Genomic DNA, 144,179 nt, shown 5'->3' with positions numbered 1-144,179 from the left:
ATTGTTTATTTTAAAGGCTGTCTTTTCTCCCATGTTTGTTTTTGGCACCTTTGTGGAAAAGGATCAGGTTACTGTATCTGAGTGGGTTTGTCTATGTGTCTTCTATTTCTACCATTGTTCCACTTGCCTGTTTTTATGGCAATTATTTTTTAGGGCAATGTTTTGTGTGTGTGTGTGTGTGTGTGTGTGTGTGAGTGTGTGTCACATGGGGGTGCAGAGGGGACTGAGGAATGGCAATGGAGAACACCCTCAGTGCTATCCATAACACATGTAGTAGTACATGTTCTTTTTTTTAAATTTTTATTGTTGGTTGTTCAAAACATTACATAGTTCTTAATATATCATATTTCACACTTTGATTCAAGTGGGTAGTAGTACATGTTCTAAGTGCACTTTGTGAGATGGCTTGTTGCAGTTGTAACTGTTCTTACCCTAAGTGTAACAGCACACACTTGGACACTAAGACTCTGTGGTCACATATGGTATAGTTTAATGGCTGGGTCTTATTTGGAGATAAACCTAGATTTTATAGAGGAACAGGTGAGCCTCCTGTTCCTTTCCTTTCCTTTCCTCTTCCTTCCTTCCTTCCTTCCTTCCTTCCTTCCTATTTATGTTTTACTGCTTGCTTTATATTTTTAAGTAGGAGTAGACTCTGTAATGATAAAAGCTATAGTATAGTAAATATGTTACAAGCAACATCATCATTTACCATTGCTATCAAGTGTTATGTACTGTACATAACTTCATATGCTATTCTTTTATGACTAGCTGCACTATAGGTTGTTTATGCCAGCATCACCCCAAAGATATGAGTAGTACATTTGCTAGAACATGATGATAGCTGTCATGTCACTAGGCAACAGGGCTTTTCCAGCTACCTTATAATCTTATGGGATCATTATAAGCGCACTCAATTTTGACCCAGCTGTCTTTATGCAACCACATATCTGTGGTTTTTATACTCAGTTGCACACAGTTGATTGATCCTGTTGGTGAGTTGAACTAGGTTGTTGCTGATTTTATGCCACTAGATCTGTCCATTTCTAACAGAGGAATATTGAAGTCTCCCACCATGGTTACAGATTCATCTTTTTCTCCCTGCAGTTGTTTTAGTTTTTGCCTCATATAGTTTGATAATCTGTTTTCATAGCTATGCATGTTAAGGGTTTTTACATCTTCTCGATATTTCATTTTACTATGATACTCCTTTTATCCCTAATAACTTTACATTAAGCATGCCCTGTCTAAAATACATAGCTACTTCTGCTTTGACATCATTAGCGTAGACATGGCATATTTTTCTCTATGCATTTACTTTTAATCCTTAAGCATGATTTTTTAATGTTTTTATTATTTTTTCAAATACATGACAACAGTGGAATGCATTATAATTTTGATTACCCATATAGAGCACAGTTTTTTGTATCTCTGTATATAAAGTATGCTCATGCCAATTTATGCCTTTATACATGTACTTTGGGTTTTTTTGCATTACAATTCTTAATACACATATATACCACCATTTTTCATATCTCTGTTTATATATAAAGTATGTTGACACCAAATTCAAGTCTTCATACATGTACTTTGTATAATGATGGTATTGCTTGTTGAACCCAGGATCACTTTTACCACTGAACTATACCTCCAGTCATTTTTATTTTTTTATTTTGAGATAGATTCTGAGACTAGCCTTGAAATTATGATTTTCCTGCCTCAGCCTCCTAAGTCACTGTGACTATAGGCATGCACCCCACACCTGCCCATGTGCATCTTTATATTTAAAGTAAATTTCACGTGGGCAGTGTATTGTTTGGTCCTGTTGTACCTGTCCAATCTTGTACAAATTTAGTTTGTTATTAGAACTCAGCATATTAATCAGACTTTTAAAATTCCCTAATCCACTTCTAACATCCCTGCTGTCTTTGGTTCTGATAACTTCCTTGTCACTTCAAAGTGGTTTTGGCCAATTAGAAAAGCTAATTTTTTAAATTCAAAATGAAGTAGCAGGTAACAGAAACTATTCCATATGTGCATTTAGTAATGTGTGGGTAAAGTGTTAGGGGAGAGCAAGTTTGTTTAGTCCATTTGTGCTACTCTAATAAAATGACAAACTGGGGGATTTATAAACAATAGAAATGTATTGCTAACTGCTCTGGAGTCTTGAGAGTCCAAGACAAAGAGCCAGCAGACTCCATGTGTGGTGAGGTCTCATCTGTTCTCTCAGGGTGAAGGAACGAGAAGCCCCCGTAGAATGTCTTGCAATGGTATTGTTCCCATTCACTAGGTCAGCATCCTGATGGCCTAAACACCTCCTAAAATCCTCATCTCTTAATGCCATTGCACTGGGCATTAGGTTTCAACTTATGAGATTTTTATTTCATACGTTGAAACCTACTGGTTATATGTATATACATATTGAGCAGTCACTGAGGGTGGCCATCTGGAGGAGCAGTGCTAGTCGAAGCACTAGTCCAAGGAACCAGCAACAGTCAGTGTGTGTGTGTGTGTGTGTGTGTGTGTGTTATGTGAAAATATCCTAAATCATCCTCTGGATAATTTGAAGTGGATCACCTAATGATAGCTAGACCTAAGATCTAAATTACCTAATGCTGTATTTCTAACACAGAAGGGATTGTTATATATGTATATATGTGATGTGATTGAGCTACAGAAATTGAGCATATGTATAGTATTTGGTGTGACATTTCCTTACACATCTACATTGTGTAACAATCAGAATTGTTATTGTTTTATCTGTCAACTCAGACATTGTGCTGACAGTTTTTGATATGAGTTTGGCAGCAGGTGAAGACAGCATCAAGAAGGAAGGCTTATATTGTGTTACATATAAACCATATATTGTGGGATGAGAAGTTAGTAGTGAAATGTTTTGTCAAAATTAAAGAGCCTGAATGGCCTCCCTACCTGTATGTATGGGTTATATACACTTACAAAATCTCATCTGTTCTTTAAATAATCACTGCTGAGTTCAACTCAGAGTGGGAAAAAAATTGATAGTCTAGATGATTTTTGTTCATAACCTTTTTCCTTTTCAATTATGTATAATCTTATTCACATACCACATATCTCTCCTACAAAGTACGCTTCTGTGGTTAATAATGTATATTGATATTAATATTAATATATGTTTTAGTCAGCTTTTTCTCTGCTGTGACCGAAAAATCTGAGTAGAACAATGGTAGAAGAGGAAAAGTCTATTTGAGGGCTCACAGGGCTCACAGTTTCAGAAGTCTTAGTTCATAGAAAGTCAGCTAAACATCATGGCAGGAAAGTGTAGCAGAGGGAAGCAGTTCAAATCATGGAGATAAAGAAGCAGAGAGAGAGACTCTACTGTCCAGAAACAAAGATATACATCAAAGCCAAACCCCAATTCTCACCTCCTCCAGCCAAACCCTACCACTTCAATTACCACTCTGTTAATTTCTACCAGGGGATTAAATCACTGATTGGGTTAAGGCTCTTACAATCCAATCATTTCTTCTCAAAACCTTATTGCATTATCTCACATGTGAGCTTCTGGGGGACACTACATCTAAACCATAACAATATATATTCAAAGTCATTCTTGCACCATGATCCCACAAAACCCATACTGATGAGTACTTATTCTTTCTACTCACTAGGAGGCTGATAAGAGTGATTCTCTAATTCTGAGCTACACAGCTAACTTACTTACAGAGATAAAATATTGAGTGAATTGTATTCAAAGTTAGAAGTATAGTAGTTGTTTAAGCCAGGAATGAGTGATAAGTACAGAGAGAAATTGCTATTCTACCTTCTGCTCCGATCCTAGTCCCCAAATAAGTTTGTTTTCACAAGAAGGGAATGAAGTCTTGGTCAGACCCTACTGAACCAGTTCCTGCACTTTGTTGATCACTAGTTCAATCTCTTAAGTTTCTGGCTGAAAAAGCCTAACTGCTATTAAAGCAGAGTCTGGCTGTAATTTAGATCTTAGGTCCAGCTAGCATTAGATAATCTACTTCAATTTATCCAGAGGATCAAAGAGATGTTTCTAGAAAGGAATAAGTCTTGTGATCTTCCACTGAAGCCAAGGGAGGTAAGAGTCTTACAAAAAAACAGGAAGGCCTGACTGAGAGGTGCCAAGTTTATCTACCCTCTCACAGAATGTCTAAACAGGGTGCCAGGATGGGGTCAGCTTGGCGAAGAGAGGAGATAAAGGGTGAGGACTTCCCAGGGCATCTGTCAATGTCATCCTCCTGACTCCCACAGACACACACTCCTCCACGTCTTGATACCTACACCTCTTGTTTGGATTCATAGGAGCCTCTCCATGAGATCCCTTTTAAATTTGCATGAGTTTTTCTCTAGTTCTATGGGACATAAAGTCAACCGTTATTATGTATTGTACTCTTTTTATTTCCTAAATTGATCATGCGGTGCGTGAGGCTAGGTACCAGGATGGTTTGGAACTGGTTAAGATCATAAAGAACCTTTATAAATCCTCTGTTTGGTTGTGTCCTTGCTGTGGGAATGAGGTTCTCCTCCTCTTGAAGTTCAGTGCCTTTCCCACCTGCACCCCCATTTTCTTGTGAAACAGGAGAGAGTATTACAGGTGGTATGTTCTTGGTGTGTTGTGTCTGGTAAACCTGGGGCTGTTTCCGTTCTTGGAGTTCCTGAGTGGTATTGCACAGGGGCAGCACATACAGAAATAAAGAAGACTTCCAAGATCTTTCAACAAAGGAGGGTTCAGAACACTGTTCCCATGCTGGCTCTTGGGTTGTTATAGTAGTAATCTCTTATATGACTTCCTTGCTTCATTCCCACCCCTGATAAATGTCAGAGTGGTCTTGTAAACATAGTTAAATCATGCCATTCCTTCACCCAGAACTTCCTAGTACCTCTCTGTCTCATTCCCAGTGCAAGTCAAATTTCTCATGGTGGTCAGTGTTGGGCTATGCCTGAGCTCTCCTTCCTCTGACCTCCTATCCTGTCTTCTTGCCCTCACTCACTCTTCAGGCCCTCTGGCCTCTTTGCTGGTTCCTTAAACTAGTGCTTAGACTAGCACTGCTCCTCCAGATGGCCACCCTCAGTGACTGCTCAATAGCATCATTGGAGAGTGCTTTCCTGACCCCCTGTCCCACCTCAGTCTCCTCTGTAGCTAGATTTAGAGGTTTGCACCACTATGTCTAATTTGAATTCTTAATTTTTATTTATTTTTAATTGTAAGGAAAATAAAAAGGGACATAGAGACAAGATGCAGAGACAGGAAAGAAAGTTGGCAGAATGGCAGAGAGGCCGAGCTTTATTTATATAAGTAGGTTACTTTAGGTCATTGGCATCCTTAGTACTTATTGTTCATTGTATTACTAGGCAGGTTACAGACTTAGCAACATTATGCAGCTTATTCCTCAGTTATATATTAAGTTGCAATGTGCAATGTTAGGAGCTTTATGTAGCTCTCAAGAAAGTCTATTGTATAAAGTTCCTGTTATGTGGGCAGGTTTGGGCTCAATAAACCTTGTGGTTGTCTAACAAGAGAGTTCTTTTATTCCCAGGAGCAGTGTGCCTGAGATCAAGGTCGATGCTGATAAGACTCAAACACAGAGCCTCTTCATGAAGGACATTGCTACAGCAGCTAGGCATCCTGTGTCTCTGCACAGAAGTTTTCCCAGCAGCCAGGCATTCTGTGTCTTTGCACAGAAACTTTCTAGCCATCAAGCATGCCACAGTCACGAAGCTATCAGAGACCTCAATCCCAAACACAGAACCCCTACATTAAATATCTACCCCTACATTAAATATCTACCTATTTCCTGAACATATTAATCATTGGTTTTAATGTCAATGTTTGATAACTTCAGTCTAGATTACCTGTGAAACCTCTTCTATGTTCTGATTATTGGAACTTTAGCTCCCATATTCTGACATATATGGTAATTTTAAATTAATTAGAGTGATAATTTGGAGGATGGGAGCTTGTTTTGTTTTATTTTTTGTTTATTTATTTTGTTACCAGAGATTGAATCCAAGGTCCTTAACCAGTGAGGCACATCCACATCCCATTTTCTTATTTATTATTATTTTTTATTTTGAGGCAGGGTCTCACTGGGTTGCTTAGGGCCTATTTATGTTGCTGAGGCTGGCTTTAAACTTGTGAATCATCTGGCTCAGGCTTCTGAGTTACTGGGATTTTGTTGTGTGCCACCACCCCTGGTGATAATATCTTTTTTTGAAAGTGGATTTTAACTTTCTTCTAGCAAGGTCTGAGCAGAGAACCTTGATCAAGCAGAGAATGGTCTCTTTTTGGTTTTCCCATATTCCCAAGCCATAATGTTTCTGGGATTTCAAAATCTTAGGTTCCTAGGGATCCTCACCTTTGCTGGCCACAAGTCCAAATTTTGTCTCTCTAGAAGAAAGACTGCAGAGATAATTGCTCACATATATTAGGGGCTTCTGGGAGATGCCTCTAGCAGCTTCTTCCTGCCTGGATTCCATGTTTGTCCCATGCATGTGAAGTTTGGGTTTTTAAATACCTGGAAAGAAAAAGGCATAGGGTGCTGGGATTACCCAGTACCGTTCCCTGCTTACTGGGATTTTGGTTCCTCCAGTCCCTGTGGCTTTCTTGCTCTCATCAGAGACCTCTTCACACACTCTTTCTCATGTTCTGTCTGCTTCTATGGTCATTCTCTGGAGAATGATTTGTTGGGAGCAGCTTGTTCTCCATAGACAGAGAGAAAATACTTCATGAATGTCTTTGGCTTAAAAAATGAAAACTAGAATTATTGCATTTAGAATTTCAAATCTATTTAACAAGATCAGTTCAGCACCAGGTCTTACTCTCAGTGAGTCTTTTTAAAGGACCTTTGTAATATCTTTAATGAAATTTTTTAAAAATATTTTTTTTAGTTGTAGGTGGAAACAATATCTTTATTTTATTTATTTTTATGTGGTGCTAACAATTGAACCCAGTGCCTCACACTTATTAGGCATATCACTGAGCCACAGCCCCAACCCAAATGAAATATTTTTAACTTCACTTATTAATATCCAATTTTGCTTTAAACCAAAATTGTGCTGCTTAACTGTTGGTTTAATATAATTCATCATTATGATATGTTTGTCCATTAAATAAATAATTTCAGTGAAAAAAAATGTTGGTGTTTAAATTCTTAGTTGATTCAAGGTAAACAACAACCAGACTTGTACAACTTTGAATTATTAATTCTTAGAAATCTCTCCTGCCCCTGCCTAAGAAGCTAAGCTCCTTTTGGTAGTAACAATATTATAAACTCCAACATTAAAACATGTGGGAGCACATAGGATCATGTAGGCTCTCCTTGAACTAAAGTTGTATCATAGTATTGTATTCAAGACAGAGGAGACTAAACCCTCACCTGCCTTTTTCCTCTTTCATGGTTTTTGAATAATTTGTATACTCTATTTACTCATTAGGGCCCATAATTTGGGAATTTGACATCTAATTGAAGTGCAGGTATTCTAATTGTACTTTGGCTCCCATTATAGGTTCTATGATTGTTCTTATCACATTGATATGGGCTGCTCTTTGGAAAGGAAACTACTCATTGCAGGACAATTTAAAAGAAGCTCAGTTTAAATGTGTTAATTTGTTGTTATCTTGTGTCTAAAAACCTCATTTACCTGGACTATCAACTTACTATCACTTTTCCCTCTACAGAAAGACAGAACTGTCCAGATGTCTTCCAATAATCACCCGGTTTTTTCCCACAAGACCCAAAGAAACTCTGATGACCTACCTGGGACGACCTCCAGTGGCAAGAAAGGGCCTGTATTATGTTTTCAAAACCTCTCTTATGAAAGTCAAGAAAAAAGTGGCTTCCCATTTTGTTGGAAAACAACTGATAAAAGGACATTATCAGTTATCAAGTATGTGCATAATCTTTTTAAAGGACCACTTTATTGACCTACAATGAACTTCCAAGTTTTGGCTATTACCAAAAAATTGCTATGAATATTTGTGTTCAAGATTTTGTACAGATATACTGAGAAATGCTTGCATTTATCTTGGCTAAACTAGGACTGAAATGATTGGACACTTAAGTGTATGTTTAGCTTTGAAAGGAACTGCACTGACAAACCACTTGTAAAAGTGATTGTGTTATGTATATCAATCATTGTTTGAGAAACTGAACAATCAAGGTGCCATTTAGTTATTTGTGAGTAAGCTTTGTGTTTTGGTGAAAAGAGCCCCAATTTTTCAGTTTATTGCTTTTTGATTGTGGGTATAAAATTATAACCATGATTTTTTCAAACTGTGAAATTGAATGTGTCTCTATTTCACTACTCCAATATTTTTGAGACAGATGCATTTTAAGTAGCTGTACACCTTATGTCCTTTATGTTCTAGAAGCAAGGAGGTTGAAACGATAGTATATTGTGAAGGTACTTTACTTTTCAATAGACCTGTTTTAAATGAATGGTCTATTTATAACAATTTAAATTGTTATATTTTCTATAAAAATTTACTTATTACTTGCTCTTATAAAGACAGAACATACTTAAATATAAGATCCCTATAACAATTGAAATTATGTGGTGTTTAAAGTACCTTATATTTATGATTTTTATACTTTTTATCCAGCAACAAATTCAGAATTCAAAATGTGATGTTGAAGTGGGACCCAAAGTAGGAGGGAAATGAGTGTTTCTCTGTAACCTATCACTACCAGGTACCTTCTTAAGTTCATAGATGCTGGCCATTAGGGGTGTCAATGTTTTTCTGATATTTGTGATACTCTGCTTCCCCTCTTTGGTATCAGGATATGATTTTGTCTTTCCTCAGGTACCATGACCTATGAGTTATGTTTGTGTAATAAGGAAAATGATTATTTCTAGTCAAGTAAGCACCTTCTCCAGGCTGTTCAAGTCTGGGCAGTGGTTATAAAAGTAGATCTATATGTAATAAGTTTGTTCTGTTTTCTTGATATTTTTTACATGACTTTACACTTCTCTGTTAATACCAGCTAACTCCCTTCAGAGGACAATGAAGCAACAAGATAGCATAGAAAATGTTGAGGTATGGATGGGAAAGAAATGGTGAGAATCTGGGGGCTGACTAGCCTGAGGCCAGGGCTGCTGTGATTAGAACTCTGTCCACACAGCAACACCTGCTGACTTGCTTACTTCTTGTCTTTCTCTCGGCTGCAGCAAAATAACCAGGGGGTGTACATTGATACAGCAGGAGTGGGAGCCGTTTATTGTAGGACAGGAGTGGTATATATACATTACTGAATACACAGCTTATCTTAATTAACATAAACTAGATACAGCAGTCAACCAATAAGGAATCTCCACACTTAATGGCTCACTGGCGTTACTTCTCAAACCACTCCCTCTGGCAAAATGCCAGGCACCATCCAGACTTGCTTACAGACCCTAACAACACCTGCTGACTTGCCTAATTCTTGTCTTTCTCTTGTATCGATTGATAAATCCTGTATAGGAGAATAAGGAGAGGAATGGTGGATGACAGGCTTTGATCTTTTGCTACATCATTAGATAGACTTGACTTATTAAAATCTGAGAAGCCTTTGGTGAAACACAGTAATTGACAAATATTTGTCCTTACAGATTTTGTGATGAAAGAGGTAGAATGTACCATGCTTTGAATATTTGCAGGTTGAATACTTACAAAGCACACAATGTGCAAGGGTTCATTTACCTCAATTATTCTTTCCAGGTAATCGACTAGGGACTCAGTACACTAAGGTGGAGACTCACTTATTCAACAAATTTCGGGTGCCTACTGGTGCCTGGTGTTGTGTAAGATGCTAGTGACAGAGACGTGCCCTGTGTCGTTGGATACCTTGCAATCTAATGAGATTCAGAAAACTAGAGCAGTTTGCCTGCATTGTTTGCTCTGATTGATTAAAGTATTCAAAGACAAAATATAAACCCCTCTCCCTGAATTGGAGTGCCAGGTACAAGGAGATTGAGAAAGTGAAAACTCTGTGTGTGTGTGTGTGCATATGTGTGAGAGAAAGAGAGGGGGAGGGGGAGAAAGAGAAAGAGAGAGAGAGAGAGAGAGAGAGAGAGAGAGAGAGAGTGTGTGTGTGTGTGTGTGTGTGTATGTGGGGAGGTTGACCACGCCCAGGAATGGCATTTACCTCCTCTGACCATAAACAAAACAATACCAAAGGGTGGACCTCAATCTAGTAAATTATAATAGATCCAATAGCTATCATTCAGGTTTCTTTCATGCCATGAACTCAGTATTTGGGATTCAGTGTGCTGTGTGTAATGGGGGAGGGCAGGAGGGAGAAGTGGTAACAGTCAGACACACAGTCTTGTTGTGAAGGTTTTACAGTATGAGGAGAGAGGACCTCTGCAGGCACATGCTGTAAGCAGAAAATAAGGGGGGAAATGGCTTGTGAGGGGCTAGAGAAGGGTGGAGGGAGGGTGAGGAGACAGGGAATGATGAACCATAGTTGACAGTTTTAACTGTCATTGTAGCATGAAAGCAGCTCTAGATTCTACTTAAACCAATGAGCATGGCTCTGTCCAATCACAGTGTTTGTGAAAACAGAAAATAAGTGACAAGCTGTAGGGTGCTTGCTTGTACTCCAGGGGTCTGGGACTTAGTTTGATCTGCTTGATTTATTCTCAGCACTAGCCCCTGTCCTGGAAGAGTATCTGGTCCACACATAATAGACAGGTCATGATTGTTTTGCCTGAATGGATGTGGAATTAGCCACTGTTCCACATTGGAACTGTGGCATTTGGGGATTCTACTCCTACTTCTGTTTCCTATAACACTGGGGTTTAAGTGTCAGAGAAAGCCAAACAGCAGTACCTAAGAAATGTTTTGTCTGAACACATTCATATTCAATTTCTGGTTGAATCATTCAGGATCGATTGCTCCTTTCTTGCGTTCATCTCTTAAAAACCTGGGAAGTTTACCAGGCAATGAAGCCTTAGTGAATAATAAGGTTTTTTTATGCTCATTTTAGAAGTAATTGCTGGGTAGCTATTAATAAAGAAGATGCATTAAGAACTGTATAAAAAATGTACTTTGAGCGTTTACCCAAGACTTTTTAATTTGGAAGTTTGCTAATGATTGAACCCAAGACTTTGTGCATGCTAATCACCCACTCTAACACTGACCTACACCCCCAGATATGCCCAGTCATTAGCATGTTTTTACACTGGCAGAGGAAGGTTACCACAAGGGTAAGATTTTTCTGTGTCACAGCCTGCTCCTGATTTACCACACTCCCATTATGGTAGTCCAGTGATTGAATGAGATCCTCCCCAGTCAATGAGCAAAGTGAAAATCACGTTTTACTTCAGTCCCCAGCAGCCCTAGTATCATTGGGAGACAGAGCAGGTGCCTCAGACCATGAATACCAAACTCATAGTGGATGTGAATGCTGTGGGGCAGATGTGCTGAAACGATTCCACTGTAAAACACAACACATCTTGATGTAAGTAGCAATTCTGAAGAGAGACTGGCATAGATACCAGAGTTGTGAATGGGTGAAATCAGACTGCTGTTTCGTCATTTCTGTGCAATTGAATTGTCCCTGCCCTTAGTTCTCCTTCCTCTGTTTCTTTCCTCTTGATAATTTCACCTCTTACATTTAGGACAAAATTCAGCTTTATCTTGAGTGTAGCACAGTCAGTAATCACCTCCTTCTACTCTGAGTGTTCACTACCCTCACACACACACTTAATATGATTGAAACATACTTGTGTCTGTTCTGTGCATCCCTAAAGGACTTCCAGGCTAGAGGGATGTCCCCAAATTCTAAACTGAGCATTTTCCAGTCCATTTATCAGACACTGAACAAAGCAGTAAAATCTGTCCTGGGTTGGTTTCTTTTTTCCTTTCTTCTTTTTTTTTTTTTTTTCTTAATTGGTAACATGTTTTTCTCAAATGTAAAGAACAGGTGATAGCTTCTTATACTCTGGAGTGCTTTGTTCCAGTCTTTGATTTCTACTTAAGATGTGCTGATTTTTGTTCTGATTAGATTTTAAAAGTGAGGACACTACTGCTGATAGTCTACAAATCAGTGGTTCATTAATTGTGTGAAACTTGACTGGGAAGCAGGTGAGGGGATTTGAAGAGGCTGATCATCAAACATTATTCAGAAGCTGTTTTAAGAGAAGTAAGAGTCATGGAGATTATTCATAAGAAATAGCTAATTATTTCATGGACTATGGACATGAAATGTGTCATTTCCCAAGAAGGATTAGTGGTCTGAAGAATAAATGAAAGGAATTTTCAGGTAGCTAACACATTTTTCTTATAGGTCCTAGTGATTGATATCCCTAATATACTGGACTACTTTTAATCAATTAATTTTTTTTCTTTAAGATTTGGTGCTTGTTATCTGTCTGCAATTTCATCAACCTTTATTGAATATATTCGTTGCAGCCCCTAAACCTATAGAACTCTTTTTTAGGTTTATTTATTTATTAATTTTTACTTTACACGCAGAGTTATGAAAAATTGTGCTATATAACTCTTTAAAAAGTGAAATAATAAATCAGTATAATTTTGTGTTTACAGTGGGATCATGAAACCTGGCCTTAATGCCATCATGGGACCCCCAGGTGGAGGCAAATCTTTGTGAGTACAAAAGAAAGTGTAAATAAGCCTTTTTGGTGCAGTTTCAGTGTGCTTTTAAACATCACAGGCATTTGCTGTGCTTACCTTGTCTGGTTCTAGGTCCTATGGATGACCTGCATTTGGACTATCTTATGGTTTTAATCCTAGGACCAGGAATTCTTAGTAAATTTAGCTTTACTAACACAGCATGATAAAGTGATTAGCATATAACAGTTGGCCATATTATGGGCTAATGAGGAAGGAAGAGAAGGGAATAATATTAAAAGTGAAGAGAAGGAGCAGAAGGGTTCTGTGAGAACATGCATCAGAGATACAGGAGTGTATTGCCAGGGTTGGGTCCATTAAGGTGAGGGTCATTTGGGAGGTCTATACTGGATTATCTGGTGATATCTTGCCTTAATGTTTTTTGGCTTTCTTCTAGCACATGATGAATAGGAAGGTAAGAATTTGTGTATGTGCTTGCATGTACAGACTCACACACACACACGTGTTCAACTACAGAACTTGGCTAGTTCATGTTCTATTTTGAATGGAATTTGGATTCAGACTAGGTGAGGGATGTGGCCTTTGTTGGAAGGAAAAATCTCACAACATATGTGTCCTTTTATAGGCTATTAGGTCTGTTAGCTGCAAGGAAAAAACCAAGAGGATTATCTGGAAATGTTTGGGTACATGGAGTACCCAAATGTAATTCAGGATATGTGGTACAGGTAAGTATGAGTGGGTTCCCCTGTTTCTATATGGGCAAGAGCCTTGGTTTGTAGTATAACATGCTTCCAATTGAACATGCTCAAGGAACCAATTTTATTTACACCAAATTTACATAATCTCCCTTAAGATTGACAGAGAAGTTAAAAGGAGAGGAAGAAAGGGCCTGGAATATGAACCTGTAGGCAATGGTATCAATTCTAGCTTTGATATCATTTACACAAGGGTCTACTGTTGCCCTTTTGCCCTTCCTTCACCTCTCTTTTTCTCTCCAAAGATGTCCCATCAAATCCTCATACAAAGCATTCTGGAAGTGTTTAGAAGTCACCATAATCACCAGTGCTCCATCTGGGTTTGAAAATAGGGAAGGAAAATTATTCCCTGGGCCTTGAAGCTATTTGTGGAATCACTGAAATTTTAGAGTTGAAAGTTCATCATTACCTAGAAATTTTCCTTGGGTTTGTTATTTTTGTGAATTAATTTACATTCACTGGAGTGATGGTTTTAGAAAAGATTCAATGTGACTCACTGAAACCGCATTTCCCTTCAGGATGACGTTGTGATGAGCACCCTGTCAATGAGAGAAAACATGCAGTTCTCAGCTTCTCTTCGGCTTCCAACAACTATGTCAAAGGAGGAAAAAAATAATCGAATCAGCAAGGTTATTGAAAAGTTAGGTCTCCATGAAATGGCAGATTCCAAGGTAATGTGAAAATTCCTGACAGAGTCATAACCAGGAAAGAGGATTTCCCCGTGTGATCAATGTGACCTTAATCAGAAGTTAAGATGTGTGTGGTCAAAACTGGCTGCTTTCTGTGAAAATGAAAAAAGAGACCAGATTCCCACTTCAAAAAAGTGAAAAAACAATCTTAACTGTGGTGAATTATGGGAATGGAGTTGGTCTATGTGGAGAGAGCCCCAAATGGCTTTTCCATGGTCCTCCCATCCTCACTGTTCAAGAAACAGATCATTTGATGTCTTTTCACTGACTTTTCTTCTTTTTGTTTATCTCTTTCCTCACTTAGCTGCTCTTCTCCATCTCTTTCCCTGGGGACCATTGTTACATTGTTTTTTGAAATATACGTAGGGAATCAATAAATGAAAAGAATCCAAGAATTCTTTTTTATGGGTTCTTTTTTTGTATATAACATTAGGATTCATTTTGACATAATTAGAAAAGCAAGGAACATGTTTTGTTCTAATTCAGTCCCCAATGCTTTCACTTCCACTCCTCTCTGCCCCTGTACGCTTCCCTCTGCTCTACTGAAACTTCTGATATTTACTTAGAGTTTTTTTTTTTTTTAATTAGTGTCTTGTGGATATACATGATTGGGGGATTCATTGTTGTTTATTCATATATGCACATAGGAAAGTTAGGTGTGATTCATTCCACTGTCTTTTCCAATCATATCCCTCCTCCATACCCTTCACCCCCCTTTAGGCTATTCCACTGAACTTTTAATTTTTTTAAATCACCCATATTCTTATTTTGGATTAGCTTTCACAAAAACCTCAGCTTTTTGAGACAGGCTACTTTCACTTTGCATGATAGACTTCTGTTCCATCCATTTACTGGCAGATGCAATAATGTCATCCTTTATGGCTTAGTAATATTCCATTGTGTATACATACCACATTTCTGTATCCATTTATCTGTTGAAGTGCTGCACCTAGGTTGGTTTCATAGCTTGGCTATAGTGAATTGTACTGCTATAAACCTTGTGACTGCATCAGTTTAGTATGCTGATTTTAAATGTTTTAGACATATTCCAATAAGTGGGCTAACTGGGTCAAACGGTTCTTCCATTCCTAGTTTTTTGAGAAATTTCCATACTGCTTTCCAGAGTGGTTGCACTAATTTTTAATCCCACCAACCATGTATGAGTGTACATTTTCCCCACATCCTAATCAACATTTATTGTTATTTGTATTTTTTATTTATTGATTTTTTAAAAAACTAAATGACAGTGGAATGCATTAAAATTATTATTTGTTATTTGTATACTTGATAATTGCCACTCTAATTAGAGTGAGATGAAATCTCAATGTAGCTCTCTTACTCTCTTGCTCTCCCTCTCTTTTACTCTCCCTTCTCTCTCCCCCACTCTCCTCTCTCTCCCCCACTCTCCTCTCTCCTCCCCTCTCCTCTCTCTCTCCCCACTCTTCCCCCTCTCCTCTCTCTCTCCCCCCTCTCTCTCTTCCCCCTCCCCTCTCTCTCTCCTCCCCCTCCCCTCTCTCTCTCCTCCCCCTCTCCTCTCTCTCTCCCTCCCCCTCCTCCTCCTCTCTCATCCCCCTCTCCTCTCTCTTCCCTCTCTCCTCTCTCTTCCCTTCCTCCTCTCTCTCTCCCCCCTCTCTTCTCTCTCTCTCTCTCTGTCTCTCTCGACCCCCTTCTCTTCTGCAACTGGCTGCTATGATCCTGCTAATAAAATCTCCGACAGGTAAACAGTTGTTTTGGCTTGTTGAGTTTATGGAGCTTTACAGTTAGAGCACAAGACTTTCAGGTTGAAGTTATATTTTCCTTGTCCTTCCCTTTGTCTCTGTCTTTTTATATCTTACTCATTGATTTCAATGAAAATATCCCCCTAAATTCATGTGAGAGTGCATTTGTTTCTCAATTGCAGCCATAAATTAACTATAGATACAAGGGTTCAGCAAAAATTAATTAAAAATATTCAGTAAGAATAAATAACTACATTGAATTTACCCCATGAATTTATCTGTCTTCCTCCTGTAGTAAGAGGAATGGTTTATAGGGTTGAGATCAGGCAATGCATAGTACATATTTTTATTATTTACAAGTTGTGTGTTACATTCTTCTATTTATACCTGAAAGTTCAGTCCTCTTTCTCGACACCAATCCAAAAATGAAAAAAAAAATTTTTGAGAAAAAGGAAAAGTGTTTATTGTTTTGCTAGCAAAGGAGAAACACAGGGAACTCCTTCCCAAAAGCTGTGATTCTGTCCATTTGCAGGAACAGGAGGGTGATTCCGAGAAAATGAGATGAGAGAGGAGAGATTAGAAAGGAGAAATTTAGGGAAAAGATTAGGGAGGAGAAGTTTAGAGAAAAGAAGATCAGAGAAGAGAAGTTTAGGGAAAAGAAAATCAGGGAGAAGTTTAGGGAAAAGAAGATCAGGAAAAAGAAAAACATGTAGTCATAGTATCAAATGAAACCCTGTTACTTGTTATTATTATTATTTTGTGGTACTGGAATTGAACCCAGAGTGTTATACCGCTGAGCTACATCCCCAGAATTTTTTTTTTTAATTTTTCAGTTTTGAGGGAAAGTAAAAAAAAAAAAAAAAAGAAAGAAAGAAATCTCAATGTAGTTTTAATTTGCATTTCCCTGATGCTAGGGATATTTAACAAGTTTTCATGTATTTGTTGACAGTTTGTATTTCTCCTGTTGAGAAGTACTTGTTTAATTCCTTTGCCCATTTATTGATTGGTTCATTTATTTATTTGGTGTTACTTTTTTTGGAGTTCTTAGTATAGTCTAGATATTAATGCCCTGAGGAGCACATGGCAAAGATTTTCTCCCATTCTGCAGGTGTCTCTTTATGCTCTTAATTCTTTCTTTTGTTATGCAGAATTGTTTTAATTTGATGCCATCACACTTATTGATTTTTTATTTTATTTTTTGCACTTTAGGAGTTTTATTTAAAAAGTCTGCTCCTGTGTTGACATGTTGGAATGTTGGACCTGAATTTCCTTCTAGCAGGTGCAGGGTTTCTAGTCTAATTCCTAGGTTTCCAATTCAGTTTGAGTTCACATGTGTGCAGAGTGAGAGGTCAGAGTTAAATTTCATTCTATTCTATATGCATTTACAGTTTTCCCAGACCACTGCATAAAAAGGCTATCTTTTCTCCAGCATATATCTTTGACACCTTGGCTATTATGAGATAACTGTATTATGTGGGTTTATCTCTGTGTCTTCTGTGCTATTTGATTAGTCCTCATGCTTGTTTTGGTGCCAGGTACCATGCTGTTTTTGTTACTGTAGCTCTGTACTATAATTTGAGGTCCAGTATTGTGATGCCTCCTGATTTGCTTTCCTCACTTAGAATTGCTTTGGCTATTCTGGGTCTTTTATTTTTCCAACAGAATTATATAACTGCTTTCTATAGTTCTGTGAAATTTGTCATTGGAATTTTGATGAGAATTGCATTGAATCTTTATAGTGCTTTTGGTAGAATGGTCATTTTGACAATATTCGTTCAGCCTGTCTTATAATATGAGAGATATTTCTATTTCTATGGTCTTTCTCAATTATTTTCATAAGTGTTCTATAGTTTTCATTGTAGAGATCCTTCACCACTTTTGTTAGATTGATTCCCAAGATTTTGTTTGTTTTTTTGTTTGTTTGTTTGAGGCTATTGTGAATAGAATAGGCTTCCTAATTTCTTTTTCAGCAGATTATTTATTGGAATATAGGAATGTAATTGATTTATGGGTGTTCTTCTTCCATCCCGCTACATTGCTGAATTCACTTAGGAGCTCTCAAAGTCTTCTGCTGGATCTATTTGAGGCTCTTCTAAATATAGGATCATATCCTCAGCATACAGAGGTAATTTGAGCTCTTCTTTTTACATATGCATTCCTAGAGATTCCTTCTCTTGCCTGATTTATCTAGCTAGAATTTCAAGGACTATGTTGAATAGGCATTGTGAAAGCAGGCATACTTGCCTTGTTCCTGTTTTTAGAGAAAATGATTTCAGTTTCTTTTCTTTCAGCCTAATGTTGGCCATGGGTTTCTCATATATAGCTTTTAATGTTGAGGTAAATTTCTTTTCTCTGCAGTTTTTCTAGTGTTTCAAACATGAATGGGTGCAATACTTTGTCAAATGGTTTTTCTGCATCTATTGTGACAATCATGTGATTCTTATACTTAAGTCTATGTATGTGGTGAATGACATTTATTGATTTCTGTATTTTGAACCAACTGGCATCCCTTGAATGAAACTCATTTGATCTTGGAGCACTATCATTTAATGTGTTTCTATCAATATCTTCAAGATTTTCTGGCTTATTGGGGTATAAATTTTCAAAATAGTTTCTGATGGTTCTCTAGATTTCAGTAGTATCTGTGGTGATATTTCCTTTTTCATCCCAGATTTTGAAAATTTTTTGTTTCATCTTTCTTTTCATTAGTTTGGCTAAGGGTTTAATCAACCTTGTTTATCCTTTCAAAAATCCAACTCTTTCTTTTGTTGACCTCTTGAATTTTTTGTTATTCTCAATTTCATTGATTTTTGCTCTGATTTTAATTATTTTCTATCTTCTACTGATTTGGGTGTTGGTTGGTTTGTTCTTCTTTTTCTATGGCCTTGAGATAAAATGTTAGATTGTTTATTTGTTATCTTTCTATTCTTTTAATGTATGATCTAAATGCTATGAACTTTCCTCTTAGAACTGACTTCATACTGTCCCAGAGATTTTTGATATGTTGTATGACTATTGTCATTTACTTCTAATTTTTTTTATTTCTCCCATGATTTCTTCTGCTATGCTTTCATCATTCAAGTGTTTATTATTCAATCTGCTGGTGTTAGAATGAGATCTTTTTTTAATCTTATCACTTATTTCTAACTTCATTCCTTTATGATTTGATAGAATGCAAGGTATTATCTATATTTGCAAAGATTTGTCTTGTGACCTAAAATATGGTCTATTTTAGAAAATGCTTCATGTGCTACTGAGAAGAAAGTGAATTGAGTGATTCATGAAATATTCCATGGATATTGACTGTTCATTCCACTTATTCATTGTATTTTTTAGTTCTGAGAATCTTTATTTAGTTTATGTTTGGATGGTCTATCCAGTGATGAGAGAAGTGTGTTAAAGTCACCCAGTATATTGTGTTGTGATCTATTTGGTTCTGAATATTGATAAGGGTTTGTTGGATATATGTAGATGTTCTGTTGTTTGGGACATTAATATTTATGGTCATTATTTTGTGGATATATGATTCCCTTAAACAGCACGAAGTGACATTCTTTGTCTCTTCTGATTAATTATGGCTTAAAGTCCACTTTATCTGATGTAATAATTGCTACCCCTAATTGTTCATGAGTACAATTTGAATGTTATGTCTTTTTTATCCTGTCACCTTCAGTCTATGGATGTATTTGCACTAAGGTGAATCTCTTGTAGCCAGCATAATGTTGAGGCTTGTTTTTTAATCCAATCTGCCAACCTGTATCTTTTGATTGAATAATTTTAGATCATTTACCTTCAATGTTGTTATATAGAGATGACTTTTATTCTGTGACATTTTGTTTTATTTCTAATGTTTAAAGTGGACTTGATTCTTCTTTATCTATTCTACTAGTGCACTTCATTCCTATGCTGCTTTTCGTTTTTATTCTTCATTTCTTCTTCATAAAATATTTCATTGCGTCCTGTAGTTCAGGCTTACTAGTTATGAATTCTTTTGGTTCTGTTTAATCATGGAAGGTTTTTATTTCATGTTTAATTCTGAAGCTGAATTTTGCTGGGTATAGAATTATTGGTTGACATCCATTTTTCTTTCAGAGCTTTGTATATAATATTTCAAATCCTCTTGGCTTTAGGGTTTGGGTTGAGAAATCAGCTATAATCTGTATTGATTTAGCTCTAAATGTGATCAGCCATTTTTTTCCTGCAGCCCTTACAATTCTATCCTTATTTTGGCATTTCATTATAATGTGATTAGAGTGGATCTATTGTGATTTTGTATAATCTGAGTCCTATATGCCTTTTTATTTGAGTTTATATTTTATTCTTAAGGTTTGGAAATTATTCTGATATTATTTCATTCAAAAGATTGTGCACCCTTTAGCTCAAATTCCAGATTCTTTATCTATCCCAGTGAATCTTAAATTTGGTGGTTTAATGTTATCCCATATGTCTTGAATATTCTATTCATGGTCTCTTAACATATTTTCTTTATGGTTAATTTTATTTTCAAGATTATATACTTTGTCTTTGAGGCCTGAAAATCTATCTCCCAAAGTGGTCTACTCTATTGGTGATACTTTTATTTCGGTTTCTTGAGTGTTTTATTTCTAGAATATCCATTTGGTTTCTTTTCAGAATTTGTGTATCTTTATTGAAATAATCTTTCATTTCCTGTATTTTCTCTCTAATTTCACTTAATACATCTTCATTTAGGTCACAGAGCATTTTAACTATGAACTTCCTAAATTCTTCGTCTGATATTTCCTCCACTGTAGTGTCAGTGGACTCAGTCGAAGCATTATGGGCTGTTTGGGATGGTTCATACTGTTTGTATGTCTACCCATCTATAGGTGTAGTTCTCACTTCTTTTAAGAGAGGGACTACTTTGTGAGTTTCTTTATCTTAAAAGACCTGGGTTGGTAGAATATCCAGATATTGTTTTTTAAGTCCACATTTGATCTCTGCTGATCCCAATATCAGCACTACTTTCAGAGATGCCACTGAAACCTATTTACTATCATCACTTCTGAGCCAAGTCTTATGCTCCTCAACTTTATGAGCAACTAAAATTTGTGGCTGTTGTTTTCCATGGTTCTTCAAATCCAGGTGTAAACGTGGAATAAGTTTCTGGACTAGGTAAAAAAAATAGTTATTAAGTTTAGTAAATATACTAGAGCCTTAAATGAGGGCTAAATAGGGGGAAAGAAGAAAGGTTGGGCAAAAATGGGTAGGGAAAAGAGAGAGTGAAAATAAGAAAGAAAGATAGAAAAGATATAAAAGCATAATTCAGGCCCATGTATAAAGGAGTAATAGATGGATGGTGTATATTTTTAGTAGCAAATAATGCCAGAGAATGAATAGGTGTAAGAGGAGCATTTATCAGCTAGAGCTAGGAAAACAAATATTGAAGATCAATTTCAATTAAATGCTTTATATCATTAGATGAAATACATCCAAATGGTTTGAAGGTACAATGTTGGTTATTGGGTAGGAACTATCATTCAAGTTAAGGAGTTGTATATGATCAAAGTTTGTGTTAGAGTTAATTTATAGTAAACCATGCCTAGGTGAAAAAAAATCTTTTTGAATCTGGGTTTGGATTTCAGTGGGGTTTGGACATTTAGCAGATTACCCTCATTCTTTGGCTATGGATCTGTCCTGATTACAGGGGCATAGTAGTAAATTTGTAAGGTGCTGTGAACCTCCACAACTGATTCTGGTTTGTCAGCTCAGGGGCCTGAAGCTGACTGCTTGGAGGGTGCAGTGTTGGATGTTGGTTGTTTCTATTGTGTGCAGGAGATCAGGATGCAGGTTCTGGAGTGTGCCTATGAGTACTGTGGCTCACTGTGTACCTGTTCCCCTCCATAGGATCCTTTTAATGGTGTTGAAGATCCTGGTGGTTGTCTGTGCATACACAACTATGAGTGCAGGAATTCTGTGGTTTGTGGTGCAGCTGTCTGGGTTTGGGAAGTGGACATGTTGATTTAAGGGGATGAATTTAAAGGGCTGAAGGTGCCATGAGATGACTGTGGATTCCAGCTCAGTTTCCTTTTCAGATTTGGTTTTAAGCTGGTTTTTCTGTTTTTAGGACTCTGCTTTTCCTGTCACACTTAAATTTTTGTCTGCCTTTCTACTTATTTTTAAGTGGGTAAGCTTAAGAGTTTTTCTGCTCCCACCTTTCTCCTTCACTCGCCCCTCCCCACTTCACCTACCTGATTCGATTTTAAGGTTAGGAGACTCTGCACTTATTTTCTACTCTGGTAACTAAGCTTTAAGTCTCTCCAGGTATCAGATTTTGCAATATTGCTTCTTAAAGTATTTATTTTGTCATGCGAATCTCACTTCTGCTTTTCCTTCACTGCCTCTTTCTGTGTTGAGAAGTGTTTGGGACTTTCTAGCTCCCTTCCACCATCTTCACCAGTCTAATCCAAGGATTCTTGCTCTGGGATTCACTTCAGTGTATTTTGGCTTCCAAATTATATTTGGTTACCTTAGTAGTTACTTCTCGTTCATGTAATGATTAAGTTATTTTTCTATAGCCTTTTTCTTCTCTCATCCTCTCCCTCGCACTCTGTATTTTTTTCTTCCCCAGTATTTATTTCCAGACTCTGACATGTCCCTGTCTTTGAGGTATTAGAGATATAGTTGTGGACAAGAGGAACACAATGGAGAAAGTAAATCTTCCTTGTGTGAGTTGTGCAGGATCATGCAGATAAAGGGAGACAAAGGTGTCAAGTTTACGGTTGATTATTAGGTGTAGGTGGTGTGATAAGTAGACATTAGGAGCTTAGTGCAAAAATAAGCTATTTAGAATGTATTATCCAGGGGGCTGGTGATGTGGCTCTTTGGTGGAGCACTTGACTATCAATTATGGGGCTCTGGGTTCAGTTCCCAGCATCACAAAACAAACCATCAAACAAAAACTGTAAGCCTGTGGTTCACCCTGTTATCTCCCTCCTTAGAGGCAATGAAGATAGTGGGTTCTACTGGCTGTTGTTTCCCATGGGCTTTCCTGATAGCCTCTCATGATTAGTGTATTTTTTTTTAATAACCTGGGATGCCACCTTTCACCACTTATTTTGGTTTGTTGATTGACTGTGTTTACTTTGGAACTAATTTTGTGTTCCTAGAAAGGCACTTTCTTTACTGTCTTATTTAGCTCCAAGCAGGTACTTCCCTGAGTTGCTTGCTTGGATTTCCAGGGGAAACATATAACGGCAGTTGTTGGCATCTTAGAATCATATAAACTAATTGATTCAAATAGTTTATTTTTGTGGCTCTTAGGATATTTTAAAATAACAGAAATGTAGAAAAATAGTCTGATTACTCAAATGATATGATTGATTATGTAATAATTAATGTCACTTTATCATTAATATAATTTTCTTCAATTTCTCATTTGCTTTCCTCTCCTCACATAATTGCAAAAGGAAATTAGTACATTTCCTTACCTTACCAATACCATTATCAATGATCAAACTGGAAAATGTCTCCATATCGTCACCTGTTTCAAGTCCATCTTTTTTGTGACAATCATTTATATTATTAAAAATACAGTAAACAATTGCTTTAGACCCATGATTGATGAAGATTTAATACAGATGATTTTTTTTAATTTCATGATTCTTATGGTTTTCTTGGTCTTAAATCTTTTTTGTTTAAAGGTAGTAAATAAACATGGATATAAAGGAAAGATGAAAAATAGGACAGACATTTATTTGACATTCAATACCTTGTTGACTTTTTTTCTTTGTAAATTATTCTCTGTTCAGTACTGACTAGCTAGTCAAAATCTGAATCCCATAAGACATTATGTTATTGGTCATAATATCTTACTTAAAGTAGAGGAAAAATTCAAGAAAAGTCTCCTTTGGGAAAGGTTTCCTAAAATGCCCAGCAATTACATTTTAGTAGCATCAAGTCCATATTTATATTCAAGTCTTTTTTTAGTTTACAATAGTTATACAGAATAATAGATTTCATATTGGCGTATTTGTACATGCATATAATATTTTGGTCAAGGTACCTAAATGTCTTTTATACTTCATTGGTTAATAGAAGCCAATCAAGGGCCATGGGTAGCATTTAATTATGATCTGTTTGTAGATTTCAAATTCCAGATCTGTTTCCTACTTTTTACCTCCCCCAAATCTTCTTTCTCCCTTACCACACATTTATTTGTTGTAAAGATTGGGCCAGTTGTCCTGTGGATTATCCGCTTACCTGGATTTTTCTGAAAAGATGAATCAGGTGTACCGAGGTAAGTTAGGTATACAAAGCATAATTTTGGGAAAAATATTAAACTGAAAAGATGCTAAAATGGTATGGTAAAAAACATACCTTCCTGGCCCCAAGTTGACTCTCTGTTTATTGGTCCACTTGGGATCATTTTGTGGAGGTGGTGTGTCAGAGGGAGGTGGTTAGAACACACTGAAAGATCACTACAGGCAGTTTCCTTTTCCTCTCCTATCTTAATAGGGATTTCCTTATGTCAGAATGGTATTCTTTAGTGTTGTAACTTATTATCGTAAAACTAAATATTTGACTTGGTTAGGAACATAAAGGACTATTAAAAGCCTGAGCTTCATATCAGGTGCAGTCACTTGGCAGCTCTGCACTGGGGCTCAGCTTATGCATGTGGTGAATGAGAGACCTTCTCCTTTTCCCAGGTATCATTTCCATGATGTACAAAATAATGAGCATAATGAGATAACATGTCTCTTTGAAGAATGGTACAGATAAATTCACCAAATGACAGTGACTACACTCATTCATGTGGATGATGATAATAATTTGTGTTTCAGGTGAAATCTAAAGGAGAAAGAAAAATGGTTAGTATAGGAATGGAGCTGATCCTTGATCCTTCCATCTTGTTCCTGGATGAGCCCACAACTGGTTTAGACTGGAACACAGCATATAAGATCATTAAACTCCTGAAAAGGTAAATGCTATGGCAACATTGTTTTTTCATTTATTTACTCTCTGTTCATTGCTATGTACCTGGTATTCTTGGTGCAGAGGATCCAGAATGTTAAAAAAAAAAATGTTTCTCTTGGTTAGTGTGATACAGTCAATAAATAATAAATGGTTCAAGAAAGATGAAACGAGAGCATAGGGAAGGAAGTTCATGTAAAGTTGGGAAGCTTTTAAAATAGCAGGAAGGTCAGGGAAGACAACAAGCATGGGACACAGGAGCTGAGAAAGAGAAAGAGAGAGAGAGAGACAGAGTCAGAGAGACAGAGAAAGTGAGATATGCTATGAATTTAGCAGAGAGTTCTAGTTGGAAGAAGCAACCAGTTGCCCTGAGGCAGAGCATGTCGATGTGTGTGGAACATGACAGAGGCCAGGACAGACCTTGGTACTAAGAATAGTGGAGGTTGGCTGGGGGCTTAACAAAAAAAAATAATAATAATTTTCTTATGGCTCTGGAGGCAGTAATTTGAGTTGATGCATCCTCAGGTTTGTTTCTTCCTTAGCCTCTCTCCTCGGCTTGTAGAAGGCCATCAACTTTGTTGTATGTTTTTGCCCTAATCTGCTCCTAATTGGACAGGCAGATGAGGACCCTCAATGACCTCATTTAAATTTAAAGACCTTTTTGAAAGCACTATGTCCAATGTGGCCACATCCTGAGGCACTGGGGGATAGGATTTTAACATCTTAGTTTGGGGAGGACCCAGTTTAGCCCTTCACGGGTGGATTAGGACATGAGGTGGAGTGGATCTGGTTGCAGACTGCATTGTCCTCAAAGGCCATGTAAGAAGTATGGCTTTTCCTGTCACTAGGGGACATGAGGATGTTTTGAGAGTTCTAGAGCAGAACAAATGCTGTATACAAGACTGTGCTGTAGAGCAAGGGTGAGGGAGGACCCCATGAAGGACTCACTGAAAGATGAAGGAGTTTTGACTAGGAGGATCGTAGTGAGAAGTGGATGGTTTCTGGGTTTGTTTTCAAGGGAACTAAGAGGATCAGACCAAGACTGGACCTGGGATGGTAGGATCCATACAAACTGCTAAGATTTGGGGCCTGAAGAAGTGGAGGAATGAAATTTAAGAAATGATGTTTCCTTTTATCAAGATAGAAAAATGTTTGGAAATATTTATAGGAAAATTTTCAATAGCTCAGATTTAGACATCTCATCTTTAAAACTATAGAAACATATTTCCTACTGATAGAAAGGATCCAAGAACAAAACAAGTGAACTCTTCTCTCTTTGATTTCACTGCATCTACAGCCCCTCCTTCCCTTTTGATGCTCCCTACATAGTTTCTATCTGTCATCATGCCCGTTCACCCCAAATACTCCCTACTGCAGACTCCAATCAGGGAGGCACATCATCATCTGCACACCCTAGACAATAAACATGACTTTCCCAGGATCCAATCCAGAGCTGCTCAAATTTCCCCAGTTATCCCTACTGTCTCTGTTTATATTCTGCCTCAGAATCCTCTCCAGAAACATACTTTTCCTGTCTTTTTACAACCTGGAGCAGTTCATTTGGTGACTCTCAGCTGCGTGCATCAGGTGAGAGTTATCAATGCAACATACCTGGGAATGCGCCCCCTATAGGTGGTAGCAGCTTCAGCCCTCTGATTGTGGTGGTGTCAGTCTCCATCATCTGATTGTGATGGTGTCTACTGGGCCTCTTTGCTCTGAAATTATAATTTTTACCCTGAGAAATGATTAGCATTTTGTGGTCTTATGCCTTGACTTGACCAGTAGAAACCTCTTCCATGTGGCTTTTGTGTTTTCACATGTCCAGTACGATTCTTTTACAGTACTTTACTTCATGGTCACAATGCTATTTATGGCTTATCATGTTCATCTCCTGAGTGAGCACTTTCTTCCAGCGGTCCTGGTTTATTCTGGTATAGTTAACACTTAGAGATCAATATCTGTTTGTTCAGTGTGCTCACTGATCCTAGAGTGGCATTGCTTCTAGGTCCATAGTAGACAGACCTAGGAAGCACATGTATAAGTGTGTTTATGTCTATACCCACACATAATATTAATATGCTTTCATGTTTTATTTGGAAATATATTAAATAACAATATGAGCCTTTGTATATGTGTATGAGTGTGTATGTATGTGTGTGTGTGTGTGTGTGTGTGTGTGTATATATATATATATATATATATATATATATATATATATATATATATATATATAATTTTTATTTTTTCCTTGCTGGGGATCCTCACCTAAGGCTTTGTGCATACTATGCACCCACTGTATTAATGAACTACATCTAGACTTCATATCTATTTTTTTCTATAAAAATACATGTATAAACAAAGATCTATAACTATTATTGTTTATGTTAGTGTGTATATATTGAAAAGCCCATGAGTTCATAAAAATATTTGTGATTTCAATCTAACACCACTGTCTTATGTTTAGTCTTTGCCATTTTCATGTCTGTAAGTGACTTTGGACAGGGAGAGCTTGGGCTGCCATTATCTCAAAATATTTACTTACTTACTCAGGGAAGTACTTTAATTTTTACTGGAAACACTCTCCCAGTAGTTCTGGTCACTGCTTTTTGTCCACTATCCCTGGAAACTCCTCTGTTCCATCTTTTTCAGCTGCTAGACACACCATCATTGGGAATTTGGATATTCTATTTACATCACCTTCAGACTGGGTTATCACTCTCCTTTTTTTGTTGTTTACAAGGAGCCATTAGCTACTTTTAATCCACATCTTATTGAAATTATAGATTCTCATCTCATGTTTCTCTTTGAGGCAGAAGATCCTTGGATACATTGTTAGATACCCAAGGTCCTTATCAAATACTTAAATTAAAGTGATTCTTTTAAAATATTTTAAATAACAGTTTTGAATAGTGATTTTGGCTTTTGTGTCTTCTACTCATAAGTAATAATTTCTGTAAAAGATAGTTTAGCAGTGTTCCTAGCTTTGCATTAGATCAGAGCTTAGATCCCAACCTTTCCCCATTAGTAACTGTGAGCCCTTGGTTAGTTGCTTAACTTTTAAGCCTTACCTGTAAAAGGAGGAAAATAATAATATTAGACTTTCCTTTTAACAACATGTGTAAATGGAAATGAATTTCACTCTAACTCATTTAGCAAATATATCCTGAGTGCTTAGTAATAATATTAGAGTATCTGCAATGCTTATTAAGAATACAGATTTCCTATGCATACTCCCAGAGATTGTAATTCCCTGTCTGGGAAAACTATGTAGAAACCTGCATTTTCACTAAATTCTAGCCAATTCTGTACTTTGATGTACCAAAATTTAAGAATCTTTAGTCTTCTGAATAAAAGCATTGGCTTTAGCTTCCCCAATTCTCAAGTATATAATATAAGTTGAAATGAGAACTTTGTAAGAGAAAATCAAGTTGATCTGAGATAAAATGCTCTACTGGCAGGAATAAAGCATTTTACCAAGAAGTTTCCAGTTCAGATGTTTAATGATTCATTATTTTCCCTTTTAACTTAGCATTTCTGAGCAGGAAAGAACAATCATCTTCTCCATTCATCAGCCTGGGTACTCTATCTTCAACATATTTGACAGTCTCACCTTATTGGCCTCAGGAAAACTAATGTACCACGGTCCTGCACAGGAGGCTTTGGAGTACTTCAAATCAGCAGGTGTGTTTGACCTTTTCATGCACTAGATTTTTCATTCATAGACTCCTGAGGAGAGCAGAGGGGGCAGCAGGAGTACTACTTGATCTTTGCATAGACCTAACTGGATTTTCACCACTCCAAAACATTTTTGATCAGTTTGGTGCCAGAATTTTTCTTCATTTTGCAGAACTTGCTTGTTGTTCAGGGTTCTCTCTTTCTCTTCTCCTATATGAGTATGCATGGTGTGTGTGTGTGTGTGTGTGTGTGCGCGCGCGTGTGTGTCTTGTGCCTTTGTCTGTTCTCTTCCCAGGTGTGGTATCCTTTCCCTGATAGTTTAGTAATTAACATGTTACATTTATAGCTAGTTATTCTGTTAGTTGAACACTTTTGAAAAGTCCCAAATCATTGCCTTTTCGACCGTGCAACAATTTGTTGTTTTCCAGTGTTTCCCCTGACACGTGATCTTGCTCTGTCTCTCTGAGGGTTCATGAGATGCTGCTGCATTTTCTAGTAACATTAGATTGAAGATGTAAGTCTTGAGTGGTGTGACTATTAACTCAATGGAACAGCCGGCCCTGAATCTGACATTAATGGGCCAACATTTCCAGGCTCCTTGGTTCTTTCTATTTCAGATTAAATATTATGATTTCTTTAATGGCTTTTCCATCTTCTTCTTTTTAGAAGTTTTTGGGTATTATTATAGATGTTTCTCCATGACCCTAAATCAAATTGTCAATATTATCTTTCTCAATTTGTTTTTATTAAATCTTTGTTGTTTAAAAATAATCAAACACATGTGAATCTGGTGAATCCAGGGAAGATGAACTAAAGAGTCAAGCATAGGTCAAGTTTAGATGATTGTGCCACAGGAAGTTGAGGTGACTGCTCAGGTGTGCTGTGCTGGTTATGTTCTCTTAATAGTGCTTCTCTGGAAATTTGTTGTCAATTTGGAATTATGTCAGCTTAAGTTGTGATTATTTGGATCTCTGGATTAAACAGGTTACCAAGCAATCCTTGCTGATGTGCCTCCTGCCATTCCAGTATTCTCTAGGAGAACTCAGAGTATGCAATACACACAGAAACTTAGTGTTTTTTCCTGGACCTATATTTAGATTTTTGAAGGAGTATTGATAAGTACCAGAGCATATTGATAGCTCCTTGGGGATTTATGAGAAGTGAAGACTAATAATATAAGATGTTCTGAAGATTTCAAAATATTTTGAAATATGCTTTTTTTAAAACTTGGGGACTGAGTGATTGAAATATTGTGTGACTGAATAACCCCATCAGACTTATTGAGTTTTCTCTATTTTCCAAGGCCTAGGTTGAGTTCGTGGTATGTCTTCTTTTCTAGGTTACAAAAGTGAGTGCTATATCATCCCTGAAGAATTCTTCCTGGATATCATTACTGGTATAATAAAGAGAGAGTCAGAAGACCATGAAGGTATGTGAAGATCTTACATTTACATATTTTTGCCAAATTGAGTTGGTTGAGATTTAGCAATGCAGTGGCTCATTAAAACGTGGGCTTGTGAATTTACACATTAGTGCACAGGCCAGAAAGATTTTTTTTGTTAGTGAGTAAGTATATTTTTATTGACTTTACAAATTATCATTTCTTTTTGTACTCAAGTTTCAGATTTTAGGAGTTATACAAATAAGAGTTCACAGAAAAACTGGTGAAACCAGTAGTAATCTGTTATTAATGAGGTAGTAATCTGAGGCCTGTTATCCACTTTTATTCCAGCTAGCAACACTGAAATGCCTTTAGAGAATGAAGAGTCAGTCATAGAATCATTAGCTGAGTTTTATACAAAATCCCCCATCTGTGGAGAAACAAAATCTGAACTAGAACGACTCTCAAAGGATCTGAACAAGAGGCGCTTATTCAGAGAGGAGATCACCTATGTTACCTCTTTTGGTCATCAGCTCATACACATCACCCGGCGTTCATTCCAAAACTTGGTGGGTCATCCCCGGCCCTGGATAGTTCAGGTAACTGACAGATTCTTCTAATTATGCTCTGAAATAATCATGTGAGAGCTATTTGTTCTGATATGAACTGCTCCAGGATTGTTTTATCTTCTACCCATCCTTCCATTTACTTGTCATTCCCACTTTATTAGAGATATAGTCAATTGAACCAGTGTTATGGTTTGGATATGAAGTGTCCCCAAAGACTCCTGTGTTGAAAGCCTAGTCCCCAATAATAGCCATTCAGAGGTGGGGCTCTTGGAAAGTGGTTGGATCATTTGACCGCATCAAAGGATTAATTGATTGAGTGGTTGAATTATAGCTTGATAGGAAATTGGGAGGTGGAGAAACTGTAGGAGGTGAGGCCTAGTTGGAAGAAGTAAGTCACTGGGGTAAGGGGTGCCGTGGAACAGTTCATCTTCTCTCTGGCTGCTTCCTGGCTGCCACGAGGTGAGCAGCTCTGCTTTATCATGCCCTCCTGCCATGATGTGCCATGTCACCTCAGGCCCAAAACTACTTAGCCAGCACACCATGGACTGAAACCTCTGAAATGTGAACCAAAAAAATCTTATCTCCTGTCAGGGTCTGTGTTTCTGTGACCAAAATACCAGAAAACAACTTCAGGAGGAAAAGGTTATTTGAGGCTTATGGCTTCAAAAGTCTCAGTTCATGGACAACTGACTCCATTGTTCAGGGCCCAAGGTGACAGAGCACATGCCATGCTTAGGAAGCAGAGATGAGAGGGAGAAGGGGCCTCAGGAAGAACAACCCTGTCAGGGCATGCTCCTCAGTGACCCACCTCCTCCAGCCACACCCCATATGCCTACAGTTACTACTCAGACTTTCCATTCCAACTAGGATGGACTGATTAGGTTATAGCTCTCACAGTTCAATCATTTCACCTCTGAATATTCCAGCATTATCACAGAAGATTTTGGGGGATACCTCATATCCAAGTCATAACCTCCCCTTTAAGCTGATTTTCTTACGTATTTTATCATAGTGATAAAACATTGAATAGCACAACAGGTCAGACACAATTAAGTTTTTACTTGTGCAATGCTTTGTTAAGTGTTTTCCTGGACTATATAACTCAAAAGTTTTGATGATATAAACAAACTGTAATGGAAAATCTTCATCAAAATTTCATTTTTAAAAAAATGTTAAGTAAAGACAATATCAACTAAATATGGCATTTTCTAGTAGCTGTCCACTATCATTTATTGATTCATTCCAAAAATTCAACCCAAGAGTCTGTGTTCCATTTTGAGACTCTACTACACTAGTGAATGAAATGGGTAAAAATAAAAACCTCCACTGACATAAATCTTAATTTCTATGAGGACAGAGGTATAATAGTTGAATACAGAAAATATGTAGCATGCCAGATGGTAGAAGGGACTAAGAAGGTTTAAGGAGAGAGGGCAGAAAGTAGACCAATGAGTATTGGTTTGCCCTTGATATCAGGTGTTGAAGGAACCCAGTGTTATTGACTGGGTTAGTTTGTTTTGTGCACTGTCTGAGGGAAGAGCCTGAAGGCAGAATGCTGTTCTTTATAATTAACCCTCATGAAGAGATTCTAATATTGGTAAAGCAACAGATGTCTCAAAGAATGTGCAGTTTATGCACAGGAAGTAACCAGACCGAACAAGGCTAATCACTGTCCACTTAACTCCCTTAAATAAGATATGATGATGTGTTTTTCTTTTTTTACTGGTTCTGTGGTAGTGATTGATTATCACTCCTCTGGGCTTTTTGTTTCTCCCCAGTGCTGGGGACTGAACTTAGGGCCTCACACATGCTAAGCAATTGCTCTGCACCTGAGCTAAAAACCCCAGCCCATTTTTTTGAGTTATTCATAGCCCGATGCCACACAAAACACTAGTTCTCTCAGACCATTGGCCCATCATTTATAAGAAAACAATTTAGCTGGTTGTTTGGGGATTATTATTTTTATTATCAATCATTGAGTTTCTGTGGAGTATTTAGATGTGTCATGTTGTTGGCTCTAAATAACTGACTTCTCAGCATGAGCACCACACTTTTCATATTTAAGTACTGTTGCTTTCCAAGTGTGCCTGAGAGCCAGCATCCCCTTTCCAGTCATATTGTCCACGCTGCAAACATTTTTGATCCTGTGCTTTGGCATTTCTCTCAGAAAACAGGCACTCTGATTTCTTATCAAAAGTAACATATTATTCTTTAATAGTAGATCTAATGTCATTTGAAAAATTGTCAGGTGAGTTAGATCCATGAATCTAATTGCCCATTGTTCAACAGTGACATGATGTTTGTAATGAGTTGATTCTTTAGATTTATGCATTAGGTTTTTCTTTCTTGCCTCTACTACTGGTATGCAATGTCCAAGACACATAGTAGTTATGGGCAGGCATTATTAAAACATGGCTACTTGTAATACACCAGGATTGTGTGTGTTTGGGGTCTAGGCTTCCTTAAGGTGCAGACACTAGGCCAAGAGGCTCCAGGTTGCATGTTCAGCCTACTTGCCTCATCAGTGAACTCAGTTCCACAAAAGTAATTCCAGCAATGTTCAAAGAAGAAGCAACCTCTAAAATAAAAGTAGAACCCTGTAATTCCCTGCGTTCAGCAGGACAACTCTTGTCCAGGTTTGTAAATGTTGGCATATTAGCTGAGGAGCAAGCAAATACTTTCTGGTAAAGACTCAGAAGGTAAATATTTTGCACTTTGAGGGCCACATATAGCATTTTTCTCAAATATTCAAAATACTCAACCTTGCCACTTCAGTATAAATCTAGCCACAGCTAATATTTATTCAATAATTAACATGACAGTGTTTAAATAAAACTTAATTCATAGACACTGAATTATTAATTTCATAGATGTTCCATATTGAGAGAAATATTATTCTTGAGATTTTCCACCCAATTATTGGAAAAAACATTTTTAGTTCACAGGCTAGGGCTATTTGTTCTATGGGCTATAATTTACTGACTCTTGACAAAGGGTTCTTATTCTTGTATTATGATTATTTCTCTAAGCTTTTGAAAATGGAGTTGCTAAAATGTATCACGTCTTCCTGCTGATAATCCTGTATTTATTGCCTTACTACTGTCCTTTGTTTTGGACTAGTCATTTATTGACATGATTCAGACTCTCTTATCTCACCAGAAAACATATTGGAAAGATCTACAATGAATGGATTCTTTTAAAAAGAAGGTTTAGTGTTCATTTAATGTGCTATGTTTTCTGATCAAATCAATTTGAACAACATTGTTATTAATCACTCAGAGTGTCATTGTTTCTATTTGCGTATTAAACAATTATAGAGTTTACTATGCATCCTCCTTCTTCCTCTTTTCCTCTTCCCCTCCCTCTTCTCCTCCCTTCCTCTCCTCCTCTTCCTCCTCCTCCTTCTTCTTCTTCCTTTGTGAAATCTGCAAACAATCCATAGAACACACCTTGAGAAATGTTGTTTAAATACATCTGAACAAAAGCACAATAAAATGGTTGGAGAATTTCTTATTTTATCTGTTTTGAACAGAAACCAGAGGACAGATGCACAAAGCTCAAGATAATGTCATTTGCTCTGTTGTGAAATGTCCAGTTTGCTCCGTGGCTTTCTTTTTCTTTGTACAAGAAGGAATAACACACATGAACCTTGTAAAAGCATGGCATGATTATGGATTTATTATTTTCTCAGGATGTTTGGAAATTGGCTGAAAATAGGAAACATCCTAAGATAATATTCAGTCTTAGTATAAGATGCCAAGTTTGGATGCAAAAGAAACAAAGAATGCAGAATATCTGTTTTGAAGTTTGAATATCTTTAAAGTTATACTGTGAGAAAGCATAGAATCTTGTATACATATGCATACTACATGTCAATAGAACCATCTGCATTTATTTTGAAAGTCTGATCTGTTGAAATGAAGTAGAGCATATTCTGAGGGTATTGAAATATGGCAGGACAATGTTTTCCTCCCTCAATTTCTTTTATTAGCAAAGGGATTTTAAGGACATCTCATAGGTGAAACATTTAAATAATACTGTTTCCAGAATCTGGTCTTTACAAACTAGTCTTTACAGATCATGATTCTGTTTTTGCATTTTGTCTGACTTTTTGCCATAAGTGTGCTTTACAAATTAGTTCATGGCATGATATTGTGGTAAATTTGAGGTTTTTTTTAACTTTGAAGTTTCCAATAAATGTGGTAAGATTTTTTTCTTTATATTACAATTTTCTCAATTATTATATTCAACCTAAGAATAATTTTAAGAAGAATTCTCCTAATAGACTATATTACAGTGTAACCCTTCACCTTTTACAAATTAAAACTTTCTTAAGCCACTTTTTATTCTACAAACAAGTGTGATATTGGTCCATTCTATCTGGGGGCCTTCACATACAGTGTGTAGTTAAAGATGGGCAGGAATGGCAAAGAATTGGAGACTCAGGTGTGTCAAGTAAAGTGTAGGCATTGGCTGGGGTTGAAAGACAAGCAACGTCAGAGGAGATGGTAATGGAACCTTTGAGCGTGCTCAGCTGGCTGAGTGCTTTAGTAACAATGACAATGTATTTTCCAGTACAGGTGGGGATTCCCACAGGTTGGATATGAGCATGTCCTTAGCATTCAAAATTCCATTGTTAGAATGCGTGTGTGTGTGTGTGTGTGTGTGTGTGTGTGTGTGATTAAGTTTTGTTCATCTGTTAATTTTGAAGTAATGAAGATCAAACCCTAGGTGTGGCACATGCTACAACAGCATTTTATTGTTGAGCAGTATCTCCAACCCTGAAATTTCAGGTATTTCTAATGATTAGAGTAAAGCCACTTGTTTTCACTTGAACCTCTTGAAGCACAAAGCTGCGATTTCACTGGCATGACAGTTGAGAGCTCAGTTCTAGTCAAAACTCTGATTTTGTTTCTGAAATGACTTCCCCATGCCTGCATTGCTCTGCTGTGCACTGTGCCTAGAGGAAACTTAGCTTGTCTAGTCCTCAGCTCTCTTGTCCTATCAAGTGTCCAAACAACAGAATCCTTACATTTTCAATTTGATTTTTAAAGCAGTGGGACTCCGGCCAAGTCATTTAAGGTGTGCATTTTAGTGGAGAAATTTGATTGGGTAGCCCTATATTTTATAACAAAATTTTACAACTCTTTTCTTTTTCTTTTTCTTTTTGAAAAGTTAATTGGCACATTGATTCTGGGACTCGTGGTAGGTGTCACTTTTCTTTTGCTGAGGGATCACTGTACTGAAATCCAAATTAGGTAAGTAAATTTGGATCTTGCTTTTGAGAAAATTCTGTCTCTTGGTTCAAGCTCAGGGACATCAGATAAGAATTTGAATTTATGACAATGCAGGGTGTTTCTCTTTTACTATGGGGCAGCATGTGTTAGTGTATTGTAAATCAATGGAGGAATTACTTTGTGGTTTTACACATATATATGTGATGGTAAGTTACACACATCTCCTACACAACTTAACCATTTTTAAGTGCACAGTTTGGGGGCATCAGATACATTCACATTGTCAACTTGTCACCACCATCCAACTCCAGAGCATTTTTTCATCTTCCCAGGGGGAATCTTCAACCCACCTAAGAGTAACTACCCTCATCCACCTCTGCCACCTTTGCAACCATCTTTAACTTTCTGTCTCTGAATTTGGCCATTCTAGGAACCTCATGAATGTGAAGTCTTACAGTATTCATCTTTTCATGACTGCTTTAGTTTCCTTAGCATAATGTCCTCAAGTTTCTTCTAAGTTATAACAGGTATTCTAATTTCTTTTCATTTTTAAGGTTAAGGAATATTCTGTCATATGTGTATACAATATTTTATTTATCCACTCCTCCGTTGCTGAAAATCTGGGTTGCTTATACATATTGGTTATTTGTGTGACGCTGCTATGGGGGTACACATACCTGTTTGAATCCTGTTTCTAACAGGGCTTTGGGACAGAGACCCAGAAGTAGAATTTCTGTTTCATTTGGAAATTCTGTCACTTTTTAAAACCACTACCATACTCTCTTCTACCTCATTTTACATTCTTACCAGCAGCACACAGAGTTTTAATTTCCCACATTCTCATTAAAACTGTTTATTTTTTGTTTTCTGATATAACAGAGATCACTAGATCTTTGGAGATATGTGTTTTAAGTCCTTTGTCAATTTTAAAATAGGATTATTTGGTTTTGGTGTGTTTTATTGTTGTTGTTGTTGCTAAGCTGGAGATCTTAATGTATGGGTTTTTCATCTCTTTTCAGATACATGATTTACACCTATTTTATCCATGGGTTTCTTTTCTCTCTGTTGATAGTACCTTTTATGCACAGATGGTTTTAATTTTGATATAGTCCAGTTGATCTGTTTTCTTTGGAGGATTGTAAGCCAATTTTATTGATGCTTTTCATTTGCATGACTTGGGAGTATAGGACACATGATGGGATTGAGTTGTTCCTGCTTCTCACGTGGATAACTCTTTATCAGTGTTATGATTATTTCTAGTTTCAGTCATAAAAAAAATGTGTCCTAAAAACTATCATTCCAGGATGTCATTTTAAACAGCTGCATCATAGTCTGAACCCAGATTCTGAACATCGGAGTCTGCAGGGTTCTCATCATAATTCTTGTAAGGAGAACCACTCCTTGCTAGGCTCCATTATCAACAGCTACGGCTCATGTTACCTCTTAATGGCCAGAGGAGTGGATGGTCTCATCCTTATTTTACTATTGATAACATTTGAAGAATTTTATATTGAATCTATTTTGATAACTAGAAAAGGCTTGATTGCAAAAGCTCAGTCCTTGTCCCAGATGCCAGTCGAAATAATGAGAACAGATTTTTGTGAAAAAGAAAAAAAATAAGTTTCATTGATTTACTAGTATGTGAGGAAAAGAGTAGACTAACATTTCCAGAGCTATTGTCTTCTCTTCAGGGGGGAAACAAAGGGCTATTAAAGGAAAATTCTGGGACCAGATTCCAAGTGTGACTTTTTTTTTTTTACACAGTACCTTTATTTTATTTATTTATTTATGTATGGTACTGAGGATTGAACCCAGGGCCTCACACATGCTAGGCAAGCACTCCACCACTGAGCCATAACCCCAGCCCCACCTAGTGTGACTTTTTTATTCTTGTTAATGAGCTGAAGAATATGATAACCCAGCCTGGGACAGGAAGAATATTAGAGTAGAAAGGTTCATACTCAATGCCTAAAGTAGATCCCTGTTACAGGCCCACTGTTCATTTATTTATTTATTTATTTTTATTTATTCTAATTAGTTATACATGACAGCAGAATTCATTTTGATTCATTGCCCACTGTTTTTGAATGAATCAATAACCATAAAAGTCAATTCATTACTCAGGTAAAGTGAATTTTTCTGCTTATTTAATCAGATACTGTTTTCCCATGAAGAGACAATTATTACAGCTGTTTTCCAATGTTAAGTCACTTTTTTGTCTTCTAAGGACAGAAACGTTTAGTTGTTGTTTTTTTTGTTTGTTTGTTTTGTTTTGTTTTTGTTTGTTTGTTTTTGTTTTTTTCACAGCTCTGCTAGTACTTGGTTTATGTCCTGGGAAGATGTCATTTCTTAACCAAGTTCAGTATACTCACAGGCTCTCAAAGTCATGCCAGGAAGCATTTAGAAACATTGAAAATCTGTCATCAATTGCAATAAAGAAGTGAAATGCTAGCCATTAAAGTTTTTAGTAGAAAAATCCAGAGTAATAAAGAGGAACTTTAGCAGAAGGATTCTTGAGAAATTGAACACTAACCTTATCTTAATTTATATTTTTGACTTAGATTTGCTACCACCTTTTTGTCAGTTTGGACATTGTAAAGTGGCCTGTGTATGTGGCTTATCACATCCATCTTGATGTGGTAAGTTCTAAAACAAGTTCCACACAGACAAGATAAACTGGGTTTAAATGGGCTGGCTGCAGCATGAAGCTAAGAATCCAGCAAAAAAATTATACAACAAAGAAGATAGTATCCAGAAAGCTGGGGAGGACAGCTGTTTGACCTTAAGGTTCAAGCTTCCAGACTGGAAAGAGAGTGAGCAAGCCTGCAGTTCCTTTATTTATACAAAAGGGGGCTTCAAAGGATATCCAAGGAATGTTCTTTTGCCCAATAAGGTGGGAGGTGGACTGTCCAGGCCCAATGGGTAATGCCCAACTACACAGCAGCCTCTATAGCCCAGCCGAACACTTAGATCACTGTTTGCTTTGCATAAGCCACAAAATGACTTGTAAGGCCAGACTAAAATCTCCTTGGCTTCAAGGCCAAATAGAGGCTATGCAAATAGCTCAGGGATGGCCTCCCACAATCAGTGATTGATTCTTCTGCTTAGGAAAAAGAAAACATTTTCAGTTTTGTCTCTAGCACCAGGTTGTCAGAGCTTTCTTCAGAGGTGAATAATCAGGGCCTCATCATTTGACATTGCTGGAGAAGCCAACAGTTCAGCTCTTCTTTGGGACCAATCACTGTCTTTGCACTCTATCTAACCTCTGTAACTGAGGAACTGGGTTAGAATCCTGTGTGGAGAATGAGCTTATTTGAATAGTTTTATGGTGTTGTAGTGAGAGCTGAACAAATTAGGGAAAAAATGTATTTAGAAAAATATTTAAATCCAGTAATCCCACTTTAGGGTGTTTACACAAAATATTTGAAGTCAGTTTGTTGAAGAGGGATCTGCACTCCCACATTCAGGGCAACACTGTGCACAATAGTCAGTTCAGGAATCAATCTAAGTGTCCATCAGCCCATGAATGGATAAAAAAAAAAAATGTGTGCACGAGGGAATGCTGTTCAGCCTCAGGAAAAGAAATTTTGCCATTTGTAACAACATAAATGGAATTGGAGAACACTATGCTAAGTAAAATAATCCAGACAGAGAAAGATAAAAGGCACATGTTCTCATTTATGTGTAAATTCTGAAACTACTGGAGTCATAAAAACAGAGAGTAGAGGCTAACATATAGGGGAATGAGGCAATGAAGGTCAAGGTGAAATCTCCTAAGGCAGGAAGGATAGGTTTTACTTTTTCTGAGAGATACACTATACTTGGTGGTGAATCCAGCAAATAATACTGTACAATTCACATTTGCTGAGCATAAATGTTTTTACCATAAAAATTATGAACATTTGAAGCAGTAGGTATCACTATAATTATTTTCATTTTATTATTCTTTAACATTGTGTTTTTGAAACATAACATCACTTCGAACCTAGCACATATGAATATAATTTGTCCATTTATGAAGAAAAGATAAATTAGATCTATAAGTAGATACAGCACATGGGTTACCACATTGAAAAAACTGGATGTATTAAATTCTTTAATAATTATACTTATTTAGTGTCAAATAAATCACCTTACATATTAGAAGGAATTTTACTGTCCTTTCCCAGAATCATGAATATTACTGTATTATTAAATGTGCGACAATAAATTGAATTGGATTTTTGCTCTGTCCCATATTTCTAAAACTGCCATTCAACATGTTGTTACATTATTTCAAATCCAAAAGTTAAACAACTTGTTGCCCCTTGGACCAGCCTATTTTCCATTCAATTTAATTACTGTGTGAACTTTTAAATTATGAACAGCCTGAACTCTTAGTTCTTCAGTCTTTAGGTGTGAAAAACAAACTACGGACTCTCTTTTTTTCTTTAAGTTAGTTGAGATTATTCATTTGACCTTACATTTATGAAAGTGTTCCTTTGTCATTTAAATGATGCACATCATCTTTTTCTCTGGTTTTTCCTGTTATTTCAGTTGTTTGGTTAGGAAGGGAAGCTGCTCCCTATTTCAGGGATGTTGGCATGAATTCATGAGATACTTATTTCTGTTGAAGTATAAATTAATTGAGTACTTTTCATTCTAAATCTCAATTATTTTACCAAGAAATAAGCATTAATAGTCTACATACATGTGATCAAATTACTTTTTATTACAAAAAAGTATCAGATTTATTTCTGTTTTGATCACTTTGGAAATCTTGTAGGATAGTGGCTGTTCCATATCAAGGATAGCTGTCAAGGCTACTGATGGTCCTGGCCTGGGTGACTGTAGTAAGGAGCCGAGTGCAGGTTTTATCAACATCTCATTTCCTTCCACATGCCTTAATTTCTTATTACTTCTCCTTAAAACCAAGCTGGCACAAAACTCAACTCAAAGTAAATCAAAGACTTAGACGTAAGAACAGAGATTCTGTACCAAATAGAACAAAAAGTGGCCCAAGTCTTTACCATGTTGGCTTAGGACCTGACTTCCTTAACAAGACTCTTAATATGCAAGAAGTAAAATCAAAGAACAATAAATGGGATGGATTCAACCTAAAAAGTTTCTTCTTAGCAAGGAAAAAATAATGTGAAGAGAGAGCCTACAGAATGGGAGATAATCTTTACCACATTAACCTCAGATAGAGCACTAACCTCTAGGATATATAAAGAACTCAAAAAACTCTACACCAAAAAAACCCAAAAAACAACCCAGTCAATAAATGGACTAAGGAACTGAACAGAAACTTCACAGAAGAAGAAATACAATTGATCAACAAATATATGAAAAAATGTTCAACATCTCTAGCAATTAAAGAAATGAAAATCAAAACTACTCTGACATTTCATCTCACTCCAGTAAGAATGGCAGTCATCAAGAATACAAGCAATAATAAATGTTGGAGAGGATGTGGGGAAAGGTACCCTCCTACATTGCTGGTGGGACTGCAAATTCTTGCAACCATTATGGAAAGTAGTAAGGACATTCCTCAGAAAACTTGGAATAGAACCACCGTTTGACGCAGCTATCCCACTCCTCAGTTCATACCCAAAGCACTTAAAATAAGAATATTACAGTAATGCAGCCACATCACAAAGATACTCAGCAGTTTTTTGAGTCAATTATTTATAACAATTCAATTCACAGTAGCCAAACTATGGAACCAACCGAGATGCCCTTTAACAAATGACGGGGTAAATAAAATGTGGTATATATACATAATGGAATATTACTTGTTAGGGTCCGTAAACAAGTCAAAATGGCACCTGGCATTTTGCCAGAGGGAGTGGTTTGTGAAGTAATGCCAGCTAGCCATTAAGATGATAGAGATTCCTTAATGACTGACTGCTGTGTCTAGATTATGTCAATTAAGTTAAGCTGTGTGTAATCATTATGATGAGGATTCCTTATTGGTTGACTGCTGTATCTAGTTTATGTTAATTAAGATAAGCTGTGTGTAATTAGTTATATATATATATATATATATATATATATATATATATATATATATATATATATACCCCTACTGTCCTACAATAAACGGCTCCCACTCCTGCTGTATCAACCTTCACAAATTGCTCATCACCCCCCGGTTAGTTTGCTGCAGCCAGACTGCGGCAATTACTCAGCCTTAAAGAAGAATGAAATGATGGGATTTGCCAGTAAATGGATGGAGCTGGAGAATATTATACTAAGTGAAATAAACCAATCTCAGAAAACCAAAGACCAAATGTTTTCTCTGATTTATGGATGCTAATTCACAACAAGGGGTGGAGTGGCTAGGGAAAAGTAGAAGTGCTTTGGATTAGGCAGAGTGAAATAAAGAGAGGGGAGAAGGTATGGGGATAGGAAGGATAGTAAAATGAACTGGACAATATTGCCTTATGTGCATATATGATTACACGACTGGTGTGATTATACATCCTATACAATCAGAGGAAGGAGAAGCTATACTCCATTTATGTATGATGTGTTGAAATACATTCTACTGTCATGTATAACTAATTAGAACAAATTAAAAAAACTGGATAATCAAATATTTTAACCTTTGGGAGCTTTATTTAGGCTTACTTAGGTTAATGTTTCTCTTTTCATATTTTAGGAATGATATTCAGCATTTTTTGTGAGTTAATTTGAAGATGAGAGGGTATTTTATGTTAGTTCAGGCTGTCATAGGAAAATACCATGTACTTGGTGGCTTAAATAACAGAAATTTATTTTCTTTCAATACTGGAGTCTGGAAGTCTGGGACCAGAGTTCTCTTTCAGTAGATCAGACTCCTGTGAGGGTCCCTCCCTGGCTCTTAAATGGGGCCTTCACTTCCTCTCATGGCAGAGAGCACCTAATGTTTCTTCCTCTCCACCAATTCACTAATCCCATGATGGGGGCTCCAATCTCACGACCTAATCTAAGCCTTATTACTTCCCTAAGGACCTACCTACCTCCCAGGACTGTCACATTGGGGACTATCTCTTCAACATCTGAATTTTAGGGAGCACAAGTCCATGCACAGCAACCTAAAACTGGTATTTTAATATGTGTCATAGTGTGGAGTCACAGAGGCACCACTGAGACACAGAGTTGGGGGAGCAACTAGAGGCAGGTCACACTTTCCTGTCCATTGAAACCTAAAGAGCTATGTTTGTTTTTAAATTGTATTTGATGTTACATTATTTCTGGGAGGAGTTCTGTGGGAAGAAACCAACCTAAGAGCACTGAGTTGACTGAGTTGCTTTTGTTCCCATTCTGTCCTGGCAGAGCAGGGGTGCTCTTCTTCCTGATGGTCTACCAGTGTCTCAGCAGCGTGTCAGTGATGGAATTCTTTGTGAACCAGAATCAGCTCTTTCTGTGAGTTGGTCTCTGTTCTGGTAAGGGGCATTGCTGGCTGGGGGAAAATGTTCAAACCCAGAATTGGAACTGAAATGTGATTCTTGAGATTACTGGTATTTTTCTTTTCTTTTTCTTTGTATTCTTTTCATTTTAAATTGCATATCTTTATCATGTACAACACAAGCTTTTGAAGTATATATAAAGATTACTAGTATTAATTGAGAAAAAGCAAAATCTTGATTGGGGTGGAAAAATCAAGAGTGTATAGGGCCTGTTACAAAGAAAAGTGAAATTTTATGGAGGGTATGGCAGCAAATACCAATTCTGTGGAGAGGAATAAAGGGGCTGAGAAATATCTTTTGTTTTTAGAAAATAATAGGCCATAATGACTCTCTCAAAGAAATTTTCAAGAGATTTGGTAGAGATTAATTGGTAGCTTAAGCAGCAATTTGGAAACAGGGTATGAAGTTGACAAAGTATGTGCCAAGAACAGCCCTGAGTGAATCATAGACTGGAGAGAGCCAGAGGGCAGCCTTACAGGAAAGAGCAGGGTGGTTCTACCCCTGTATTTTTCAAAGATGGAGGAGATTTGTCCATGCCTACATTCCCAGGACAGGAATCACCAGAGAGGGAAGGAGTGAAGATTGTGGTGAAAGAGTTTGGAATTTGGGGAGAAAGGTGCCAGGAAGAGGGGATTTGATTGCTGACAGTGGTGCAATTGGAGGCATGATCACTGAAAGAAGAAGTATTTTTCTTTTTTTAACATGAGAGTAGAAGTAAACAAATTTAGTGATATCAAGCGGCTTGGAGGCCTTGGAAAATAACAATGTCAGCATCTTCCCACTCAGAAATGGGGAAAAGGAAAAACAACAGTTATCCCTGAGATTGTCCCATAAAGTGCTACTATTCAGGCTGAGGCAACCTCAGAGGAGAAGTAGAGTCTCTGAGGAGAGTGAGGGGACACAGATTGTGTGACCCTGGAGAGGTAAGGTGGGGCCAGAGTGGGCGGCAGCAAGAGAGGGTCACAGCAAGAGTCTCATGGGGTGATGCTCCAGGGAAGCTGCACCTGAGGTGGAGAAGGGTGTAGGAGGTCATCCTGGAGCTTGTGGGAAGCTGTAGAGTTAGACCTGGTGGCAGCAGGAGTCTGCACAACAGCATCTCATCTGGGCTGTGTCTTCTTGGACTAATTGGGATGTGTGGTGTGTGTTTTTGTTCTGCAGACACGAGCACATCAGTGGATACTACAAGGTGTCGTCTTATTTCTTTGGAAATATATTATTTGATTTACTATCCAGGAGGTTCTTGCCAAGTTTTATATTTACTTGTATACTTTACCTCATGATGGGTGAGTAACAAGACAAATAGGATGTGTCTTTAGTTGGATATGTAAAAAATTTAAGTTCTGTTTGCAAACATATTTTTGATTCCAAAAAAATATTTTACAAGCTATAAGGGAGGAATCATGTATCTATTGTATACTCTCTAGAATAGACTTTTGCCCAAGTAAACGTTAAAATGTATTTACAAAATTATATTTTTCTGAGGGATGCCATGTGTCATACTCAAACACGGAAAACATTTGTGGAACTATTTAAGACTGCGCTATAGGAGCTGGGATATTTAATGCCTATCTATATTTTTCTGTATATCCTACTTATGTATCTCTATATAGAAATAAAATATACATAAGCAGATAATATCTCTAATATCTGCAGAGATATGTAGAGAGAGATAAAAAAGAGTGTACATATATATTCTCCCCCTGTCCCCTTCTCTAAGATGGTGATTTGGGGATTTATTGATGTTATAAAAGTACTCATTTGTTGAAGTAGACAGAATAATTTGTGCATTATGCTCTGGCTTCATTGAATTCTTATTTCTATATGTTTCACTGTTTGGTACATGCACACACAAATACACACACTCACATATACATATACACACACCGGAATATACTTTCTTTGACAACATACTAAAGGAGAACCAGTAATAGAGCTTAAAATTTTCATTTTACTAATAAGAAGTATGTCATAAGATTAGGTATGGAATCTAGAACAATAGATAGATCAAACAATAGATCAGTGTTCTTGTAACTGTTTGAAATCTTCAGACCATATCACACAGATCATTAGTCATGATAATTATAAATTAGCTTAAGAAACTTGACAGCCCCATTTTCAATCACAGAACCATGTGACAATTATTCTAAGGGCTTTAGCTTATGAAGACACCTCCCCTCGGTAACATGAAGGGACACAATGAAATTTGTGACCCAGAGTAGTTGCATAGTGGATGAGATTTGTGTTCTCTTCTTCATTTCTCAGAATACTGTAGTGCTATTGGCACACAAAAAAAATAGCCCCCAATATACCATGAGTTACACAGAACTGATCCCTTCCTTTCTTTTTAAGGATTAAAACCAGAAGTGGAGGCTTTCTTCATCATGTCCTTTACCCTCATGATGGTGGCTTTTTCATCCATTTCCTTGGCACTGGCCATAGGTGCAGGTAATAGTGACACAACTACAGCAACATGTATTGCAGACATCTATTTTATATTTATGATGGTGAGTGTGTACTGTTCTTCTCTGGGACACAATTTTTCCCCTTGCTTATGCTTGTACCTTCTTGTCACGTAAGCCAGCTGCAGTATTCTGTGTTTGTGATTTTGATGCTTTTAGGAGGTCACAGACTGAAATATGGTTTTGTTAGTTTATAATGTAGTTACTTAACTTAAGCACCATGTCCTCACTAATGTAATTTTAAAAGATTTCTTGCTGACATATTATGAAGCCCTTGATAAATTGGAACTTCCAAAACCAGAATAATTGGCTGATTCCCTCACAAAAGTCACCAGGCTGTCTGCCTGCCTTTCATGCTGGTGTTAGAGAACCCAGCTGTTTTACCAGCAAGGTGGTTTGGTTGGATTCATTACTCTCCAATGTGAAGGTCAAGATTCATGAGGAGTGTAACAGGAGTCTAGCTTGGATATTTCCTATATCTGTGGGTCTAGCTTGGACATCTTTATAACAGGGAGTCTAGATGGACACCTCTTGCATTTTGATAATGTTTTAAAATTACAGGAAAAGTATAAAGTCCATAGTAGTAGCTCTTGTCTGGTTTCCTGAAAATCTCCCACCATGTATTTCTGTTTCATCTTTTCAAAATCATGGTTATTAAATCTTTATCTTTCATGCTCCTAAAATTTGTACTCACATAAATGAAACAATAGATAAACAGAACCTATTACCTCACTTTACCCCCTTACAACATCAGCTAAACAAACACGTTCAGCCTACAATAGGAAGAGATGGCTTTCAGTGACACATATGTAGCACATATACTTTAAACACATTTTTTATTAGTGTGGTTATCCATATAGTTATCCATAATGTCAGGGTTTGACATAATCATTCAGGCTTAGCTTGCACATACTCTTGCCAAAGTTTAGTTCTTCGCTTTCTGAATTTCAAATCTACCAATGTATACCATTGAGAAAGTGATATTTATATTTCATCTGCTATAAAGAAAGTGTCCTTCAAAAAATAAAGATGTTTTGTTTGATTTATTTGATATATGATTGTTATTTAAAGGTTTCTATGTAGAAATTTAAAAATGCAAAAATTGCTTTTCACCCAGAGAAAGGTCAAGGGTGGCATATGCAGGCACAACGCAGCTCTGCCATTGCTGTGCATATTCTAACCTCCTTTGCGTCAGTTGGGTCATGTGTTGTGTGGGTCTCTTAGCTGCCTCTCATTCATCTCCAGCATTTCTTCCTGAGTCAGCATTGCAATACTGCTTACTCATAGCTTTAAATGGGGGGATTTACCACATTTTCTTCTACTATACCACCTTAGGCCATTTATCAGTTCTAGGCTTTGGGAAACCTGAAGCCTGCATTCTGAAACCCAAATTCTTAACATCATGGATACAAAATACAAACTCTTGTAAACAACAAATCTTGTTGCTGTTTGGAAGTAGAGAGGAATACGTAATGCTCAGGAATGTCCCTCTATCTATTCCTAATTTTTGGGATTATTAGGGGGGAAAATGGTAATAGTATAATAAGAAGAGTCAGGAGTCAGCTCATTGTGTCTGTGAGTTCTGCATTGGAAGATTCAACCAACCGCAGATGAAAAACATACAAAACAAGAATTATGTCTCTACTGAATATGAATAATAGCTTTTAGTTATTATTCCCTAAACTATAACATATATATGGTTACATGCCTATGGTATAAGCTACATATGTAGCATTTATATGGTATTTGATATTATAAGAATCATGGAGATGATTTAAAATATAAAATATGTTCATAAAGCATAAAGGATTTACTTTGGGTTCCATATTTTTAAAATGTGATGCTATTTTGAAATAAAGGGATTTGAACATCTGCAGATTTTGGTTTCTCTGTGTGGGTCCTGGCACCAGTTTCCTTTGGACACCAAGAGACAAGTGTACTTCTTAATCTTCCATTATGTAGGAGTACAGAGAATGTTCTTGACAGAGTATTGACAATTAAGGATCTTCCAAGTAAGTAGAATATATAATATAGATTATACTCTATTTTCCTTAACTTAAAACCATAAGCAGCCTTAGCCATGCAGAAATTTATACATGCAAAGGAAGACTAATGTTTAGGGCAAGTGCAAAGTATTTCAAGAGTTGTTCCTAGAGGAAATGTTTAGAAGGTTGTAGGGTTCTTGGAGCCTATCTTCTCTAGAATTTCTTATGAAATTCCTGGACCAGTTCTAACCCATGATTTTTATTTTTGTAGATTTTTTTGGGTCTGTCATTATATTTTGAAAACATGACTCCTCAGCTCTCATGGATTCATTACTTCAGCATTCCTTATTATGGCCTAACGGTAAGGTGTCCTTGACTGTCACTGTGAGTGGGTCCCCAAGGTGGGAACAATGCAAATAAAATCTACCCATCTGTTTCCCCTGCCATGACCTATGAATACCTTCCATCCATAATTTCCTTTCAGGAGCAATGGATGAGGATTTCCTAATAGCCTTTTTTAAGCACAATGTCAGGGACTCATTTCTGGTTTTCTTTAGTCACCCTGTGGTTTGAGGGCAAAGAAGGGTGGGGAGAATAAATCTCATAGTAGAGCAGAAAGATTGATGAAAACATTGTGTTTCAGTTCAATGAGGAAATAAATAAAGGGATAGGAGACTGAGATATTTAGCTTATGATTAAAGGGAAATTATAAGAGAAGCAGAGGCTAAATAATACTCCTAGCCCTATAGCTCTAGCAAAGGAATCAACTCCAAAGAATGCTGTTTCTTAATGCAGTGTAACCAGATTCTAACTCCTATAAGTGATTTTGATGAAAACAAGAAATCATCATTACCATAAATCAGTATTATTCACTGAGCAATACTGTATCATTTTGGTTATAAAGCTTATAGGGTTATACAATTAAGGAAAGAAGAAGGAAGTCGCTATGGGATTCCAGCAAGAGGTCTCCCTTCTTGGCCAATTGGAAGGAATATCCCAACCTTAGGCCTCTTGATTTCCAGGGGCAATAACTTTAGTTACTTCGCTGTGGTACACTATGAATATGCAACTTGGTATGCCTTTGAAAATACCATTAAGGATTAAACTTGAGGACTTAATTGTGATAATTCTTTGGAAATTTTTTGAAATTTAAAACCACCTTGCCTTACTCTTTGTTTCACATAGGCTTTGCTGCATAATGAGTTTTTGGGACAATACTTCTGTTCAGCACTCAGTACAACACCTGGCCGTATATGTTCCAACTATGTAATGTAAGTTGTATACAATGTTATAAGGGGTTTCCTTATCACTGAGATGAGGTATAGGGGGTCCTATGGTGTTAGAGGTGGTACAAGTCTTTTTAGGGACAACAAACCTTTCTAAGCCTACATTTTCTCACTCATAAAGTGAGTCATTATGCACTGATGCATGTGAGTATGTAGTACTTATATTCTGCTATAATCAAATTGTTTTCAATGTGGAGAAAGGTTCACTGGGGCCTTTTGAAAGATTAATAATGTTTGAGTTTTTGAGTGATTTTGAGTTTTCACTTTTCAGAACATTTGAATTTAAAACAGGCTGCTTTAATAGTTTAGCAAAGCTTATAGTCTTGATATATGGATTCTGTGCTGTCTGCCCAGACCATGGACCACAGTAGGAGCTAACAGGCAGCAGGAGCATAAAGGGAGTAACATTAGGATCTGGATCTAGTGTTTCCCTCTGCTCACATAGTGTTGTGTATGACTGACTTGGGATTCTCCCTATCTGTGTTTATGTTCTTTAGTGAAAACACATATTTCAGCAACTTGAGAAAGAAATCTCATTTTTGCATCATGTCCTTAAAACAGAAATACAGGTTTTAATAAACTTAGAAGTCCTTGTATTCTATTTTTAATATTTTACTTAATCATTTGAAATTGATACAAAAATAATGAGAGAAAAGAGAATGCTGGTATCCTAAATCCCTTTTGGGAGTTCTTAGTAATATGAAAAATTTCTATTTTGAATTACCAACCATAAATACCTCCAGGAGGACAGGTTTTATATACTGGGCCTCCTCTCCTTGGTTTGATCTAGGCGTGTCATGTTTGTAACACAGAGTGATCACCAGACTGCTGGGCAGGATGCAGTGGTTGGAAGTGTGGGACTAGATAAGGAGGAGCCATCACAGGCTTCATGCTCACATAGGGCTCCTTCTCACAAGAAGAAAGAAGCAGTTCCTCTTACAGCAGAGAGGCCATGGCTATTTTAAGAACTGCTAAATATCAAATGCACAAGAATGGCAGCAGGCCACCACTGAGGCTGCAGCATGTGTTTTAGTACCAGGTGCTTTTCCACCTGTGGAAGAAGCACCTATATGCTCCATCCTGCTCTGTTCCAGCTGGCTTTTAAGGTCTAAGTCTGTTTCCTGGGCCTGCAGGTAATATCCTGTGGCTGAGTATCTGCAATGCTCATCACAGTGTTGGAGTGAGAGCCGACAGACATGACTCTGGCTGGAAGCCCTTTCTTCCCTCTGTTCCTGGTTTTAGAATTCTTAGCCTGTTTTTAGGAGGGTTATCTTGAGGGTAAGCAGAACTACAAGGAACTTTGATCATCTAAGGAAGGGGCATAGGCATCACCATTTAGGCTACAGTTTTCCTCATCAGGAGTAAGTGAAAGATCACTTTATAAACATTTCTGTCCTTGAAGAGGATAGTATTACAGACTTGGAAATAAATGAATTTGAACAAGTAGAAATTTGGTTCATAGTGTGACTGTATACTTGGCCAAGTTCATTAAGCCAACTTCCCTTCCTCTTTTAAATGAGTATGATATCTATACCCCTTCAATTTATCTTATTCTAATTATTTTATTCTAATTATTAAGTAAGATATTAGGTGCAAGTTGCTTAGCATAGTATCAAGCTAAATTCTAAGTTTTCAATGACTGGTAGCTATAGCTATTGTGTATAAAGGGATAATTGTTGAATTTTGTTAACCTATAGATTTTTTTTTAAGGAATAGCAATATATTGACTAAAATTTCACAGATGCTAGGAATGAAGTTATGTCCTTTCTGCATTTGATTTCAGGTGTTCTGGTGATGAATTCTTGATGATACAGGACATCGATCTCTCACCCTGGGGGTTGTGGAAGAATCACGTGGCTTTGGCTTCTCTGATGATTATTTTTCTCACAATTGCATACCTAAAATTTTTATTTCTTAAAACACCAATTTTAAGTTCTGCTTCAATTTTCTATGAATTAGATCCACATTTAAAAAGGACCTTGATTTAAGTATCTAATGAGAATATCTTGTTATGTTCTGTTCATTTCCATTACACTATAGATCAGCAACAATTATTTTTAATACAAAAATACAGGACAACAAATTGAATTAAACATCAAATAACCCAAGCCAAAACCTAATGATATTACATGTTTCATTTTAATTTATCTCATCAGACAGCAAGCATTAGGAAGAAATGCTGGCTAATTTATTAACCTAAGGGGGAAAAAAGGAGGATTTAACTCTAGAATTTCTTGACAAGTTGCTAATATTTCTGGTATCAGTTTCCTCATGTTCAAAATGAGTAGGCAGATTAGTAGCCCTCCAGTTGTAATAGTCTATATATCTTTCAATAAATAAATATATCTTCAATAAATAACAAATGTGTTAATGTTGTTTTGGAAGTAAAAAACTTCAAATACTTTCTCTGCTTATATTTCTTGAATTAAAAAGATCCATGCTGATAGAAAATTATAGCATGTCCTACCACAGCAATATCTGCAAAATCTCCTGCAAGAACTTCCCAAGGCTAGATTTGGCCATTCCTCGGTCTTTTTAGCTTTGAAAACCTTAGATTTATGGGTCATTGCCTGCTATATCTGTCCCTGCATAAGATATTTCACTACTTGGATGCTTCATTTATTTCCATATATTCTCTGCATTGTTCATTTACCTGTAACAGGAAAGTATTTACAGTTCAGTGAATTTTCATATTTGAGGATATGTGTGCAGCCACTAACCTAGGTCAAGAAGTGGAACATTACCACCACACTGGAACTCTGCATTTCCCTCCCCAGCACTATTCTTTCTCTCTCCATTGTTGTTTTGAATGGTCACTTGGGTATTCATCTCTGTTTTTGTTACCAAAACATCACTATATCTCAGGTTTTCGCTCTTTGGTACACAGGTACATGCTTAAAACCCTCTTAAACTTTTTAAAATTTATTTATTTATTCTAATTTGTTATATATGACAGCAGAATGCATTTCAATTTATAGTACACATATAGAACACAATTTTTCATGTCTCTGGTTGTGCACAAAGTAGAGTCACATCATTCGTGTCTTCATACATATACTTAGGGTAATGATGTCCATCTCATTCCAGGATATTTCCTACCCCCCAGCCCCCTCCCTTCTCCTCCTTTCCCTTTGCCCTATCTAAAGTTTCTCCATTCCTCCCATGCTTCCCCATCCCCCATCTCAATTATAGATTAGCTTCCTCATATCAGAAAAAAAAAACATTCGGCATTTGGGTTTTGGGAATTGGCTTACTTCACTTAGCATAATATTCTCTAACTCCAACCATTTACCTGCAAATGCCATGAATTTATTCTCTTTTAATGCTGAGTAGTATTCCATTGTGTATATATACCACAGTTTCTTTATCCATTCATCTACTGAAGGGCATCTAGGTTGGTTCCACAATTTAGCTATTGTGAATCGTGCTGCTATAAACATTGATGTGGCTGTGTCCCTGTAGCATACCCTTTATAAGTTCTTTGGGTATAGACCAAGAAGAGGTATAGCTTAGGTCAAATGGTGGTTCCATTCCCAGTTTTCCAAAAAATCTCCATACTGCTTTCCAAATTGGCTGAACCACTTTGCAGTCCCACCAGAAATGTATAAGTGTTCCTTTTTCCCCACATTCTCACCAACACTTATTGTTGTTTGTGTTCTTAATAACTGCCATTCTGACTGGAGTGAGATGAAATCTTAGAGTGGTTTTGATTTGCATTTCTCTAATTGTTAGAGATATTGAACATTTTTTCATATGTTTGTTGATTGATTGTATATCTTCTTCTGAGAAGTGTTTGTTCAGGTCCTTGGCCCATTTATTGATTGGGTTATTTGGTTTATTGGAGTTAAGATTTCTTAGTTCTTTACATATCCTAGAGATTGATGCTGTATCTGATGTGTGTGTGATAAAAATTCACTCCCATTCTGTAGGCTTTTTATTCACCTCACTGATTATTTCTTTTGCTGAGAAGAAGGTTTTCAGTTTGAATCCATCCCATTTATTGATTTTTGATTTTGTTTCTTGCACTATAGGAGTCTTATTAGGAAAGTTGGGACCTAGTCTGACATGATAAAAATTTGGGCCTACTTTTTTTTTTTTATTAGGTGCAGGGTCTCTGGTTTAATTCCCATGTCCTTGATCCACTTTGAGTTTTGTGCATGGTGATAGATAGGGGCTTAATTTCATTTTGTTGCATCTGGATTTCCAGTTTTCCCAGCACTATTTATTGAAGAGGCTATCCTTTCTTCAACTCATTGTTTTGGCATCTTTGTCTAATATGAGTTAACTGTATTTGTGTGGGTTTGTCTCTGTGTCCTCTATTCTATACCATTAGTCTACAAATCTATTTTGGTGCCAATACCATGCTGCTTTTTTTTTTTTTTTTTTTTACTATTGCTCTGTAGTATAGTTTAAGGTCTAATATCATGATGCCACCTGCTTCACTCTTCTTGCTAAGGATTTCTTTAGCTATTCTGGGTCTCTTATTTTTCCAGATGAATTTCATGACTGGTTTTTCTATTTTTATGAGAAATGCCATTGGGGTTTTGAATTTCATTAAATCTTTATAGTGCTTTTGGTAGTATGGTTATTTGGACAATATTAATTTTGCCTATCTAAGAACAAGGGAGATCTTTTCATCTTCTAAGGTCTTATTTAATTTTTTTCTTTAGCATTCTGTATATTTCATTGTAGAGGTCTTTCACCTTTTTCATTAAGTTGATTCCAGTGTGTGTGTGTGTATTTTTTTTTGAGGCCCTTGTAAATGGGGTTGTTTTCCTACTTTCTCTTTCAGAGGATTTCTCACTGATATACAGAAATGCCTCTTCAACATTTAACAAACTTTTAATTTTAAATAGTTTTTAATAGAAAAGTTGCAAAGACAGTGTGGCAACTTTCCATGTGCCCTTTGCCCAGATTCCTTTTATGCTAATATTTAATGTACCAAGCTCCATCAGTCCACTTCAGATTCTACCACATTTTTACTAGTTCTTTTATTGTTATGGGATCTGATTCAAGACTTCACATCACATCTAGCTCCTCTTTTTAGATGAAAATATTTCTAGGAATTAAGGGGTCAGGGAAGGTAAAAACAAAGTTTGCACGCACACATTTATTCGAATCTGAATAAATCAGTATATGTAAAAACAAAGTAAACATTGATGAAGTTATCAGATAGAAGAGAAAGGAAGCATCCATACTTAACCCATACAATAAACTTTTATAAATCAACAAATGGACCTTCACCCAATTGAAAAATAGGCTATGAACAAAAACATACTTGTTCCCATTATAATCAAAACACAATATTTTAAAGCTTTGAACAGGCACCTTATAAATGGGAAACTCAAGTGTTTTACAACTATATGAAGACATACCCAACCTTATCATGAATCAAAGAAAGGCAAAGCAAAATGAAGTCTCACTTTAAACTCATTCCAATAGGAAGCTGACAGGTACCAGTACTAGTGAAGGGACAGGTAAAACTGGTGTCCTCATACCTATACTGGAACTATAAACTGGACAGTCATTCTGGAGGACAACCTAGCATTTCTGGGCAAATGTATTTATATAAGTGATTCTCAGCACTCCAACTTCTATTTCATACCTACAGAGAAATTAATGAAAAGTGATGAATGGGATTATGTATGTTAAAAATTTTTAAATGGAGGTATTAGAGACAATCATTCACTATATGCCTGAATAAATAAAACATGGCAGCTGCATGCTATGAAATACTACATGATCATCAGAACAACTTACTAGAGCCACATAGTACAAAATATACCATAATTACACAGTGTCAAGCAAGATAAAGTCCAAGTATATCATAAACACTTGTGCTTCAACACATAAAAGATGTATATATACAAACATATATAGGTGTGTGTGTGTGTGTGTGTGTGAAATGTATTGGCTTATATAAAGACTTTGGACACATTTTGCTTAGTCATATTCAAAGGAGAGAGATGAAGATAAAAATAGGGCAATTGTCATGGCCATGGTAAAAACATTTGTATTTTGAACTCAAAGGATGACTTGGAGGATTGTTTTTCAAACCTTTTAAATATTATGCTTTGATCTAATGAGAAACAAATGTGTTATGTTCACTTGAACAGTCTGGAAGGCCAGTAGCAGTGGTACATACATACAAGAGGATCTCAAGGCAACTTGGTGAGATTCTGTCTCAAAATAAAAAATAAAAAGGATGGGGAGGTATCTCAGTGAACATAATGGAATAAAACAAAGCATTAGAAAATTTCCTCTTATGTATTTCTATTTTTTTTATTTCAAAGCTTGGACTCAGAGATAAAGTAACAAATCTAACAATCTATATTTGCAACTACACATTGAACTTCATGGATGCTCAGATTTGTTTGATAAAATAAGGGACTGATGAGGATAAATAACAAGATCTGTGTTAACTCCATTAACTCTATGGCCATTCAACATACCTTTTTAGAGTTCAAGTTCATGGGCATATGGGTTTGAGGGAACACTGGCTGCCTCCAATTCTAATGTATACTACATTTTCAAAGCCACTTTGTTTTCCAAGCTACATGATAGTTTTTAACTATTATTGATAAATAAAACATAGTTCATCTTTTAAACACAACTTTTACCATAATCCTTTTATTTTCTTGGGGAACTGGATATACTTAATATTTCCTCCATGTGACAGGTTCATAGTGAAGAGTGCTAAATATTGATTTTTCCCACCACACTTCTCCATTGCACCCTTTCAATGAGATGCCTTTGCCTTTTTATGCAGCCTTCATGTTGTCTAAAAGAGCCCATTTTAGTTAAATATTTGATTTACTTTTTCCTCAATAGTAATAAATATTTCCAGTCAGTAGAAGAATTGGCAGTTAATAAGAGAAAAAGAATATAGATGGCTCATATAAAAAAAATCAGAACTTTAAGAAATTATAAAATCAATTCCATTTTGATTTATTCAATTGGCAAAAATTAGTACTTTTTTAATGGAGAATTTTTTTTTTTCTTTTAGAGATCAGTGATGGGTGTGATTTCAAGTAAAAATGTTAAGTACATTTTACTCTCTTGAAACAAACTTACATCTGCTGAAAAATCTCTACCTTAAAGTTTTAAATGTTTCTTTCTTTCAAACTCTGGAAGAAGTCCTTCCTAGGACTTCTGTCTTTTGCAAAGCAACATCTGAGGTTCAAAATTTTTTACATTTCATGCATAAATTTTTTGTTTCAATTCAACTAAAAATAAATGCTATATTTAAAACAACATTTCCTGTGTTAGGAGGTGGGAAGATTGGCTCATATTATTTTGGCATTTGTATTATTTGGCACAAACATTTTAAAGAATTGTCTGGAAATTTGCATCAAGACTATGTTTTCATAATGATTGATCTAATTATTATATTTTCAGATTTTTTTTTCATAAAGCATTCTAAAAGAAATATCTGGAAATTTGAAAAAACTTATGTTAGTCATAATATCATAGATAATCATTAAAAATGGAAAAATACAAATATTCATCAATAGCAGAGATGTGGTTAATGTTTTGCTTATTTTGTATAAATTATAAATTCATAACTTATTATTTTATATAGACACATGTAAAATTAATGTATATTAACATACTCTGTTGCCATTAACAAAATTAGGATTTCAGAGCATGTTTATGTTCTAATACGAAGTGAAAAGGCAGTAAAGTGTACAAATAGCGCTTTGTTCTTCACTATTTTTTATTACTGCATTATAGGTTTTCATAAGGTGGGATTTGTTGTTACATATTCATACATGTATGCAATATAATAATATACTTTGACCAATATTATTCCCTAGTATTTCCCCTTTACACACTTTCTCTTTCACCCTGGTTCCTATCCTTTACAGATCTCCTTTTGATTTTCATGAGATTCTTCCAATCTTTCTTTTTCCTCTCTAGCTTCCACATATGAGAAAACATACGACCCTTAAGCTCCTGAGTTAGGCTTATTTCACTTGACAAAATGGTCTCAACTTACACCCATTTTCCCACAAAGGACAATTAATTTTTCTTTATCTTTGAATAAAACTCCATTGTGTACATACACCACATTTTCTTTATCTATTCATCTGTGGATGGACACTTAGGTTGCTTCCATATTTTAGATATTGTGAATTATGCTGCTACAAACATGGGTATACATGTATCACTATAATTTGATAATTTTAATTCTTTAGGATAAACATTGAGGATGGTAGATCTAGATCATAAGGCAGTTACATGCTTAGATTTCTAAGGAATCTCCATATTGATTTACCTAGTGGTTGCACTAATTTACAAACCTACCAACAATGCAAAAGTGTTTTTTTTTTTTTCTCCACATCCTCTTCAGTACTTACCATGGTTTGTATCCTTGATGACTGCCATTCTCAATGTAATTTTGATTTTCATTTCCCTAATTGCTCATAATGTTAAATATTTTTTTCCATATATTTGTTGACCATTTGTATTTCTGCTTTTGAGAATTTTCTGTTTAGTTCATTTCTCCATTTAGTAATTGGGTTATTTGTTTTTTCTGGTGGTGTTTTTTTAGTTCTTTATATATTCTAGATGTTAATCCTCTATCAGAAGAGTAGCTAGAAAAGAGTTTCTTATTTTATCTAGCTTCTTTTCTTCTCTCTTCACATTGTTAAATGTTTCCTTGCTATGCAGAGGTTTTTGGGTTTTTTTTTTTAACTTGATCCCATTCTATTTATTAACTATTGGCTTTATTTCCTAAGCCATACGAGTCCTATTGAGAAAGTCATTGCCTGTGAATATATTTTGGAGTGCTGACCCTAAGTTTTTCTTCTAGGAGTTGCATAGTTGTTGTTTTTTTTTGTTGTTGTTGTTTTTGTTTTTTTAAATCTAATTCCTAGGTTTTTTATCCATTTGGAGTTAATTTTGTTCAGGGTAAGAGATAAGGGTCTACTGTCATTCTTCTACATATGTATAATCAGTTTTCTTAGCCCCGTTTATTTAAAAGGCTGTCTTTTCCAATGTGTTTTTGGCAACTCTATCAAGGTTCAGATGACTGCATCTGAGTGGGTTTGTCTTTGTGGGTTGTTTTTCTATTCTGTTCCATGTGTCTGTTTTTATGCTGGTACCATGAAATTGTTGTTACTATAGCTCTATAGTATAATTTGAAGTGAGGTATTGTGATGCATTCAGCATGACATTTTTGGTTTAGAATTGCTTTGGCATAATTGAGAGCTTACTTAAATGTCTCTTTATACTAAGAAAGGTTTGATCTCACAAAATTGGAAAAATAAGTGGCAACCCAAAAGTGGATATAAGTTAAAGAAACTTAAATTCTCTTCTGGGGCCAGGAGCAGTGGCATACACCTGTAATCCCAACAGCTCTGGAAGCCAAGACAGGAGGTTTGCAAGTTCAAATCTATCCTCAGCAACAGTGAGGCACTAAGCAACTCAGTGAGACTCTGTCTCAAAAGAAAATACAAAAAAGGCTGGGGATACAGCTCAGTGGTGAGTGCCCCTGAATTCAAATTGCAATTAACATATTTTAGAATAGGGCAGGAAATTTAGTGTTCTCCAAACTACCACAAGGATTACCATAACCAGACAATTCCAGAAACTAACGAAAAATTATACTTTGTGAATGTAGATGTCCAATATCTCTTCCACCATACAGTAAAAGATAAAGAAGCAAAAGAATCTCACAGGCTTCCAGGAAGCAACCAAAAGTTGTGATGTATCGGATGAGCTTTACCAACTATAATTGCCAAGAGTGAATCACACCACTGGCTACTGGCAATTCAACCAGTAACCTGCACTGCAATAAGAACAATTAAAACAATGAGAATACATACATGTAGCCAAAAAAGAGTACCTACCTTGTCTTTCCCTCCATTATAGGCAGTAAAACTACCCCCACAGCTTATTCCAAGTTAGCAGTAAATAGTATTTTTAAGAGGCAACACATTCATACTGGTAGAATCTTGTACTATAAGAAGAACCAGACTTCTCAAGGTCTTCATTACAAAGGATTCCTTCCTTTACAGACTACCCTTCAATATTCTGGTATACTGAACAATTCTTAAAAATGAGAACCTAATCAACAAAAAACTCATACTAAGATTTCTTTTAGATGGATATCATTTTACTAGGGAGAAGGAAGAATAAAGAGATACAAATCACACATTGCAAGCACACATCATCCAGTTGAGAATCAGGATATATATTTTGTAATACATAAAGATTGAGACCAAGGGCCTCATTCAATTAGTAGGCAACTCCTGACTACCACTGAAGTTTGCCTCTAGCGTGCTTTTTCTCTACTGCCCAGAGCCTTCTGGTTCACAAGTTCTCAGCAAACGTATATTGGCTGAAACAGAGACTTGCATGTTTTACACTGACACTGTTGACACTGATTTTTAGTACTTTCCTGAACCTGAGGTATTTTTCTTGCCAAATTCCCATTTCATAGGTGTCAAAGGAGAAAGTTAAATGATTCACTTAATGTTCAACCTTCCTATCAACCCAGAAATAGAATTTCTAGCTCCATAATTTCAGATATTTAAAGCCCCTGGTCAGCAATCCCAATTTGAAAGAGTAAGAAATGAAGGCTCAAATAGCCAACTAAATGATTAAGTTGATTACTTTCAATTAACATGAAATGAGAAAGTACTTTGGATTAATACAGAGAACTTGAGAGGGTATTTGCCATTGACTTTGCTGTTATTCTTAAAAAGAAATATCAATAAATTATTTTAAAATTTTGATTCCTACGTATGGCGTAGTTATAAATAATATTAAATATAGCTATTTTACCCATCAATTAAAGATATGTTTCCTTTATTTTCCTATTGCACTTATGATCCAATACTGAATTTTGATACTGTAACTCTCAGGATCTCTTCAGCTTTCATTGCTTCAGTAAAAAAGGACTGGATGGCCTTGGTTGTTGAGCGCCACCTGCTGGACTTCCAGGGAAACAACACTTTCTAGCTTTGAAGGATAATTGTTTTTAACAGACTTCATCAAACATGAACCCAGTCCTTTTCTTGGGCAGGCCCTGGGCTATCCCAGATGTCATTGAGTGACTTGGCCATGAATAAACAACAGGATGAATCTATGTAATTGGCAATTAAATAACACCTGGATTTGGAATCAAATGATATGAACCAGATTTTCAATTTTGCTTGGTATTAAATATGTGCCTCTAGGATTCATGACTGTGGATGTTGGTATTTTGACTAGCTATTGACTCTCCTGAGCTTGAATTCTGTTTTCTAGAAAATTATGTAATAATATCTAGGACTTTGGTGAAGCCCAACTAAAGAAATGTGAATACATTTGCACACAGAAAAATGTGATGGAAACATGAAGGTTCCATCACTTCTCCTTTCAGTCCTTGATAGAAAATGCCATGTGAAAGGTGGCACCCACTCCCCCTAAATGAAAGGAATTGTGAAGGACACATCTATCAGAAGAAACAGACAACCCAAAATGAGTGCTGGAAAGAAGAGAATATTAACATACAAAAGGTCAAGAACATGGTATATCCATGTGCACATATTCTGCTATTTGGCTGATTTCTTAATCCTGAGTTTCCAATTTTCCATAAACTAAACCATAACAAAAGATATTAAAACACAAGCAACCAAATCATCAGTAAACTACCAAAAGCAGCCTGTAAAACATAGTCTATCATTTCAAAAGAGTTAATAAGAAATTTTTAAAGAATCTTTTATTCTTAATATTATTGAGAAAACATGCAGGCAAATATTAAAACAAATACAAGATGTTGTAGAATCATATATGTTGTATAACATATATTCACTAGAATAAGATAAAAGACAAAAATATGTAAACTAAGGAAAGACAAAAAGGGAAAATAAGAGGAGTGTGTGAAAATAGAAAAAAATAAAATGATAGAAATTTGACAAAAGCACAAAATATAAATTGATTAATGTCTTATTGATGACCAAGTTCCAATAAGTGGTACAAAATGAAAAAGTCAACTGTAGAATTTTATGACCACATTCAAAATAATGTTAAAAAATAATTCGTTGCCAAGATGTATGAAGGACAACATATTTTAAAAGGGTATTAAGTGGTACTATACTCGTTTGATAAATGAGGGTATAGGTGAATATTAGGCCTGATAAAAGATTATTGAATATTGAAATGGCACCATACTCAATGATGTTAACTATCATGAATCATATGGATTCAGTAATAGAGCTTCAACACAGAAAATAATACCTACTACTAATATAAGGAGAATTAGCAAAATCACATTGCAATTGGAAACTTAACCCTACCTCTCTCAATCTTTGATAAAGAAAGTAGACAAAAATTACCTAGGCATGAAGATTTGAATTGAATATGGGACTTAATATATGTATATCAAATTTTATTTGGGTTGAGCATCCCTAACCCAAAACTCTGATATCTGAAATTGCTTGAAAATCTGGAAATGTTTAAGTAGTCAAAATGGCACCACAACTGGAAAATTTCATACCATGAAACTTTGTTTCATGCAAAAAATTGCTAAAAATATTACATAAAATTATCTTCAGATTTTGTGTATAAGGTGCAAATATCCTGGATCATCCCTAAGAAATTTCACTATATGCACATGTGTTGGTTTGGCTGTGAGGTGTCCCCCAAAAGCTCATGTGTAAATCAATGCAAGAACATTCAGAGGTGAAAAGATTGTTTTGAGTCTTAACCCAATCAGTGAATTAATCCTCTGACAAGGATTAATGAGTATTAACTGAAGTTGGGGAGGGTATGACTGGAAGAGGTGTGTCATTTGGGCATGGCTTTGAGGTATATATTTGGTGAGCTAAGCTTAGCTCTCTCTGCTGCCTGATCATCATGTGAGCTGTTTCTGTTTTCCACACTCTTACATCATAATGCCCTGCCTCACCTCAAGCCCCAAGTAATGGAGCCATCTTGCCAGCTGCCCGCGCTGATGAGATGAGCTGGGTTCAAAAGAGCTGGCTGCAGCATTAAGCTAAGAAAACGGCAAAGAAATTACACAATACATGGACATGAGTTTCTCAGGTCCAGGGTGGGACTGCTCTGCGACCTCAAAGGTCCTCTTCCAGGCAAGAGAGCGAGTGCCTAAGGAAGGGGATGTTTCAAAGGGTGTGGTGGGGGTGCCCAATCCGATTGGGTAACACTCAAGTCCAGAGCTGAAGCACTTCCTTGCTGAGTGAAGGTAAAGGCCACTTGCTTCCACAGCACATGGCGTGTGATACCAGTCCAATACATCCTTTCCTCAGGCCTGGGGGCGTGGTGGGGGGATGCTTTGCTCTTAGGCATGGTGCCCCGCCCCCCACAGAGCCAGCTGTCTATGGACTGAGGCCTCTGAAACTGTGAGCCCTCAAATCAACTTTTCTGTCACAGAGTGGCCAGCACCTCACCAGGGAATTATTGCCTGCTCAGAGGGATAAGCCTCCTGAGAAATTAAACTCTAACATAATTAGCAAAAAACAAAAGACAGAAACAAAAGTCAGAAAGACAGTTTCAAAAAGGTGGATCCCCTGATAGGTCCAGTCCACACAGGAGCTGGAGCTAGACAATTAGAAAATGGCTCCAGTGGTTTATTTAAGGAGTTACATCAAAGGCATGGGGTAAGGTTTTAAGGGTGGAGTCTTGTTTCCTGATGCCTTGCAGTCAATGGGTTGATTGGCATTTTGGCAGCTCACAGCACCTCTGGTGCTGTGTGGGACATGGCAAAGCAGAGCAGAAATCTACAATGTGTCTGGGCAGTCAACCAGAGGAAATTCCACTGGAACTTCCACTGGAAGTTCCCAGACACTATTCACTAGTTCTCCTATTCACTAGGCTATGATGCGCAACACAGTCCCCACACAGCCCATGGATGGCTTGCGACACTTTTCCTCCTCTAAAGTTGGTTTTGTCAGGTCTTTTAGTCACAGCAGAGAAAAAGCTGATTAGAACCGTGTGTGTTTGTGTGCACACACGCATGTGTATCTATGTCTAGATAAATTTATGTATGTAGATGTAAATATATAGATATATGCCAATGCCTGAAAAAAATCCCAAAGCCATACATTCCTGGTTTCAAGTATTTTGGATAAGGGATACTCAACCTTCACTATGAATTTATTACCCAAAGTATTGTCCTGCAGAGGCAAGAATATAGAATCTACTGCTCATTGTGCTCCACAATTACTTGAAGTTAAATAGGCAGGGAAATAGGTTTTATTTAAAGCCAGTTTTGAAGAAAAATAAAAGAAACCATTTTGTTTTGAATTTCTTTTTTTTAATTTTTTACTTGTTTTAATTATTTATATATGACAGTAGGATGCACTTATATAATTTGATAGGATATAATTTCTCATTTTCTGATTATATATATTGTAGAATCACATTGGTCATGAAGTCACATACATACATAAGGTAATAATGTCTGTTTCATTCTACTGTCTTTCTTATCCCCACATCCCCAGCCTTCCCTTCCTTTCATTTCCCTCTACCTAATCTAAGGTAACGCTATTTTTTTTTTTTTGCAATTCTTAATGCATATATATACCACAATTTTTGTATCCTTGCTTGTATATAAAGTGTGTTGACAACCAATTCAAGTCTTCATACATGTACTTTGTATAATGATGTCCATCACATTCCACTAGGTTGGCTATAAATAAACCAGGGACATGTGTGGGCATGGTGAAATCATGTGCCTAGGTTGCTTTCCAGGGATTTAATGCCCATTTTTGTTGAAGCTAATGACTTCACTTGGACCCATGCAGGTGTTGGATGGGTGATATTTTGACATCAGTGGGCCATCCTCATATCTGCTAACACCAGTAGTTTCTGAACACGCATCCTGAGACGAGCCATGATATTGAATTGCACATGCATAGACCACTGGTTACTTCACCTCTAGTCACCTTTCCTCCTGCCTTAAATCACTGTGCTTCTTTATCTCAGAAAAACTCATAAATCTTAGTCTCAGGAGGGTCTCTGGTTTCCCCATGCTTAGTCAACACACATACATTCTTTCTCATTTACAAAATTTGTCATTCCAGTGACTAGCATACTTCTTGGTGTGAAAAATGGGCCTGGTTTATTAACAACTTGGTGAGACAACCATGAAGAAAGTCCAGAAGAACCTTTGCCATTGCTTATCAGGCTCTTGCTGCTATGAAGACTTGTGGACAACTTAAAACAAGTTTCAAGGTCACTTGTCCCAAGGACCATCCCTGGAACTTTACCCTGGTTCAGTACTGTGGACCTTCAGTGCTGCATAGTAGAAATGTTCCCTGAGTGTGAAGATGTCCTGTCTTGTGAGTTATTTTGGTACAAGTGATCAGATTCCTACTTCTCTTTTCCTCTAGTTTGACTTTTCTTCTGAAAAATAAGGACAATATTTGACATCTCAAAGGAGCTCTGATTTGACCTTCATTGGGGGGAATGTGATTTATAGTCAGAGAGGGATTAAAGATTCTCTTTCTACAAAAGTTCTCTTTGCTTTCTCTGTGGTTTGTTCTAGTTCTAGATGGGAATGGTCCATATTTGATTACAAAAGCCTGGTCTGGTCTGGTTTGTCTTGCCTTACATGGGTCCTCAGATCTGTTCTACCTATAGCATAGTAATGAAAGTACATCATTTTGACCAATTTTGTCAAAATTCTGAAACAATGGGAAATATTAATTACATCTCCACATGCAGCCCATTTGTAGGCAGTCTGCAAAATTGGGTTATTTGCAGCTATGAATCCATGAGAAGAAAAAAAAATGTTTTTTTTTTTTTTTTAAATACTGCCTGATCTTCAGGAGAGTAATGGCCTCAGAATGGGCTCTGGAGACAGCATTGGAAGAATTTTACTTAAACCTATCAAGGTAAAGTGTCTCCTTAATTTTGAAGAATAGCTATAACTGGGGTTCCTAGGATCACTCTGCTCTTTTGGCAGGGGTTTCTCCTGTACTTTTAAACATAATTGACTCATAGTAACATCTTGTGTTCTTTTCTGGTGAATTCTCTTTGGTTTCTGAATACCTAATTTAATATTTTATCAACATGCCTAATTTAAAAATTTCTTGAGAGTATCTTTAAAATAAATCTTAAACTGCAACTATAGGATGAACATGTGAAAACTTTTAGCTCTTTATTCTTCTGAATATATTAAGAATAAGTATTATTCATGGTCACTTGCTGGTTTATTACACAATCCTATGTGGAATGCAAACATCTAAGAGTCAACTCCCCAATTCCTTTGAGACTGAGAGGGAAAAAGAAAAAGGAGGAGGAAGAGGAAGGCGGCAAGAGGAGGAGGAATAGAAAAAAAATGTCAGAAGTCTTTTTAAGAAATAAGGTTGTAATAAGATCTGCCTTACTTAAAAAAAAAAAAAAAAAAAGATCCACAACCCTCATAAATCTGCAAAGGGATATCTTAAAGTTTAGATATTGACAGGTTACCTTAACTTCTTCCATTTGTCATAAATATAATCTGGATTGAACTATCCTTTATCAAACTGGTCAATTCATATTGCTATATTGCTCCTGGGTATCCTGCATATAAAGTACCACAATTAAACTTATAGGAGTATCTTTAACAAAGAAATAACTTGAAATACTTGTCTGGTATCCCAGTAGTGTAGATATAACTGTCAAAAATAGATTAGGTATAAAGAAATGAGATAAGTGTTTATGAATGTACTCCTCATGTAACTTAAAGTCTTAAAAAGTTCTGTTATATTTAATATTTATAAAACATCTGAGTCATTTCTAAATATATTTAGGAAATAGGAGAAGGCTGTTGCCTATTTCTCAAAACAACTGGATATAACCACTAAGAATGATGATATGCCTGAGTGTAGAAGCACTTATTGTGATTTGCCACAAGTAGCAGAGAAGTTAACCTCCAGCTAGTCTATCATTGTATATACTCCCCAATGTGTACTTTCCTTGCAAAAACAACAGGGGGGTGTTGATTTACCTGGCCAGACGAGGCAAGTATCAAACTATATTACTCAGCAATCTGAATGTCACCCTGAATTCAGGATAGACTTAAACACAGCCACTCCATTTCTCACTAATGCTAAAGTACCCATTTATGATTATATCTATATTATTGAACAAGTTTATTCCTTCTATCCTGAACTAATAAAGCTACCTTTGGAGAATCCAGAACTGGAGATGTTCACATACAGGAGCAATTTTGTGAACCAAGCTGTGTTAGCTTGTTGTCACTGTGATCAAATTACCTGATAAGGATACTTAGAGGAGAAAAAGTTCATATTGTACTCACAATTTCAGATGCTTAGTTCATAGTCAACAAACTACCTTGCTTAGGGTCCAATATGAGGCAGGACATCGTAGCAGAAGGGCAGAGTTGAGGAAAGTTACTCAGCTCTTGGAAGGCAGGAGCAGAGAGAAAGAGAAGGAAGAAGGAGAAAGAAAGAAAAAGAAAAGGAGGAAAAGAAGGAGGAAGAGAAAGAAGAGAGGAAGTGGAGGCAGAGGAGAAGTAGAAGAAGAGAGAGCTAGGGCAAGATACAATCCCCAAGGGCAAATATCCTATGACCTACTTTTTCCAGCTATAACTCACCTGCTTACTGTTACCTTCCAATAATACATTCAAATTATTAATTCTTCAAGTGGATTAGTCTACTAACTAGGTTATATGTACTGTAAACTAATATTTTCACCTCTGAACATCCCTGCATTAACCCATGAGCTTTTCCAGGGACACTAAAGATACAAATCAGAAAACAAGGACAGCACAGAGCTGGGTATAGGGGGATAATCCAGAAAAAAACAAAGGAAGCAGAAGTCCTTTCACTCAGTATCTCTACCCACAAGGCAGGAGCTTGTGCCTCTCACAGTGGTCCTTCTATTTAGCTAAGGAATAATTGGCATATCCAAAAAACAAAAAAACAAACAAACAAAAAACAAGAAAAGAAAAAAGAAAAATCTCAAACTATTTTATAAATTAGGTGAAAAATTCTTTGATTTTCTTATTTTGGCCCTGTTTTGGGTGAAGGTATGACTCTAAGAATTGTGTCTCTTTGTATATTCATTTTGTCAATTCATTTTGCCTTTGGAAAGTGATTTTTTTTTCATTATAAAAGTTGTACATTTGCATTAAATCAAATATTTGAAAAAAATTACACTAAAATAAAGAAGAAAAATATATTCATCTCACTACCCACAACAAATACATATATTTCATTATTTTCATCCAAATGTTTTGTACATAGAAGGTTTTTTTGATATATATTTTGGCTTTATTTATTTACTTCTTAATGTGGGTGTAGAGGATAAATCCAGGCTGTAACCTCTATACCATTGAGCCTTCACCCCCAGCACTCTGATTTATTTTATTTATATAATTCCAAAAGGCTATATACAAACTATTGTCCTATTTTTGTTATTTGTGCTTTATCCCAATTTCACATTTGCTTTCTCCATTTTTATGAATAGATGCCTTCTTTCAACTGCTTTCAGAGACAGCTGATACCACAACAATCATTAAGAGCCAGCTATAAAAAAATTATCCTAATTTTGGTTTAAAATGAAACATGTATAAAATGTATTTCTGAAAACGTACACTGGAGAAAAGGTAGCCTCTTCAACAAATGGTGCTGGGAAAACTGGAAATCCATATTCAACAAAATGAAATTAAACCCCTATCTTTCACCATGCACAAAACTCAGCTCAAAATGAATCAAGGACTTAGGAATACAACTAGAAACCCTGCATCTAATCGAAGAAAAAGTAGGCCCTAATCTCCATCATGTGGGATTAGGCCCCAACTTCTTTAATAAGACTCCTATGGCTCAAGAATTAAAACCAAGAATCAATAAATGAGATGGCTCAAACTAAAAAGTTTCTTCTCAGTAAAAGAAATAATCTGTGAGGTGAATAGAGAGCCTACATCTTGGGAGCAAATTTTTAACCCTCAAACATCAGACAGAGCACTAATCTCTAGGGTATATAAAGAACTCAAAAAGCTAAACACCAAAATAACAAATAACCCAATCAATAGATGGAACAAGGACATGAACAGACACTTCTCAGAAAAGGATATTCAGTCATTTAACAAATATATGAAAAAATGTTCATCATCTCTACAATTAGAGAAATGCAAATCAAAACTACTCTAAGCTACCATCTCACTCCAGTCAAAATGGCAGCTATTATGAAGACAAACAACACAAATAAGTGTTGGCAAGGATGTGGTGGAAAAGGCACACTCATACATTGCTGGTGGGACTGCAAATTGGTACATCCAATATGGAGAGCAGTATGGAGATTCCTTGGAAATAGGGAATGGAACCACCATTTGACCCAGCTATCCCTCTCCTGGGACCCAAAGGACTTAAAAACATCATACTACAGGGACACAGCCACATCAATGTTTATAGCAGCACAATTCACAATAACTAAACTGTGGAGCCAATTTAGATGCCCTTCAGTGGATGAATGGATTTTAAAAATGTGGCACATATACACAATAGAATTATACTCAGCAATAAAAGAGAATAAAATCGTGGCATTTGCAGGTAAATCGATGGCATTGGAGAAGATAATGCTAAGTGAAGTTAGCCAATCCCCCCCCCCCCCACCAAAGAAAACAAATGCTGAATGTTTTCTCTGATATAAGGAGGCTGACTCATAGTGAGGTAGGGAGGGGGAGCATGGGAGGAATAGATGAATTTTAGATAGGGAAGAGGGGTGGGAGAGAAAAGGAGGGGGCAGGAGATTAGCAAGAATGGTAGAATGTGATAGACATCATTATCCAAAGTACATCTATGAAGACATGAATTGGTGTGAAAATACTTTATATACAGAAGTATGAAAAATTGTTCTATATGTGTAATAAGAATTGTGATTCATTCCGCTGTCATGTATTTAAAAAATAAAACCAATAAAAATGTATTTCTATATGGGTCTTCAAGAGTTTTTAAACTGCCTGAATTAATCCAAAAGAATAACTTAGTGAAAATGTGTGAGTGCATCATAGATATATACTTAATATTTTCAATATTCTGAAAAACTATGTACTGTGAACTCTATTATCTTCCCTTTGTAGCTGAATTTTCCTGAATGGGACAAAAATTAACAATAATTCTTTGGGTCAACACATGTTGTAAACTACAAATAGAAGAGTTTCTCCATGCAGATGCTATTTTCTGAGTGTGGAAGCTGGTGATGAATTATGGGATGGTAGTACTCACTCATAGAGCCTGGTAACCAGCCCTTCTCCTGAACTCATACTGTCACCTAGGGTTTCCCCAGACTCAAAATACTGCAAAGAGTACTTACTACAGCAGTGTGAAGACATTTAAACTGTCCACAGGAATATGGTCATTCAGACTCCTCCATCCCTTTAGATTCAGTTCTGGATTTATTTGGCTCTGGGACACAACCATTTAATTTGTCCCAAACTCATTGACCAGAAATCGCCTGTTGTCCTTGGGATGGGTGAAGTGTGAGAGGAAAATTCTAGGAGTCAGTCTCAAGTGCTCAGGAGCAAGGACAGCAGCAGCAGTGACAAACCCATCCAAGCCACATGTGGTATCATTAGCTTGGGAAGTACCCACTGATACCAAAGCGAAATGCTTCTGTCCATTTGGAAAAGGCACCAGAGGCGGGGGATTTTGGTTTGTCCCTGTGTGGTCAGGAACAGTCTTCTCTGTGACACAGACGTTGAGGGAGGGTGGAGGTCTCCTGCCATGTATACCCAGGGCGCTTATCAAAGTCTGTCAGCCTGCGACACGCCTTTTGCCTTCTGCCCCCGCCCTAACCTTGGAAGCCCGACCTCTGGGGAGAGGCGGCCACTGGCTTAGGGACCAGGAGGAGCCTGAGCGTCGCACAGCAAAGACCCGAGCTCCTAATCGTCCAGCTCGCCGCCTGCAGCCCTGAGCTGCAGCCATCTGAACCTTCCTAGGGGGCTGCCCTTGGTAAGTGTCTGGTCTCAGGGCTGGGTGGTGTCGTCCCAGTTAGGCTCTGCCAACGCGGCTGGAGGTGTGCTGGGTCCCCGAAGACCCTGTCCCCAGGGCACAGGAGGGAAGGGGAGGCCACTCAGTCTTCCACTAGGAGGAGTGGCGGGAAGGAGCAGAAAGGGAAAAGAGCCAGGGGAGATGAGGTAAGTGCTTCAGGATTTCCAAAGCAGCACAAATGCTTGGTGTCACTGTGGAGTGGAAGCTGCGGTTTCTGGACACGTGTGAAAGATTAGGATGATTCCTTTCACCTCCATATCCATACTTTACATACATGGGTTTTAATGCTCTGTCTCCCGAGCACACACCTCCTAAGACTGGTGCCCTTGGTCACTTGAACTACTATTAAGTGAGCAAATTTGTGTGACAGGAAAGATGGGTGGGTAATGGGTGCACATTTGGTTAGAAAAGAGCACACTTCTCAAATGACATGACTAAGTTTGTACCTTTGGCAGTTTGATTTGAGAGTTTAAAAAACAACACTGTCCAATCAGAATGTTTTTTTTTTTTCAGAAAATAATGTGGCTGGGCAACTGACTCTGGGTCTGGTGCAGAGTCATCCACAGGTCAGTTAAGATAAACTCTTTCCTGTCCCCAAATGTGTGCAGATAAGGAAAGTTAGTATTTATAGGTGAAATGGGAGTTACTACTGGTTGAGGCAATATTGGTTAGCATTAATATTTTAAGGGAAATGGCCAAATTATTCTTTTGCTTTTTCCCAGGATATAAAATTTGCTCACAAGTTTGGGCAGTTTTACTACAGAATTATTGAGCTCTCTTTCATAATTGTTCTGTGAATATTTTTATTTAAATAATTAACTTTAAAAATTAATCAGCTATTTACAACACATTAAAAATAATCCTGAAAACATTCAAATAATGCAAAAAATACAAACCAAAAAAAATCCATCAGTTTAAAAAAGTGTGTGCATAGCAAGGCAACATACGTTTTTATAAATAAATAAATATATGTATGTGTGTGTGTGTGTGTGTGTGTATATATATATATATATAGTTATATATAATTTTCCAATATTTAAATTTAAATGCTCACTCCTTTTTCAGGAAAAAAAAATACATATACAGAGTAAGAAATGTTTATTGGGCATATTTGTTCCAGGCCATAGATGGAGACCATGATAGAAAGGGAATGATCCATCATTTCTTTTAATGCTTTGCCTGGCATTAACTTTTTAAAAAAATTTTATTTTTTTTTCTTTAATTTTTATTGTTGGTTGTTCAAAACATTACATAGTTCTTGACATATTGTATTTCACACTTTGATTCAAGTGGGTTATGAACTCCCATTTTTACCCCATATACAGATTGCAGCATCACATCGGTTACACATCCACTGTTTTACATATTGCTATACTAGTGTCTGTTGTTCTGCTGCCTTTCCTATCCTCTACTATCCCCCATCCCCTCCCCTCCCATCTTCTCTCTACCCCATCTACTGTAATTCATTTCTCCCCCTTGTTTTTTTTCCCCTTTCCCCTCACTTCCTCTTGTATGTAATTTTGTATAACCATGAGGGTCTCCTTCCATTTCCATGCAATTTCCCTTCTCTTTCCTTTTCCCTCCCACCTCTCACCCCTGTTTAATGTTAATCTTCTTCTCATGCTCTTCCTCCCAACTCTGTTCTTAGTTACCTTATATCAAAGAAAACATTTGGCATTTGTTTTTTAGGGATTGGCTAGCTTCACTTAGCATAATCTGTTCTAATGCCATCCATTTCCCTGCAAATTCTATGATTTTGTCATTTTTTAATGCAGAGTAATACTCCATTGTGTATAAATGCCACATTTTTTTTATCCATTCATCTATTGAAGGGCATCTAGGTTGGTTCCACAGTCTTGCTATTGTGAATTGTGCTGCTATGAACATCGATGTAGCAGTGTCCCTGTAGCATGCTCTTTTTAGGTCTTTGGGGAATAGACCCAGAAGGGGAATAGCTGGGTCAAGTGGTGGTTCCATTCCCAGCTTTCCCAGGAATCTCTATACTGCTTTCCAAATTGGCCGCACCAATTTGCAGTCCCACCAGCAATGTACAAGTGTACCCTTTTCCCCACATCCTCGCCAGCATTGTTGTTGTTTGACTTCATAATGGCTGCCAATCTTACTGGAGTGAGATAGTATCTTAGGGTGGTTTTGATTTGCATTTCTCTGAGTGCTAGAGATGGTGAGCATTTTTTCATGTACTTATTGATTGATTGTATGTCCTCCTCTGAGAAGTGTCTGTTCAGGTCCTTGGCCCATTTGTTGATTGGGTTATTTGTTTTCTTATTGTTTAATTTTTTGAGTTCTTTGTATACTCTGGATATTAGGGCTCTATCTGAAGTGTGAGGAGTAAAGATTTGTTCCCAGGATGTAGGCTCCCTATTTACCTCTCTTATTGTTTCTTTTGCTGAGAAAAAACTTTTTAGTTTGAGTAAGTCCCATTTGTTGATTCTAGTTATTAACTCTTGTGCTATGGGTGTCCTATTGAGGAATTTGGAGCCCGACCCCACAGTATGTAGATCGTAGCCAACTTTTTCTTGTATCAGACGCTATGTCTCTGATTTGATATCAAGCTCCTTGATCCATTTTGAGTTAACTTTTGTGCATGGCGAGAGAAAGGGATTCAGTTTCATTTTGTTGCATATGGATTTCCAGTTTTCCCAGCACCATTTGTTGAAGATGCTATCCTTCCTCCATTGCATGCTTTTAGACCCTTTATCAAATATAAGATAGTTGTAGTTTTGTGGATTGGTTTCTGTGTCCTCTATTCTGTACCATTGGTCCACCCGCCTGTTTTGGTACCAGTACCATGCTGTTTTTGTTACTATTGCTCTGTAGTATAGTTTGAAGTCTGGTATCGCTATACCGCCTGATTCACACTTCCTGCTTAGCATTGTTTTTGCTATTCTGGGTCTTTTATTTTTCTATATGAATTTCATAATTGCTTTATCTATTTCTACAAGAAATGCCATTGGGATTTTGATTGGCATTGCATTAAACCTATAGAGAACTTTTGGTAATATCGCCATTTTGATGATGTTAGTTCTGCCTATCCATGAACAGGGTATATCTTTCCATCTTCTAAGATCTTCTTCTATTTCTCTCTTTAGGGTTCTGTAGTTTTCATTGTATAAGTCTTTCACCTCTTTTGTTAGGTTGATTCCCAAGTATTTTATTTTTTTTGAGGATATTGTGAATGGAGTGGTTGTCCTCATTTCCATTTCAGAGGATTTGTCGCTGATATACAGGAATGCCTTTGATTTATGCGTGTTGATTTTATATCCTGCCACTTTGCTGAATTCATTTATTAGCTCTGATAGTTTCTTTGTAGACCCTTTTGTGTCTGCTAGGTATAGAATCATGTCAATTGCAAATAGTGATAATTTAAGTTCTTCTTTTCCTATTTTTATGCCTTTAATTTCTTTCGTCTGTCTAATTGCTCTGGCCAGTGTTTCGAGAACTATGTTGAACAGAAGTGGTGAGAGAGGGCTCTGCCCCTCCACGGGTTGCTGGGCCTGACCTGCCGGTGGGTCGCAGGTCCACCTACCTTGCAGGCGCGGGGGGCGGCTCTGCCCCTCCGCGGGCCGCTGGGCCTGTTCTCTTAAAAAAAATTTTAATATTTTTTCTATATTTTTGGTGCACTATTTTTCATAATGGCAGGATTAATTGTTACATATTTATACATGCATACAATATTACAATAAAAGTTAGCCAATATAATCCTCTAGAATTTCCTCTTTTCTTCCCTTCCAGCGTCCCCCTGGTCTCTTTTCTCTATTCTACTGATCTCCCATCCATTTCATGACACCAACCCACATCCACCTTTCTTTTTCATTTTCTTCCCTAACTTCCACAGATGGGGAAAAACATGATCCTTAACTGTCTGAGTTTGGCTTATTTTGCTTAATCTAATGGTTTCAAGTTCCAATTATTTTCCTGCAAGTGGCATAATTTCATTTTTCTTTTTTGCTGGATAAAAATTCATTTTGTGTATATACTACATTTTCTTTATCCATTTATCTGTTGGACATCTAGGCTGGTTCCATAGTATGGCTCTTGTGAACTGGGCTGCTATAAGCATGAGCATGCATGTGTTACTGTAGTAGATGACTTTCATTCTTTAGGATAAATACCAAGGACTGGTACAGCTTAGACATATTGGGGTTCCATTTCTAGCCTTTTGAGGAACCTCTGTGCTTATTTCCATAATGGTTGTAGTAATTTACAATCCCACCAATGGTGTAAAAGTATTACTTTTTCTCTACATTCTCTCAAACATTTATTAATCCTTGTATCATTGATAGCTACCAATCTGGCTGGAGTCAAGTGAAATTTCAGGGTAGTCTGAATTTGCATTTCCCTAATTACTAATGATGTTGAAAAGTTTTTTCATATATTTATTGCCCACTTGTATCTCTTCTTTTGAGAAGTGTCTGTTTAGTTTATTTGGCCATTTACTGATTGAGTTACTTGGATTGGTTGGTTGGTTCATTTTGGTGTTATATTCTTTAAGTTCTTTATATATAATGGATATTATTCCTCTGTCAGAAGCATAGCTAGCAAAGATTTTCTCCCATTTTCTAAGTTCTATCTTCCCATACTTATTTCCTTTGCTGTGCAGAATCTTTTTAAATGATGCCATCCCATTTATTAACTCTTGGCATTATTTCCTGAGCTTTAAGAGTCCTATTGAGAAAGTCATTGTCTGTGTTTATATTGCTGTAGTGTTAACTCTACATTTTCTTCTAGGATTTGCATTGGTTCAGGTGTAATTCCTAGATTTTTGATCCATGTTGAGTTGATTTTCATGCACGGTGAGAAATAGGGTCTAGTTTCCTTCTTCTATATATGGGTAACATGTTTTCCTAGTATTATTTGTTAAAATGGTTGTCTTTTCTCCCATGTATGTTTTTGGCATCTTCATCAAAAATATCAGGTTACTATCTCTGAGTGGCTTTGTCTGTGTGTCTTCTATCTGTACCATTGGTCTATGTGTCTGTTTTTATGGCAATTATATTTGAGGGAAATGTCTTGTGTGTGTGTCGTGGGGATTGCAGAGGAGACTGAGGAATGGCAATGGAGAGTAGCCTCAGTGCTGTCCACATGCATGCAGTAGCACATGTTCTAAGTACACTTTCTGAGATAGTTTGTTGCAGTTATAACTATCCTTACTCTGTGAGAGGGCACACTTGGACTCTAAGACCCTGTGGTCCATATGCTACTTTGATGGCTGGATCTTATTTGGAGATAAACCTAGATTTTATTAAGAAATAAGTGGGCCTCCCCTTCCTTCCTTTCTTTCTTCCTTTTTTGGTTTCTTTTTTCCTTCCTTTTTGTTTTACTGTTACCTTTACTTTTTAAGTAGGACTAGACTCTATAACAGTAAAAGCTATAGTATAGTAAACATGTAACCAGTAACATCATCATTTTCCATTGCTATTCAGTGTTATGTACGGTACATAATTTACATGATATACTTTTATGACCAGCAGCACTGCAGATTTTTTTTATACCAGCATCACCCCAAACATATATGTAGTGCATTTGCCATGTCACTGGGCAACAGGGATTCTCTAGCTATGTTATAATCTTACAGGATCATCAAAGATGCAGTCCACTGTTGATCAAAATGTCTTTATGTTGCACATAACTGTGGTTTTTTATATTCAATTGCACACAGTTGATTGATCCTGTTGGTGAGCTGATCTAGGTTGTTGCTGATTTTATGCCACTAGATTTGTCCATTTCTAACAGAGGAGTATCAAAGTCTCCCACCGTGGTTACAGATTCATCTTTTACTCCCTGCATTTGTATTACATTTTTGCCTCACATAATTCGATAATCTGTTTTTAGGTGTATGCATGTCAAGGGTTGTAACATATTCTTGAAGAACTGACTATTTGTCTTTATATAATATTCTTTTTGTCCCTGATAACTTTACTTTGAAATCTTGTCTATGTATAAGAAACATAGCTATTCTTCCTTTGATATCATTTGTGCAGGCATGACATATTATTCTCTAGGCGTTTACTTTTAACCTCTGACTATAATTTTTTTTTTTTTCTGGGTAATGGACCCAGGGTCACATTTGCCACTGTACTACACTTTCAGTACTTTATATATATTTTTTAAAATTTTGAGATAAGGTCTCAAAGTTTTAGAAACTGCCTTTGGAATTGCGATTTTCCCACCTCAGCCTCCCATGTCACTGTGATTATAGGCATACACCACTACACCTGGCCATGTGCATCTTTATATTTAAAGTAAGTTTCATGTAAGCAGTCTATTATTTGCCTTGTTTTACCTGTCTGATCTTGTACAGATTTAGTTTATCTTAACATATTAATCAGACTTTTTAAATTCCCCGTGTTAATTCTAACATCCTTGCCATTTTTGAAAACTACCCTGTCACTTCAAAATGTATTTTTTGTCTAGAGTTCTTCTATTCCTCCCATGAACTCTAGATAGGGCAGAAGCATGGGAAGGGAAGGGAGGGGGCAGGGGGTTAGCAAGGAGGGTGGAATGTGATGGACATCATTATCCAAAGTAATATAATTTGGCCAATATATTTTGTCTAGCATTTCCCCTTTCCCTCCCCTCTTCCCTCCCACTGTTCCCTTTCCTCTACTCTAACTGATCTCCCTTCTACTTTCATAAGACTATTCCACCCCTACCTTTCATTTTCATTTTCCTGTCTACCTTCTGTAGATGAGAAAAAACATGTGACCCTTGACCTTCTGAGTTTGGCTTATTTTGCTTAACTTAATGGTTCCAAATTTCATCCATTTTCCTGCAAATGGCTTGATTTCATTTTTCTTTATAGCTGAATAAAACTATTTTGTGTATGTATCACATTTTTTTTAAATTCATTCATCTGTTGATAGATACCTAGGCTGGTTCCCTAGTTTGGCTATTGTGAACTGGGCTGCTATAAACAAGGGTACTGTATATCACTATATTATGCTGACTTTAATTCTTTAGGATAAATACCAAGGAGTTATACAGCTTAGAAGTATGAGGGTTCCATTCCCAGGCTTTTGAGGAAGTTTCAGACTGATTTCCATAATGATTGTACTTATTTACAATCTCACCAACAGTGTAAAAGTGTTCCATTTTCTCCGCATCCTCTCCAACATTTATTATTGTTTGCACTCAAAATGACTATCATTTTTGACTAGACTCAGGTGAAATCTCAAGGTAGTTTGAATTTACATTCCCTAATTGATAATAATTTTGCACCGTTTTTTATATATTTGTTGGCCATTTTTATTTCTTCTTTTTAGAAGTGTCTCTTTAGCTCATTTGCCCATTTATTGATTGGATTATTTTGGGTTTTGTTGTTGTTTTTGTGTTAAGTTTAGTGAGTTCTTTATACATTATTCCTCTGTTAGAAGCATAGCTAGCAAAGATTTTTTTCCCCATTTTCTAGGTTCTATACTTGTTTCCTTTGCTGTGCAGGATCTTTTTAAATGATGCTATCCCATTTATTAATTCTTGGCATTATTTTCTAAGCTTTAAGGTCCTATTGAGAAAGTCATTGTCAGTGTCTATATTGCTAGAGTGTTGACCTTGCATTTTCTTCCAGAAATTGCATCGTTCCTGGTCTAATTTTTATATTTTTTATTCATGTTTAATTGATTTTCATGTGGGATAAGAGATAAGATTCTAATTTTTTTCTTCTATATATGGGCTCCCAGTTTTCCTAGCACTGTTTGCTAAAAAGGCTGTCTTTTCTCCCATGTATGTTTTTGGCACCTTTGTCAAAAAAAGATCAGGTTACTGCATCTGAGTAAGTTTGTATCTGTGTCTTCAAGTCTGTACTATTGGTCTATGTGTCTGTTCTTAGGGCAATTATTTTTGAGGGAAGTGTCTGTGTGTGTCACCTAAGGATGCAGAGGGGACTTAGAAATGACAATGGACAGCACTCTCAGTGCTGTCCATAACGCATAGAGTAGTGCATATTCTAAGTGCACTTTCTGAGATGGTTTATTGTAGTTGTAACTGTCCTTATACTAAGTGTGACAGTATACACTTGGACACTATGACCCTGTGGTCCATATGTTACCATTTGATGGCTGGGTTTTATTTGTAGATAAATCTAAATTTTATAGAGGAATAAGTGGGCCTCCCCTTCCATCCTTCCTTTTTTTTTAACTCTTATTTTTAAGTAGGGTAGACTGGAGATATAGTAGGAGTAGGCTGGAGATATAGCTCAGTTAGTAGAGTGCTTGCCTTGCATGTACAAGACCCTGGGTTCAATCCTCAGTACCACAAAAAAAAAAAAAAAAAAAGAAAAAAGAAAGAAAACCTATAGGATAGTAAACATGTAACCAGTAACATCATCATTTACCATTGCTATTGAGTATTATGTACGGTACATAACTTTCCATGCTATAATTTTATGACAGAAGTACTGTAGGTTATTTATACCAGCAACACCCCAAATTTAATGAGTAGTGCACTTGCTAGAACAGCTGCCATGATGTTGACAACAGATGACAGCTGTCATGTCACTGGGCAACAGGGATTTTCCAGCTCTGTTATAATCTTATGGGAACATCACAGAAGCAGTCCATTGTTGAACAAAATGTCTATGGCTGTAGTTTTTATATTCAATTACACACACTTAATTGATCCTGTTGGTGAGTTGATCTAGTTTGTTGCTGATTTTATGCCATTAGATCTGTCCATTTCTAACACTCAATAGGAGGCTGACAAGAGTGAATATCTGATTTTGAGCTACACATTTAATTTATATACAGAGAGGAAATATTTGGTGGATCATATTCAAAGTTAGTAGTGTAGTAGTTGTTTAAGCCAGGGATGGGTGATAAGTACAGGGAGAAATTGCTATTCAACCTTCTGCTTGCATCCTGGTGTCTATGAATAAGTTTGTTTTTTACAAGAAGGGAATGAAGTCTGTACTTGGTCAGAAACCCTCCTGAATCAGTATTCCTATATTTTATTGATTAATACCTCAATGTCTTGGGTTTGTGACTGGAAAGACCTTGCTGCTGTTTAAGCAGGGTCTGGCTGGAATTTAGTTCTTAGGCTCAGCTGGCACTAGTTAATACACTTCATTTTATCCAGGAGGTGAAACAGAAGTTTCTAGAAGATAACAAGTCTGAAGATCTTGTAGCTGTAACTGTCCTTATACTAAATGTGACAGTACACACTTGGACACTAAGACCTTGTGGTCCATATGCTACTGTTTGATAGCTGGATTTTATTTGGAGATAAATAAATGATGCCATGTCCCACTGAAGCCACTGGAGGTGAGAGTCTTACAAAGAAAGAGGAAGGACAGACTGAGAGGTTTATCTACCCTCTCACAGAAGGTCTAAACAGAATGCAGTACAGTGGGGTCAGCTTGGTGAAGAGAGGAGACAAAGGGTGAGGACTTCCCAGGGCATCTGCCAGTGTTGTCCTCCTGACTCCCACAGACACACACTCCCCCATGTCTTGATACCTACTCCTCTTGTTTGGATTCATAGGAGCCTCTCAATTGGATTCTTTTTAAATTTGCATGAGTTTTTCCCTAGTTTCCATGGGACATAAAGTCAACTGTTATTATGTATTGTACTTATTCTATTTCCTAAAGTGATCATGGGGTGTGTGAGGCAGGGTACTGGGATATTTTTGGAACAAGTTAAGATCATAAAGGACCCTCACAAATCCTCTGTTTGGACCACAGAGTCCTTGCTGTGGGAATGAGGTTCTCCTCCTCTTGAAGTTTTGTGCCTTCCCCACTTGCACCCCCATTTTCTTGTGGGCCAGGAGAGAGTGCTACAGGTGGTGTGTTGTGTCTGATAAACCTGGGGCTGTTTCTGTTCTTGGAGTTTCTAAGTCGTGTTACACAGGGGCAGCACATACAGAGATAAAGAAGTCTTCCAAGTTCTCTCACAGGCAACAGAGGAGGGATTGAGAACAGTGTCCCCATGCTGGCTCTTTGGTTGTTAGAGTAGTCTTTTATATGATCTCCTTACTCCATCAGTACCCTGATAAAAGTAAGAGCAGTCCTTTTAAATATAGTTAAATCATGGCATTCCTTCACTCAGAATTTTGTGATACCCTCAATCTCATTCCCAGTCCAAGTCAAATTTCTCATGGTGGTCAGTAATGATCTCTGCCTGAGCTCTCCTTCTTTTGACCTTATCACCTGTCTTCTTGCCCTCCTTCACTCTTCAGGCCCTCTGGCCTTTTTGCTGGTTCCTTACACTAGTGCTTAGAATAGCACTGTTCCTCCAGAAAACCACCCTCAGTGACTGCTCAATAGCATCATTGGAGAGTGCTTTCCTGATCCCCTGTCCTACATCAGTCTCTTGTGTAGCTGGAATTTAGAGGTTTGCACCACCATATCTAGCTTGAATTCTTTATTTTAATCTTTTTTTTAAAGATGTGGTTATTAGGTGATAATCTGTTTTCCTTAAAATATTACTATTGTAATTAAAACTACCTTTTAATATCAATGTTTAATAACTCCAGTCTGGATTACCTGTGGGTCTTCTTTTATGTTCTCATTTTTGGAACTTTAGCTCCTATATCTGACATACTTGAAAATTTGAATGAGGATATCTTTTGTTTTTCTTTGTATTGTTAATTTGGGGCCCTTAACCAGTGAGCCACATCCACATGCTGTTTTATTTTATTTTTTTATTTTGAGACCATGTTCTTGTTGTGCTACTTAGGGCCTCACTAAATTCCTAAGCTGGCTTTGAACTTGAAATTCTCCTTCCTCAGTCTCTTAAGTTGCTAAGATCAAAAATATGTGCCACTCCATCTGGGTGATGATATCTTTTTAAGAGTAATGACCTAGATTGAGCAGAGAATGGTCTCTTTTGGGTTTTCCTGTATTCTCGGGACATAATGTTTCTGAGATCTCGAAAGCTTGGTTTTCTAGGAATCCTCACCTTTACTGGCTCACAATTCCAAATTTTGTCTCCCTGGATGAAAGACTGTTGAGATATTTGCTCAGATATACTAGGGGCTTCCTGGACAAGCTTCTAGCAGCTTCTTTCTGCTTGGCTCCTGAGTGGTGCCCTGTGTGTAAAAGTTTGAATTTGCAAACCCCAGAGAGGAAAAGGCACAGGGTTCTGGGATTGCCCAGTGCCGTTCCTTGCTTGCTGGGATTTTCTGCATGGAGGACTACATACCTGGCATACACCAAGGTTTTCTGAGTGGCAGGCAACTTCCCTTGTGCTAGGCATGTGAGCAGCAGAATTCTTACCCCGTAGGCACAGCCCTGGGCATGAGGCCATGTGTTGCAATCCCCGTGCTTGCTCCATGGTCCACTCCTCAATTGGTCGCTGCAAGGACAGGTAGCAGAAATTGCATTGGTAGCTGCCTGTAATCTGCTTAGCTACTGCCTGAGTATATATACATGGTAACTGTGCAATAAAATCAGATCTGTTTCCTGCTTGGTCTCCAGAGGTCTTGATTAGCAATTCTGCAGTCACACTCTCCTCTACCCTGTTCTGTGGACCTATTCGCTGGATGAGAGAGAGCCCACACAATTTTGGTTCCTCCAGTTCCATTGGCTTTCTTGCTCTCATCAGAGAACTCTTCACACACTCCTTCTCATGTTCTCTCTGCTTCTATGGTTGTTCTTGGGAGGATGATTAGTTTGGAGCAGCTAGTCCACCATAGGAAGAGAGAAAGTTCTTCACGAATGTATTTGGCTTTTAAAAATGAAAGCTAGGATTATTGCAGTTTGCACTTAAAACCAATTTAACAAGCTTAGTTCAGCCACAGGTCTAATTCTGATTAAATACTTTAAGGGAACTTTTGTAATTTCTGTAATGAAATATTTTTAACTTAATATTCGCTTTTGCTCTAAAGCTTTGAACTGCTTAACTATTGGTTTGATTTAATTCATAATTTTCATATGTTTGTGCATGAAGGAAATAATAATGTCATTGCAAAAGAATGTTGGCGTTTACCTACTTTGCTGATTGAAGGTGCACAACAACCAAAGTTGTACAACTATAAATTCAGAGAAATCTCTCCTGCCCCAGAATGCTAGGATAAGTTCCTTTTGGTAGTAAAAATATTATAAACACTAACATTAAACAAATACAAGCACTGAATGATGTTCCTCTAGGCTCTTCCTGAATTGAGATTGTATCATATTATGATTTTTAGGCCAGACAAAACTAATAATTATTTGCATTTTTCTGCCTTCCTGGGTTTTGAATAATTTTCATACTATTTAATTATTAGGACACCTTAATTTGGGAATGTGACATCTAATTGGAGTGCAGGTATTCTAGTTTGGATCTGCCTTCCATTAAAGGTTCTTTTTATCACAGTGATGTGGGGTCTTCTTTAGAAAGAAACCTACTCACTACAGCACAGTTTAAAAGGATCCTGGTTTAAATGTGTTCATATGTTGTTATCTAGTGTTTATAATTTGATTTACATGGACTATCAACTTACTAATGCTTTTCCCTCTACAGAAAGGCAGAACTATCCAGATGTCTTCCAGTAATGACCTGTGTTCAATTTCCATGTCCCAAAGAAACTCTGATGACCTCCCTGAGACAACTTCCAGTGATAAGAAAGGGCCTGTGTTGAGTTTTCACAATGTCTCTTATCATGTAAAAGAGAAGAAAGGCTTTCCATTTGATCAAAAAGCAACTGAGGAAAAGGAACTATGGAATATCAAGTATGTGCATGAACTTTTTAAAAGACCACTATATTGACTAACAATGAATACAGGTCTTGGCTACTGTGTTCAAGACTGTGTACAGACATATTAATATATGTTTTCACTTCTTTTGGCTAAACTAGGACTGAAATGATTGAGTCATCTTTAAGTGTATGTTTAGTTTGAAAGGAACTGAACTGACACACCATTTCTAAAAATGATTGTAAAACGTATGTCAATATTTATTTAAGAAACTGAACAATTAATAGGTCTTTAGTTTTTCATGGGTAACCTTGTGTTTGGGTGGAAGGATGCCTGTATCATTGTTTTTTAATTGTGGGTCTATAATTGTAACTCTGAACTTTCCAAACTATGAAATACAATGTGCTTTCTGAAACAGATGCATTTTGGGTACCCGTGCACTTTATATCCTTTATAGTCTAGAAGCAAGAAGGTTAAAATGGTAGTATATTGTGAAAGTACTTTTCTTTTCAAACAGACCTGGGTTAAATGAATGGTTGCTTTAAAATTGTCTCTTTATAATAGTTATAATTGTTCTATAACAATTTACTTATCACTTATTCTAATAAAGACAGGTAGAACATATTTAAATATAAGATGTCTGTAAGTTAATTGAAGTTATACAGTTAAAGTACAGAGTAATAAGAATTTATAATCTTAAATCAACTATTTTTTATTTGTTCTAATTAGTTTTACATGACAGTAGAATTTTGCATTTTGACACTTCATATGGAAATAGAGTATATCCTCTCATTCTTCTGGTTGTATATGATGTGGAATAACACCAGTCATGGAATCATAAATGCACGTAGGGCAGGGTAATAATGTCCAATTCATTTTACTAACCTTCCGACCTCTGTATCTTCTCCCTTCCCTTCACTCCCCTCTGCCTAGTCCACTCTATTTTTCCCTAACCCCCACTGCCTTATTGTAAATTAGCATTCACATACCTAAGAAAACATTCAGCCTTTGGTTTTTCTGGGATTGGCTTATTTTGCTTAACATGATATTCTCTAGCTCCATCCATTTACCAGCAAATGCCACAATTTCATTCTTCTTTAAGGCTGAGTAATATACCATTGTGTATATATACCACATTTTTTTTATCCATTCATCTGTTGAAGGGCACCTAGGTTGCTTCCATAGTTTAGCTATTGTGAATTGGGCTGCTATAAATGTTGATGTGGTTGTGTCACTGTAGTATGATGATTTTAAGTCATTTGGGAATAAATAATTATATTTTTAAAGTACATGGCAATTATGATTTTTATTCTTTTCATCTCACAACAAATTCAGAACTCAAAGTGCAATGTTGAAATGAGATCTAGAGTAGGAGGGCAATGAATATTTCTATGTAACCTATCACTACCACATGTACCTCTGTGAGTTCAGATACTGACCGTTATGGGTGTCAATGTTTTTCTGATATTTGTGAGTCTCTGATTCCCATATATGATGTTAGGATGTGAATTTGGCTTTGCATAGATACCATTGCTATAAGTTCTGTTTGTGTCATAAGGGAAAAATTCTTCCTAAACAAAGCAAAAACTTTTTCCTGGCTCCCCAAGGCTGGAGAGTAGTTATAAAAGAGTACTTTGACTCAATGTGGCTGCAAATATATATGGAATTTGACATTCATTCTGTCTTCTAGATATTTTTATGTGACTTTATACTTCTTTGTTAATGCCAGCAACTCCCTTCAGATCAAGGAAGTGATAAGATAGCATAGAAAATGTTGAGGCATAGGTGGAAAAGAAATGGTGAGGATCTGAGGGCTGATTGGGCTGAGGCCTTGACTGCTATTAGGATGGGATCTCTGTCCATGCAGCAACACCTGCTAACTTGCCTACTTCTTGTCTCTCTCGTGTTGGTTCAGGAAATCCTGACTAGGAGAAATGGTGGATAACAGGCTTTCATCTTTTACTACATTAGATAGACTTGACTTATGAAAAGCTAACAAGCCTTTGTGAAATACAGTAATTAAAATATGTTTGTCCCTACAGATTTTGTGATGAAAGAAGTGAATGTACCATGCTTTGAATATGTGCAGGTTGAATATATATAAAATACACTCTGTGTGAGGGTTCATTTACGTTGCTTATCCTTTCCAGCTGCCTCAATGGATATGGAATTAGCTACTGCTCCACATTGGAACTGTGGCATTTGGGAATCTACACTACTTCCATTTTCTGCAACACTGGGTTTATTGTCAAAGAAAACCAAACAGTGGTACCTGTGAAATACTTTGCCTTTACATATTTACATTTGGTTTTGGTTGAATCATTCAGGATGGCTTGATCTTTCCTTCAGTACATATCTTAAAAACCTGGGAAGTTTTCCAGTCACTGAATGAAGACTTAGGGAATAAGAAGGCTTTTCCTACTCATTTTAGAAGCAGTTTCTAGGTAGATATTAATAAAGAAGATCATTAGGAACTATATACAAATGCACTTTGAGAGTGTACCCAAGCATTTTTAATTTGGGGGTTTGCTAATGATTGAACCCAAGACTTTATGCATGCTAAACACCCATGCTAGCACTGATCTTCACCCCCAGATATACCCAGTCATTTGTGTGTCTTTACACTGGGGGAGGAAGGTTACCAAAAGAGTAAGAATTTTCTGTGTCACATCTTGTTCCTGGTTTATCACACTCTCATTATGTTAGTTCAGTCATTGAGTGAGTTGTTCCTAGTTAAAAAGCAAAGTGAAAGCTACATTTCACCTTAGCCCCCAGCTGCCCTAGTATCATTGTGAGACAGATTAGGTGGCACCGGCCATGAATGCCAAAGTCCTAGTGGTGTGAGTGCTGTGGGACACTGTAGAACACATTTTGAGGTACCTAACAGTTCTAAAGAGAGACTGGCATAGACACCAGTGTTCTGAATGGGTTAAGTCAAACTGTTCTTTGATCATTCCTGTGCACCTGCAATGTCCCTGCCCTTAGTTCTCCTTCCTCCATTTAATTTTCTTAGTAGTTTCACCTCTTATATTTAGGACAAAATTCAGCCTATTTGACTTCATCTTGGGTCTTAGCACAGTCAACCCTGCCATCATCACCCCTTTCTTCTCTATCTGAATACTCACTACTCTCACATACACCCTTAATTAGATTGAAGCACAATTGTATCTGTTTTGTGCCTGCGCATCCCCAAAGGACATCCATGCTAGAGGGATGTCTCCTAATTCTACACAGATCATTTTCCAGTCCATTTATCAGATCCTGAACAAGAAGTAAATCATCTATCCTAGGGCATGTTTTGCTTTTTTAATTGGTAAGGTGTTTTTCTCAAATGTGAAGAACAGGTGATAGTTTCTTATACTCTAGAGTGCTTTATTCCAGTCTTTTATTTCTATTTAAGATGTATTGATTCTTTTGTTCTGACTAGATTTTAAAAGTGAGAACACTACTCCTGATAGTCTACAAATCATTGATTTATTAATTGTGTGTTACTTGACTGGGAAGCATGCCAGGGGATTTGAAGAGGCTGATCATCAAACATTATTCAGAAGCTGTTTAAAAAGAGTAAGAGGAATGGAGATTATTTACAAGAATTTCACAGATTGTTGATATAGAATGTGTCATTTCCATTTAGGGATTAGTGGCTTCATGAATAAATGAAAGGGATTTTCAAGGATCTGAGGCTTTTCTCTCATAGGTCTTGACTAGTGATTCATATCCTATGTATACTAGACTATTTTTAACCAATGATTTTTTTCCTTAAAATTTGGTTCTTGTTATATGTCTGCAATTTCATTAGCCTTAAATAATATATTCAGTGTAGCCCCTAAACCTATACAACTCTTTAAAAAGTGAAATAATAAATCAGTATGTTTTTGTGTTTACAGTGGGATCATGAAACCTGGCCTTAATGCCATCGTGGGACCCCAAGGTGGAGGCAAATCACTGTGAGTATAACAGAAAGCACAAATAAGTCTTTTGGTGCTGTTTCTGTGTGCTTTTACAAATCACATGCATTTTCTTTTCATGTCTTGTCTGGGCCTTTGTCCTATGGATAATGTGCATTTGGACTATCTTATGGTTTTAATCCTAGGACCAGGAATTCTTATTAAATTCAGCATTACAAACACAGCATGATAAAGTAATTAGCACAAAGCAGTTGACCTTGTTATGAGATAATGAGTAAGGAAAATAAAGGAATAATATTAAAAGTGTAGATAAGGAACTGAAGGTCTCAGTGGGACATACCTCAGAGGTAAAGGCTCCTATTGCTTGGGTTGGATCCATAAAGATGAGGGTCACTTGGAAGATCTGTACTGGATAAACCAATGATATCTTGCTTTAATTTTTTTTGGCTTTCTTATAGCACATGATAAAGGAAAGTAAGAATTTGTGTGTCTGCGTGCATGTACACGCATATGTTAAATCACAGAATATTTTGGCTAGTTCACTTTCTAACCTGAACAGAATTTGGATTCAGAATAGGTGAGAGATGTGACCTTTGTAGTAAGGAAAAATCTCACAACATGTGTGTCCTTTTATAGGTTATTAGATATCTTAGCTGCAAGGAAAGAACCAAGAGTATTATATGAAAATGTTTGGGTACATGAAGTACCTCACCCTGACAATTTCCAATGTAATTCAGGATATGTGGTACAGGTAAGTATGGGTGGGTTTTCCTTTTAGGTTTCCCCTGTTTCTATATGGGCAAGAGCCTTGGCTTGTAGTATACCATGCTTCCAATTGAACATGCTCAAGGAACCAATCTTATTTACACCGAATTTACATAATCTCCCTTAAGACTGACAAAGAGGTTAAAAGGAGAGGAAGAAATGATCTGGAATATGAACCTGTAGGCAATGGTAACAATTCTAACTTTGAATCATTTCCAAAGGGTCTACTGTTGCCCTTTTGCCCTTCCTTCACCTCTCTTTTTCTCCTAAAAGATGCCCCTGTCAAATCCTCATATAAAGTATTCTGGAAGTGCTTAGAAGTCACCGTAATCACCTGTGCTCCATCTGGGTGTGAAGATAGGGAAGGAAAATTATTCCCTGGGCTCTGAAGCTCTGTGGAGTCACTGAAATGTTTAGAGTTGAACGTTCACCATTACCTAGAAATTTTCCATGAGTTTGTTATTTTTGTGAATAAACTTAAACATTCGCTGGAGTGATGGTCTTAGAAAAGACTCAGTATGACTCATTGAAAGCACATTTCCCTTCAGGATGATGTCGTGATGAGCACCCTGACAGTGAGAGAAAACATGTGGTTCTCAGCTTCTCTTCGACTTCCAACAACTATGTCAAAGAAGAGAAAAAATAAGCGAATCAAAAAGGTCATTGAAAAGTTAGGTCTCTCTGGAGTGGCAGATTCCAAGGTAATGTGAAAATTCCTGACAGATTCATAACCAGGAAAGAAGACTTCCCTATGTGGGCAATATGACCTTAATCAGAAGTTTCCTAAGATGTGTGTGGTCAAAACTGGCTGCATTCTGTAGTGATAAAAAGAAGTGTCCAGATCCCTACTTTAAAGGGGTAAATTAAGTGAAGAAATAATCTTAACCGTGATCTAATCCTGGGGTGGAGTTGGTCTATGTGGAGAGAGCCCCGAACAGCCCACCCTCATTGCTCAAGACACAGATCATTTGATGTCTTTGCACTTTTCTTGTTGTTTATTTCTTTCCTTTTTTACTTTTCTTCTCCCTCTCTTCTTCTGGGGGACATTGTTGTATTGTTTTCTGAAATACACTTCTGTGTTTCATAAATGACAAGAATTCAAGGATTTTTTTTAAATGGGTTCTTTTTAGTTGCACATAACACTATGATTCACTTTGACATAATTAGAAAAGCATGGAATATAGTTTGTTCTGGTTCAGTCCCCAATGCTTTTGCTTCCCCTTCTAACCTCCCTGCCCTGTATCCTTCCCTCTACTCTACTGAAACTTCAGCTATTTACTTATAGTTTTTTTTTTTTTTAATTAATGTCTTTTGGATTTACATGATGGGAAGATTCCCTGTTGTTTATTCATATAGGCACATAGGAAAGTTTGGTCAGACTCATTCCACTGTCTCTCCTTATCTCACCCCTTCTTCTCCTCTTCATCCTCTTTTTTCTATCTCACTGAACTTTCTTCTAGTTTTCTTATTTTGGATTAGCTTCCACATATCAGAGAAAACATTTGAACCTAAGCTTTGTGGAACAGGTTACTTTCATTTAGCGTGATAGACTTCTGTTCCATCCATTTACTGGCAAATGGCATAATGTCATTCTTTATGGTTTAGTAAAACTCCATTTCATATTTTTACCACTTTATTTTTTCTGCCCATTTATCTCTTGATGGACACCTAGTTTGATTCCATAACTTGGCTATTGTGAATTGTGCTGCTTTAAACATTGATGTGACTTTTTCACTATAGTATATGATTTTAAATGTTTTGGATATATCAAGGAGAGGGCTAACTGGGTGAAAGGATTCTTTCATTTCTAGTATTTAAAGGGATCTCCACACTGCTTTCCAGAGTGGTTGCACTAATTTTTAGTCCCACCAACAATGTATGAATGTACCTTTTTCCACATCCTAATCAACATTTATGGTTACTTGTATTCTTGATAATTGCCACTCTAACTAGATCAAGAAGAAATCTCAATGTAGTTTTAATTTGCATTTCCTTGATTAGCAGATATTAAACATTTTTCATGTATTTATTGAGAGTTTGTATTTCTCCTTTTGAGAGTGTCTGTTTAATTTCTTTGCCCACTTACTGATTTGTTCATTTATTTATTTGGTGTTAATTTTTTTTTAAATTCTTTGTATATTCTGGATATCAATGCCCTGAGAAGCAGATGGAAAACATTTTCTCCCATTCTGTAGGTTTTCTCTTCATGCTCTTAATTCTTTCCTCTGCCATTCATAAACTTTAACTTGATGCCATCCCACTTGTTGAATTTATTTTATTTCTTGCACTTTAGGAGTCTTATTTAAATAGTCAGTTCCTTTGCTGATTTATTGGAGTGTTGGGCCTACATTTCCTTTTAGCAGGTGCAGGGTTTCTGGTCTAATTCCTAGGTCTCCAATTCAATTTGAGTTGACATTTTTGCAGGGTAAGAGGTTGGAGTTAAATTTTATTCTCTTCCATATAGATTTCCAGTTTTCCCAGGACCATTGGTTAAAAAGGCTATCTTTTCTCCAGCATATGTTTTTGGCACCTTTGTCTAGTATTATATAATTGTTTTATGTGGGTTTGTCTCTGTGTCTTCTGTTCTATTCTGTGGTCTTCATACCTGTTTGGTGCTAGCTGTTTTTGTTACAATAGCTGTGTACTATAATTTGAGATCTGGTATTGTGATGCCTCCTGCTCTGCTTTTCTCCCCTAGGATTGCTTTGGCTATTCTGGGTCTTTTATTTTTCCAAATAAATATTATAAGTGCTTTTATAGTTCTGTGAAGATTGTCATTGGAATTTTGATGGGATTTGCATTGAATCTGTACATGCTTCTGGTAGAATGCCATTTTGATAATATTAAGTCTACCTATATAAGAATATGAGAGATTTTTCCATCTTCTAAGGTCTTCCTCAATTATTTTCTTTATTCCAGTCCTATTTTGTATTTTATTTAAAGACAGGGTTTTACTGAGTTGCTTACTGCCTCACTTTTGCTGAGACTGGCTTTGAACTCACAATCCTCCTGCCTCAGCCTCCTGAGCCACTAAGATTACAGGCATGCACCACTGAACCCAGCTATTTTCTTAAGAGTTCGATATTTTTTATTGTAGAGATCCTTCACCACTTTTGTTAGATTTATTCCCAAGTATTTTTTGAGACTATTGTGAATAGGATAGTCTTTCTAATTTATTTTTTAGTTGATTCATCATTAGAGTATAGGAATATGATTGATTTATGAGTGTTGATATTGTATTCTGTTACATTACTGAATTCACTTATGAGTTCTCAAAGTCTCCTGCTGGAGTTTTTTGAGTCTTCTAAATATAGTAGTATCATATCATCAGCATACAGAGATAATTTAAATTCTTCTTTTCACATTTGCATTTCTACAGATTCCTTCTCTTGCCTGAGTGCTCTGGCTAGAATTTCAAGAACTATTTTGAAAAGGACTTGTGAAAGTGGGCATACTTGCCTTGTTTCTGTTTTTAGAGGAAGTGATTTCAGTTTTACTCCATTCAGTATAATGTTGGCATTGGGTTTGTCATATATAGCATTTTAATGTTCAGTTAAATTTCTTCTGTCTGTAGTTTTTCAAAATGAATGGGTGTTGTACTTTGTCAAATGGTTTATCTGCAACTATTGATATTATCATGTGATTCTTGTCCTTAAGTCTATTTATATGGCAAATTACATTTATCAATTTCTGTATGTTGAGCCAAACTTGCATCTCTGGGATAATACCCACTTGATCTTGATGCACTACCTTTTTAATATGTTTTTGTCAACATCGTCAAGATTTTCTAGCTTATTGGGATATACATTTTCAAAATAGATTCTGTGGTGATATTTCCTTTTTCATCCTGAATTTGTTTTTTAGCCTTCTTCCTTTTTGTTAGTGTTTATCAATTTTGTTTATCCTTTCAAAAAACCAATTCTTTCTTATGTTGATCTCTCCAATCTTTTTTCTTTTATTATTCTCAATTTCATTGATTTCTCCTCTGGTTTTAATTATTTCCTATCTTCTACTGATTTTGGTGTTGGTGTATTTGTTCTTGTTTTTCTATGGCCTTGAGATGTAATGTTAGATTATTTATTTGTCATCTTTCTATTATTATAATATATGAGCTCAATGCTATGAACTTAGAGATTTTGATGTGTTGTATTACTATTCTCGTTTACTTCTATTTTTTTTTTATTTCTCCTCTGATTTATTCTACTATGCATTCATCATTCAAATGTGTAGTATTTAATCTCCTGGTGTTAAAGTGTTGTTTTTTAAATATTATAATTGATTTCTAACTTCATTCCTTTATGATCTGATAGAATGCAAGGTATTTTTCTCTATTTTGCAAAGATTTGCTTTATGACCTAAAACATGGTCTATTTTAGAAAAATTTCCACGTGCTGCTGAGAAGGAGAAAGTGAAACAAGTCATTGATTGATGAAATATTTCATGAATGACTATTAGTTCCACTTATTAATTTTATTTTTTAATTCTGTAAAATCCTTGTTTAGTTTATGTTTGAAGGATCTATACAGTGGTGATAAAGGTTTGTTAAAATCACCCAGTATTAGTGTTTTGTTGATTTATAATATTGATTTAATTTTTTAAATTAAAAATTTTGTTTGTTGGATGTATGTAGATGCTCTTTTGTTTGAGGGACTAATATTTACAATCATTATATTTTTGTTATGCTCCCTTAGGCAGCATGAAGTGACCTTCTTTTTCTTTTCTGATTTATTATGTCTTAATGTCCACATTATCTGATATGAGAAGAGTTGCCCCTGATTGTTCATGAGTAAAATTTGAATGATATGTCTTTTTCATCCTTTCACCTTTAGTCTGTGGATGTTTTTGCCTGTAAGGTGAGTCTCTTGGAGACAGAATAATTTTGGGTCCTGTTTTTAAATCCAATCTGCCAACCTGTGTCTTTTGATTAAGATTTCAGACCATTTACTTTCAAATTTGTTATTTAGAGATGATTTTTATTCTCTGACATTTTGTTTTATTTCTAATGTTTAAAGTGGACTTGATTCTCCTTTGACTATTCTACTAGTACACTTCATTCCTATGCTGCTTATCATTTTTATTCTTCATTTCCTTTTCATAAAATTTTCCCATGAGTGTATCTTCTAGGTCAGGCTTTCTAGTTATAAATTCTATTGGTTCTGTTTATCATGGAAGGTTTTTATTTCAACTTCAATTCTGAAGCTTAATTTTGCTGGCTATGGAATTATTGGTTGGCATCAATTTTATTTCAGAGGTTGGTATATATTATTCCAAGTCCTCCTGACTTTCAGGGTCTGGGTTGAGAAATGAGTTGAAATTTGGATTGGTTTAGCTCTAAATGTGACCAATCATTTTTCTCTTGCAGCTTTTATAATTCTCTCCTTATTTTGTATGTTAGGCATTTTCATTATAATGTGTCTTAGAGTGGATCTATTGTGATTTTTCTATAATTGGAATTCTTATGCCTCTTTTATTTGAATTTCTATCTCATTCTTAAGGCTTGGAAATTTTTCTAGTATTATTTTATTCAAAAGACTGTGCATCCCTTTAGCTCAAATTTCAGAGCCTTCATGTATCCCAATGAATCTTAAATTTGGTCATTTAGTGTTATCACATTTTTAAAAATATTTTATTTATGGTCTCTTAACCTCTTTCCTTTATTGTCAGCTTTATTTTCAAGATTATATACTTTGTCTTTGAGGTCTGAAAATCTCTCTTTGAAGTAGTTTAATCTATTGGTGATGCTTTCATTTAAGTTTTTAATTTGGTTTCTTGAGCCTTTCATTTCTAACATTTCAATTTGATGCCTTTTCAGAATTTTTTTATCTTTATTGAAATAATCTTTACTTCCTGTATTTTCTTTCAATTTCACTTCTTACATCTTCCTTTAGGTCATAGAACATTTTAACTATGAACTTTCTAAATTCTTTCTCTGACATTTCCTCTACTATAATGTTGATGAAGTCAGTTGAAGCATTATGGGAAATTTGGGATAGTTCATTCTCTTGCCTTTTCATACTGTTTGTATGTCTATCCTTGTATGGGTATAGTTCTCACTTCTTCTTTTAAGGGAGGGACTATTTTGTGAGTTTCTTTCTCTTAAGAGTCCTGGGTAGGTTGAATATCCACATATTGAATTTTTATTTTTTATACAAATATCCCAATATTATCCCAATATCAGCACTACTTTCAGAGTAGTGCTGATATTGGGATAATATTGGGATATTTATTTTTTTATTATAATTGCTTCTGTGCCCAGCCTCATGCTGTTCAACCTTATGAAAAACTAAAACTTCTTGCTATTTGTTTTTTATGGTTCCTCAAATCTAGTGTAAGCTTGGAATAAACTTCTCTAACAGGCCAAAAAATGGGTATTTAATTTAGTAAAATTACTATACTTAAATGAGGGCTAAATGGGGAAAAGGAGAAAGATTGGGCAAACGGAGAGGGAAAAGAGATACTGAAAATAAGAAAGAGAGAGTAAAGTTATAAAAGGGTAATTCAGACCCAGATATAGAGGAGAAATAGATAGATGTTATATATTTGAAATAGTAGCAGATAAGGCAAGAAGATGAATTAGGGATAAGAGGAACATTTATCAGCTAGTGCTAGAAAAGCAAAGATAGGAACATTGCTTCCAATTAATGCTTTAAACCATTGGATGAAATACTTTCAAATGGGTTGAGGGTACAGTGTTAGTTATTGGGTAACAACTATCACTCAAGTTAAAGAGTTATATATATTATCAAAGTTGATGTTAGAATTGATTATAGTAAACCATGCCGAGGCAAAGAAAAGCCTTGTTGAATTTTGATTTAGATTTCAGTGGGGTTTGGACATTTAGGAGATTACCATCATTCTTTGGCTGTGGATCTGTCCATATTACAGGGGCATAGGAGCCAATTCGCAAGTTGCTGTGAACCTCCACCAGGCTGTTCTGGTTTGTCAGCTCAGGGGCTTGAAGCTGTCTGCTTGGAGGGTGCAGTGTTGTATGTTGGTTGTTTTTATTGTGTGTAGGAGTTCAGATGCAGAATCTGGAGTGTCCCTATGAGTGCTGTGGGTCACTGTGTACCTCTTACCCTCTATCAGATTCTTTTAGTGGTGGTGAGGATCCTGGTGACTGACTGAGTGCAGCAACTCTATGAGCACAGGAACTCTGTGTTCTTTGATGCAGCTGTCTGGGTATGGGAAATGGCCATGGTGATTTAAGGGATAACTTTAAGGGGTGGAAGGACTGTGGACTCCAGTTCAGTTTTCTTTTCAGATTTGGTTTTAAGCTATTTGTTCTAAGAACCCTGCTGTTCCTGTCACACTTTAAATTTTGTCTGCCTTTCTACTTGCTTTTAAGTGGGTGAGCTTAAGCGTTTTTCTGCTCCCTCCTTTCTCTCTCTGTTGCCCTGTCCCACTTTACCGATCTGGTTCAGTTTTAGGGTTAGGGGACTCTGTGCTCTTTTTCTACTCTGGTAACCTATCATCAAGTTTCTCCAGGTCTTAAACTTTGTAATATTGCATCTTAAAGCATTTGTTTTGTCACCCAAATCTTAATTCTGCTTTTCCTTCACTACCTCCTTCTGTGTGAACTGATTGGGACTCGCTAATTCTTGTGCTGTGATTCACTTTGTTGTAATTGGGCTTCCAAATGATATTTGTTTACCTCTGGAGTTACTTCTAATTTGTGGAGTGATAAAGTTATTTTGCAAAGGCTTTCTTCTTTCTTTCACAGTTTTCTTTTCTCATTCTCTCCAGTCTTTTTTGTTGTTGTTGTTTTTTATTTCCAGACTCTTACATCATTCTCTTTGATTTCTCATTTGTTTACCTCTTCTCACATAATTGCAAAAGGAAATAAGTACATTTACTTACCTTATCAACACATTATCAATCAACAAAATGTCTCTAAAAAATGTGTCTGTATAATCAGCTGTTTTAAGTCCATATTTTTTGTCACAATCATGGTTTACAATATACAATAGCTTTAGACTCGTGATTGATGAAGATTTAATACAAATCATTTTTTTAAGTTCCCAATTTTTAAGGTTTTCTTAATCTTAAAAATTCTTTTTGTTTTGTTTTGTTTTACAGGTAAGTAGATCAACATGGATATAAAGGGAGGATGAAAAATAGGACAGACATTTGACATTCAGTATCTTGTTGACTTTTTCCTTTGTAAATTATTCATTGTATTCCCCAACTTCAATACTGATTAGCTTGTCAAAAGTTGAATTCCATAAGATTCCACGACATTGGTTGTAATTTGTTACTTAAAGTAGAGAAAAAATTTAAGAAAAATCTCCTGTAGGGAAAGGTTTCCTAAAACTCCAAGCAATTACATTTTTAGTATACTTTTCTTTTGAAGGTTTTTATCTATTTAGGGAGATATATAAAATTAACTAGAGTGATAGTAGTGGTAATATCATGTATTTGTGTAGCACTTTTAATATTAAGCATCAACTCTATATTTATATTCAAGTGTTTTTATTAGTTTATAATAATTATACAGAATAATAGATTCCATTGTGGCATATTTGTACAAGCATATGATAAAGGTACCCAAATGTCTTTTATAGTTCATTTGTTAATAATACCCAATCAAGGGCCATGAGTAGCATTTGGATATCATCTGTTTGGAGACTCCAAATTCCAGATGTGTTTTCTACTTCCTTCCTCCCCAAAACCTTCTTTCTCCCCTGCATATATATTTACTCATTGCAAAGACTGGGCCAGTTGCCCTGTGGAATATTCGATTTTCTGGATTTTTCTGAAAAGATGAATCAGGAATTCCAAGGTAAGTTAAGGTATAGAAAACAACATTTTGGGGAAAAAATTATGAAATTGGAAAGATGCTAAAATGGTATGGTAAAAAGTGTATATTCCTGGCTCTTACTTGACTCTCTTTATCAATCCCCTTGGGATTGTTTTGTGAGGCAGTGTGTCAGTGGGAGGTGGTTAGAAAAAACTGAAAGATCGATATAGTTAGTTTCCTCTCCTATCTTAGTATGGATTTTTTTTTTATGTCAGAGTCATATTTTTTTTTTTTTTAGTGTTGTAACTTACTCTCTTAAAACTAAATACTTGACTTGGTGAGGAACATACAGGACTATTAGAGCCTGAGTTTTAATAACACATGATATTACCACTACTATCACTCTAGTTAATTTTATATCATATCAGGTGCAGTCACTTGATAACTTTGCTCTGGGCCTCACCTTATGCATATGATAAGAGAAACCTCTCCTTCTCCCAGGTGTCATTTACTTAACATACAGAATAATCAACATAATGAGATAACATGTCTCTATGAAGAATGGTACAGGTTAATTCATCAAATGACAGTGACTACATTCATTCATGTGGATGATGATAATAATTCGTGTTTTAGGTGAAATCCAAAGGAGAAAGAAAAATGATTTGCATAGGAATGGAGCTGATCCTTGATCCTTCCATCTTGTTCCTGGATGAGCCCACAACTGGTTTAGACTGGAACACAGCATATAAGGTCATTAAACTCCTGAAAAGGTAAATGCTATGGCAACGTAGTTTTTTAATTTATTTACTATCTGTTCACCTGATATTCTTGGTGCAGAGGATTCAGAATCTAAAAAAGTGCTCCTCTTGGTTAGTGGAATACAGTCAATAAACAAGAAGTGGTTCAAGAAAGATGAAACAAGAGCATAGGGAAGGAAGTTCATGTAAAGTTGGGAAGCTTTTAAAATAGCAGAAAGGTCAGGTAAGACCACAAGCATGTGACACATGAGCAGAGAGAGAGAGAGAGAGAGAGAGAGAGAGAGAGAGAGAGATGTACTGTAAATTCAGAAGAGAGTTCTGGTTGTAAGAAGTAGTGGCCCTGAGGCAGGTCATATCTGGTGTGTGGACATCAGAGAGGCCAGAGGGACAGACCCATGGACTAAAGGTAGTAGAGGTTGGCTGGGGGCTTAACAAAAAAATTTAATTTTCTTATGGCTCTGGAAGTAGAAATTTGAGATCAATGCATCCTCAGGGTTGTTTCTTCCTTAGCCTCTCTCCTTGGCTTGTAGATGGCCATCAACTTCATTGTGTGTCTTTGTCCTAATTTGCTCCTAATTGGAAAGGCAGATGAGGGACTTTCGAAGACCACATTTAACTTTAATAACATCTTCAAAGGTGCTGTGTCCAATGTGGCCACATTTTGTGGCACTAGGGGATATGGCTTCAATACCTGAGTTTGGGGAGGACCCAGTTCAGACCATCACAGGTGGATTAGGATATGAGGTGGAGTTGGGCTCTTGGCAGATTGCATAGATCTCATAGGCCATCTCAGATGTGTGCTTTTCCTGTCCCTAGGGGACATGGGGATGGTTTGAGAGTTTTAGAGCAGAGCAATGACTGTGGAGAATACTGTGCAGTTGGGCAAGGGTGAGGGAGGACCCCATGAAGGAGTTGCTGAAGGAGGATGGAGCTTTGACTACGATAATCATGGTGAGAATTGGGCAGTTTCTGGGTCTGTTTTCAAGGGACTCAACAGGATCAGCTCAGGATTAGACTTGGGATGGGAGGATGGAGACAAACTGCTGAGATTTGGGGCTTGAAGATGTGGAAGAATGAGATGAAAGAAATGACTTTCCTCTTACAAGAAAGAAAAATATGAGGGATCACCTATAAGAAAATTTTCAATAGCTAAGATTTAGACATCATCTTTAAAAATATAGAAAAATATTTCATACTGACAGAAAGGATGCAAATATAATACAGATGAAATCCTGCTTTTCTCACCTGGATTCCTCACTGTCATACTTCACTGCGTCTATAGCCCCTCCTGCTCTCTCTGGTGCTCCCTACATAGTTTTTTTTCTGCCATCATGCCCTTCCACTGAAAATACTACCTACTCCAGATTCCAATGAGGGAGGCCACACCACTGTCTGCACTCCCCAGTCAATAAGCATGGCTTGCCAGGATTCAATCCAGGGCTATTCAGATTTCACCGCTTCTCCATACCGTCTATTTACACTCAGCACTCATTGAATGACATGGCTCCCAAGCAATCCCATTTCCATCTTCCAGACATTTCCCAACTCATTATGGTCTTTAAAGTTGCAGTTTCTAAGTGAAGGGTTCATCATGAGTTTGTTTTGCTCCTCACTTTAGTTATCTTTTTCACCCAACACAACACCAAGACAAGCACACACATAAGCACTGCTTATTGTGTGACACAGAACTGCTTCTGGTACTTTCAGAATAGACCTGTTCACTTTACTCTTTGTTCACCTTGTTCTTTAACCGTGAGTATCTCTTTTCTTAACTCACTCCTGTTAGTGCTTTCAATATTCTACTTATATTATTTTAAGACTGGGTTGTAACCCTCTGTTTGTTTACAAGGAACCATTAGCTACTTCTAATCATCATATTGAAATTACAGATTCCTATCTTGTGTTTCTCATTGAATCAGAACATTCTTGGATACATTGCTAGATGCACAAGGTGCTTATCAAATTTTAAATTAAAATGATTCTTCTCTTAAAATAATTTAAATAACTGTTTTGAATAGTGACTGTGGCCTTTGTTTCTTCTACCCATAAGTAATAACTTCTATAAAAGATAGTTTAGCAGTGTTCCTAGCTTAGCATTAGTTCAGAGCTCAGATCCCAAACTTGCCCCTTAGTAACTGTGAGTCCCTTTTCAGTTGCTTGACCTTTAAGCCTTATCTGTAAAATGGAGGGAAATGATAATATTAGAATTGCCTTATAACAACATTTTGTAAATGGAAATGAGTTTAACTCTAAAGCATTTAGTGAAGATATTCTGAGTGCTTAGTAATAATATATCATGAGGATAGAAGTGAAAACCAATTCCTAATGAGCCAGAATAGTTAAATGATCAATGAGAATTCGTTATATGATATTCTTTTAATCATTGGTCCATAACTACTCCTCAAAATGAGATTATCTGTGATGCTTATTAATAATACAGATTCCCTATACATAACTCCATATATTGTAATTCACTGTCTGGGAAGACTATATAGGAACCTGCATTTTCACTAAAATTCTAGCCAATTCTAGACTGTTGATGCATCAAATTTTAAGAATCTTTATCTTCTTTAAAAAAGATTAAATTTAGGTTCCCCGGTTTCCAAGTATGAGATATGGAATATGACAAACCCTAAAATAGTATGGCTTGGACAGAGGAAAATTAGCACATTAACGGCATTGATCCTTTCCCAGTTCATTCTTCCCAGTGACAGAACAATCCCTAGAAAGGAAGCCAAAGCATTAATCCTTCCCCAAATAAACCCTTTCCCAGTGACAGTACAGTAGGACCCTGAAGGGAAAGAGACAAGCACTGTACGCTGACCCCAGACCCTCCATTCTTCCCCAAGTAAAAATATTTCCCAGTAAAAACAAATTTTCAAATTCTCACAAACCTATTTCCTGAGTGCCCAAACTGACCACTGACCCTAGATCTTTCCCATTTCACCAAGTATGTCATACCCCAAATTCCTAAGTGCCCCAAACTAATAAGATCATTAATTAAGTCACCTCTCAGTATAGCTATATAAGCCCAGAAGCCTCCTTTGTCCAGGGGCTCAATTTCCACCAGAAGAGTGGGTCCATTCCTGTGAATGTAATCCCCTTCTGGAATAAAAGGCTGAAATGATCCATGAAGTTTGCACCCAGCCTTGTCCTTTTGTGCTAACACCAAGTATATAATATGAATTGAAATGAGAAGTTTGTGGGACGAGATCAAGTTGAACTGAGAGAAAATGCTCTACTGACATGAATAAAGTATTTTTTTGAAGTTTAATAATTCATTATTTTCCCTTTTTCACTTAGACTTTCAGAGCAGGGACGAACAATCATCTTCTCTATTTATCAGCCTCAGTATTCCATCGTCCAGCTATTTGACAGCCTCACCATATTGGCCTCAGGAAAACTAATGTACCATGGTCCTGCCAAGATGGCTTTGGAGTACTTCAAATCAGCAGGTGTAGTTGACCTTTTCATGCATGATCCTTCATTCATAGACTCCTGGGGAGAGCAGAGGGGGTAGCAACAGTGCTGCTTGATCTTTGCATAGACCTAACTGGATTTTCACCACCCTAAAACATTTTTGATCAGTTTGGTGCCAGAGTGTTCCCTCATTTTGTAGCACTTGCTTATTGTTCAGGGCTCTCTCTTTCTCTTCTCCTATGTGAGTATGCATAGTGTGTGTGTGGGGGGGGCGGGGGAATACACGTGTATTTCTCATGGGCAATTCATTGCCTGTTCTATTCCCAGTTGTGGTGACCTTTCCCTTACAGTTAAGTAATTAACATGTTGGATTTACAGCTAGTTATTTCGTCGGTTGAACATTTTTAAAAGTCCCAAATCATTGCCTTTTGGACCATGTAACAGATTGTTGTTGTCCAGTATTTCCCCTGACACATGATCTTGCTCTGCCTTCCTGAGGGTTCATGAGATGCTGCTGCATTTTCTAGTAACTTTAGTTTGAAGATGTAGATCTTGAGTGGTGTGGTCTTGAGTGGAATGGCTGGCCCTGAATCTGACATTAATGAACCAAACATTCCAGGCTGCTTGGTTCTATTTCAGATTAAATATTATGATTTCTTTAATGGCTTATCCATCTTCTTCTTTTTAGAAGTTTTTGGGTATTATTATAGATGTTTCTCCATGACCCCAAATCAAATTGTTGCTATTATCTTCCTCAATTTGTTTTTATTAAATCTTTGTTGTTTAAAAATAATCAAACACATGTGAATCTGGGGAATCCAGGGGAAATGAAGTGAAAAGTCAGAGCTCAGGCCAAGTTTAGATGATTGTGCCACAGGAAGTTGAAGTGAGAGCTCAGGTGTGCTGTGCTGGTCACATTCTCTTGATAAAGCTTCTATGGGAATTTCTTGTCTATTTGGAGTTATGGCAGATTGAGAGGTGATTTTTTTGGATCTATGGATTTAGTAGGTAGCCAAGCAATCCTTGCTGATATGCATATTGCTGTTTCAGCATTCTTTACATGAACTGAAAGTGCACAAGAAACTTAATAGTTTTTCTTGGACCTATATTTAGATTTTTGAAGAAGTACTAATAAGCACCAAGACATATTGAAAGCTACTTGGGGTTCAAAGATTTATGAGAAGTAAGGATTAATATAAGATGGTCTATAGATTTCAAAAATGTTTTGGAATATTTCTTTTTAACTTGGGGACAGAGTGTATGAAATATTGTAGGACTAAATGTATAAGAGGAAAGGATAAATCAGTGAGACGAAAAGAGAGCAAGGAGAAAGAAGTTATTGAGTCAGTCTTCCCTAGCCTTACCTCCATCAGACTTACTGAGTCTGCTCTATTTTCCAAGACCTATGTGGAGTTCTTGCTGGTGTCTTTTCTAGGTTACAGCTGTGAGCACTACGTCAATCCTGCTGAAGTCTTCTTTGATGTCATTAATGGTATAATAAAGCAAAAGTCAGAAGGTATGTGAATCTCTAACATTTCCATATTTTTGCCAAATTAAGTTGGTTAAGGATTAGCAATGCAGTAGCTCATTAAAACACAGCCTAGTGAATTTACATATTAATGTGGTAACCAAATAAATTTAGTTGTCAGTGAATACTGTGAGTATTTTTATCTAATTTACAAGTGATTATGTTGGTTTTTTTGTACTCAAGTTTCAGAATTTAGGAGTTATACAAATAAGAGTTCACAGAAAACCTGGTAAAACTGGTAGTAATCTGTTACTAATGAGGTAGTAATCTGAGGCCTGTTATCCACTTTTATTCCAGCCAACAACACTGAAATGCCTTCAACGAATGAAAAGTCAGTCATAGAAGCATTAGCTGATTTTTATGAAAAATCCCCCATCTGTGGAGAAACAAAATCTGAACTAGAACGACTCTCAAATGATCAGAACAAGAAGAGCTTATTCAGGGAGGAGATCACCTATGTTACCTCTTTTGGTCATCAGCTCATAGGCATCACCTGGCGTTCATTCCAAAACTTGGTGGGTCGTCCCCAGCCCTGGATAAAACAGGTAACTGACAGATTCTTCTAATTATGCTGTGAAATAATCATGTGAGAGCTATTTGGTTCTGATATGAACTGCTCCAGGATTATTTTATCTTCTACCCATCCTCCCATTTATTTGTCATTCCTATTCTATTTGAGATATAGAAAGAGTCAATTGAACCAGTGTAACAGTTTGGGAATGATGTAAGTCTTCCCCCAAAGACTCATGTGTTGAAGGCATAGTCCCCATAGAGCAGTATTCAGAGGTGAGGCTCTTGGAAAGTGGTTGGATCATCTGACCTCATCAAAGGATGGAGGGATTCATAGTTTGGTGGCAGTATTGGGAGGTTGGGAAAGTAGGAGGTGAGGCCTAATTGAAATAAGTGGTCTCTGGGGTGGTGGGGGGTTGCCCTGGAAGGGACTATCTTGTCTGTGGTTCCTCCTTTGCTCTCTCTGCTTCCTGGCTGCCGTGAGGTAAGCAGCTTTTCTTCATCATGCCCTCCTGCCATGATGTTCTGCCTCACCTCAGGCCCAAAACAATCTAGCTAATAGACCATGGACTGAAACCTCTGAAACTGTGAACCAAAATAAATCTTATCTCCTGTCAGTGTCCTTTTTTCTGTGACCAAAATAGCAGAAAACAACTTCCGGAGGAAAAGGTAATTTGAGTCTCATGGTTTCAGAAAGTCTCAGTTCATAGAGGACTGACTCCATTGTTCTGGGCCCAAGGGGAGGTAGCACTTATACAAATAAGTGTAAATGCTCAGAAGCAGAGAGTGAGAGTGAGAAGGGGCCTCAGGAAGAACAATACTTTCTGGGCATGCTCCCCAGTGACCCACCTCCTCTTACCACACCCCATGTGTCTGCAGTTACTACTTAGACATTCCATAGTAATGGATGGACAGGTCAGATTACAGCTGTCACAATTCAACCATTCCACCTCTGAATATTGCTGCATTATCAAATAAGTTTTCAGGGGACACCTCATATGAAAGTTATAATATCTCCGTTAAGTTGATTTTCTTAGGTATTTTTTTTCACAATGATAAAAAGCTGAATAACACATCAGGTAAGACACAATTACATTTCTACCTTTGCAATGCTTTTTAAAGTGTTTTCCTGGACTATATAACTCAAAATTTTGATGATGTAGACAAATTTTAATGGAAAATCTTCAACAAAATTTTATTTTTTAAAAAGTGTCAAGAAAAGAAAATATCGATAGTAGAGGGAACTGGGACCAAACACAGAGCAGGCCCAGCGGCCTGCTGAGGGGCAGAGCCGCCCCCCACCCCCCTCGCCTGCCAGGTAGGGGAAGGGTGACCACCGACAGAAAAGGCCCAGTGGCCCGCGGCGGGACAGAGCTTCCAATCACTCCTGCAAGGTAGGCGGGCCTGCGACCCACCGGCAGAAGAGGAGCAGCGGCCTGCTGAGAGGCAGAGCCGCCCCCTCCCCCCCGCGCCTGCAAGGTAGTCGGAACTGAGACCACCATCAGAACAGGTCAGACCTGCAACCGAGAGACAGAACAGGCCCAGTGGCCTGAGGAAGGGTAGAGCCGCCCCCCCCCCCATGCCTGCAAAGTAGGCGGACCTGCGACCCACTGGCAGTACAGCCCCAGAGGCCTGCAGAGGGGCAGTGCCGCTGCCTGCGCCTGCAAAGTAGGCAGAACTGCGACCACCGACAGAACAAGCCTAGCGGCCCGCAGAGGGACAGAGCCGCCGCCCGCGCCTGCAAGGACGGCGGACCTGCTACCGACTGGCAGAGCAGGCCCAGCGGCCTGCCGGCGTGGTAGGCACATTGCCCCAATTGGCGGAGGGGCAGAGCCGCCGCCCGCGCCTGCGAGGGAGACTTTGCAACTATACAAGACCAATATAAATATATAGGGGGAAAATTCAATAGCACAACAGTTTCACCAAGAAGAAAGGAACGCGAACAGTATGAAGAGACAAGGAAAGAAAGGACCACAAGCATTGCAGGTCAACTCAACTTTAGAAGAGGTAATAGCTGCAGCTGATGGAATGTCAGATAAAGAATTCAGGATATACATGCTTCAGATGATCTGGAGTCTCAAGGAAGACATCAGACAGCAAAATCAGACAATGAAAGATCACTTCAACAATGAATTACATAAACAAATCCAAGAAGCAAAAGATCAACTATACAGGGAAATAGAGGTTATAAAAAACAAACAAACAGAAATCCTAGAAATGCAGGAAGCAATAAGCCAACTTAAAAACTCAATTGAGAATACTACCAGCAGAGTAGAACACTTAGAAGACAGAACATCAGACAATGAAGATAAAGTATTTCAACTTGAAAAGAACATAGACAGCTCAGCAAGACTGTTAAGAAACCATGAGCAGAACATCCAAGAAATATGGGATAACATCAAGAGACCAAATTTAAGAGTCATTGGGATACAGGAAGGAACAGAGTTTCAAACCAAAGGAATGAGCAATCTATTCAATGAAATAATTCGAGAAAACTTCCCAGACTTGAAGAATGAGACAGAACCCCAAATCCTAGAAGCCTACAGGACGCCGAATGTGCAAAATCATAAGAGACCCACACCTAGACACATTATAATGAAGATGCCCAACATACAGAATAAGGAGAGAATTTTAAAAGCTACAAGAGAAAGGAAGCAGATCACATTTAGGGGTAAGCCAATCAGGATAACAGCTGATCTTTCAACACAGACTCTGAAAGCTAGAAGATCCTGGAATAACATATTTCAAACACTGAAAGAAAATGGGTTCCAACCAAGAATTGTGTTTCCAGCGAAATTAAGCTTCAGGATGGAAGATGAAATTAAAACCTTCCACGATAAACAAAAGTTAAAAGAATTTGCAGCTAGAAAACCATCTCTTCAAAACATCCTTGGCAAAACATTACAGGAAGAGGAAATGGAAAATAACAATGAAAACCAACAGTGGGAGGTAGGACACTAAAGGGGGGAAAATAATCAAAGTGGAAAACAAACCATGTTTAGTAACATAAATAAACAAATATGGCTGGAAGAACAACCCATATCTCAATAATAACCCTAAATGTTAATGGCTTAAACTCACCAATCAAGAGACACAGGCTAGTAGAATGGATCACAAAACAAGACCCAACAATATGCTGCCTACAGGAGACGCATTTGATAGGAAAAGACATACATAGGCTGAAGGTGAAAGGTTGGGAAAAATCATATCACTCATATGGACTTCGGAAACAAGCAGGAGTATCCATACTCATATCAAATAAAATAGATTTTAAGCCAAAGTTAATCAAAAGGGATAAAGAGGGACACTACATACTGCTCAAGGGAACCATACACCAACAAGACATAACAATCATAAATATATATGCCCCAAACAATGGTGCAGCTATGTTCATCAAACAAACTCTTCTCAATTCAAGAGTCTAATAGACCACCATACAATAATCATGGGAGACTTCAACACACCTCTCTCACCACTGGACAGATCTTCCAAACAAAAGTTGAATAAGGAAACTATAGAACTCAATAACACAATTAATAACCTAGACTTAATTGACATATATAGAATATACCACCCAACATCAAACAGTTACACTTTTTTCTCAGCAGCACATGGATCCTTCTCAAAAATAGATCATATATTATGTCACAGGGAAACTCTTAGACAATACAAAGGAGTAGAGATAATACCATGCATCCTATCTGATCATAATGGAATGGAACTGAAAATCAACGATAAAAGAAGGAAGGAAAAAGAATATATCACTTGGAGAATGAACAATAGGTTACTGAATGATCAATGGGTTATAGAAGACATCAAGGAGGAAATTAAAAAATTCTTAGAGATTAATGAAAACACAGACACAACATATCGGAATCTATGGGACACATTGAAAGCAGTTCTAAGAGGAAAATTCATTGCTTGGAGTTCATTCCTTAAAAAAAGAAAAAACCAACAAATAAATGATCTCATACTTCATCTCAAAATCCTAGAAAAAGAAGAGCAAAACAACAGCAAAAGAAGTAGAAGGCAAGAAATAATTAAAATCAGAGCTGAAATCAATGAAATCGAAACAAAAGAAACAATTGAAAAAATTGACAAAACTAAAAGTTGGTTCTTTGAAAAAATAAACAAAATCGACAGACCCTTAGCCATGCTAGCGAAGAGAAGAAGAGAGAGAACTCAAATCACTAACATACGGGATGAAAGAGGCAATATCACAACAGACACTTCAGAAATACAGAAGATAATCAAAAATTATTTTGAATCCTTATACTCCAATAAATTAGAAGATAGTGAAGGCATAGATAAATTTCTTAAGTCATATGATCTGCCCAGATTGAGTCAGGAGGATATAGACAACCTAAACAGACCAATATCAATTGAGGAAATAGAAGAAACCATCAAAAGACTACCAACTAAGAAAAGCCCAGGACCGGATGGGTATACAGCAGAGTTTTACAAAACCTTTAAAGAGGAACTAATACCAATACTTTTCAAGCTACTTCGGGAAATAGAAAAAGAGGGAGAACTTCCAAATTCATTCTACGAGGCCAACATCACCCTGATACCTAAACCAGACAAAGACACTTCAAAGAAAGAAAACTACAGACCAATATCTCTAATGAACCTAGATGCAAAAATCCTCAATAAAATTCTGGCCACTCGGATACAAAGGCACATCAAAAAAATTGTGCACCATGATCAAGTAGGATTCATCCCTGGGATGCAAGGCTGGTTCAATATAAGGAAATCAATAAATGTTATTCACCACATCAATAGACTTAATAATAAGAACCATATGATCATCTCGATAGATGCGGAAAAAGCATTCGACAAAGTACAGCATCCCTTTATGTTCAAAACTCTAGAAAAACTAGGGATAACAGGAACATACCTCAATATTGTAAAAGCAATCTATGCTAAGCCTCAGGATAGCATCATTCTGAATGGAGAAAAATTGAAGGCATTCCCTCTAAAATCTGGAACAAGACAGGGATGCCCTCTCTCACCACTTCTGTTCAACATAGTTCTCGAAACACTGGCCAGAGCAATTAGACAGACGAAAGAAATTAAAGGCACAAAAATAGGAAAAGAAGAACTTAAATTATCACTATTTGCAGATGACATGATTCTATACCTAGCAAACCCAAAAGGGTCTACAAAGAAACTATTAGAGCTAATAAATGAATTCAGCAAAGTGGCAGGCTATAAAATCAACACGCATAAATCAAAGGCATTCCTGTATATCAGCGACAAATCCTCTGAAATGGAAATGAGGACAACCACTCCATTCACAATATCCTCAAAAAAAAAAAAAAAATACTTGGGAATCAACCTAACAAAAGAGGTGAAAGACTTATACAATGAAAACTACAGAACCCTAAAGAGAGAAATAGAAGAAGATCTTAGAAGATGGAAAAATATACCCTGTTCATGGATAGGCAGAACTAACATCATCAAAATGGCGATATTACCAAAAGTTCTCTATAGGTTTAATGCAATGCCAATCAAAATCCCAACGGCATTTCTTGTAGAAATAGAGAAAGCAATCATGAAATTCATATGGAAAAATAAAAGACCCAGAATAGCAAAAACAATGCTAAGCAGGAAGTGTGAATCAGGCGGTATAGCGATACCAGACTTCAAACTATATTACAGAGCAATAGTAACAAAAACAGCATGGTACTGGTACCAAAACAGGCGGGTGGACCAATGGTACAGAATAGAGGACACAGAAACCAATCCACAAAACTACAACTATCTTATATTTGATAAAGGGTCTAAAAGCATGCAATGGAGGAAGGATAGCATCTTCAACAAATGGTGCTGGGAAAACTGGAAATCCATATGCAACAAAATGAAACTGAATCCCTTTCTCTCGCCATGCACAAAAGTTAATTCAAAATGTATCAAGGAGCTTGATATCAAATCAGAGACGCGCCGTCTGATAGAAGAAAAAGTTGGCTACGATCTACAGTCGGTGGGGTCGTGCTCCAAATTCCTCAATAGGACACCCATAGCACAAAAGTTAATAACTAGAATCAACAAATGGGACTTACTCAAACTAAAAAGTTTTTTCTCAGCAAAAGATACAATAAGAGAGGTAAATAGAGAGCCTACATCCTGGGAACAAATCTTTACTCCTCACACTTCAGATAGAGCCCTAATATCCAGAGTATACAAAGAGCTCAAAAAATTAGACAATAAGAGAACAAACAACCCAATCAACAAATGGGCCAAGGACCTGAACAGACACTTCTCAGAGGAGGACATACAGTCAATCAACAAGTACATGAAAAAATGCTCACCATCTCTAGCAGTCAGAGAAATGCAAATCAAAACCACCCTAAGATACCATCTCACTCCAGTTAGATTGGCAGCCATTATGAAGTCAAACAACAACAAGTGCTGGCGAGGATGTGGGGAAAAGGGTACACTTGTACATTGCTGGTGGGACTGCAAATTGGTGCAGCCAATTTGGAAAGCAGTATGGAGATTTCTTGGAAAGCTGGGAATGGAGCCACCATTTGACCCAGCTATTCCCCTTCTCAGTCTATTCCCTAAAGACCTAAAAAGAGCATGCTACAGGGACACTGCTACATCGATGTTCATAGCAGCACAATTCACAATAGCTAGACTGTGGAACCAACCTAGATTCCCTTCAATGGATGAATGGATAAAAAAAAATGTGGCATTTATACACAATGGAGTATTACTCTGCATTAAAAAATGACAAAATCATAGAATTTACAGGGAAATGGATGGCATTAGAGCAGATTATGCTAAGTGAAGCTAGCCAATCCCTAAAAAACAAATGTCAAATGTCTTCTTTGATATAAGGAGAGTAACTAAGAACAGAGTAGGGTCGAAGAGCATGAGAAGAAGATTAACATTAAACAGGGATGAGAGGTGGGAGGGAAAGGGAGAGAGAAGGGAAAATGCATGGAAATGGAAGGAGACCCTCAGAGTTATACAAAAGTACATACAGGAGGAAGTGAGGGGAAGGGGAAAAATAATACAAGGGGGACAAATGAATGTCAGTAAAGGGGGCAGAGAGAGAAGAGGGGAGGGGAGGGGAGGGGAGGGGAGGGGGGATAGTAGAGGATAGGAAAGACAGCAGAATACAACAGACACTAGTATGGCGATATGTAAATCAATGGATGTGTAACTGATGTGATTCTGCAATCTGTATATGGGGTAAAAATGGGAGCTCATAACCCACTTGAATCAAATTGTGAAATATGATATATCAAGAACTATGTAATGTTTTGAACAGCCAACAATAAAAAAAAAAAAAGAAAAAAAAAGAAAAGAAAATATCAACTAAATATAGTATTTTCTAGTAGCTGTCCACAATCATTTATTGATTCATTTGAAAAGTTCAACTCAAGAGTATGTGTTCCATTTTGATACTCTACTGGTGAATGAAATGGGTAAAAATTAAAACCTCTACTGGCATAGATTTTATTTTCTTATGAGGACAGAGACATGATATCTGAAAACAGAAAATTCATGGTGTGCCATATGGTAGAAGAGACTATGAAGAGGTTTTAAAGAGAAAGAAAATACAAAAAGGGAAGGGAGAGGGAAGAAGATAGATGGACCATGGTTGGTTTGCTCTTGATATCAGATGTTGAAGGAACCTAGTCTTATTGACTATTCCTGATGATAGTTTGTTCTGTGCACTGTCTGAGGGAAGAGACTGTAGGTAGAATGCTGTTCCTTATAATTGACCCTCCTCGTTAAGAGATTCTAATCCTGGTAAAGCCATAGATGTCTCAAAGAATGTGCAGTTTATGCACAGGAAATAACCAGACTAAACAAGGCTATTCACATCTGCTTAACTCCTTTATGTAAGATGTGATGGTGTTCTTTTTTTTTTTTTCCTTTTACTGGCTCTGTAGTAGTTGTTGATGATCACTTCTAAGGTTGTTTTTTTTTTTTCCCCACCGCAGTGCTAGGACTGAATTTAGAGCCTCATACATACTAAACAATTGCTGTATCCCTGAGCTACAGAGCTAGCCCATTTTTTGATTTATTCATGGCCCTATGTCACACAAAAAACTAGTTCTCTCTCAGGTAGTTTATAAGAAAATCAATTTAGCTTGTTTTGGGGGGGTATTATTTTTATTATCAATCATTGAGTTTCTGTGGAATATTTAGATGTGTCTTGGTTTTGGCTCCAAATAACTGACTTCCCTGCACAAGCACCGTACTTTTCATTTTTCAGTATTATTGATTTGCAAGTGTTCCTGAGAGCCAGCATCTCCTTCTCAATCATGCTTTCCATCCTGCAAACATTTTTGATCCTTGTGCTTTGGCATTTCTCTCAGAACACAGGCATTTTAGTGCCTTGTCAACCAAAAGTTACATTTTATTCTTCATAGTAGATGTTATTTCATTTGGAAAATTGTCAGGTGAGTTACATCATGGAACCTTAGTTGCCCATTGTTCAGTAGTGAGATGATGTAGTGATTTGATTCTTTAGAGTAATTTATGCATTAGGTTTTTCTTTTTTGCCTCTATAACTGGTATGTCTTGTTCAATACATATATGGTAGTTATGGGCAGGCATTATTAGAACACACCTATCTATAAAATACCAGGATTGTGCATGTTTTGGGTCTAGGCTTCCTTAAGGTGCAGACAACAGGCCGAAAGCCTCCAGGTTGCACATTCAGCCTACTTGCCTCATCAGCAAACTCAGTTCCACAGAAGGAATTCCAACAGTGTTCAGAAAAGATACAGTCTCTAAAATAAGGGTAGAACCTTGTAGCTCCCTGAGTTTAGCAGGACAACTATTGTTCCCATTTGTAAATGCTGGAATATTAGCTCAGGAGCAGGCAAATACTCTTTGATAAAGGCCCAGATAGTAAATATTTTGGACTTTGAGAGCTATAGATGGCCTTTGTCTGGAGTAGTTAACCCTGCCGCTTCAGCATCAAAGTAGCCACAGCTAATACATATGCTATTCATGGACACTGAATTTTGAATTCTTAGATGTTCCATATTGCAGGAAATATTATTCTTGATTTGTTTCTCCCAATTAATAGAAAAAATATAGAAATATAAAATATAGAAATAAAAAAAATATCTAACCATTTTTAGCTTATATGCTTAAGAAAAATAGGAGGCTAGCCCTATTTGATCTGTATGTTTTAGTTTACTGACCCTTGCATAGGGTTCTTATTCTCACATTATTTTTATTTCTCTAAGCTTGTAAAAATGGAGTTGTTAAAAATTTTATGACTCCTGCTGATAATCCTGTATTTATTGTCTTATTGTTGTACTTTGTTCTGGACTAGTTATTTTTTTGACATGATTCAGACTTGACATCTAACCAGATAAAATACTGAGAAGATCTAGGAATGAAGATTATTGGAGAAAGAAGATTTAATGTTCTTTTAATGTGCCAAGTTTTCTGAACAAATCAACTTGGACAACATTATCACTAATCACCTGGAAGTTAGTTGTTTATATTCACATAAAAAACAAACATTTGACTATGGATCCTCCTCCTCCTCCTTCTACTTCTTTTTTAATAGAAATCTACAAACATCACTCAAAACACAAATTGAGAAATGAAATGTTGTTTAAATACATCTGAACAAAGTCAGAGTAAGATGGTTGGAAAATTTCTTTTTTTATCTCTTTTGAAAGAGACTAGTGGACAGATGCACAATGCTCGTAGATACTGTCATTTGCTCTGTTGTGAGAGTTTCAGTTTGCTCAAAGGCTTTCTTTTTCTTTATGGAAGAAGAAATACCACATATAAACTTTGTGAAAGCATGGTATGATCCAGGATTCATCATTTGTCAATATATTTGAAAATTGAAAATATCTAAGAAACATCCTAATGGTAATATTCAGTCAGTGTAAGATGTCAAGTTTGGATGCAAAAGAGGCAAAGAATGCAGAGCATATATTTTGAAGTCTTAATGTCTTAAAAGTCATACTGCGTAAAAGTATAGATTCTTGTATACATGTGTGTGCTGCATGTCAATAGAACCAACTGCATTTGTTTTGAAAGTTTGAGCTGTTGAAATGAAATAGAGCATATCCTGAAGGTATTTGAAAAATGTCAGGGCAAAGGATTTTCCTTCCTAAATTTCTCTTATTAGGAAATGAATTTTAAGAACATCTCATAGGCGAAACATTTAAATAATATTGTTTCCAGCATCTGGTCTTTACAAACTAGTGTTTACAGACTATGATTCTTGTTTTTGCCTTTTGTTTGACTTCTCGCCACATGTGTTCTTTACAAATTAGCTCATGGCTTGATATTACAATAATGTTGAGGTTTCTTTTTATTTTGATGTTTCCAAGCTATATGGTAGCATATTTTGTTTTCTTTGCATTACAATTTTCTATATTATTATATTTAAAGCAAGAATAATTATAAGAGGAATTCCTTACATAGAATATATCACAATGTAACCCTTAACTTTTTGACAGTTAAATCACTCTTAAGCCACTTTTTATTCTACAAACAAATGTTGGTCCACTCTCTATGGGAGCCATTCATACAGACTGTGTAAGTAAAGATTAGTGATAATGGCAAAGAAAGAATTTGAGGCTCAGGTGTGCCAAGTAAATGTAGACCTCACTGGCTGGGATTGGAAGATAAGCAATGTCATTGGAGATGGTCATGGAACATTTGGGTGTCCTCAACTGGCTGAGAGCTTTGGTGACAGTGACAATGTACTTTCTAGTGCAGGTGGGGATATCCTACAAGTTGGAAAGGTGTCTATTACTACTGCATTATCATTCAAAATCCCATTGTTAGAATTTGTATGAGTGTGTGTATATATGTTATTATATTTTTGTTTATCTCTTTATTTGGAAATGGTGAGGATCAAAACCTAGGATGTAACATATGCTATGACAGCATTCTATTGGTAAGCTACCTCCTCAGCCTTGAAATTTCATTCATTTCCAATGATCAGAGTAAAGACATCCTGTTTTTACTTGATCTTCTTGAAGTATAAAGCTGCATGTTCACTGGCATGATAGTTGAGAGTTCAGTTCCAGTTAATGACTGATTTAGAAAGCAGTGGGACTCTGGCCAAATCATTTAAAGTGTGTATTTTAGTGGATAAATTTGATTAGGTAGTATGATATGAATAAAATGTAGTATATACATATGATATCCTATCATATGTATATACTACATTTTATTTGTCCACTCATCCATTGCTAATATATATATATATATATATTTAATAATAAAATTTTTACATGCAATTGAAACTCTTTTCTTTCTGTTTTCATTTTTTATTTTTGAAAAGATAATTTCCACATTCATTCTGGGAATTGTTGTAGGCGCTACTTTCCTTTGGCTAAAAAATGATTGTACTGAAATACAAAATAGGTAAGTAAAATTAGCTCTTGATTTTGAGAAAATTCTGTCACTTTGCTCAAGCTCAGGGGCATCTATTAAGAATTTGAACTTATTGTATCAAAATAGATTCTACTGCTATGTATAATAATTAAAAAATAATTTGAATTTATGACAATAGAGGGTAAACGTTGGTGTTTTATTATGGGGTAGGGACAGTAAATGTATTGAAAACTGAATAAAAGAGTTAATTTTTTTCACACATATGTATACTTGTGTAGTGGTAAGTTACACACATCTCATACACATCTTAACCATTTCTAAGTGCAGAGTTCTGGGACATCAAATATATTCACGTTGTCAACTATCACCACCATCCAACTCCAGAGCGTTTCTTCATCTTCCCAGGGGGAATCTTCAACCCACCTAAGAGAAACCACCCACAGCCACCTCTGCCACCTCTGCAACCATCTGCAATTTTCTGTTTCTGCATGTGGCTATTTTAGGAAGCTCATGAATGTGCAGGCATACTATACTCATCTTTTTATGACTGCCTTATTTACCTTAGCATAATGTCCTCAAGGTTCTTCTAAATTAAGGTATTCTAATTTTTGTTTTTCTGTTTTAAGGTTGAAAAATATTCTATCATGTGTATATACTACATTTTATTTGTCCACTCATCCATTGCTAAAAATAGGGATTGCTTACACATCTTTGTTATTTGTGTGATGCTGCTATAGGTATACACATAGCTATTTGAATTCTGTTTTCAGTAAGGCTTTGGAGAAAATACCAGAAGTAGAACTTCTGTATCATTTGGAAATTCTGTTCATTTTTTTTAACTAATGGCATACTCTCTTCTACTTCATTTTACCTTCTTAGCAGCAGAACATAGAGTTCCAATCTCTCCACATTCTCATCAAAATTGATTATTTTTTTCTTTTTTGAAATAACAGAGTTCCATTAGATCTTTGAAGATATGTCTGTTTTAAGTCCTTTGCCAGTTTTAAAATAGGATTTTTTTTTGCTCTTAGCAGGATTTTTTGTTACTGTTGCTGCTAATGTAAAGTCCTTTATATTTATGCGTTATTAATCCCTCTTCAGATACATGATTTATGCATATTTTATCCTATTCTGTGGATTTATTTCTCTCTGTTGATAGTACCATTTTTGCACAGATTTTTAAATTTTGATATAGTCCTATTGATCATTTTTCTTTGGAGGTTTGTGAGCCAATTTTCCTAATGCTTTTTATTTGGGAGTATACCACACGTGGATGGAATGGCATTTATCCTCTCATTTGGAAAGTACTTGTCAGTGTTATGATCCTTTCTAGTTTCAGTCAAAATGTATCCCAAAAACTTGCATACCAGGATGTCATTTTAAACAGTTGCATCATAGTCTGAACCTAGATTCTCAACATCAGAGTCCACAGGGTTCTCATCATAATTCATATAAGGAGAACCACTCCTTGCTAGGCATTGAGCTCCATTATTGACAGCTGTGGCTCATGTTACCTACCAATGGCCAGAGAAGTGGACGGTCTCATCCCCATTTTAATATTGATAACCTTTGAGGAATTTGATGTTGAATCTATTTTGATGTCTAGAAAAGGCTTGATTCCAAAAGCTCAGTCCTTGTCCCAGATGCCAGTGCAAATCATGAGAACAGGGTTTTGCAAAACACAAAAAAATAAATTTTATTGATTTCCTCTAGTATACGAAAAAGAAAGAGCAGATTAACATTTCCAGAGTTATTGTCCTCTCTACAAGAGGGAACAAAGTGTTATTAAAGGGAAATTCTGGAACCAGACTCCAAGTATACTTTTTAAAAGGTATATAGAATGTCCACATGGTGCCTTGAAGAAGTCATTGGTCAGATCTGTTGGTACCAGTTTCTATGTTTGCACATCTTACTAATACCAATTTCCTTATTCTTGTTAATGATCTGAACATGTTAATGACCTGGATATGATAGCCCAGACTAGGACACACAAAAAATGTGAATCTTACTTCCACACACACAGGGAGGGGAAGAAGGAAAATAGGAAGAAAAGAGAATAAAACACATCAGTTTTAAAATAAGCCTCCTGTGTTTGAGCAGGAAAGTTCATACTCAATGCCTGAAATGGATCCCTGTTACAGGCTGGTTGCTTTGAATGAAAGAATAACCATAAAAGTTAATTCTTTACTCAAGTACAGTGAATTTTCCTCTTTATTGAATCAGGTTGTGTTTCACTACGAAGAGACAATTATTACAGCTGTTTTCCAGACAGAGTTAAGTCTCCTTTTTAGCTTCTAAAGGCAGAGATCTCTGGAATTTTTTACAACTCTGCCAATACTTGGTTTATGCCCTGTGTAGATACCATTTCTTAACCAAGCTCAGCTTAATCACAGATTCTCAAAGTTGTGTACCATTTATATCATGTAGCAGGAAGCATTTGGAAAAAAATTAAGGAATCTGTCATCAGCTGCAATTTTAAAGTAGTGAAATGCTAACCATTAATTGTTTTAATAGAAAAAGCCAAAGAAATAAAGAGGAACTTTAGCAGTTTCTTCAGATGTTTTCTGGAAAAAATGAACACTAACCTCATTTTAATTTGTATTTTTGACTTACATTATTAAATGTATTTGTATTATTAAATGCGAGACAACAAATTAAAGTGAATTTTTGCCCTGTCCCATGTTTCTGAAATTGCCTTTCAACTTGATATTATGTTTATTCCAATAGCAAAAGTTATATAGTGGTTTTTCTCTTGGGCCTGGCTGTTTTCTATTCACTTTGATTATTATGTGAACTTTCCTACTAAAAACAGCTTGCACCCCTTAGTTCTTCATTCTTTAGGTGAAAAAAAATGTGCCTATGGGCTCTTCTTTTTCTTTTTCTTTTTCTTTTTTCTAAGTAGTTGGAATTATTTACTTGGGTTTACATGCATAAAAATGTTCTCTTCTTTTTAAGTTATTTAAATGATACACACATCATCTCCCTTTCTGGTTTTCACTGTCAATTCAGTTGTTTGGTTTGGAAGGGAAGCTTTTCTTTGTTTCAGGGATGGTGGCATGCTTTCATGAAATCCTTATTTCTATTGGAGTATAAATTAACTGAAAACTTTTCTTTCTAAACCTCAATTATTTTAACCAAGAAATAAGTATTAAAGCTTAATACACACTATCAAATTGCTTTTTATATTATAAATAAGCATCAGACTGATTTTTGTTTTGAGCATCCTAGAAAATCCTGTAGGAAAGTGGCTGTCCCACATCAAGGATAACTGTCAAGGCTATTGATGGCCCTGTCCTGGGTGACGACAGCAAGGAGCTGAGCAGGGGTTTCCTCCCCTATCTCATTTCTTTCCATATGTCTTACTTTCTTATTACTTCACTTTAAAACCAAACTGGATAATTAGATATTTTAACCCTTGGGAGATTTATTTAGGTTCATTTAGTTTAATGTTTCTCTTTTCGTACATTAGGAATGACATACAGCATTTTTGTGAGTTAATTTGAAGATGAGGGAGTATTTTTATGTTAGCTCAGGCTGTCATAGGAAAATCCCATGTACTTGGTGGCTGTAACAACAGAATGTTATTTTCTCTCAATAATGGAGTCTGGAAGTCTGGGGTTAGAATTCCCTTCCAGCAGGTCAGGCTCCTATGAGAGTCCCTCCCTGGCTTGTAGATGGGGCCTTCACTGGGCATCCTCTCATGGCAGAGAACAGTTGATGTTTCTTCCTCTCCACCAATTCACTAATCCCATCATGGGGCTCCACTCTCATGACCTCATGCAAACCTTATTACTTCCTTAAGCCTACATCCTGGTACTATCACATTGGGGGTTATCTCTTCAACAGGTGAATTGTAGGGAATACAAGTCAGTGCACAGCAACCCAAAACAAGAATTTCAATTTTTGCTGTAGTGTGGAGTGACAGGGGTACCAATGAGGAGATACAGAGTTGGGGGAACCACTAGAGGGGGCCAGGCTTTCCTATCTGTTTAAACTTAAAGAGCTCTACTTTTCTTTTTAAGATGTATTTGATGTTACATTATTTCTGGAAGGAGTCTTATAGGAAGAAACCAACCTAAGAGTGCTGAGTTAACTGAGGTGCTTTTGTTCCCATTCTGTCCTGACAGAGCAGTAATGCTGTTCTTCCTGCTGACTCACCAGTATTTCAGCAGCGTGTCAGCCGTGAAACTCTTTGTGGTCCAGAAGCAGCTATTTCTGTGAGTTGGTCTCTATTCTGGTAAGGGACATTGCTGTCTGGGGGAAAATGGTTAAATGCAGAATTAGACCAAAAATATGATTCTGGGGATTACTGGTATTTATTTTTCTTTTCTTTTCCCTTATGTTCTTTATATTTTCAAATTGACATTTAAATTATACATATTTACCATGTAAAACACAAAGTATATATAAGGATTACCAATATTAAGTGAGAAAAAGCAGTCCCAATTGGGATAGAAAGTCAAGAATGTGTGGGGCCTAATACAAAGAAAAAAGAAATTTCAAGGTTAGGGTATGGTCATCAAATCCCAATTCTGCCGAGAAAGCAAAGAATAAAGTGGTTAAGAAGCATCTTTAGTTTTTAGAAAAAAAAAAAAATAGGTCATAATGATCCTCATCCTCCCACAGAAATTTTTTAGAGGCTTTGGTAGAGATTAAGTGGAAAAGTAAGCAGCAAATTAGAAATGAGATATGAAGTTGACAAAGTATGTGGATCAAAGAAAAAGTGAAGAGACCCAAAAGGGCAGCCTTACAGGAAAGAGCAAGATGGTTTTGCCCTTGTATTTTTTTTTATTTTTATTTTTATTTTTTTTAAATTTTTTATTGTTGGCTGTTCAAAACATTACATAGTTCTTGATATATCATATTTCACACTTTGATTCAAGTGGGTTATGAGCTCCCATTTTTACCCCATATACAGATTGTAGAATCACATCAGTTACACATCCATTGATTTACATATTGCCATACTAGTGTCTGTTGTGTTCTTCTGCCTTTCCTATCCTCTACTATCCCCCCTCCCCTCCCCTCCCGTCCCCTCTTCTCTCTCTGCCCCCTCTACTGACATTCATTTGTCCCCCTTGTATTATTTTTCCCTTTCCCCTCACTTCCTCTTGTATGTATTTTTGTATAATTCTGAGGGTCTCCTTCCATTTCCATGCAATTTCCCTTCTCTCTCCCTTTCCCTCCCACCTCTCATCCCTGTTTAATGTTAATCTTCTTATCATGCTCTTCGACCCTACTCTGTTCTTAGTTACTCTCCTTATATCAAAGAAGACATTTGGCATTTGTTTTTTAGGGATTGGCTAGCTTCACTTAGCATAATAAGCTCTAATGCCATCCATTTCCCTGTAAATTCTATGATTTTGTCATTTTTTAATGCAGAGTAATACTCCATTGTATATAAATGCCACATTTTTTTTATCCATTCATCTATTGAAGGGTGCCCTTGTATTTTTCAAGGATGGAGGAAATTTACCCAGGCTTTAATGCCTAGGACAGGAATCACCCACCAGAGAGGAAAGGAATGAAGACAGTGGTGAAAGACTTCGGAATTTAGGGAAGAAAGGTGTCAGGAAGAGGGGAGATGAGGATTTGTTTGCTGACAGTGCTGCACCTTGGAGGCAGGATTACTGGAGGAAGAAGTCTTTTTCTTTTTTTAACAAAAGAGAAGTAAACAAATTTAGTGATCTGAATCTGCTTGAGGGCTTTGGAAAGTAACAGTGTTACTTTCACACTCAGAAGTGGAGAGAAGGAAAGCCTCCATTACCACTGAAGTTAGCCCTGAAGTGCTTGCTGCTCATCAGGCAGAGCCAGCCTGACAGCAGAAGCAGAGTCTCTGAGGAGAGTGAGGACATGCAGACTCTGTCCCTGGAGGGGTGATATGGGCCAGAGTGGGTGGGAGCAGGAGGACTGCTGTCATGAGAGGGTCACAGCAAGAGCCTCATGGGACTGATGCCCCAGGGAGGCTGCATCTGAGGTGGAGAAGGATGCGGGTGGGGGGTCAGCCTGGAGCCTGTGAGCAGCTGCAGTGTCAGACCTGGTGGCAGCAGGAGTCTGCACAGCAGCATCTCATCTGGGCTGTGCCTTCTTGGACTAATCTGGGGTATGTGGTGTGTGTTTTTGTTCTGTAGACACGAGCACATCAGTGGATACTACAGGGTGTCGTCTTATTTCTTTGGAAATATTTTATCTGACTTACTAGCCAAGAGGTTCTTGCCAAGTTTTATATTTACTTTTATAGTATACTTCATGGTGGGTAAGTAACAAGACAAAGGGGATGTGTCTCTAGCCTTGAATATGTTGAGATGTTAACTTCTCATTGCAAACACGCTTTTGGTTCCCAAAACTATAAAACAAGCTATAAGGAATCATGTATTGATGGTATATTCTCTAAATTAGCTGGTTAATGTGGACACTTTTTCTAGACTTTTTCCCATCTGAACTTGAAAATGTATTTACGGAACTATATGTTTCTGAAGGATGCCATGTGTCATACTCAAACACGGAAAGCATTTGTTGAATTATTTGAGACTGTGCTAGAGAAGCTGGGATGTTTATTGCCTATCTGTATTTTTTTCTCTATATCTTACCACATGTATCTCTATGTAGAGAAAAAATATACACAGGCTGGTAATATCTATGATATGCAGAGATATGTAGAAAGAGATTGAAAAAAACAATGTATGCATATCTTTTCTCCCTGTCTCCTACTCTAACGAGAGGAAGACGGTGACTTTGGGATTTATTGATTTAATAAAATTACTTGTTTGATGATGTAGAACAGAATCAGTTGTGCATTTTGCTCTGGCTTCACACCAGGATCACTGAATTATCATTTCTATAAGTTTCTCTGATTTGTGTGTGTGTGCACACACGTGCACACACACACAAATTTTCTTTGACAACTCACCCCAGGATTAAAACCACTAATACAGCTGGAAACTTCAATTTTATAAATAATAAGTGTGCTATGAGAATTAGGCTTGGAATCTTAGAGCTGTAGACTTCTTATCAGTATTCTTACAGATGTTCCAAAATCTTCAGACCATTCTAATACAGAGCATTAGCTCATGATAATTATAAAGTAATTTAAGAAGCTTGGCAGCCCTGTTCCCAATCACAGAGCCACGTGGTGATTATACTAGGGGGATTTACGTTATAAAGATGGCTACCCTTCATTCACATGAAGAGAAATAATGGAATTAGTGACACAGGGTAGTTGCATGTGAGTGATGTTTTTTGTTGTTCTGATCTTACTTTCTCAGGATACTGTAGTGTTATTGGCACTATAAACAGTTCCAGATACACAGGGATCTACACAGCTAAACTGATCATTTGTTTTCTTTAAGGATCAAAACCAGCAGTGGAGACTTTCTTCATCATGATCTTTACCCTCATGATGGTGGCTTTTTCATCCATTTCCATGTCACTGGCCATAGGAATAAATCATAGTGATGTAACTATAACAAGACAGGTCATGAACATCTATTTTATGTTTATGTTGGTGAGTGTGAATTGGGCTTCTCTGGGAACAGAATTTTTCCCCCTGTTTCTCTGACACCTTCCTGTCATGAAAAAGTCTGTTTTGAGGATTCTGGATGTGGGAATCTGATGGTTTCAGGAAGCCATAGACTGAACTATAGTTTATATTAAAGAATGTACCACTTTCTTCCTTGCTCCTATATAGGCTTTTCTGCTAGTGTTCTCATGTAGTTACTTATCTTAGCTATGTTCTTATTAATGAGCTTTTAAAAAAAGACTTTTTGTTGATTATGAATGTTTATAAATTAGGACTTCAAAAACAAGAATAATGATTGATTCCCTCGCAAAAACCACAGGCTGTCTACCTGCCTTTCATGCTGGTGTTAGAGAACTGCCAGCTGCGTAAGCAGCAGAGCTGGTTTGGTTGGATTCATTATTCCCCAAGGTGAAAGTGAAGCTCCATGAGAAGTGTAACAGGGGGTCTAGCTTGGATGCCTCTTGCATTTTGAAAATGTTTTAAAATTACTGGAAATTTCTAAAGTCCATAGTATTAGGCCACCTGTTGTCTGGCTTCCTGAGAATCGCTAATATCAATATGTTTCTGTTTCATCTTTTTAGAAAATGATTACAAAGTCATAATCTTTCATGGTCCTAAAATTTGCACTCACATAGATGAATCAACAGATAAACAGAGCCTATTACCACACACCCCACACAATATCGGCTAAACAGGGATGCTCAGCCAATTGGTGTATACATCCTTTCTGGTACAATAGAAAGAGATGCCCTTGAATGGCACATATACAACACTTAAAAAAGTTCTTTTTATTAATGTGGTATTGTTATCTATAATTTGGGGTTCATTTTGAGGCAACCATAAAAGCATGGCTTACACATACTCTTGTCAAAGTTTAGTTCAATTTCTGAATTTGTCAACTGCCAATATATACCATCAACAATGTGATGTCTAATTTGTATTTCATCTACTATAAAAAAAAAAGTCCTTCAGTAAATAGAGATGTTTTGTTTGATTTATTTGATACATTGATTGTGATTTGGAAGTTTTCGTGTAGAATTTTAAAAGCCAGTTGTAAAATTTTATTTCACACAGAGATGTCATGTTATACACCAGGCACTTCTGGTAGGTCAAATCTGATATACACAGGCACACCAAGGCACTGCCACCATTGTGCAAATCCCAGCTCACCTCACCCCAGTTGGGGCTAATGTTATGTGGGCCTCTCGTTCATCTCCAGCGCTCCTTCCTGAATCTGCATTGCAATATCACTTTTTCATAGCTTTAAACAGAGGGATGGATTGTCCATGTTTTCTGCTGTACTACACCATGCTATACAGTTAATAAGTTCTAGGCATTGGAAAACCTGAAGCCTACAATTCTGAACCCCAAATTATCATTAATTTCATGGATGCAAAAAGCAAATCCTTGTAAATAACAAATCTTACAGTTGTATGGAAATGGAGAGGTGTATGTGAAGCTCAGGAACATTCTTGTATAAGTTCCTAGATTTTCAGGGTCATTAGGGGCAACACATGTTGGTGTTATAATTAGGATAGTCAGTAGTCAGCTCTTTGTGTCAGTGAGTTCTGCATTAGAAAATTCAAACAACCACAGATGGAAAACATACAGAACAAGAATTAGGTATGTACTGAATATGTACATTTTCTTTTTTAGTTATTATTGCCTAAACTATATAGTTTATATGGTTATATGTATGTAGTATAAACTACATATACAAGATTTATATTATAGTAGGTAAAAGAAATATGGAGATGATTTAAAATGCAAAGGACACATATATTTAAAGTATAAAGCATTTGCTTGGGATTACATGCAAATACTATGCTCTTTTAAAATAATGGAATTTGAGATCTGCAGATTTGAGTATCTATGTATGTGAGTACCAGAGCTGGTCTCCCTTGGATACCAAGAGATGAATGTATTTCTTAATTTTCCATTGTTTGCAAGTACAGAAAAACATAAAAATATAGTATTAACAATTAAGGATCTTCCAAATAAATGAAATCTATGACATAGACTAGAGTATATTTTCATTAATTAAAACCCTAAACAGTCTTAGCCATGTGAGGTTTACACATGCAAAGGAAGATTAATATTTAGAGCAAGGTCAAAGAATTTCAAGAGTTGTTCCTACCAGAAATGTTCAGAAGGTTATAGCATTCTTGAAGATGCTTTTCTCTAGAATTCCTCATGAAATTCCTGGACCAGTTCTAATTCATGATTTTTGCTTTTTGTAGATTTTTTTGGGTCTGACATTGTATTTTGGAAGCATGGCTCCTCAGATCTTGTGGCTTCAGTACTTCAGCATTCCTTATTATGGCTTTACAGTAAGTTGTCCTTGACTATCATTGTGAATAGGTGCCCAAGGTGGGAACAGTGAAAATAAAGCCTATACGTCTCACTTCCCCTGCCATGAGCTGTGGACACCTTCCAGGAGCAATGGAGGAGTACTTCCTATTATTCCTTAACACAAGGTCAGGGAGTCATCTGGGGTTTTCCTCAGTCACCCTGTTGTTTCAGATGAGGAAAGGTGAGGAGAATAAATCTTATAGTAAAGTGGAAAGAATGACAGATGAAAAACATTGTGTTTCCATTCAATAAGGAAATAAATGAGAGGATGGGAGACTGGGATACTTAGCTTATGATTAAAGAGAAATTATGAGAAACAAAGAGGCTAAATAACACTCCTAGTCCTATGGCGCTAGCAAAGGAATCAACTCCAAAGAAAACCATGTCTTAATACAGTGTAACCAAGATTTTAACTCCTACAAGTGATTTTGATGAAAACAAGAAAAGATCATTACCATAAGTCAGTAATATTCATGGAGCAATACTACATCATTTTAGTTATAAAGATTATAGGGTTACACAGTTAAAGAGAGAAGAAAGAAGGGGCTATGGGGTGATCTACCAAGAGATTTCCCTTCCTGGCCAATTGGAAGGAATATCCCAACCTTAGGCCTCTTAATTTCCAGGGAAATTAGTTAATTTGTGATATATTGTGAATATGCAACTTTGTATATATTTGGAAATAACAATAAAGATTGAAGTTGAAGATTTAATTATTATGATTCTTTGGAAATGTTTTGAAATTTAAAACCACCTTGCATTGTCCTTTGTGTCACATAGGCTTTGCAGCATAATGAATTTTTGGGACGATACTTCTGTCCAGCCCTCAGTATAACACCTGGCAATAACTGTCCAAACTACGTAATGTAAGTTTGTGTCCAATGTCTTAAGAGACTTTATTATTACTATGATGAGATATAGAGAGTCCCCTGGGCTTAGAGCTGGAACAAGAATTTTCAGGGTCAACAAACCTTTCTGAGCCTACATTTTCTCCCTCATAAAGTGAGTCATTGTGCACTAATGCATGTGAACACGTTGTACTTGTATTATGCTACAGTCCAAATTGTTTTTGTATAGAAATGTTCACTGGGGGCCTGTTGAAAATTAATGTTTCAGTTTTTGAGTGATTTTTAGTTTTTAGTTTTTAGAGCATTTGAGTTTGAAACAGGCTGTTTGATAGTTTAGCAAAGCTTATAGTCTCTGGATGTATGGATTCTATGCTGTCAGCCCAGCCCATGGACCACAGTAGGCCCTAACAGGGCTGCAGTAACATAAAGGGTATAACATTAAGATCTGTATCTAGTCCTTTCCTCTGCTCACATTATGTGTGTGTGTGAGTGTGTGTGTGTGTGTGTGAGAGAGAGAGAGAGAGAGAGAGAGAGAGAGAGAGAGAGACTGACTTGGAATTCGCCCTATCAATGGTTATGTCCTTTAGTGAATAAACACATATTTCAACAAGTCAAGAAGGAATTCTCATTTTTGCATCAAGTTCTTAAAATAGAAATGCTGGTTTTAGTGAAATGATAAGATCTTGTTTTGTACTTTTTATATTTTACTTTTCTATTACTGTTTTTAATCATTTGATATTAATAAAAATTAATAAAAAAAGAGAATACTGGTATTTTAAATCCCTTTTGGATGTTCAAATAACTTAGAAATAATTCTTAGTAATAAGACAATTTTGTATTTTGAATTACTAATTGGAAAAACCTCTAGGAAAAGAGATTTTCTATTTTTGCCCGCTCTCCTTGGTTTGATTTGGGTGTGGCGTCTTTGTAACATAGAGTCACCACCAGGCTTCTAGGGAGGATGCAGTGGTTAGAAATGTGGGACCAGATAAGGAGGAGCCACCACAGGCTTCACATTTACACAGGGCTCATCTTCACAAGAGGAAGGAAGAAGCCCCTCTTAGCAGAGGGAGGTCATGGCTATTTTAGGAAATTCTAAATGCCAAGATGCACAAGACAACAGGCCATAACTGTGGCTGCACAGTTGATACTGTCTTAGTATTAGGTGCTTTTCTATCTGTGGCAGGAATGCTCCATTCTGCTCTGTTCCAGCTGGTACTTCAGGTCTGAGTCTGTTTTCTGGGCCTACAGGTAACATCCTGTACCCTAGCATCTGTGATGCTCATCATAATATTGGAGTGAGAGCTGACAAACATAACTCTGGCTGGAAGCCCTTGCTCTTCTCTGGTCCTGGTTTTAGAATTCTAAGCCTATGTTTTTAGGAAGGTTGTCTTGAGGATAAGCAGAACTGCAAACAACTTTGATCATCTTAGGAAGGGGCATAGGTGTCATAACTTAGGCCACAGTTTTCCCCATCAGGAGTAAGTGATAGGTCACTTGATAATCATGTCTGCCCTTTGAAGAGGGCAGCATTATAGACTTAAAAACATATGAATTTGATCAAGCTAGAAATTTGGTTCTTAATGTGACTATAAACTTGGCCAAGTTCATTAAGCCGACTTCCCTTCCTCTTTTAAATATTAGGATATGTATACCCCTTTGATTTATTTAATGATTCATAGGTATTATATATGAAGGGATAATTATTGAAGATTTTGTGTGCATAGAGATGTCTTTAAGGAACAGCAACTGTACTGACTAAAATTTCATAGATTTTAGGAATGAAGTTACATTCTTTCTGTGTTTAATTTCAGGTGTTCTGGTGAAGAATTCTTGGGACTGCAGAACATTGATCTCTCACCTTGGGGTTTGTGGAAGAATCATGTGACTTTGGCTATTTTGATGATTATCTTTCTTATAATTGCCTACCTAAGAATATTATTTCTTCACAAACATTCTTAAATTCTGCTTTAATTTTCTATGAATTACCCTCACATTAAAAAAATATCTAATGAAAAAATTTTGTAGTCTTTTGTTCAGTTTCATTACACCATAGGTAAGCAATAATTATTTTTAATAAAAAATTACAGAAATAACTGAATTATTCATCAAATAATCCACATCAAAACCTAATGCTATTACATATTGCATGTTAACTTATTTCATTGGACAATCAGAATTAGGAAGAAATGCCAGCTAATTTCTTGATATAACAAAGGAGAATTTAACTATAGAAACTCTTGACAAGTTGCTAATATTTGTGCTATCAGATTTCTCATGTTCAAAATGAGTAAGCAGATTAGAAGCTGGACAGTTTTAACAGCCTTTGTATCCTTGATCTGCCATTCTTCAATAAATAACAAGTGTGCTAATGTTCTACTAGAAGTAATAAACCTAAAATATATTGGAAACATAGTGCCATTTCTACAGTAAAAAAAAAAAACACACACACATTCAGATAGAAATTCATGTCTTTGATAAGCTTTGAGGTTGGTGGAACTTACTGATAGTTCTTTAAAGGAATTGTAATATCTCAAGATTCTTGGCTGGGAGCTTTGAGCTATAGGTAGAGTTGAGGGCCTGGGTTCTAGGAATGAAGCTCTTGTGTCATATCTGGGACATTCTGGCTCTGCAAATTAACTTCACTTCCCCAGATGCCTCAGTAGTATATAATCTGGTTGCAACAGATTCTCCTGAGAGCTTTGCTAAGACACAGTTGTCTAGCCCTCCTGTCCCACCACAGCAGTACCTATAGAGCCACCTCCAAGAAGAAATTTGCCAGGGCTGGATTTCATAATTTCTAAGGTCCTTTCAGCTCTAAAAAATTCAGACTCCTGGTCTAATAGCTGTTCTGTCTTTCCCCTCACAGGATGCCCATCATTTGTATATCTCATTTATTTCTATATACTCTCTTCATCCTAACTTTACCTCTAATAGGGAAGTATTTACCAGTACTGTGCTGTGTTTCAAAACTTCTCTTTTGGCAATGTAACAAAAAGCACAGTAAAGCGAAGTATCATATATTGAAGACATATTGCAGCCACCAGTCCAGGTCAAGAGGTAGAATGTGACCAGCACACAGGTGCCCTGTAGGCCCTCTGCAATCACTGCTTCTTCCTCTCTCCATGGGTTGCTTTTGAAATGCTCCATGTGTATTCCTCTCAGTTCCTGTTTATCAGATCATCACTGCAGCTCAGGTTTGTGGGGTTATGTGTACAAGTACATGCTTAAGTACCTCTTCCACTTTTAATAAGCTTTTAGTACTTAAACAATTTATATTTACAAAAAAGCTGCAAAGGTAGTGTGGAAATTTCCCAAGTTCCCTTTGCCCAGCTTTCTTAATATTCACATTTTACATACCAAGCTCCAGTTCCGATCCCACCACCTTTTGACTAGTTCTTTTATTGTTTTGGGGTCTGTTTCAAGACATCATATCACATATAGCTCCTCTTGTTTAGACAGAAATACTTACAGGAATTAAAGGGTCCCGGGGATCACCAGATGTAGACCTGATGTGGTCATCTTGGAATGTCATTTACCCACCAGTGGGTGCCCTGCCATATTCCTGCAATATCAGAGTAGAGACATGACTTTAAATGTTTATCTTTAAACTTTAACATTTATTTCTTTTTACAACATTTCATTAATGCATCATATCATAACATCTGCTTTACCTGGTTATTATGTAAATATCAAAGTCAAAGAGGTTTTCCCATTTTGGGAAGTATTCTGCTTTTTCTGTAACTGTGATTTACAGTTCCCTACATGTACATTTCATTACACGTATGAAAATATTTATCCATACTTTATGTACAATATAGACCAAAAATATTTTTAAAAGCCAAAATTATAAATATTTTCTTTTTAGATTATTCCTAATTTAAGTAAACCCTAGTTTGTTTATCCTTTTGTATTATAATCACTTTTTTATATATTTTATTGTGGTAAGAAACACATAATAAAATTTATCAACTTATCCACGATGGGGAGGCATAATTGTCTGGTCCTCCTGTCCCACCACAGCAGTACGTATAGAGCCACCTCCAAGAAGAAATTTACCAGGGCTGGATTTCATCATTTCTAAGGTCCTTTCAGCTCTAAAAATTTTAGAGCTATGGTCTAATAGCTGTTCTATCTTTCCTCTCACAGAATGCCCCATCATTTGTATACCTCATTTATTTTTATATACTCTCTTTATTCTAACTTTATCTCTAATAGGGAAGTATTTACCAGTACTGGTAAATACTGTGCCTTGTTAGGGGGGTTCTTTTTCCTGCTCAGGAAGGTTTAAGCCACCTATGAAATTAAAGTCTACAATAATTAGTGAAGAACAAAACACAAAGTCAGAAAGATATTTTCAAAATATGGAGCCCCTGATAGGTCTAGTCAACACAGGAGCTGGAACTAGAGAATTATAAAATAACTCCTCTGGTTTATTTAAGGGGGTACATCAAAGGCAGGGATAAGGTTTGAGGGGAGGAATCTTTCTTCCTGATATCTTGCAGTCAGCAGGTTGATTCGTGTCTTGGCAGGTCACACCCATCTCAGGGGGGGCTGTGCAGCTACAGCAGGTCACCCCAACTCCAGTACTGTGTGGGACCTTTGGCAGATGTTGAATAGGACTCACAGCGTGTATGGGAAGTCTGCCAGAGGAAATGTCTACTGGAAGTTCCCAGACACCAGATTCTTCTATTCACTGGGCTGTGATGTATGATATAGTCTACACACAGCCCAGAGATGGCTTTCAACAATCCCCTTTTGAGGAACATTTTAAAAAGTAAGTTGGAAAAATGTTTGTTTGCAGAAATTTATTTAAGAACATGTATGTACTCTCATGTAATTTGTTGTTATTTTGTTGGATGTCAGAACTAATCTATAATGGAGGGGACTAGTTGATTTGGTTTAAAATAAAAGAAAGCAAAGAGCAAATGAAGCATCATCTGATAATTATACTCCAGTTGCTCTTCTTGGGATGGCAAAAACTGCAAGAATGCTGCTACAGAAGGCTGATATGTTGGGGATGGAATAAGAAAGGTGAGAAAAAGCAGGTAATTTGGAGAGAAAGATTAAAGAGGAAGTGTACATATGTCTTCTCTGTCTTTGAAGCCATCCTCTTAAACCTTAGATTTGAATTTCATTAACATCTACTGCACATATACATATTTGAACAGTAACAATACTGACTTGTAAGATGTCCTTTTCCTACTCCAGTGCATATCCAATGGGCTTTAGAAAAGAATTGTCAAGGGGATAGAGATGGAGGCTGTCAATGGATCTCATAAGAGCTGGGCTGTCACCTGGCAAGCAGCTTAGTACAGCTGAAGTAATGGCCAAGAATAAGGAAGTTCTAGAAAGGACGCTAGAAGAGACAAATAAAAAATGGTGCTTGTGGCCTGTGGGAAATAGCAGCAATGGGGACCAGCTAGTTCCATTGACCCTCCAGTATTGTGTTTTCTAGATATTACTACTAGCCTCTCCCTCAAGCTGTCCAGAGTGAACTTGAGATGTTTACGAGTGTATCTGTATGGTGGGAGGGGTGGGCTGAATTGGATGCTGTTGGTGCTGTCACACCTCCTCTGTGCACCTCCACTTTTGGTTGCTGCTGTGGTGGACAATTCCTTGTGAGCTGAGCTCATTCCAACAACATCCCTCCTCCAGCCTGCACCACACCTCTCTCCACTTAGGACTGCTCTTAGGTCTGTTTCTAAGTTACAAGAAGGTCAGATTGTGTGCTAGTGTGGTGGGCAAGACCAAGGTTAATATCCCATGAGCACCTGTAACAAACAGGGACAGGGTCAGAGAGAAATGTCCCAGCATGATGCTTTTCAGACAGGAAATTTTGGGATGCATTCCTTTGTGCTATCAGAGGAGGAATCCGGCCTTTTGCCTACAAAGGCAACTTTAACAGCATAATTTTGTACTGGCCTTTCCCCCTTTCCTGTCTCCTCTTCTACTGCCATTTATTTATTTATTTTGAGTTCAAAGTCTGGACTCACAGATAAATTGACAACCTAAGAATTTTTCTATATTTGCAACTGCACATTGGATTTCATGATATGCTCAGATTTGTTTGATAAACTAAGAGATTGATCTGGATAAATAATAAAAGTTGTGTTAACAGCATTTATTTCATAATCATTCAATAATCTTTTCAGAGGTAAAGTTCATGTGCATTTGGATTTGGGGGAACACTGGCTGCCTCCAGTGTTTAATATATGTTGCTTTTTACAAAGCCATTTTGTTTTCCAGGCTACTTGATAGTTTTTAACCTTCACTGGTAAATAAAAAAGTTCATTTTTTCAACACAGCTCTTACCATGATCCTTCTGTTTTCTTGGGAGATTGTATATACCCAATATTTCTTCCATTTGACAGGTTCATTTTGAAATATGCTGAATACTCAATTTATCCACCCCTCTTATTCATCCCACTCTTTCAATGAGATGCCTTTACCTTTGTAATACAGCCTGAAGTTTGTCCAATAGGAAGAGCCCATTAATCATTTTAATTATGTCTTGGGCATACCCTTTCCTCCACAGTAGTAAATATTTCCTGTAGCCAATAAAAGAATCCGTAGTTCATACAATGAAACATAAATGATTAAAATGAAAAAAATCAAACCTTAAGAAATTGTAAAATTGACGCCATTTTGACTTATTCATTTAGCAAAAATTAATATTTTTTTCAGTCAAAAGTTTTTTTTTTTTTTTCCTTTTCAAGATCAGTGATGGCTTGTGATTTCAATTAAAATCTTCGGTGTGTTTTACTCTCTTGAAACAAACCTACACCTGCTGAGAAATCTCTATCTTAAAGTTTTGAATGTGTTTCTTTTAATCTCTGGAGGAAGTTTTAGGAAATCCTGTCTTTTGGAGGCAACCTTTGAGGTTCAATAACTTATTCCATTTTATGAATAAATTTTTGTTTCAATTCAACTAAAAATAAATAATTTGTTTAAAAAATTGTGTTTGCAATTAGGCAAATGGGCTCATATTGTTTTGGCTTTTGTATAAATTGGTACAAACATCTTAAAGAATTGCTTGGAAAATTGCATCAAGACTATATCCTCATAATTTTTGTGAAAATTCTATAAAGAAATAATAATAAAAAAGGTTATATTAGTTATAGTCTCATAGAAAATCATTAAAAAATGGAAATGTTCATCAATAGCAGGAATGAGGTTAATATGTTTTGGTTATTTGGTATAAATTATAAATTCGTAACATTATTTTATGTAGAGATATACATATATATCCATTCAATATGTAAAATAATTTATAGTAATATACTCTGTCACCATAACAAAATCAGGATTTCAGGACATGTTTAATATGAGGTGAAAAGGCAGTAAAATGTAGAAATAGTACTTTTTCCATCATTATTTTTATATACATTTTAAATATACATAGGGTGGGATCTGTTGTTACATATTTGAGCATGCATATATAACAATATAGCTTGATTAATATCATTCCCCAGTATGTCCCCTTTTTACCCCTTCCCTCTTCCCCTAGTCACTTTCCTCTGCAGATCTCCCTTTTATTTTCTTGAGATTCTTGCCACCTTACTTTTCCTTTTCCCTTTCTAGCTTCCACAGGTGAGAGAAAATATATGACCCTTGATCTTCTGAGTTTGGCTTATTTCACTAGACATGAAATGGTCTCAAGTTCCATCCATTTTCCTGCAAATGGCATAATTTATTTTTTTCTTTATGGCTGAATAAAACTCCATTGTGTATATATGTCACATTTTCTTTATCCATTCATCTGTGGATGGACACCTAGGCTTGTTCCTCAGTCTAGCTCTGGTGAATTGTGCTGCCATAAACATGGGTATGCAGGTATCATTATAATATGATGACTTTAATCCTTTAGGATAAATATTAAGGGCGTGGTACAGCTGGCTTAGATGGCAGTTCCATGCTTAGATTTTTGAGGAACCTCCACACTGATTTCCACAGTGGTTGTACTAGTTGACAATCCTACAAGCAGTGTAAAAGTGCTCCTTTTCTCCACATTCTCCTAAACAGTTAAAATGGTTTGAAATTTTGATGATTGACATTCTAACTGCAGATGACATCTCAGTATAACTTTTTTTTTATTTTCATTTCTCTAATTGCTAATGATGTTGGACATTTTTTCCCATATATTTGCTTAACATTTTTATTTCTTTTGAGATCTATTCAGTTCGTTACTCCATTTATTAATTAGTTATTTGTTTTTCTGGTGTTGATTTTGAGTTCTTTAAATATCATGGACATTAATACTCTATCAGAAGAGCAGCTAGCAAAGAATTTTCTTCCTTTCTCTAGCTTCTCTCTTCACATTCTTGTTTCTTTTGCTGTGCAGATGCTTTTAATTCTATCCCATCCTATTTATTAACTCTTGGCATTATTTCCTGAGCTTTAAAAGTCATGGCATTTGCAGGTAAATGGATGGCATTGGAGAAGATAATGCTAATTGAAATTAGCCAATCCCCCCAAAAAACAAATGCCAAATGTTTTCTCTGATATAAGGAGGCTGACTCATAGTGTGGTAGGGAGGGGGAGCATGGGAGAAATAGATGAATTCTAGATAGGGAAGAGGGGTGGGAGGGAAAGGGAGGGGGCAGGGGATTAGCAAGGATGGTGGAATGTGTTGGACATCATTATCCAAAGTTCATGTATGAAGACTTGAATTGGGTGTCAACATACTTCATATACAAACAGAGATATGAAAAATTGTTGTATATATGTGTAATAAGAATTGTAATGCAATAAAACAAAGTACATGAATAAAGACATGAATTGGCATGAATATACTTTATATACAAAGATATGAAAAATTGTGCTATGTATGTATAATGAGAATTGTAATGCATTCTGCTGCCATGAATTTAAAAAATAAAATCAATTAAAAATAAAGAGTCCTATTGAGAAATTCATTTCCTGTGCATGTATTTTGAAGTGTTGACCTTATGTTTTCTTCTAGAAGTTGCATAGTGTCTAGTCTAATTCCTAGGTATTTGATCCATTTTGAGTTCTTTTTTATTTAGGGTAAGAGATTATAGAGTCTAGTATCATTCTTCTACATATGGATAAGAAGTTTTCCAACACCATGTAAATTAAAAAGGCTATCTTTTCTCTAATGTTTGTGTTTGGCACCTGTCAGAAGTCAAATATGACTACATTCAAGTGGATTTGTCTCTGTGTCATCTATTCTGTACCTTTGGTCTGTGTGTCTGTTTTTGTGCTGGTACCATGAAGTTATTACTGCAGCTCTGTAGTGTAATTTGAAGTCAGGTATCGTGAAGCTTCCAGCATGGCTTTTTTGACTTAGAATTGCTTTGGCTATTCTCAATCTTTTATTCTCTCAAATGAATGTTAGGACTGTTTCTTCCAGTTCTTTAAACAATGTTATTGGTATTTTGATGGGGATTATATTGAATCTGTAATTACTTTTAATAGTATGACAATTTTATCCATGTTAATTCTGTTTATCCATGAACATGGGAGGTTGTGGTGAGCCACTTCTGCCATTTCTGCAGACTATGGTCGCCATTACGAGATGGCGCTGGCTCCGCTGTGGTATGTGACAAACAACTCCTTATCTGAGAGAGTTGGCACATGATTTTTCACCACCCTGTGAGAAAGCTCCACGCGGCAGCTTTGCATTGGGGCTTGGGATGCTTTATTAAGGCTGGGAGGGCATCCGGGAAGAGGAGAAGAGGAGAAGAAGAAAGAATAAGAAATATCAAGGGACCTGAATAAACTGCTGAGAGAAGATTCCCGAGTGTTGCGTCTTCCTTGTGGGCAAGGGGTCGCGACAGGAGGTCTTTCTATCTTCTTTTTCAATGTTCTATTTTTTTTCATTGTAGAGGTCTTTCAACTCCTTGGTTAGATTTATTCCTAGGGTTTTCTTTTTCTTCTTTCTGTTTTCTCCCTATGTTAATGTGAATGACATGGTTTTCACGATTTCTTTATTGGTATATAGGAAAGCTATTAAATTTTGTAATTGACAAATAGTTTAAGTATATTTACAGTGAAAGCTAATAGAAGACTTTTTAGAGTTTCCAATTATCATTTGTCACCATCAGTCACTCTATTTTAGATTTCCAATTTTAAATTTTGGAGAAATGCTTTCACTTTTGCTGATTCCACCAATCATTATTTGTTGAACAAGTCCCTGTATTAGGTACCACATGGCCCCTTTTCATTTCAAAGGGAAATTTTAGCTTTAATGTGCTTTTGTACATACACATCCTTATTTTCTCCACTGTAAGAGAATATTCTAAGGGACACAAGATAGGCATTCAATTTCTTAATTTATAAATGAGAAATTGGAAGTCTTCAGAAAAGTAGACTCAGCCACTAGGAGTCTTCGTAGGGTCACATGTCTAGTATTTATACAGTGAGGACCAGAATCTTAACCTAGTGCTATATTTACAGCTTCTCCCTGTGTCATGGGTGGTCAATAAAGAAAGCTTGGGGCATATCTCCACAGGGTTTTATCTACCTGTGTCATAAGTGAATGGAATTCCTTGGAGTTGAATTTTGGGTGAATCCACCTAGTGGGTACTGCAGGCACCTTGCCCAAGTCCTTTATGTCATAGCACTTCAGTGTGTGCCTACCCATTCCCAGCTACCTGTGCCTGCAAGTTTTTCCTGATTCAGAAGCCAGTAAGGGCTGCTGTGTCTATAGGAAGCACTAAAGAATTACTCATTCTCCTGGAATAGCTTTCCATCCAAAGTCCTACATCTCAAGATTAGATGAGTCTGAATTGTGTGTATCTTACTGTTTCCCAGAGTTGGGGCTTCAGCAGCCTATGGTGTGGATCAGCGTGATAGCCTGTCCTTTCCTGACATCTTCCCTCTCCTGTTCTCCCCACTCTATCACTTCCTTCCTAAATAAGCTACCTGCCCGACCTCCTGGAATCCTAGTATTGGGCTATAATCCTGAGGGAACTAAAAATTAGACACCATGCATGATAGCCCTGTATATAAAGTTTTAATAATTACCAGAAATGTTTATGTGGTGTAATAAATAAGAAAACGTATTAAATATCTTGTTTTTGAACATAGAAAAAGTGCCTTTTTTGAAGCCCTTATTAACTATCTCCTGATAAAAGGCAAATTACCCAACTGTTTACTACATAGGAAACACAAAGTTCTTACATCTGATATTTTATCAAGTCTTTATTAAGAAGTAAAGTGCTCAGTATTACACAATTATAAAATTCTTGATTGTTGAGACTGGCATATGTAACATCATAATTATTCCTGTCATACAGAGGTGGGAAGGTGATAAGGAAAGGGCTGGGACTGAATGCTCCATGACTAAAGAATAAAAATGTATGGAACTTATGGATAATAAGAAAAGAATTTCACCACGGTTTACAAGTGAAATGAAAAACAGTACAATGATAAGTACCATAAAAAGAGTTTCTAGTGACCATAATCAACCTATGGCACCGGGTCAATATACATGGATACCACATAATAGTTGCACTTCAAATTGAAGTTTGTTTACATGTAACAACAAGGTACACAAACATAAATATGTACACTCCATTCCCCTGGAATGCAAATTTCAGTACCTAGGAATAAAGAATTGGTGTAGCATGTTAAAACAAAGTAAAGACAGATAGAGATAAATCCATGGGGAATGACTGTTAAAGACACTCAATATGTTTTATTTCTATAGACACTACGGCAGAAAGGCCTGTCTTCTCTTTTCATTAGAGATTTGACTGACATACTCCACCAATGGAATGAACTACTTAAGATGCAGCATTAAAAAGCAGGACTCCCTTCTGTTATCCAACTGAGAGATGCTCAACAATATTACATTGCCCTTGCTGGTCCTATTAGCTATCAAAAGGCCACATTTCCCAATACTTTTGAAAAATAATTTGTTTTTGTATTTTCTTTTTTGAGAAATAGGTTTTTCTCCCATAAATTTTGCAAGACCCTTTCCTATTGAAAACAACTGATGCTAACTCAAAATGTGGCTGATACTTTCTGACAAAGGATGAACTTTGAATACCAATGCCTCCTTTTTACTAAATTGAGCATCATTTACATTATTAATATTGGATCAGGAATATTTGAGAACTATATTCTTGAGAGAGTATTAAACTGAAACTTTAGTTTTGTTGGTGGTTTAATGAACTTTAAAACTAAAGTTTGAAATTACCATTTCCTCTTCAAATTGGTCTTTGGGGGTTTTCTTGGCTATTTCAAATTCAAAGCTAATATAATATAAAAATGAAATGATAGTCTCACAGATTTTAGATATAAACAAACAATAAAAGCACAGTATTTAACATTTATCTTAACCACTCATACAAATTCTAGCATAATGACTACATATCCATTCTGTGGTCTGGAGTTCTTTTCTACCTAGTCTTTTAGAAAATTTCACTCCAGTAAGGTAGTTGGAAAAAAAAAAAAAAAAAAGAATCCTTTTTAAAAAGAAAGCCATGCATTGAGCTTATGAGTTACTCCCCAAGTGGAGAGGAATATCCTACTTGCTTTCATACACTGGACAAAAGTGGCAATACTGATTTTTGTGAATGGAAGTAAACTCAGAAGACCTTTGACTGTTCTCTTCTAGCTATAAAGGCTACTTCACTGTCAATTGGGAAGATGCAGGCATGGTGGCAACTGACCATACACTCCACATACTTTTCAAAGATTTTCCCTGAACTCCATATTTACATCTAGATTTCTCATATGAGGGGGAAAAAACCCTCAAAAACCAAAAAACCAAACCAAACCAAACCAAAACAAACAAACAAACAAACAAACAAAAACACTTGGATCCACGGGTAACATTTATATAAAATAAGTTAAAGTGCAGAAGATTAACAATCAGTCACATAGGCCAGCATCATATGGTAATCAGGGCATATAAATAGTGTACTTGTTATGGTGATTGGGACAGCGCCTTCTCGCCTATCAGGAACATACACACCAACACTCCTCACACGTGCATACTGGCACTCCCATTTCCACCTCCACCTTCTGGGCCCTCTGTGGACTGGGAGGAGGAAGGACGGAATCCTCTGGGGCGAGGCTGACCATGGAGTCCCACAGGGGTGCCTAGCCGGTGACTTATCTGGGAAGCTGCATCATCAGATTCCCAGCGCTCCAGCTCTTCCCGCACTAACTGCTCCATCTGTTCCCTGTGGATTTCACTGTCATGACCCAGTCTTTCATCCTAACAAGAGAAAAGAAACCAAGGTGTTACTGGTGAGGTGATGCATGTTCTTGTACATGGAAATGAATCCTTTGTTCATCATTCTCCAGCCCATGACCTCTTACCTCGGCCACCCCATCCAGCAGTCTCCCCAGCACCTCCCGTCTCTTCACTTTGGTCCGCTCCATGGTCTCCAACTTGATGATCACAGCATCGATCTTGGACACAATGCTGCCGATGGAGTGCTCCATGCGGTCCACGCGCCTCACCAGGCTGCAGGTAACCACAGTTAAGAGGACAAAGCCGCATTATCTTTTCAGCTCCATTGGCTTTTCAAACAGAAATGCTAAGATTTTTTTAAACAATCATAACCTGAAATACTTTCTATTTTTAAATTATTTTGGCAAGGCTGGGGATGGAACCCAGGTCCTTAGGCAGGTGTTCTATCACTGAGCCACATCTCCAGCCCTGAACCATTTTCTAGTGGTCTCAAGCTCTAGGGACAAACTTTCATAGGCTGCTGGTGGGATTCCTAGCTGGCTCACATCTCCAGAGAGTTGCCATTGTATTTTAAATCTTAGAATGATGCCTAATCCTTCTTTTTGATGTTCTAGTTTTAGAACTTTTTCTAAAGAAATGTTTTATGTTATAATTTTTTACTACAATGCTGCTTCTTATTAGCATAACATTGAAATAGCTACATTAGCCAATTAATTGGAGATTGTTTAAATACATCATTGTCTATCTATACAATGGAACTCTTAGGTGACACCAGAAGTTATACAGTGACAAAATATTTAATTAAATAATGTTCACAGTATACTGAGTAAATAAACCAGTGGAGAAAACTGTATGCTCACTCATCATCCCTGGGGTCTCAATTTTAAAATATTATGTAAATGTCTTAAAATAGGGTAACTTGAGACAACTTCTAGAATGATGGCACATGAGAGTTCTGTAGATTCTCTCCCCAGTGAAATGACTATAAATGTTGAAAATTGTTTTTAAAAACTCCAACGTTCAAATGCATGAGAAATTTTCTTAAGGTCATACAACAAATGAAAAGACATTTATTCAAATAAATCTGCTATTTTTCTATAAGAATGAGCGTCTGCAGCATTTTAAAAAGTATTTGAAGAAATAATGCTTGAATGCCTCCCAAATATTTTGAAGAACATTACTGCTGGGAGCCATTAGCCAAGTAGGTATGACAATTTCCTTGCCAGCGTACCCCATGTTGCAGTGACATTGAATGTAGGTGACCTTGCTCAAGGACCAAGGTTGAGGATAATAGAACGCCTAAATAATTAATTGGAAAATTTAATTGTACTTTATCTATTGCTATCTCTAGATTATAATTTTTTAATAAGTTTGTAAGTGTGGCATAACATTCCAGCAATATGTTTTTATCTTTATGTGCCAATAATACATCATCCATATAGTGAAATATTTGTAGTTCAGGATTTTGATTTCTAAGTGGCTGGATTGCTTTGTTAACATATATTTGACACATAGTTGGACTGTTAGCCATCCCTTGAGGGAGTACTTTCCATTCATATCTCTGATCAGGACCTTCATGATTTAATGCAGGGATAGTAAATGCAAAACGTGGACTATCCTCGGGATGAATTGGAATTGAAAAAAAACAATCTTTAATATCTATAGCTAAAACATGCCAGGTTTTTGGCAAAGCAGACAATTGAGGAATCCCTGATTGAGCAGGTCCCATAATAACCATCTCATTATTAATGGCTCTTAAATCTTGCAATAATCTCCATTTACCAGATTTCTTTTTGATGACAAAAATGGGAGTATTATGGGGAGATATGGAAGGTTGTATATGTCCTTCCGCTAATTGTTGTTTGACCAGATCATGGGCTACTTGTGTCTTTTCTTTAGTCAGGGGCCACTGAGGAACCCACACTGGTCTTTCTGATTTCCAAGTAATTTTGATTGTCTCAGTGGCCCTTTCTGAAAATCCAACCCATGTCTGTCTGTTCCTTGATCTATTTGTATTGGTGCTGCTATACCTTGCCCTTGTTTTCCTACTCTTTTTTCTTTCCTAAAGCCTTGTCTAGCCCTAGTAGTGGGCGCATTAGGATTGATGTTATTTGTTAACGTCAAACCTAATTGATCTAGGACATCTTGTCCCCATAAATTTATAGGAAGATGATCCAATACATATGGCTGTATAGTTCCTTCACATCCTTCAGGATCCTTCCAATCTAATATCATAGAACTTCTATGGGGATTAGTCGCCACTCCTAGGCCTCGAAGCGTTTGAGTGGCTTGTTGTAATGGCCAATGTTTTGGCCATTGTTGACGAGATATGATGCTAAGGTCAGCTCCTGTGTCCAGTAGACCATTAAACTCATGACCTTCAATATTTAGTTTTAGCATTGGGCGAGAATCTAAATTTAAAGACAACATAGCCCAGTCTACACCTGTGGAGCCTAATCCCCTGGAACCTCTTTCTACACTATGACTAGGAAATTTATTATGTAGGCTGGGTATTATTAACAACTGTGCTATTCTATCTCCAGGTGAAATTACTGATATACCTCTTGGAGAACTAGCTATAATTTTTATTTCACCTACATAATCGGGATCAATTACCCCAGGACTTATCATAAGTCCTTTTAATGTAGATGAACTACGTCCCAGTAATAAGCCTACTGTTCCTTGGGGAAGAGGTCCTTTTACTCCTGTGGGAATGATTTGAACTCCCATCTCTGGAGTTAATACTGCTCTGGCAGAGGCGCAGATGTCCAACCCTGCGCTCCCTCGGGTTTGTCTGATGAGGGATTTAATGGACAATGTGTCCTGGGCACTACCCTGATGGTGTTGCTGGGTTCCTCCACTGCCCCGTAGATTTGTGGTTGTGGGCCCCGGAGCATTGGGCCCCATTGTCCGTTTTTTGGCAATGGAGCCTGATGACTTTCTCCATGATATCGTGGATAAATACCTGGTCTTTGTCCGTTTTTTGATAAAGGAGTACCCTCTATGGTGGTTTGAGAACGGCATTCATTAGCCCAATGTCTCCCTCTATGGCATCGTGGGCAAATACCCGGTATTCTATTCCTTTGATACCTACTTTTGTTAAACCCTCCTCCTATGGGGCAATTCCTTTTAAAATGTCCTGTTTGTTCACAATCATAGCATGTTTTTGGCCTGGCATCTAAAGCCACTCGCCCTGTGAAATATCCCCTCTTCTAGATTTTTCTAAAAAGATAAATGAGAGAGCTGCCCCCTCCCCCTGCGCCAGCAAGGTAGAGGGAACTGTGACCACGCACAGAGCAGGCCCAGCGGCCTGCTGAGGGGCAGAGCCGCCCCCCACCCCCAGGGCCTGCCAGGTAGGGGAACGGTGACCACCGACAGAAAAGGCCCAGTGGCCCGCGGCGGGACAGAGCTTCCAATCACTCCTGCAAGGTAGGCGGGCCTGCGACCCACCGGCAGAAGAGGAGCAGCGGCCTGCTGAGAGGCTGAGCCGCCCCCTCCCCCTGCGCCGGCATAGTAGAGGGAACTGTGACCAAACACAGAGCAGGCCCAGCGGCCTGCTGAGGGGCAGAGCCGCCCCCACCCCCCGCGCCTGCCAGGTAGGGGAACGGTGACCACCGACAGAAAAGGCCCAGTGGCCCGCGGCGGGACAGAGCTTCCAATCACTCCTGCAAGGTAGGCGGGCCTGCGACCCACCGGCAGAAGAGGAGCAGCGGCCTGCTGAGAGGCAGAGCCGCCCCCTCCCCCCCGCGCCTGCAAGGTAGACGGAACTGTGACCACCATCAGAACAGGTCAGACCTGCAACCGAGAGACAGAACAGGCCCAGTGGCCTGAGGAAGGGTAGAGCCGCCCCCCCCCGGCGCCTGCAAGGTAGGCGGACCTGCGACCCACTGGCAGTACAGCCCCAGAGGCCTGCAGAGGGGCAGTGCCGCTGCCTGCGCCTGCAAAGTAGGCAGAACTGCGACCACCGACAGAACAAGCCTAGCGGCCTGCAGAGGGACACAGCCGCCGCCCACGCCTGCAAGGTCGGCGGACCTGCTACCGACCGGCAGAGCAGGCCCAGCGGCCTGCCGGCATGGTAGGCACATTGCCCCAATTGGAGGAGGGGCAGAGCTGCCGCCCGCACCTGCGAGGGAGACTTTGCAACTATACAAGACCAATATAAATATATAGGGGGAAAATTCAATAGCACAACAGTTTCACCAAGTAGAAAGGAACGCGAACAGTATGAAGAGACAAGGAAAGAAAGGACCACAAGCATTGCAGGTCAACTCAACGTTAGAAGAGGTAATAGCTGCAGCAGATGGAATATCAGATAAAGAATTCAGGATATACATGCTTCAGATGATCTGGAGTCTCAAGGAAGACAGCAGACAGCAAAATCAGACAATGAAAGATCACTTCAACAATGAATTAAATAAACAAATCCAAGAAGCAAAAGATCAACTATACAGGGAAATAGAGGTTATAAAAAACAAACAAACAGAAATCCTAGAAATGCAGGAAGCAATAAGCCAAATTAAAAACTCAATTGAGAATACTACCAGCAGAGTAGAACACTTAGAAGACAGAACATCAGACAATGAGGATAAAGTATTTCAACTTGAAAAGAACATAGACAGCTCAGCAAGACTGTTAAGAAACCATGAGCAGAACATCCAAGAAATATGGGATAACATCAAGAGACCAAATTTAAGAGTCATTGGGATACAGGAAGGGACAGAGTTTCAAACCAAAGGAATGAGCAATGTATTCAATGAAATAATATGAGAAAACTTCCCAGACTTGAAGAATGAGACAGAACCCCAAATCCTAGAAGCCTACAGGACGCCGAATGTGCAAAATCATAAGAGACCCACACCTAGACACATTATAATGAAGATGCCCAACATACAGAATAAGGAGAGAATTTTAAAAGCTACAAGAGAAAGGAAGCAGATCACATTTAGGGGTAAGCCAATCAGGATAACAGCTGATCTTTCAACACAGACTCTGAAAGCTAGAAGATCCTGGAATAACATATTTCAAACACTGAAAGAAAATGGGTTCCAACCAAGAATTGTGTTTCCAGCGAAATTAAGCTTCAGGATGGAAGATGAAATTAAAACCTTCCACGATAAACAAAAGTTAAAAGAATTTGCAGCTAGAAAACCATCTCTTCAAAACATCCTTGGCAAAACATTACAGGAAGAGGAAATGGAAAATAACAATGAAAACCAACAGTAGGAGGTAGGACACTAAAGGGGGGAAAATAATCAAAGTGGAAAACAAACCATGTTTAGTAACAGAAATAAACAAATATGGCTGGAAGAACAACCCATATCTCAATAATAACCCTAAATGTTAATGGCTTAAACTCACCAATCAAGAGACACAGGCTAGTAGAATGGATCACAAAACAAGACCCAACAATATGCTGCCTACAGGAGACGCATTTGATAGGAAAAGACATACATAGGCTGAAGGTGAAAGGTTGGGAAAAATCATATCACTCATATGGACTTCGGAAACAAGCAGGAGTATCCATACTCATATCAAATAAAATAGATTTCAAGCCAAAGTTAATCAAAAGGGATAAAGAGGGACACTACATACTGCTCAAGGGAACCATACACGAACAAGACATAACAATCATAAATATATATGCCCCAAACAATGGTGCAGCTATGTTCATCAAACAAACTCTTCTCAAGTTCAAGAGTCTAATAGACCACCATACAATAATCATGGGAGACTTCAACACACCTCTATCACCACTGGACAGATCTTCCAAACAAAAGTTGAATAAGGAAACTATAGAACTCAATAACACAATTAATAACCTAGACTTAATTGACATATATAGAATACACCACCCAACATCAAGCAGTTACACTTTTTTCTCAGCAGCACATGGATCCTTCTCAAAAATAGATCATATATTATGTCACAGGGAAACTCTTAGACAATATAAAGGAGTAGAGATAATACCATGCATCCTATCTGATCATAATGGAATGGAACTGAAAATCAACGATAAAAGAAGGAAGGAAAAAGAATACATCACTTGGAGAATGAACAATAGGTTACTGAATGATCAATGGGTTATAGAAGTCATCAAGGAGGAAATTAAAAAATTCTTAGAGATTAATGAAAACACAGACACAACATATCGGAATCTATGGGACACATTGAAAGCAGTTCTAAGAGGAAAATTCATTGCTTGGAGTTCATTCCTTAAAAAAAGAAAAAACCAACAAATAAATGATCTCATACTTCATCTCAAAATCCTAGAAAAAGAAGAGCAAAACAACAGCAAAAGAAGTAGAAGGCAAGAAATAATGAAAATCAGAGCTGAAATTAATGAAATCGAAACAAAAGAAACAATTGAAAAAATTGACAAAACTAAAAGTTGGTTCTTTGAAAAAATAAACAAAATCGACAGACCCTTAGCCATGCTAGCGAAGAGAAGAAGAGAGAGAACTCAAATCACTAACATACGGGATGAAAGAGGCAATATCACAACAGACACTTCAGAAATACAGAAGATAATCAAAAATTATTTTGAATCCTTATACTCCAATAAATTAGAAGATAGTGAAGGCATAGATAAATTTCTTAAGTCATATGATCTGCCCAGATTGAGTCAGGAGGATATAGACAACCTAAACAGACCAATATCAATTGAGGAAATAGAAGAAACCATCAAAAGACTACCAACTAAGAAAAGCCCAGGACCGGATGGGTATACAGCAGAGTTTTACAAAACCTTTAAAGAGGAACTAATACCAATACTTTTCAAGCTACTTCGGGAAATAGAAAAAGAGGGAGAATTTCCAAATTCATTCTACGAGGCCAACATCACCCTGATACCTAAACCAGACAAAGACACTTCAAAGAAAGAAAACTACAGACCAATATCTCTAATGAACCTAGATGCAAAAATCCTCAATAAAATTCTGGCCACTCGGATACAAAAACATATCAAAAAAATTGTGCACCATGATCAAGTAGGATTCATCCCTGGGATGCAAGGCTGGTTCAATATACAGAAATCAATAAAT

The 144,179-nt window shown here is 36.9% G+C and overlaps 2 protein-coding genes across 3 annotated transcripts in view; both read left to right on the top strand.

Moving 5' to 3' along the window:
* The window catches only part of LOC139706419 (broad substrate specificity ATP-binding cassette transporter ABCG2-like), a 53,845-nt gene extending 2,811 nt beyond the window's left edge, over positions 1–51,034 (top strand). The window contains exons 2-16 of the mRNA XM_071614433.1: positions 7,682–7,890; positions 12,536–12,595; positions 13,206–13,305; positions 13,854–14,006; positions 24,544–24,680; positions 28,203–28,354; positions 29,688–29,777; positions 30,081–30,328; positions 35,474–35,556; positions 42,835–42,924; positions 44,127–44,251; positions 45,318–45,472; positions 47,684–47,773; positions 48,598–48,683; positions 50,482–51,034. Coding sequence (XP_071470534.1) covers positions 7,700–7,890; positions 12,536–12,595; positions 13,206–13,305; positions 13,854–14,006; positions 24,544–24,680; positions 28,203–28,354; positions 29,688–29,777; positions 30,081–30,328; positions 35,474–35,556; positions 42,835–42,924; positions 44,127–44,251; positions 45,318–45,472; positions 47,684–47,773; positions 48,598–48,683; positions 50,482–50,686 — 1,965 coding nt within the window. The 5' untranslated portion in view covers positions 7,682–7,699 and the 3' untranslated portion in view covers positions 50,687–51,034. The remainder of the gene's footprint in view (positions 1–7,681; positions 7,891–12,535; positions 12,596–13,205; positions 13,306–13,853; positions 14,007–24,543; positions 24,681–28,202; positions 28,355–29,687; positions 29,778–30,080; positions 30,329–35,473; positions 35,557–42,834; positions 42,925–44,126; positions 44,252–45,317; positions 45,473–47,683; positions 47,774–48,597; positions 48,684–50,481) is intronic.
* An 18,471-nt stretch (positions 51,035–69,505) lies between these two features.
* On the top strand, positions 69,506–125,979 carry LOC114084410 (broad substrate specificity ATP-binding cassette transporter ABCG2-like). Of its 2 annotated transcripts, XM_071614828.1 has the most exons (17): positions 69,506–69,607; positions 70,160–70,212; positions 82,102–82,310; positions 86,162–86,221; positions 86,819–86,933; positions 87,496–87,648; positions 96,321–96,457; positions 99,749–99,900; positions 101,301–101,381; positions 101,691–101,938; positions 113,194–113,276; positions 117,374–117,463; positions 119,378–119,502; positions 120,596–120,750; positions 123,006–123,095; positions 123,898–123,983; positions 125,780–125,979. In XM_071614828.1, the coding sequence occupies exons 3-17, from the start codon at positions 82,120–82,122 to the stop codon at positions 125,925–125,927; spliced, it is 1,914 nt and encodes a 637-aa protein (XP_071470929.1). In that variant the 5' UTR covers positions 69,506–69,607; positions 70,160–70,212; positions 82,102–82,119; the 3' UTR covers positions 125,928–125,979. The 2 variants fall into 2 exon arrangements, with proteins under 2 accessions (XP_071470929.1, XP_071470930.1); XM_071614829.1 differs by lacking the exon at positions 123,898–123,983 and having other exon boundaries at positions 125,780–125,894.
* Positions 125,980–144,179: the final 18,200 nt, after the last annotated feature.

Source organism: Marmota flaviventris, chromosome 7 (assembly GCF_047511675.1).
Source record: "Marmota flaviventris isolate mMarFla1 chromosome 7, mMarFla1.hap1, whole genome shotgun sequence".
NCBI classification, from domain to species: Eukaryota; Metazoa; Chordata; class Mammalia; order Rodentia; family Sciuridae; genus Marmota; species Marmota flaviventris.
The sequence above is the reverse complement of the archived record's forward strand: the minus strand, read 5'-3'. Positions and strand labels throughout refer to the sequence as shown.

Coding starts and splice junctions, on each gene's coding strand:
- LOC114084410 (XM_071614828.1), top strand. CDS start 82,120: ATGTCTTCCAGTAATGACCTGTGTTCAATTTCCATGTCCCAAAGAAAC. Junction 96,458..99,748: donor GTCATTAAACTCCTGAAAAG/GTAAATGCTATG, acceptor TTTTTCACTTAG/ACTTTCAGAGCAGGGACGAA. Junction 99,901..101,300: donor GGAGTACTTCAAATCAGCAG/GTGTAGTTGACC, acceptor TGTCTTTTCTAG/GTTACAGCTGTGAGCACTAC.